Genomic DNA, 144,179 nt, shown 5'->3' with positions numbered 1-144,179 from the left:
CGTACCCCCCATGTACGCGCCGTACCCCCCCCTGTAGGCGCATCACCCCCGCATGTACGCGCCGTACCTCTGCATGTACGCGCCGTACCCCAGGGCCGCACGTGTACGCACCGTACCCCCACCGCATGTACGCGCCTTACCCCCCCATGTACGCGCTGTACCACCGCATGTACGCGCCGTACCCCAGGGCCGCACCTGTACGCACCGTACCCCCACCGCATATACGCGCCCTCCCCCCATGTACGCGCCGCCCATGTACGCGCCTCCCCCATGTACGCGCCGTACCTCCGCATGTACACGCGGTACCCCAGGGCCGCACGTGTACGCACCGAACCCCCACCGCATGTACGCGCCGCACTCCAACACCGTACCCCAGCACCCTCACCCAGCATCTCGTACGTATGGATCGTACCTACGCGAAAAAGACTCTTACAGAACCAGGACACTGTAAAACAGCACAAGGAGAGTCAATTCGACTCGCACAACACAACAAAACACGTCTACATGACAAAATACATCTCAATGACTGACCTGGCACATCCAAACAGGCAAACAGAGGCCCCAAATCACAACCACCTCTTATAACACACCCACCAAAATTCAAACACAGCCACACCCAAAAATGGACCAATAAAAAGGCCCCACACACATAACCCATGAGCCTTTGCAACAGACCCACTGCTGCCAGACCCCACTGACAAACAACTCCACTGACAAACAACTCCACATTACTCATACCTTCACTACACCTTCACTCACACACCTTCACACAACTTCCTCCACAAACATCCCCCTCTTCACATTCACACACACACCGTCACATTCACACCCACACACACACACAACCATCCATACCCACACCCACACCCCACACCATGCCCACAGACAAGAATCCAAAGTTCACAACGGCGGAGCTGGACCTCCTTGTCAACGAAGTCATCAGAGTCGAGCCACAGCTGTTTTGAACATTGGTCAGACAGACCAGCATAGCTGAAAAATCTGCCATGTGGCAGAGGATTGCCGATAAGGTGAATGCTGTTGCGCCCATCCGAAGGACCAGGCATGAATGCCAAGCCAGGTGGTACGATCTGCGCAGGGCGGTCAAGAGGAAAATGAATGAAGAATATGCCCAGACTAACATCACTGGTGGTGGGCCGCCCCGCAGACCCATACACTACCATCCCTGGGAGGAGAAGGTGATGGCCCTGCTACCGCCGGTGGGAGTACACAGAGTCGAAGGAGTCGCAGAGCCTGGTGAGTACACAAACAACTTACGTAACATGGGGGCAATGGGGTCCACACCACATATACACCAAGTGCATGCAACTTCCCCCAAGCACTCACCGCACACAACCACACTCAAAAACCACACTCATACCACTAACGTCTCCATGCACCCTTCACAAATCAAGGCAAGGCCGTGTCCAAGGCTACAACAACCACAAACACAAGACTGGATGGCTGGGAGGGTGGGCCCCACACAACACATTGTGAAAATGAGACGCAGACACCAATGCCCTCAGCCCATATGGCATAGGTACATACCCATGCACAATGCACAGGGACTGGCAATGTACTGACAAGGTAGCTGACACTTGGCCCTGCTGTATGCAGCACAAGGCCCTCCTGGGACCACTGTACACTCAAACACCAACTCCACAAGCACAGGTATCTAGCACAGGAACTCACACTCACTGTCATGCCAGCATGCACCATGAGGGGACAGACACATCACCTGGGAGACCCAATGACAACTCACACCACACACAACAGCACGCCCGGTCACAACCCCCCCCCCTAACACAAGCACACCCCCCCGGGGCAGGCAACGGATTTACACACTCCCACAATGGACATGTGACACAACAAGACCAATCCAGAGCCAAATAAGCATTAGAGCCAACAATCTACAGGTCAAACACTCAGGAGAACATCCCAATCTGTCCCCCTCAAGATACCCATCCCAAAGTGGACATTGAGAGGAATGCTAGGCACATCCAACTACCTGGAGGAACTGTGTCAACTTGAATATGTATGAAAAATAGATGTCGCATGAAACACCATTAACATTGTCTCTCTCTCTCACACACAGGGAAACGTCGTCGATCTCCCCCCAACACTGGGGGGGAAGAATCACAGTCCCAGGCTCCGCGTGAAGATGATCCCACCGGCAGCGACGACTCTCACCACTCCGTGGATGACCCCGACCAACCTGGACCCTCTGGTGCCCAAGCCCCTGCAGCACCTGCGTCAGGTACATCTGTGCCAACCACCACCCCCATTCCTGCCACATCCCAGGACACACCCAGGAGCCCTGCTCATACTGAACAACAGAGCCAGTCTGACCAGAAGGGACAAGGTTCTCCGGGCACCCAGGAGGAGGCAGGCAACCCTGCAAATGCCATCCCTCAGGGGTCCCGTAGACCCGATGTGCCCACAAGGGCAGGCCAGGCTCAAGTGGGCAGGGGTGGTGGGAGTGGAGGCAGGCGGAGGCGCGAACCTGACCCGCCAGCTCAGGACACCGGTATGTCACACATACGCAACATCCTGGACTCATACCGGCGTGACACCAGAGGCATCAACCAGGTCGTGTCAAGACTCTCCGAGATGCAGGGGACCCTCGATGAGATTAAGAACCTGCAGGTCGAGCATCATGCCAGTCATCAACAACACCAAGGACGGATGGAGGCAAGACTGGCTGAGCTCCTGGCGTGCACAGGGACGTGAGCCAATCACTCCATCAGATCGCCCAAAGCATCAGCAACCCTCCCTGTGCCACCAGGCGTAGACCAGCACCAGACACAGGGAGGGAGGAGGAGGAGGAGGATTCATCTGACGGAGTGTCCCCAGCATCGTCAAGGCCTGCATCTGAGGGTCCCCTGAGGAAGGTGGGTCGTCCACGGAAAAGACCGTGAGAGTCAGCGGACCATCCACATCTCCCAGGTCACCTGGCCTGGCACCTGGCCCTCTGGCGCAACAGCACCACCTCACCCAATGACATTCTCTGCCACATAGACTTGCTGGTCACAGTCTGACCAATGATGACCAACACTGTGGTCTGGACTCTGATGACTTCCAATGCCAAGGATACCATCTCCCCCTGTGAACTTTGGATTCTATTCCCCCGGTACAGCACCTAATTGCATCTACCAAGCCACTTACCCCACCGCAAATAAATATTTCACTTTGGACATGAGACGTTCCTGTCATTTTGCATTATTCTACGACATATGTGTGTGGAAATGTCTAACTATGCCTGAGTGTTGAACCAACTCCAGCCATCCATACCCTGGGATCAGAGTCTGGTACAGGACACACATGGGTCACAAGGTATCATTCCATGTAGGCATGGAGTACAACACTCAACTGTGATGGCCTCTGGCTGCTGAGGGGGTGCTTGCTAAACTGTGCGGGGAGACCTATTTGGGAGATCATCATCAAGGCGTAGAGGTCATGGCTCATGTGGAGGTTCCCGGGGAGGGAATCCCAGGTATGTGTGGCCAGGTGGGAGAACACAGTCCTGTATGCTGGAGTACGGTGGATGTGAAGAACGGTGGCCAGGGCAAGGCTGGATGCACGGAGATGGCCCAACGGGATCTAGGATGACAGACGTACAAGGTTGGTTGGGGTTGGGGTTGTGGACTGCCTCCTGAGTGTGGGTGGGGAGTGTGTAGGTCACCCTGCAGCAGACAGTGATCCATTGCAGCTATCCATGGTGGACGGTGAGGTGGCTGGGGCGCAGGGTGTTGAATCTGAGGTGTGCAGATGCCCCCTGGAAGTGAACCAGTTTCCTGGGAGTTTGGATGTACTTGCTCCGTAGAGGGCAGGGCAGTATTTGACACGGATGTTGTCATGGACCTGGGGGATGGTCTGTCTTTTCTTGGAGTGGATCTATGTGTGGATCATGTGCATAATGCAGAGGGCGTTGCAGCATGAGGTACAGATGCTGTGGACTAGCATGGCATATGTGAGCGAGCCAAACATAATGCACACCATCTTGTGTGTGTGGCCACTGGGTGCTTGTGCAAGGCTCTTGCGGGTGGGACACAGGCACTTGACCCAGCTGGAAGAGTACAATCCTCAGATGTTCACCTCAGTCCTGTACAAGTCCAGCCTCAGGTGGCTCGTGTGCAGCCATTCATCAATGGATCTCATGCATGCTTGAATGATGGAACTACCAATGTCTGTGTCTTTGTTGAGGGTGAGGAGCACCTGGCTGTCAATGGCATACGAGCTGATGATGAGCTGCTGTGCGCATGTGATGGTGGAGAGGGGGGTCCTGGATACTCTGTAGATTGACATGCTGAGAGATGATACCTGTGCCATGTCCCAGACGATGACACCATACTACATGCTGAAGCCTTGAGTCCCACTCCCATGACCTTGCTGGGCTACAGAGCCTGTGGGGAGTATTAGGGACGTGACCTGGTTGGTATGACAGGGCCTGGAAGGCAGGGCAGCACAGTGTAGGCAGTTGGAGTTGCACACTCAGCATGCAAAGGTGTGTGTGCCCAGGGTATGTCTGACAGCAGGCGTTAGATGTGCGGATGGACATAGCTCAGAGTGTGGCCGCTACATCAGACTGTAGTGTGATGTGGGTTATGCAAGGACAGGATGGTGGTGCAATGTGCAGATGGTCCAGCCTTTGGCACCGCGTGGCGGCAACAGTGGCATAGACAAGCTGAGGACAGCAAAATGAATGGGTGGAGGGAGGAAGTGAGGAGCATCCTGGAGGCGTATGTGTTGCCAAATCTGGATACTCCGTGGGCCCTTGCTGCAGGGGCCGCAGCAGCAGGCGGCATCTCCTTGCAAAATGAAAGAATTTGCACACATAGACTAGGATGTCAGAAGGACAACTGCAACAGGCACGTGTGTAAAGTAAGGAGTGTCTTGTGTCACATGGCACACCCAGAGACAATGCATGCACAATCACCAAAGAAGCATGACACCGGATCAGGAAACTGAAGTCCGACCTGCGCACAGGAGACACACCCTCAGCAGCTGTTGATGGCCCATTGTGTGGACCAACATGCCAAAAAACATACACGTTAACACAAAGGGGCACTGTTCCTATATGCAGGGTGCAAAAAGTCACCCACGCATGAGGGTGCAAATAGTCACCCGTGCAATGAAAAAAAGTGAAGAGATAGAAAGAAAGAGAGAAGATATCCTAGGTAAGGGGGCCCATAAGTGAAGTAGAACAACCATTTGTTGTCGTCTGTTGCCCTCACACACCCCAAGAGGTGTCATGCTTCATCATCGGGCTGTTGCTCCTCGTGGGGCCGGTGCTGCAATTCCCCACGGGTCCCCCGAAGGGTCTCTTTATCGGAGATCTTTTTTAGGTCTGCCGGATGGTGCATGTGGGTGTGTGGGGTATGGGTCCAAATGAGGGTGATAAAGGTGCGTGCAAGGTAGTGAAAAAGTTAATAAAGGGTAAACATGCAGCAATTGTATGGATTGCAAACCCTTGGCAGTTGAACTGCTAATTAAAAACTTGCCCCAGAGGCACTCTATGTCCGGGTGTCAAGAGGTCATAGGTCGACATATTTCGCGCCTTCGTCGCCTTAAGGGTCATTGGCGCTTCTTCAGGACCAGAGCAATGATATAAAAAGGTGCACGTGACAAAAATTATTACTAAACCCTCTAAATCAAAAAAGGGCGAGGCAGTAACCTGTATACCTATAGTATGGTAACAGCTGCATGATGAAAAGAGCGCTCCTGATGAAAACCTCGGAAAAAGGACAGATAAAAGCAAATAAGAGCATCAGTAACAACTTGATGCCTCATAATGTGCCACATCTGTATTCGCATCAATAATAAACGCAATAAACAAAGAACAGGCACAGGAGGCATATAAGTACATTCAATGGGGCAGTGGCCCAGTGCGGGATTGCTGATACACCATGCCATATGATCATATAGATATTGGTACCACTCGTAACCCTCCTAGATGGGAATCATGCCCAACAGTCCCAACAGCTGATAAAATGATACAAATGTTGCATCGCCTATTGACGGTACCGTCGGGTAATTAATTAAAAAGGTGCTTACCTCATAATGTTATGAGGGTACCTCCACCGGCGAGAGCAAGGAATGCCCGCATATTACTGGGCTGTAAAAACAATGGAAATAGACACAAGGATACAGGAGCACAAACAAGGCACAGGATGTGCTGAGCAATCGCTCACCATGTCCGACTCTCTGCCGCGGGAATCTACTTACTATTTCTCCGGGGTGCTGCCTCCTCTACACCTAACCCTTCCAAGTATCTGCCGGGAGTAAAAAAGTGGCAGCAAACCATGGTGTTAATAAGGTAATGAGGTCAGGTGTGGGCGTTTACAATTTCCGGGTTGTCCTCACAAATTAACATGGAGCGTGCATGCGCATAGGCAGGGGTAAGCGGCGCATGTGCGTAATGGAGAAGATCTCTCCAGAGCATGCGCAAAGGCTAAATGGCTAACCGCATACTAGAGTGGGTGGAATTTGATACTGCCATAGAGTTCACAGAAATGCCCACAAATCAAAGTGTCGGCAATCCATTGCCCTGCTAACTCGCGCTAAATATCCTGCCGCATGGACGCCGCTCCCACATTGTCGATACGGGACAACCCCGTACTAAACAGAGCAAGAAGAAGGGCTGTGTAGCTAGTGTCTATTCCTGGTTAATGAACCAACCAAGTCTTATAAGATTAAGACCGTAGGGGGGGTTTGAGAGGTGTCTGGGGGTAGTGACCCTTGCATACCCTCAAGACAACTATCTTCTCAATATCATATTCAAAAGAGGGGGGGGGGAGGGGTTATATAGGTTGAATCTACATTCTGAAAAATAAAAACAAAACCCCAAAATAGGGTAGCAATGCCTCGTGTGCCTGTGGAAAGGAAAAAAGAAAAGCAGTCTTAGTACTGGCCCTCGGCTGAACCGCCGTGCATAATTGAACATTACAAAAAAGAGGGGGGCCAAGGAGCTATTAAAGGTCCAGTGTCCATGCTCCAATTGACTATATTCGTTAACACAAAGGGGCACTGTTCCTATATGCAGGGTGCAAAAAGTCACCCACGCATGAGGGTGCAAATAGTCACCCGTGCAATGAAAAAAAGTGAAGAGATAGAAAGAAAGAGAGAAGATATCCTAGGTAAGGGGGCCCATAAGTGAAGTAGAACAACCATTTGTTGTCCTCTGTTGCCCTCACACACCCCAAGAGGTGTCATGCTTCATCATCGGGCTGTTGCTCCTCGTGGTGCCGGCGCTGCAATTCCCCAAGGGTCCCCCGAAGGGTCTCTTTATCGGAGATCTTTTTTAGGTCTGCCGGATGGTGCATGTGGGTGTGTGGGGTATGGGTCCAAATGAGGGTGATAAAGGTGCGTGCAAGGTAGTGAAAAAGTTAATAAAGGGTAAACATGCAGCAATTGTATGGATTGCAAACCCTTGGCAGTTGAACTGCTAATTAAACACTTGCCCCAGAGGCACACTATGTCCGGGTGTCAAGAGGTCATAGGTCGACATGTTTCGCTCCTTCGTCGCCTTAAGGGTCATTGGCGCTTCTTCAGGACCGGAGCAATGATATAAAAAGGTGCACGTGATAAAAATTATTACTAAACCCTCTACATCAAAAAAGGGCGAGGCAGTAACCTGTATACCTATAGTATGGTAACAGCTGCATGATGAAAAGAGCGCTCCTGATGAAAACCTAGGAAAAAGGACAGATAAAAGCAAATAAGAGCATCAGTAACAACTTGATGCCTCATAATGTGCCACATCTGTATTCGCATCAATAATAAACGCAATAAACAAAGAACAGGCACAGGAGGCATATAAGTACATTCAATGGGGCAGTGGCCCAGTGCGGGATTGCTGATACACCATGCCATATGATCATATAGATATTGGTACCACTCGTAACCCTCCTAGATGGGAATCATGCCCAACAGTGGCAACAGCTGATAAAATGATACAAATGTTGCATCGCCTATAGACGGTACCGTGGGGTAATTAATTAAAAAGGTGCTTACCTCATAATGTTATGAGGGTACCTCTACCGGCGAGAGCAAGGAATGCCCGCATATTACTGGGCTGTAAAAACAATGGAAATAGACACAAGGATGCAGGAGCAGAAACAAGGCGTACCCCTACATCACCACTACAATGGTGGTACGGGCCGTACCCATGCTCTGGGGGGCGTGGGTACGGTCCGTACCACCATTGTAGTGGTGGTGTAGGGGTACGCGTGTACGGACCGTACCCACGCTCTGGGGGCGTGGGTACGTTCCGTACCACCATTGTAGTGGTGATGTAGGGGTACGCGTGTACGGACCGTACCCACGCTCTGGGGGCATGGGTACGGTCCATACATGCGTACCCCTACATCACCACTACAATGGTGGTACGGGCCGTACCCACACTCTGGGGGGCGTGGGTACGGTCCGTACCACCATTGTAGTGGTGGTGTAGGGGTACGCGTGTACGGACCGTACCCACGCTCTGGGGGCGTGGGTACGGTCCGTACCACCATTGCAGTGGTGATGTAGGGGTACGCGTGTATGGACCGTACCCACGCTCTGGGGGCGTGGGTACGGTCCGTACACGCGTACCCCTACATCACCACTACAATGGTGGTACAGGCCATACCCACGCTCTGGGGGGCGTGGGTATGGTCCGTACCACCATGGTTGGGGTGACGTAGGGGTACGCGTGGTACGACCCGTACCCATGCCCTCAGAGCGTGGGTACGGTCCGTACCACCATCGTTGTGGTGATGTAGGGGTACGGACTGTACCCACGCTCTGGGGGCGTGGGTACGGTCCGTACCATCATTGTAGTGGTGATGTAGGGGTACGCGTGTACGGACTGTACCCACGCTCTGGGGGCGTGGGTACGGTCCGTACACGCGTACCCCTACATCACCACTACAATGGTGGTACGGGCCATACCCACGCTCTGGGGGGCGTGGGTATGGTCCGTACCCACGCTCTGAGGGGCGTGTGTACGTCCTGTACCACCGTTGTGGTGGTGACTGGTACGCGTCCACATCCACTTCCGTTGTGGCGGGACGTGGGATTGGTGGGCACGCCCCCCGAAGTGACCAGACCATGGAGGTAATTAATGTGCAGGTTGTATTAGTAGTTTGTGGGGTGTGGGGTGTGGGTTATGTTTCCTGCCCCTTGCCTCCCCCCCCTTAGCCCCTGGGGGTAGTTCTGATCTTCTGCGGCGTCTGCGTCGGTTTCTGAACACGAGGTCGTAGGCTATGAGGGCCGGGATGACACGTAGGTTGGGGTCCATCGCTGTCCGTCGCGTACCGGTGCTCCTTGTTCGCGTCGTCCTCAATTTCGCGGCAGTCTTTGGCTCCCGTAAAAAATGCTACGTGCGGAGTGACGTCGGCACAAATCGTACTTGCTGGTCCGTAAGACGCTGCCTGACTCCGTCCGGACGTCGCGTATGCGCCGTCCAGAATCATATTTGTATGTATTTTTTTGCCGGTCGGTGTTTTTTACGACTCGTACGGAAATGGTATTTCTGTGCGAATCGTACTTGCGATTTTGTAAGGTGTTTTTCCCGGGTACGAGTCGGACGGAGAAAACGCTCCGTACGACGGTTCGTACCGGGTCTTACAGGATCGGAATCGGCACCTAGATGTTATTAAAAGTATTTTGAAGTTGTGTTTATGTATGTTTGTGTGGGTGGGTATGTTTTTCTTTTGTTTTACAGGTTTTCCTTTGACGACGTCGCTTTTTGGAGAAAGTTGCAGTTTTTTTTTTAAGAGGTGTGTTTTATTTTAGTGAACTAATATTTATTTAACACACTCTTAATTTTTCACGTTTTCATGGAGCGTTTTTAACTTTTTCAGCTTTTTCGGGTTTTTGAAGGGTTTGCTAATTGGATTTATCGCAAGAGGAATTGTTTTTGGCCAAGTTGGTGTTTTTTTTTTTATATGAGGTGTGTATTAGTTTTGTAAGCTAATCTTTATTTAACACACTCTTCATTTTTGGCATTTTCCAGGAGCGCTTTTTACATTTTCTACATTTTTGGGTTTTTGACGGTATTTGACAATTGGATTTATCCATTAGAGGAATTGTTTTGGGACATGTTTGCATTTTTGCATTTTTTGGGGGGTTTATTTAACGTTCTTTGGGATATATCGACACCTGGATGGACTTGGAGGTTCTCCATTGGATTTGGTGCTATGACAACTGTAAGTAATTTTTTTAATGGTATGTGGGAGGGAAATGTTATTTATTTATGTTTTGATATGTGTTGTATTTTGTAAAATATTATTATTTTGTCAATATATTTGTAGTATTTTATCAATTGTATATATTTGACAAATTAATAATGTTTTAACAAAAATTTGAAGTATTTTATTTATGCATATGTTGTGTTTTATATGAGAATGTTTTAATTAATCTTTACATTGGAATTAAAGGATGGTTTTTGCAATTAGGGATAAGTATTCTAAGCCTCTAGTTGTAGGATAGAGTCTAACTTAGCTTTGTAAAAGTTCATACATTTTATTTGTTTGCTTAGTTAGTTTTGCTCTAATTAGTGTAATGGATTGTTGTATCCGTAGTTCTTGGTAGCTTTGCTCCTTTTGAATACTTTCTAGTAATTTTTGAAGTGTGGGTGTACCTCTCCCTGTTGTTGCCTGGAAGGCGTTATGCCATCCTTCGACGGCGTTGTTACTTTTGGCTTCCTTGTTTAGGGTACTAAGGTACACGTTCCACCATGGTATGTGTAACTTTGGTAATCTTCTGTGACCTGATCGGTGTAGTCTCCCTACCCATGTGTCCTCTAAATAATCAAGTAGTGGGCTTAACTTTTCTTCATTTCTCTTGTAGAATGGACTCTCTATTAGTAGGTTATAGTGTTCTGCTACGTCAGTCACAGGCACATAGGCTAGCGCTATATGTTTTTTTATATTGTATCCTAAGGTGCTATCTGTTACGTATTCTACACTCAGGTGCCGATTCCGATCCGTTAAAAAAAATTACCGTCCGACTCGCATCCGTATTTTTTTACGTATGAATCGTACAAATCCCGTACAAACGGCGAAGTACGATTCGTACGTGAAAAATCCATACGAATGACTTCGGGAAAAGTCTATGACACGTCCCCGGACATTTTTACATACAAATTGTAAAAGTGAAGTCCGAGCGCGCAAGTACTATCCGTACCGGCCGTCCGAAAACACACCGCATGGAAAAGGCAACGTACGGATCGAACGCCGTACCACTCGTATCCGGGTAAACTTGTGCCCGGGATATGAGTCGTACAGCCCCCCACTCCCCCCCACATGTCTGCCTCGTACCCCCCCATGTCCGCACTGTACCCCAGCCCTGTACGTGTACGCACCGTACCCCACCACCATACCCCAGCCCCGTACCCCAGCCCCGTTCATGTACGCACCGTACCCCACCACCCTACCCCAGCCCCTTACTTGTACACACCATACCCCAACACCGTCCCCCAGTCTCATACTTGTACGCACCGTACCCCGCCACCGTACCCCAGCCACGTACTTGGACGCACCGTACCCCACCACCGTACCCCACCACCGTACCCCAGCCCCGTACATGTACGCACCGTACCCCACCACCCTACCCAAGCCCCTTACTTGTACGCACCGTACCCCAACACCGTCCCAGCCCCATACTTGTACGCACCATACCCCACCACCGTACCCCAGCCCCGTACATGTATGCACCATACCCCACCACCCTACCCCAGCCCCTTACTTGTACGCACCATACCCCAACACCGTCCCCCAGCCCCATACTTGTACGCACCGTACCCCACCACCGTACCCCAGCCGCATACTTGGATGCACCGTACCCCACCACGTACCCCAGCACCGTACCCCAGCCACGTACTTGGATGCACCGTACCCCACCACCGTACCCCAGCATCCCGTATGTACGAACCGTACAACAACATTGCATATGTGAGCACTGTACAACAACATCGCGTATGTACGCATGTTACATACGCTAAAACGACTCGTACAGAACCAGGACACTGCAAAACAGCACAAGGAGGGTCAATTTGAATCGCACAACACCACAAAACACATCTACAGTACTAAAACATCTAAAAGACTGACCTGGCACATCCAAACAGGCAAACAGAGGCCCAAACTCACAACCACCTCTTATAACACACCCACCAAAATTTCAAACCCAGCCACACCCACAAATGGACCAATAAAAAGGGCCCACACTCACAAACCATGAGCCTTTGCAACAGACTCACTGCTGACAGACACCACACACAAACAACAGCACCCATACACCTAAACTTACACACCATCACACAACCTCCTTCACACATACCCCCTCTACACATTCACACACACACCTACATATTCACACCCACACACCCACAACCATCCACACCCCACACCATGCCCACAGACAAGAATCCAAAGTTAACAAGGGAGGATCTGGACATCCTTGTCAACGAAGTCCTCAGAGTCGAGCCACAGCTCTTTGGAACATTGGTCAGACAGACCAGCATAGCCGAAAAATCACACCTGTGGCAGAGGATCGTCGATCGGGTGAATGCTGTTGCGCCCATCAGAAGGACCAGGAATGAATGCCAAGCCAGGTGGTATGATCTGCGCAGGGCAGTCAAGCGCAAAATGAACGAGGACTACGCCCAGAGTAACATCACAGGAGGTGGGCTGCCCCGCAGACAGGTACATTACCATCCCTGGGAGGAGAAGGTGATGGCCCTGCTTCCGCCGGTGGGAGTACACGGAGTCGAAGGAGTTCCAGAGCCTGTTGAGTACACAAACAACTTACGTAACATGGGGGTAATGGCATCCACACCCCAACTACAACAAATGCACACACCTACCCCCAAACCCTCACCAGACACAACCACACTCAAAAACAACGCTCATGCCACTAACATGTGTATGCCCCATTCACAAAGCAAGGCCATGCCATGTCCCAGCCTACACAAACCACAAACCCAAGACTGGATGTCCGGGATGCTGGGAGGGTGGGGATCACTAAACATATTGTACAACTCAGAAACAGACACCATTGCCCTCAGCCCATATGGCCCAGGTACATACCCATGCACCATGCGCGATGCACAGGGCCTGGCAAAGTACTGACAAGGTAGCTGACACTTGGCCCTGCTGTAGACAGCAGAAGTCCCTCCTGTGACAACTGCAAAATCTAACACAAACACAACCAGCTCAGATATCTAGGACAGGAACTCACACTCACTGACATGGCAGCATGCTCCATGGGGGGACAGATACATCACCTGGGAGACCCACTGCCAAATCACACTACACCCACCAGCAGGCACCGTCAATCAATCAACAATCAATCAGGGTACTTGTAAGGCGCGCTACTTACCTGTGAGGGTCTCAAGGTGCTGAGGGGCGGGGGGGGGGTTCCACTACTGCTCGAAGAGCCAGGTCTTGAGGAGTCATCTGAAGGCAAGTAGGTCTTGGGTCAGTCGTAGATGGGTTGGGAGGGTGTTCCAGGTCTTGGCTGCGAGGTAGGAGAAGGATCTCCCGCAGGCGGTCGTACGTTGGATGCGGGGGAGAGCTGCGAGGGCGAGGCTGCCGGAGCGGAGCTGGCGGGTGGGGTTGTAGAAGCTGAGTCTGATGTTCAGGTAGGCTTGCCCAGCGTTTTGGAGTGCCTTGTGTTAGTGGGTGAGGAGCTTGAAGGTGATCCTCTTGTCGATGTGGAGCCAGTGCAGGTCACTCAGGAGGGGGGTGATGTGGCTGTGGCGGGGGGCGTTGTCGATCAGTCGTGCGGAGGCTTTTTGGAAGCGCTGTATTCGCCGTTGGTGTTTGGATGGGAGTCCTGCGTAGAGTGCATTGCCGTAGTCCAGTCAGCTGCTGACGAGGGCCTGTGTCACTGTTCTACTTGTTTCGGTCGGGATCCACCAGTAGATCCGGCGGAGCGTGCGTAGGGTGTCGTAGCAGGAGGAGGAGACGGCATTGACATGCTTGGACATGGAGAGGGAGGATGCGAGGATCAATCCTAGGTTGCGTGCGTGGTGGGTGGGTGTCGGTGCTGTCCCCAGAGCGATCGGCCACCAGGAGTCATCCAGGCTGAGGGTGTGTGTCCCAGGATGAGGACCTCCATCTTGTCCGAGTTCGGTTTCAGATGGCCTCTCCGCATCAAGTCGGCGATGGACCACAGCGCTTGTGGATGTTTTTTTTGGCGGTGTGAGGGTCCTTGCTGAGGGAGAGGATGAGCTGGGTGTCGTTGGCGTAGGAGATGGTTTTGAGGTGGTGGGGCGGGCCACTTGTGTGAGGGGGGCCATGTGGATGTTGAACAGCATCGGGCTGAGGGATGATCACTCACCCCTTACACAAGCACACACCCCCGGGGCTGCCAATGGAGTTACCCACTCTCACAATGGACATGTGACACAACAAGATCAAGCCACAGCCAAAGAAGCATCCAAGGCCAAATTCGACATGTCAAACACCGTGGAGAACATTTCAATCAGTCCCCTGCAACATTCCCATCCACAAGTGAACATTGATGTGAATGCTAGGCACATACAACTACCTTGAGGAACTGTGGTAAATAGAATATGTGTGAAACATGGATGTCGCATTAAACAGCATTAACATTGTCTCTCTCTCACACACAGGGCAACGTCATGGATCTCCCCCCAACAATGGGGGAGAAGAACCACAGTCCCAGGCTCGGGAGGAACCTGATCCCACCGGCAGCGACACCTCACAACACTCCGTGGATGACTCCAACCCACCTGGCCCCTCTGGTGTCCAAGCCCCTGCAGCACCTGCTTCAGGTACATCTGTGCCAACCACCACCACCATTCCTGCCACATCCCAGGAGACACCCAGGAGCCCTGCCCACACTGAACAACTGAGCCAGTCCGACCTGGAGGGACAAGGTTCGCCAGGCACCCAGGAGGAGGCAGACAACACCGTCACTGCCATCCCTCAAGGGTCCCGTAGACCCGATGTGCCCACAACAGCAGGCCAGGCCCGTGTGGGCTGGGGTGGTGGGAGTGGAGGCAGACGGAGGCGAGAACCTGACCAGCCAGCTGAAGGGACCAGTATGTCACACGTCCGCAACATCATGGAGGCATACCGGCGGGACACCAGGGCCATCAGTCAGGTAGTGGCGACCCTCACAGACATTAAGAATCAGCAGGCCGAGCAACATGCCAGTCAACAACAACACCAAGGACGGATGGAGGCAAGACTGGCTGAGCTCCTGGCGGTGCAAAGGGACATAAGCCATTCACTCCGTCGGTTCGCCGACAACATGGGCAACCCTCCCTGTGACACCAGGCGCAGACCAGCACCAGCCACAGGGAGGGAGGAGGAGGAGGAGGAGGATTCGTCCGACGGAGCCTCTCAAACATCGTCAAGGCCTGCATCTGAGGGTCCCCGGAGGAAGGTGGGTTGTCCACGGAAAAGACTGTGAGAGGCAGCGTACCATCCACATCTCCCAGGTCACCTGGCCTGGCACCTGGCCTTCATGCGCAACAGCAGCACATCATTCACTGACATTCTCTGCCACATGGACTTGCTGGTCACAGTCTGATCAATGATGACCAACACTGTGGTCTGGACTCTGATGCCTTCAAATGCCAAGGATAGCATCTCCCCCTGTGAACTTTGGATTCTATGCACCCGTTAGAGCACCTTATGTCATCTACCAAAACACGCACCCCACCGAGAATAAAACTATTTTTTTGTCATGAGATGTTGCCGTCATTTTGCATTAGTCCACAACATACGTGTGTGTTAATGTCAAACTATGCCTCAGTGTTGAACCAACTCCAGCCATCCATACCCTGGGATCGGAGTCCGGTACAGGACACACATGGGTCACAATGTATCATCCAATACAGCCTGGGAGCCCAATACTCACCCGTGATGGCCTCAAGCTGCTGAGGGGGGGCTTGAAGTATTGTGCGCACACACCAATCAGGAAGAGGATGATGAAGGCCTACAGGTCATGGCTCATGTGGAGGTTCCCGGGGAGTGAGTCCCAGGTATGTTTGGCCAGGTGGGAGAACCATCTCCTTCATGCTGGAGTGTTGTGGATGTGAAGAATGGTGGCCAGGCCAAGTTTGGATGCATTGAGTTGGGCCAACGGGGTCTTGGATGACAGACGTACAAGGTTGGTATTGGGCTCTGGGGTTGTTGACTGCCTCCTGAGTGTGTGTGAGGAGTGTGAAGGTCATCCTGCAGCACACAGTGATCCCTTGCAGCTATCTCAGGTGGACGGTGATGTTGATGGGGTGCGGGATGTTGAAGCTGAGTTGTGCAGATGCACCCTGGATGCGGACAATTTTCCCGTGAGTTAGGATGTACTTGCTCCGTAGAGGGCGGGGCAGTAGTTGACACGGCTGGTGTCGTGGACCTGGGGATGGTCTGTCTTTCCTTGGAGTGGCTCTATCAGAGGATCATGTGCATCATGCAGAGGGTGCTGCAGCATGAGGTACAGATGCTGGTGATTTGCATGGCAAATGTGAGTGACAAATCAATGATGCACAACATCTTGTGTGCGTGGCCACTGGGTGCTTGTGTAGGGCCCCTGCGGGTGGGACACAAGGAGTTGAGCCAGCTGTAAGGGGACAATCCGACGATGCTTACCTCAGTCCTGTACAAGTTCAGCCTCAGGTGGCTGATGTTCAGCCATTCATCCACGGACCTCATGCCTTCTTGAATGTTGGAACAGGCAATGGCTGGGTCTTTGGTGAGGGTGAGAAGCACCTGGGTGTCAATGGCACATGACATGATGATGAGGTTGTGTGCGCATGTGATGGTGGAGAGGTGGGTCCTGGACACATTGAAGATTGACACGCTGAGAGATGAGCCCTGGGCCATGTGCCAGATGACGCCACTATACCACATGCTGAAGGCCTGAGTCCCACTCACATGGCCTTGCTGGTGTACGGAGCCGGTGTGGAGCAGGAGGGACATGATCTGGTTGGTGTGACTGGGCCTGGAAGGAGAGGCAGTGCTGTGTAGGCAGTTGGAGTGGCACACTCAGCATGCAAAGGTGTCATGTGTGTGCTTAGGGTATGGCTGAGAGCAGGCGGGCCGTGCAATGTGCACGTTGCATGTGCTGACGGTCCTGCCTTTGGCACCGCGTGTACCCAACAGTGGCATGGACAAGGTGATGACAGCCAAATGAATGGCTGGAGGGAGGCAGGGAGGAGCATTTTTGAGGCATGTGTGTTGCCGAATCCCACCACTTTGTGGGCCCTTGCTGCAGGGGCCGCAGCAGCAGGTGGCATGTCCTTGAAACTATGCCAAAAGTAGCACACAAAGGCAAGGATGTCAGAAAGGACAAATGCAACAGGCGTAAGTAAAGGAAGGAGTGTCCGGTTACCCATGGAACACCCAGAGAAAATGGATGCACAATCACCAAAGATGACTGACACAGGATCAGGAAACAGAAGGCCGCGCCGCGCACAGGAGACACACCCTCAGCAGGCGTTGACGGCCCGTCGTGGGGACCAACATGCCCAAATACATACACAACCTTGGACTTCATGCACAATAGAGATTCTGACCCATGAAGACCTGCATGCATGTAGCCAAACTACACATAGACTCATATGCACAATCTTTGACAACTATGTCAGAGATGCCGCATGCAAAGGGACAAGAGACCTGCATTGACAGAGATGAGGCACCTTGGAGGGTGAGGAACCCCTTTATTACTCAGGCTCACACTAAGGGAAAAGCATCAATATGAACAGACACACAGGTCATTTGGCTGAACATGTGGGACCTACACTGGACACCCCCTTCACAACACAGATGTAGTAAATCCTAATGGCCTGGCACACAAGTTAAGGGGATGAGCCAAACACCCCCTTCTGCACACGGAGAGGCTGCAATTCCCCATTGAGCCTGTTATGGGGATGTCCCACACCAGGTCCACCCGTGGCATCCCGTATGTTTATGAGGGAAGTTATACACACATTGATGCCTTCATCAGAATCCACTAACCATTAGAGATGACTGTCACGAAGGTAGACTATCAATTCATGAGAGTCGTGCTACATGTCATGTGCCCCATGGTGAGTTGACATGTATGCATGGTAACTCAACATGCACAGGAGCAGTCCCCACACATTCCAAACACCTAACAACCCCACAATGCCTTGCTGCAATCCTCACCCAAAATGACTTTTCCACATGTCCATGCATGGAACGCTGATTCAGCACACGTTGCAATACTCATGAGGAATAGCAGGAGGCCAATGATGACACGACCAGACAACATGTGCAAGAACCTGTGGATGACAGACACACAAGCAGTCAGCTAAAAGATTGTTATCCGCATACATGGTCATTTACTCTACAGGAATAATGTTGTCACCATGCGATTATAAAAATTAGGGTCACAGCTAAAATGATTGGAATGACATTCTCACTCGAGTGACACATCAGAACACACATCTAAGTCACTTAGCATACAGTCAGCTGGACACACACATTGCAACACATTCCACACAAGGCTCCAAGCATGCACACTCAGACCCAGTGACTCACCATTATGAGAAGAAGTTGCGTATGAGCTGACTCCGGATATCCTCCTCCTCCTCACTTGCCTTGTGACCAAGACCTTCATCCTCCACGGGTGGATGTTCCTGCTCATGCTGCTCCAGGATGAGTGGCACTGCCTTCTCCACTGCCATGTTGTGCAGCATGCAGCACACGAGGAAGATTTTGCAGACCTTCACCGGTGCATATGGGAGGGACCCGCCTGTCTTGTGAAGGCACCGGAATCGGCTCTTCAGGAGGCCAAACGTCCTCTCAATCACTCGCCTGGTCTGCCCGTGTGCATCGTTGTAATGGTGATCTGCAGCTGATCTGGGGTTGCGGAGAGGCGTCATCAGCCATGGCATGTTGGGATAGCCAGAGTCACCTACATGGAAACATCATGTAAAAAAGTGGGTCAGGAGATGCCGTAAGATACAAAGATACCGCAAAACACAGGACAAACAGAGTATCCCCACCAACAAGACATGCTCGTTCGTTGTGCAGCCGCAGCATCATTTCTGGCACCCTGCTACGCCTCATGATGTAGGCATCGTGTGCTGACCCTGGAAAACGTGCACAGACATGGGAAATCAGCATGTTAGCAAGACACACCACAAGGGCATTTATAGAGTGGTAATGTTTACGGTTGCGATAGGCGACCTCCTGTGCCAGTGGTGGTACAAAAGCGACATGTGTCCCATCAATGACCCCAATGACATGGGGCATCCCTCCCAGGGCATAGAAATCACCCTTGACACCTGTTAACTCCTCAGGAGTCGGAAAATGGATGAATTCATCCAGGTGCTCCAACATGGCTGCCAAAACATCATGCAGGACACGGCTGAACATCGTCTGGGACATGTCACCAACATCATCTTTGGTGAATTGAAACGTACTTGTGGCAAAAAAATGTAGGGCTGCCATCACCTTCATCTTGGGGGTCAGTGCAGTAGGATAACTGTGTCGCGGTTGGAGGTGTGGTGCCAGCCTGTTTGTCAGGCCCTCAATCAACTGTTGGGTGAATCTGTAACGGCGTATGCAGTTACGTTCCCTCATGGCACCCAAGTCTGGCATTGGTCTGGGGACAGGCGGTGCCCTGCAGAAATTGGGAATAAATAACGAAGAGTGAGAACATAACAACATCAATGTCAATGAACTGAGCACATGCTCAACTGCTAATACACATCTGCTAAATACAGAGTCTGGTCTGTGCAATACATCCAGGACACGTATGCCAGCCAGGTGATACTCCTACGAAAAGCCAGCTACACCCGTTGATTGGCAAGTGTACATGACATGCCCTGAAACGAGCTGTGGGCCAGTGTCAGTGAATAGCCAGAGAAATCACAAGAGTGACATACATCCACATTTCTGTATTTTAAGGATGTCATCTCATACAGACAGCTGACGGCAAGCTAGACGCACAGATCACATGGAAGGTCAAATGTACAGATCACACACATTTCAATGAAGGGGTACACGTGAAAACAGAAAACACAGACATTGAGACGACGCAGATATGTCCTCATGTCAAAATATCAAGTTCAATGCATACAGACACACGTTATGTGGAAATCCACATGTGGCATGGTGTGCGTAGATGTGTGCCATGCCCATCTAGACACAGACACATGTTGGATGCAGGAACAGCAGATGCAGTGGAGGGGACACCAACAGCAAGCTCATGGGAACACATGACACACACATGACATAGTCACATCGGTGCACGCTGGTCGTTAAATGTAAGTTGTCAGTGTCCCTGTCCCTGGCATCAGGGGACAGTTGAGGGTGGTGGTGACTGTGCCATACCAGTGATGCTGTGCGTGACACGTTTGTACTACATGCACACATGTGCAAAGTGTGAAGGGGAAGTGTGCCACATAGAGTCCCATCACACATGACATGTGTACACAGGTCATCACACATCAATTGTGCAAATACATGAGGAGACATGTGCAATATCACTGCCTGACACACCTAGGCCCTGCACATGTAGGACAGCAATGACAATGACTTGATGTACATCCTTATGCGGGTCTGAGACCTCCATTCCTTTCGTGTGGGCATCCTATCAACAGTGTAAGCGTGTGAAACGCACCGTACACACGCTCTGAGTGCGTGTGTACAGTCCGTATCACTAGAGTTGTGTGTCCGTAGGAGCACTCGTGGTACGGACCGTACACACGTACATGTACTACCAGTGCCTACATGTACGTTTACTCCCAGTGCCTACACGTACGTGTCCGCAATGGTAGTACACGTACGGGTACGTGTACTCCCAGTGCCTACATGTACATGTAGGCACTGGGAGTACATGTACATGTAGGCACTGGTAGTACACGTACCTGTACGTGTACTACCAGTGCCTACACGTACGTGTACTACCAGTGCCTACACGTACGTGTAGGCACTGGGAGTACATGTATGTGTAGGCACTGGTAGTACCCGAACGTGTACTACCAGTGCCTATACGTACGTGTAGGCACTGTGAGTACACGTACGTGTAGGCACTGGTAGTACACGTACCCGTACGTGTACTACCATTGCGGACACATACGTGTAGGCACTGGGAGTACACGTACGGGTACGTGTACTACCATTGCGGACACGTACGTGTAGGCACTGGGAGTACACGTACGTGTAGGCACTGGTAGTACATGTACCCGTATGTGTACTACCATTGCGGACACGTACGTGTAGGCACTGGGAGTACATGTACGTGTAGGCACTGATAGTACACATACCCGTACGTGTACTACCATTGCGGACACGTACGTGTAGGCACTGGGAGTACACGTACACGTACGTGTACTATCATTGCGGACACGTACGTATAGGCACTGGGAGTACACGTACGCGTAGGCACTGGTAGTACACGTACCCGTATGTGTACTACCATTGCGGACACGTACGTGTAGGCACTGGGAGTACACGTACGGGATGGCACTGGTAGTACACGTACCCGTACGTGTACTACCATTGTGGACACGTACGTGTAGGCACTGGGAGCACACGTACGGGTACGTGTACTACCATTGCGGACACATACGTGTAGGCACTGAGAGTACACGTACGTGTAGGCACTGGTAGTACACGTACGGGTACGTGTACTCCCTGTACACATACGTGTAGGCACTGGTAGTACACGTACCGTACGTGTACTACCAGTGCGTACATGTACTTGTAGGCACTGGGAGTACACGTACATGTAGGCACTGGTAGTACACGTAACCGTACGTGTACTACCATTGCGGACGCGTACGTGTAGGCACTGGGAGTACACGTATGGGTACGTGTACTACCATTGCGGACACGGACATGTAGGCACTGTGAGTACACGTACGTGTAGGCACTGGTAGTACACGTACGGGTACGTGTACTACCAGTGCCTACACGTACGTGTCAAAGGCACTGTGCAACTGGTGCCATAGGGGTACTTGTGAAACGCACCGTACCTGTGTGTGGATTGGAAAATTACATAGGGGACACATAAGGGACAAGAATTAGGCACTAAATGCATGCTGGTTGTCATGGATACAGAGTTTTCTGTTCAAAATTTCCATCAGGTGGCCTGGAATAGTCAGTTGGCCACAAAATACATTGTTTCAAAGTGGTTGTTGACTTGACATGATTCTGAAATTTTGAACGATGCAAATGCTGTCACTGCTGTATGTGGAAAGGGATTGGAGTAAACGTAAGATGCGAATGAATCTGACCAATCACTATGTACTCCTCCAAATGAATGCCCCTCAGCAAGACACATATAAGTCAGCCAGAACCCATGAGAGGGCACTTGCCTGCACAAGTTTCCTGTCGACAACACTGCTGCTGTCTGTGCTTCCTCTGGCACCATGTCAAGGTCTGTGGAGAGGGCCGAGCCATTCACCCAGGAGGAGAATGAGGCATTGCTGGATGTCATCCTCCCACAGTACCCCAGCCTGTATGGGAGACCAGGGGAGCAGGTGAGTGCTGACTCCACTAGCTTTGACTGTGCACCTTTTTTGTGACTGTCACTTCTGGCATTGTGTCCAGGTGTGACAGACATGCAATGTTGTTTAGAGTGGGTCCCAGGGGGGGAATGGCTTATGTCTCCCATGCAGAGCATGTTGTACTTCATGTGTGCACTCCTCACTTGCATTGTGCTTACTGTGACATTCACTGCATAGTGCATGACACATTCAGCCTGGCGAATCCTTTGTGGCATTTTTTGTCTATAGTCCTGAGGTGATTCAGTGGTCCCCCCGGTGTGACAGTTGACTGTACCCACAGATGTGTGTGAGTTGAGTGGAGCTGTGGTGAGAGTGTCCAAGTGATGTGTACGCCCCCTGGACATTGATGTGTGTGAATGGTCCTTGTCATGTGGGTGAGTGTCTATGTGAAGTGTTGCACCACAGCTGCATGGAGGAGGCAACAGCTCTACCCATCTGATGTGAGAAGTAAGCCGTGCTGTGTGTCTGACTTGCTGAGCTAGCCCCACACCTGTGACACCCCACAGGCAAGTGGCACATATGCAGAGTGAGGTTTGTATCCACTGTTGCCAATGGCATGTGATTGATCTGTGCCTGTTGCAGGGATTCTGCTTATGCACAGACCTATGCACAGGAAACCAGGACCTCAGTGAATTGTGGTGTACCAAAAACTCACCTCAGAACCCAGAACCCCTTATCCGAACAGCGTCAGTGTCCCATTTGTTATCCGAGTTTTATCTCGGCGGTCCCAATGTATAGACAACCCAGAACAAGCGACTTAGTGTATTCTCAGGAATGGTGGGAATCAAAAATACCTGTTCGTAATTATTCTCATATCAGTCCACAACAGAATAAACAGAGACACGGTAAAGTTTAAAGAGTTTATTTTATAAACCTCGTGTCCGAAGATGCAGTACTTTGGCTATCATAAGAAGACAAATGATTACAATCAAAACCATCAGCATAGTTACAATAACATAGAAAATGAAAGGAGTAATCATAATAAAATGACAGTGGATGACAGCCACCTTCCTTTCGCTAGTAAACTAATATTATTATTATTACTAATAAAAGGTCTCTAGGCTTGAATGGGGAACCCCATACCGTAAAGATCAGCTTAGTGGAATCACATCACAGGATCAGCTAGACTCTGCTCCTGGGAAAGCTCTTCTTCCGAATGTGTCTAAAGCATGCAGCCTGCAATATTAAAAGCACTTGACTTTCAGGTATTTGCAGCTGCGTGCGTGTTATGGCTAAATAGTGGGCCGATCAACCTGAACCCAACAACATGCACCGTCTAGCGACCCAGACTGTTTCTTTACACAATGTTCAGACCAAGGTCGCTGCTCACTGTTAGGGATGTGAACAACAGACAGTTCTCATGTGAAGCAAAGGCGAGCAAGCATTTCTTAATTAATAACATGTAACTACAGTGTTGTGTGCAAAAGCAGCAAAAGTGGCAAGATGGCTTTCTAACATCTAACGCTGTTGTGCTAACTTAGCATTGTACGTATATAAATAGCAGTCTTCACTACACCCCCCCTTGATCAGACCACTAACCAGTAGGGGTGCAATTTCAAGAATGCAGAGTTCAAGTTCGATAGAACGGAACTAAGGGCATAGATTGTGAATCCATATAAGGTAAGTGAAAAGTTCGAAGGGAAAAAAAAGGAGAAAAAAAAACATTTAGGGGGAAAAAAATATCATCGATGGATGTTCAACGTGGGAGGAAAAAAAAAAAAGGCATTCCACAGAAATTTTGGATGACCTCCAAGTTAATCCATCAAGGTATAAGCACAATAAGTTGCAACAGCTTCCAAGAGGAAATCATTGGAACGTTATGTAAAATTATCTGCTATCCAATTCAGCAAGGGGAAGGAACACACATGTTCCTCGACAACCGGAGCCTCTAGCACCATCAGAGGGCAACTGGCGTGTTCTTCAAGATAACTTCTCGCCAAGAATTAAGCTGCAGCCGTTCCGATGTCCCAATTCCCTAGGACTCCATGTGCTGCTCCACTGGCCATAATCCTGACACCAGAACAGTCCAACTCATGAGCCACTAAGGGGCTCATTAGCCGATCATAATCCGGGACAGGAGACACCGAGTTCGACAAGCACAAATCCAGAGCCCATTAGAACGGACCCTCTAGGCAATGAAAGACAGGCTGTACGCAAGTAAAGTAAGGAAACCGGAAGGACAATCCATAGGCTATGCTTAACGTTGCCAGTGGTAATGTTCCATAATATTCAAGCATCCGGTTACGAAGATGGAGCAGCCGGGATATGCTGTCGTGTGACGCAAGTTGTGCATCCATAGCGTAGCACGCAGATCAACAAAAGTACCCCAGCTACGAGGGCGAGAATCAAAGGGAGACTTCCGAAGACGCTGGAAAAAATAGAATGAAAAAATGCCGGGATCACACCAAAAATAGTTCGAAAGGAGGTCACGAGGCCAGAGCCCACAATTTTGAAAAAATGTGCCAGGCCACTTGTTGACGAGGCATTAAAGATAGTCTGAATCAGGGCCCCAAAATGAAGTGGGAGATCAGTATTCAAAAGCGCTTGCACCTCTGTGCGCGTGTTTGCTACGTGAAGGACAAATGTTTCCCGGGATGAAGTCAACGCGACTTCTTTTTGAGACAATAGAGCCCTTATTCTGCACATCTTGTTGAACTCTGCTTTCAAGGTTGGAATGGAAGGCTACATCGAGCCGTCCATGCGTGGGTGGGAAAAGGACGTTATTACAGCAGACTACTCTCTGTGATACAGTCACTATGTAGGGAATTCCCACTAACATCCCACAGCAAGCTTCATTATTTAATAGCAAATAACTACCGTTAGCAAGCAGCGTAAAAGACGGTGTTATAACTGGCACTGGGATCCCTTTCAGGACGCAAGCTAAATTAGGAGTGTGCACATTACATGCACCATGCAATTGAATGTGCCTACACACCACAGAGTGATCTGGAGTGGAAGTGCACTCTTCACCTTTTAAGTAAACCTCTTTTCTGTCCCTCACGCATCTGTACGTGAATGGGAGTGACCAAACTTCATGCAGGAAGGCAGTACCCAGTATTTCATATCTGCCAAGGGCATAATGTTTCATGCACGAACTGAACTTAAACAGGGGGAATAGTATTGTGATCAACCCGTGAATAAGCCACACAGCGGAGTTTAATTCGGCAACAGAGAAAGGTAAAGGTTCTAACTTTTCAATGTGCAGCAATGAGTATGTTGCATCTTTCATGGACATGAACTGTTGTCTCGCCGTTAAATTAAAAGGAAGGAACAAAGATGAAGTATTCATGTTATCCCAAGGGACTTTCCCAGCCTTTAACGTTTGCAATGTCCTTGCAAACTGCATAATGGAATGCAATTGATTTTGACCATGATACAAAACAGACAAATCATCCTGCACAATGTCAACCACAGATGAAACTATATTATCTAAGGTATCAATTCTGGAAGACAGGGTGTTAATGCTATTATCTATTACAGCCAATACTTTCTCCATATTGGCTTGATCAATAGCTCGTAATCTGGATGCAGCTTCAATCTGTGATAGCTTCCAAATTTCGTTGTAAACAGCATATACCCATCTTTTGGACTTGCCAACCGAAGGACCCTTAACAAAATCATTCAAATCTATTTTGTCGTTCAATTGTGATAAATGAAGTTTAACAGATGCTAAGGTGGAATGTTGCAGCCAAGATTGGCATAACTTCCCTACTGAGTAGGTAGTTACAGTGTGAGAAGATTCAAAACGGGGGTCTACCCGAACTTGTGTATACCCCGGTGCCAAATCCAGAAACCGATGTTGACAGGAATCTGAGCTCATTTGCCATATTAACCACCCTTCCGTATTCAATTCGGAAATATTGAAGGATGTGTTGGAAATGTATGACTGCAACTTAGCAAGGGACAGATCCGTATGATTATCCCAATTAGGATAAGCACCCAGACTCGGAGTGGAGGGAGAATTTAATTTTTTAGAAGTAGCCAATCCAAAACAGGTGGTCTGAAAAATTGACGAATTCAAAAATAACATGTGGTTCGGGATGAGGCAGGCACGATGCAAAGCTTCAGTTCCCTGTGTCTGCCACGGTTTAGAACCCCAAACCGATTGAAGATCGATAGTAGCTTTTCACCGATCATAGCCTCTGATTGCCAATTCGTCCATAAAGGATTTGGAATACAACAATTTGGTGTGTGTCAGTCTAACTTTAGAAGCAGACTCAGCCGCAACCTTAAAATAAAAGGAGGCCGGATTCGACACACTAAAATCAGAAAAATATGTGAATTTGTCCACTAACGTGGTGGAGCTGCCCAGCCTAGGGGCTGGACAGTGTTCCCATTGCGTATAATTTACAAAATTTCTAAACGTATTTGCTTTGTGTAGGAAATGCGTGCCATAATGTTGATAGCAGAATTGCTCATCATAATTAGCAGTATCTAAATACTAATCCTCAGCATCAAATGCAGCATAATATTTCAAATCAGAAAACAGTGCTTCTATTGTTTGAACATCCCAATCATCCGAGTGGATGTTTTGCTTAACTACATCACCCATAGAAACACGAAATACATTTGGCACATTGATTACTTCAGTGGGACCATGAATTTGAAATTTAACAGCATCCCAAGCGATCCCATCTAGTACAGGCCAGGCAGTAATGTTCACAAAAGTCTGGTCCCTTTTCATAATATGTGATGAGGAGTGGGGGGCCAAAGTTCCATCAATTAGTATAATTGTAGATCTTTCTTTCAGGTAGTGTCCATTTATAAGTCTAAAAAACACTACCACAAAACCAATGGACATAAACAAAAAAATACATATGAGCACCAGCCAAATGTAAGTCCAAGGGGGAATTAAAAAATGTCTTTTGAACCAGGCAACAAAAATCGAAACTTTTGATGGGGCAATAGAAGTCATTGAATTAGTGTCAAAGGAGTAGCGCGACTGGATAACTGTGATGGATTGTAAAACAGGCAACGGGACATCCGTAGGATAAGCATACTCAATATCTTCAGGCAGACCACCAACTGTCGGTGGCAATAAAGGACCAGTAACTGTATGCATCTCGACAGCAACATCAGGCGAGGTGGTAGAAGCAGGGGCCACAACAGAATTTCTCAGCATCGCAGGGCAAGAAACCACTGGAGTCATACTAAGAAGAATCGGCCACTCGCTGTAGCTTGACATTTTCAATAGAGATGTACCTGTTATCCTTGCGACCAGGAAGTGGAGGTAAAATGACTGTAAATGTACCCTGTACTCCAAGCACCGGAACTGGTGCACGATAAAAGGGGCCGAACACCTTCTTGTTCTCCACCTTCTCACGGACCAGGTCACCAACTCGAGGTAGCCAGCCGACTACCGGAATCTGAAGCGCAGCATCAGATGTGGAGGGCACGTGTTCCTTCGCTAGACTGTCTCTGGCTTCTTGTAGATTCTGCAATACAGCACAGTGATCATCTACGTCAAAGGGTGCGGCCGACGCCGCCATGTCTAGTCCATCAAGGTCCGGGACAAACATTTGTATGCCACAGAGCATCATGTATGTGGTCCGCCCACCCAGGGACCTTCTAGGGAGAATATTAAGTGCACGTTGTATGTCATACAAGTGGGCTAGCCAGTTCCGGCCAGTACCTAAAACCCTAGCTGTCAAAGATTGCTTTAAGTCACGGTTCATTCGCTCCACCACACTATTACCCTCAGGTCGGTATGGAGACGAAAATTTGACTTGGACCCCCAAATTTCTCATGGCTTCTTTGTACGCCTTAGAGGCGAACGCAGGGCCCTGATCAGAATGAAAGGTACCACATGCAAAACTTCCAACAAAGAAACGTAAATCCTTGATGACAGTACGGGCATCAGCACTCCTTTGTGGCCATACCCACAGAAAACGTGTGCACGAATCCACTGCAACCAAGATGTATTTGTACGCAGTATCAGAGGTGAATGGACCGCAATGATCTAAATAAACGCACCCCAGTGGTTTATTAGATATGTACAATTGAGTCTGTGGTGGGCGTGCCGCAGTCGAAGGTTTTATCTGCTGGCAAATGTCACAATTAAGAACATAAGCGCGAGCTTGTTTATATAAACCGCACCACCAGTAATGTTGTTGTAACAGAGATACAGTAGCTGCAACGCCGGCATGAGCAGACGCCATGCCCTCGTGAGCCGCTAATATCAAAGATGGTCTGCAGTCCGCGTTGGGAATCAATCTGTCACCAACGTCGTTAATCCTTACTAACGGGACGTTATCAGGACTTAAGCGATAATGGTAACGAGAAGGGAAACCTCTTGGATATTTTGTTCCCTTCTCTGTAGCAGCAATAGCTGCCAAGATGTCATCATCGATCTTACTTTGTGATCTTGTAACTGCTGCTACTAAGTATGTCGCCACTGCTGTTTTTGCTGTCTCATCAGCTAAGCTGTTGCCGACAGCATGGACACCAACTCGTTGGTGACCAAGAGTGTGAATAACATTCACGAGAGGCAGATGTTCTTTAAGTTCTGCCACTCTAACCCAAAGCGTTTTATGCTTAATTGTGCTACCTTTGGAGTCACGGTAATCATTTTCAGACCAAAAATGTAGATTGTCGTTGTAAGATTGAACACAATTGAACGATTCACTCACTATAAGTGTAGTGACTCGAGGATCACCAAACTCCAGTGCAAGCACCAGAGCACGAAGCTCCGCCAACTGTGCGGTACAATCACCCAATGACTGCGTATGCACGACATCAGATTGGAATTCACCATTCACGAAAGTACCGACCAGAATTGCGCAGGCAGATGAATAGGTATGCTTCGACCCAGTAGCCGGTTCGCAGAACCGTCAGTGTAAATGACACAATGGTAATCCTCGAGCGGGCGCAAAGACAGAGGAGCTGGATGAACGAATTCATACTGTAAGAACTCCAGAGTCTGCAGAGCTGCGTCAAAGATATATGTAACATCGGGCGATGTCAAGGAAGTGGCCCATTGTATCCACCGTGGATGCAAAGCTTTAGAATTTGGTACACTTGCTTTCGTCACCGCCTCAAGGGCAGGATATGGTTTGACCACCAACATGCGTTTTCCTTGCAATAGCGCTCGTTCTTTCAGAATCGCCATCTGCACTGCCGTCAAAACTTTCTCGACAGCGGAAAATCGCAGTTCAGCCGAAGTGTACAGGTGTGATTTGTAGGCAATGGGAACGGTGTCGCCCTCATTGAACGTTAAGTACGTGAAACCCACTGCGCCTGGCACAATTCTTATGACCAGGTTAGTGTGGTTATCACGCGTCAGTAAGTATTTTGAAGCAAGAAGGTCAGCTTGCAAAGATTGCAATATAGCTGAATGCTCCGGCAGCCAGCACGATTTGGAAAAAGTAGGTTGTAACAAGGCATAAAGCGACTTGATACGCTGGGCATAATCAGGAATGTACGTTCGACCGAAATTCAGATAGCCCAGTAAAGATTGCAATTTCTTCAGTGTCGTAGGAGCACGTAGGCATGTGCATTTCTCTAGGAAGTGCGGAGCCAATCCTCGACCTTCATTGTTGAGTTCGTATCCCAAAACCAACACTGTATATTCCGCAATGTGAGACTTCGCAAAGTTGAATTTGTATCCGAAGTCCGCAAACAAAACAATAATGCGATCAACGCAACACAGATGCGGCCACAACTCGTCATCTGTGAGATAAATATCATCCACATACGAGTACGCATCAGGGTCTATGCTCTCCAACAGAGTGACTACACGAGCGGCAAAGACATCAGGGCTGTTCTTATAGCCCATCGGTAATCTTTTGACATTTTTTTGTTTTGCAGGTAAATGCTGTCCATTCACTACTAAGAGAGGACAGGTTATGGCTATAAAAGCCGTTGGAAATGTCCAGTGTGGTTTTAAACCGTATTCTCACAAGACTATCGAAGAGAGCCGAACTGTGGGTATTCTGTACTGCGCATGTCCGGCAATGAGAGTTTAAATGCCGGTAATCCAAAACCAGGCGGTACGACCCATCAGGCTTCGTCACAGTGAATAAACGATTATTCATTGGTGACACACATGTTTCAATTACACCTTGATATTCCAATTGTTCAAGGATAGCCACGATGTGAGGTCTTGCTTCGTGACGCTTGGGATATTGGGGTTGTGGCTGGGGCGTGGACCGCAACGGAATCTCATGGCTGGGGGACAATTTATCCCTGCCTACCTGATTACGATACAAAGCAAGTGCAAGCACCAGAGCCCACTCCTCGGCGAACTTCTTAGCTTGGTCCTTTGGCACTGTGTGCGCAAAGGACGGGAGGATCATCTCCTCCCCTCTAGGAGCATCTAAAATGAAAGCCGGGGGCCAATCTGCCTCTGCCAATAGAATATCATACGAAGAGGTCAGATTATCCCAAAAAATCCCTTGAATCATGCGTTGTATGTCACCTTCAATTAAGAGGACTATATTATACAGTCTGTCAGGGGGAGCCACTCTAGTGTCAGCAGTTTCTACAGTTATGAACGTATCAGTTGCTGTCGCCACCAGATATGGACGCAGTGCTTGTCGCACTACTGTAACTTCCGCCGCGCTGTCGAGCAGCGTTAGTGCCCATGTCAGGTTCTGAAGCTGCGTCCGCACTATCTGTGGCATACCTCGCTGTTAGCGCAGCAACTTTCTTCTTCTGAAACGGGGGTCGTAGACGTGCAGACTCGTCCTGCTTGCCTTTGCCGTCAGTCTGACGGGGTTGCTCACAACTTTGGGCACCCTGTCCTTTCCCACGGTCTCCGCCACCGGATTGTGAAGCCGATGTTTCCTGTGAAGAACGAGGAGAACGTTGTTCGGAAACCAGAAACCTATCAGGTGACTTAATACTAGATCGATCGCGCAGATCATATGTGCGTTCACTAGACGACTGTACGGGTGAGGCAGGACGAGACCCCTTGTTTCTGTTGCTGCTTACCCTGTTTCTTTGCTCGCCAATTTTGTTTAGGAAAATTAGGGCGTTCGTCTTTACTAGACGAGATCACCTTAGTTTGCTGTACTATATCAGCAATTATCACAGTTGGTTTAACACCTAAGGCACTGCGGCCTATGGTCCTATAGGCTTCCGCAATTATTTTAGCGAACTCCTTAGGCCTGTCGAGTTCGTCCACACGGTCCAGCTTATTAGCTACTTGGAACTGCATGGCATCGCCTTTGAGGTTGCCCATTACCATGGAAGCAACCACATCGAACACTCCGACAAGCCTCATTCCCAATTCAACAGCAGCCTCCGCCCCGTGATTCTCTTGAACACGTTTAATGACGGAGGGTAGTACAGACATAGACGGAGTGCCGAAGCACTTCGAGTAGGTCGCGGCAAAGACCTTGCCCCAGTTTGCGCAATCGGCCATATCTGGGACCAAGTCTTTCGGCAAACTAATGGTGAGAATCCTGTGTTTCTCCACAGGAGAGGTATGCGGAAAAACCGCCTCCAGTTGGTCAAATTTCTCAGCAAGCCAATAAGGCAAATCATCCTTATTTTGGGGGCGCTTGCCCATCACCAAATTAACCATAACAGGACTAATAACCACCGCGTGGTGGTCCGTTGGTTGTCCCGCAACAGCAGGTGCCCCCACCTGCACGTTGCGTGACACGTACTGCACTAAAGCCCTATGAACTGTAATCAGGGCTGTGTGTAGTACCGGCAACTCAGCCACCGCCACCGCGAGACAGAGGGGATAAGGTGTAAAGCCGGCCAGCACCGGCCATGTGGCCCCTGCAATAGCCAACGGGCCCATTCTAGCTGGTGCAACCGCATGGGGAAGGGCGCCATTAAACCAAATGGTATGCTGCCAGGCAGAAATAGGAATTTCTTGTGTCCTGTACGGCGTATAGACCGCAGGTAGCTGCGTGGGAGTAAAGGAATGAAACGTATCATCGTCTGCATCCACCGCCGGAAAAGTCACCCAAGAGTAAAACAACTCATACGGGTAGGACGCATCAGCGCTCACCACAAAAATAACAGCCATCCCATCATCCGGCACCCCATACATCGTCAAATGACGGCGCAGAGGTGCACGACTATGTGCGGCAATGTCAACCGCCATAAGGGCACACCAAAGAGTATCAACGATATCAACAGTAGCACTGGGGTTCAGAAAAAAAGCTTTTTAATGATCAAGCTTGAAAGAACCTATTAGTCGAGACACAGGTAGGTTAAACCCGTCACTCCTGTTAACCGGAAACAAGAGTGAGGGTGTTGTGGACTAATATAAGCACTACTAAGGCGTTTCAAATCAATCGACCAAACGTTAGGTGCGCCATGTTGCAGGGATTCTGCTTATGCACAGAACTATGCACAGGAAACCAGGACCTCAGTGAATTGTGGTGTACCAAAAACTCACCTCAGAACCCAGAACCCCTTATCCGACCAGCATCAGTGTCCCATTCGTTATCCGAATTTTATCTCGGCGGTCCCAATGTATAGACAACCCAGAACAAGCGATTTAGTGTATTCTCAGGAATGGTGGGAATCAGAAATACCTGTTCGTAATTATTCTCATATCAGTCCACAACAGAATAAACAGAGACACGGTAAAGTTTAAAGAGTTTATTTTATAAACCTCGTGTCCTAAGATGCAGTACTTTGGCTAACATAAGCAGACAAATGATTAAAATCAAAACCATCAGCATAGTTACAATACCATAGAAAATGAAAGGAGTAATCATAATAAAATGAGAGTGGATGACAGCCACCTTCCTTTCGCTAGTAAACTAATATTATTATTATTACTAATAAAAGGTCTCTAGGCTTGAATGGGGAACCCCATACCGTAAAGATCAGCTTAGTGGAATCACATCACAGGATCAGCTAGACTCTGCTCCTGGGAAAGCTCTTCTTCCGAATGTGTCTAAAGCATGCAGCCTGCAATATTAAAAGCACTTGACTTTCAGGTATTTGCAGCTGCGTGCGTGTTATGGCTAAATAGTGGGCCGATCAACCTGAACCCAACAACATGCACCGTCTAGCGACCCAGACTGTTTCTTTACACAATGTTCAGACCAAGGTCGCTGCTCACTGTTAGGGATGTGAACAACAGACAGTTTCCATGTGAAGCAAAGGCGAGCAAGTATTTCTTAATTAATAACATGTAACTACAGTGTCGTGTGCAAAAGCAGCAAAAGTGCAAGATGGCTTTCTAACATCTAACGTGGTTGTGCTAACTTAGCATTGTACGTATATAAATAGCAGTCTTCACTACATGCCTGTGTGTGTCTGTGTACTCTGCTGAGGTTGCGTCAGTGGCCTGGGGCATGTAACTGCTTGGAGGTGCTGTCCATCAGCCTGGTGTTGCTTGTGATGCACAGTGTGTGCCATGTTCATGGAGTGTGTCGCACCCCTCATGCCACCTGTGTACTTTATATGCCATGTAGTGCATTGGGGCTTCCACAGAGGCCAATGTCCATAGGACTAAGATGCTATTCCTTGGCAGCATCCTATGCCCTGTTCAACATATCAAAGATGTTCAAATGTGTGTCTCTCTGACATGGAGCTGGTGTAGTGATGTTGTCTCACTTTGTCATCCTCACAGGTAACTGCCTACGCCAAGGGGGAGATCTGGAAGCAGGCCGTCAGGGCCATGAGATCGGTGGAGGGTCATAGTCGACGCCTAGCCCAAGTAAGAAAACGGTGGCAGGACATCCGGTGCTGGACCCGGAGGATCGCCCGGGTCCTGCTGAAGGACTCACCTCCACGCCCCCACGGCGGGCGCCGACGCCTGACCCACCAGATGAAGCGTTTCCTGGCGGTGGTCTTCCCTGACATGGATAGGCGGTTACAGGAGATGCAGCAGCAGGAAGGGGGTAGGTACATGTGTGTTTGTTGTGTGTAACCAGCTTTTGGAAGTTCTCAGTCGCCTGGATACACTGCCAGGGTTAATATATGCAGTGCATATCCTTTTCCCCCAAGTCAACCAGTGCTGTTCTTCCTCTCTTCCCCTCCTTGACATGTGTTCCCTGGTCTGTGTGTAAACACTATTGCACATGGTCATCTAGGCTGCCAGTTAACCAAGTGCACATTTCTTTCTGCATCATGTGTGGGGGTGGTCTGTGACGTGTTGGTACCTTGCCTGTGCCCTGTCCTGTTCAGTCATTTGGGGGTCCATATTTGTTGGCACTGATGCTGAGTCTCAACATAGGAGTGTGAGGTTTTAAATGAACAGACTTGCAGCATGCATGACCGATGTTGTGGCCTCAGACATGATGTGCATGAGTGGGAGAGATGCATAGTGCTGGGACGGTTGCTCATGTTACATTCCATGGAGCAGTGTGCCCACTACAGTCCCCTGAGACACCCTTGCCTCGGAATCATATGTGTCATCCAACACTGTGCCCATTCTCTGTGTGTTCAGCATAGGTTGGCCTCTGTGGCATTGTTCCCTGGCCTCATTTGTATTTATGTAAAGTGTGCTACATGTGTCCACTGGACAGGGTGACCCCATTTGGCTTGTGCATCCTCACACTGGGCTGTGCCTGTGTGTCTATGTACAACTATCTGTTGATGGTTGTTTGTCAGAAATATGTGTTGGCAGCCTCACAAGGTGATGTGGAGTACATTTGGGATTTCTTGATGCACATTTTAGTAAACCCAGATTAAGAGGTGTAACTTCTTGATCTGTCTCAATCACATTGTGTCAGGTATGGGGGGTTTGTGCGGGCAAGGCCTACATGTCCAAACCTTATGGCTCCTTGCCAGGTCTGACCTGTGAGTGATAATTGTCTGGACAGACACTCAACATGCAGTGACCCAGTCATGTTGTGCAGGGTTTAATTTTAGTGCTTTGCTGCATGTGTCAAAAGTTTAAATACATGATTCCTGCTCATCCATTTTTGGCACCAGTGTGTGGTCCAGATGCTACGTAGTTTGTTCTTTGTGTGGTTACATCAGTGTGGACATTCTTGCTTGCCATGAGTGTGTCTCCTCAGTGCAGGTGCTCCTTATTCTGACACAATTGCAGGCCCATTATCTTATGCATTGTCCTGTGTTTGGACATGTGTGCCACTCCACATGACAGACAGTGGGTCAGATGTGTTGCCAACTGTGTCATCATGGTACAGATGGCCATGTGACAGGTGGCATGATAAGTTGTTAGTCAAGAAGTCTTGTACCCTGGCACTCACTACACTTGTCAACATGTCTTCATGTTTTCAATGCTTGACTTTGATGTTTTGTTGTGTAGGACAATAATGTGCCTGCATGACAGATGTCTCCCACGGAAGTGCACAAGAAACCACCTTTACACTTTCAGGGGACACGCTGGCACATATTAAAGAAAGGCACAGTTCGAATAACACGTTTTTTTAAGGTAATACATATCCATGTTCCCACAGTGTGGTGGCATTTGGGTAAGTCCTTGGTTGTTGGTGATACCAACTTACGAGTGTCAAGTCATCCAGACCGCCGTGGGGCCATGTATATGTACTTACTGAAACCCCATTTCTTTCTAACAGTGGCTTGTTTGAATAAGGCTGGCAGCTCATACTATCACTGTGTAAATGTAGTTTTGTGTGCACCTCCTTGTGTGACTTCTTTTATACAGGCACATGTGTGTTCTGTTCACAAAGTGGCACATTCACACATTCTAAACATGTAGATTGTGTAAAGCGTTGTGATACCCAAGGGATCACAATGTATTTCGTTTGGTTTTCCAAAGTACTCACAGGTCTCTGATTGTGGGGACACCTTCAGCATTGCGGTCTGTTATTTAGCCTTGGGTGCACCAATACTGTTTCGTTCACAGTAAACAAGAGGTGGCATGCCTTCATAGTATTGCTGTGCTCAACTGTTCCCAGACACTAGCTTCTCAGTATAATTCGATATCAAGTCATTTGCTGTTGTGTCCTAATTTTCCTTGTTTCCAAGTGGCATGGTGGGTCAACCAACTGGGGAGTGCAGGGCTTACATATGTGTGGAGTAATGTAGATGTTACTCAGATGTATACAGGTGACTGATTATTTTCTGTATCTTCACCTTGCCCACAGCATCATCGGAGGACACCGGGGGAGACACCTGCACGGACCTTGAGGGGGGATCCAGCACCGGTGCCACCACTGCTGGGGAGTCTGCGGGAGCAAGTGGCACGGAGGGCGAGGGGAGTCAGGCGGAGGACCTGTCTGGTGGCGACACCGACTACGACGCTGATGGGTCTGAGGCTGAACTCCTCGAGGGGGCGGATGCTGCTACAACACCTGGCAGCAGCACAACATCTGTCACCGCCTCCTCCATTCCCATCACCGCCCTCCCAGTTGCTCTGGTCCCTTCTCTCCATGCAGGGCACCACCGTGTCTCCTTTGTGCCAGGCACCACACCCTCTGCCCCCTGCTGCCCTCACTGCAGAGTCTGTGGACATTCAGCGGCAGTTGCAGGTTGGCCAGACATCGATGCTGAATGTCCTCCATGGCCACACCAGACTGCTGACACAGATGGTGTCGTTCATGGAGGGCATGTCAGCAGCGATGTCTGACCAACGGATGTTGCTGAGGTCCATGGGCTCTTCACTGATGGCAGCAGTGAGTCTCCTGCAGTGCTTCGTCCCCCCCTACCCCTGCACCATCCACACTTCCCACTCCCATGCCTGTCCCATGCACACCCAGACATTCCCAAGCGCGCACCCACCAGACACAGGCAGCACACAAACACGTAAGGGCAAGCACACACCTCCTGACACGCACACTCAGGGGGATAAAGGCACACCCACTGGGTCTGGGGCACACAGGCATACACGCAGCCACAGTCTGAGTCTGCATGCCTCACTACCCAGTCCCTCCAAAGACACTCCCCTTGGCTCCCCTGCCACACGGTCAGACAAGGAGAGCTACTTGGCTGTTCTGGGCCTCAGCCCCACTGGCTCACCAGCCCACAAACGGGCAAGGCGCTCCCCGGTTAGGGGAGTTGATCCCCCCTGTCCACACCCTCCCCCAGTAGCACTGCACCCCATCCCTCCGACCCCACCCCCTCCTTTGTGCCTGTGGTTTCTTCCGGTGCAGGGGATACTCTGGACACCCTGGCAGAAGTGTGCAGCGCCGAGCTCACCTCCACCTTTGGCGCTGCCCCACCCCCTGTGGTGGAGGCGTCCAGCCCTGCACCCACCACACCTACCCTTCCACCTCCTGTCCCTGCGGTACCTGGTCCGTCCCCACATGATGCCCCCCCCAGTCGACGAACCTGAGGGTTCTAATGTGCAGGCAAGCTAGGGGAGACACGTGCCCATGTGTCCCCCCAAGGACTTCTATTCTGGACTGGCCTTTGGCCTTTGTATATAGTGTTGTTGATAACAATTTTATCTTATGCTGATTAAAGCATTTTCTTTTGACTTTGCACACTATTACATTTCAGGTATTGATGTTGGTGCTGATGCTCCAGGAGTTGGGGTTGTGGTAATGTGTTATGTTTTGGGCAAAGGTTCGAGTCTGATGGTCAGGAGGTGGCCCATGGGATCTGCGTGCCATCACAAGGTCTCTGCAAAGGATCTTTGGTTGTGTGTGTTATTTGTTTTTGAGACATTGTACCAAGGTGTGTCCCTTCCTCCGTGGCACCTGACATCTTCCCTGCAGAGAGTTGCACAATTGTTGTGCTGACGTGTGTATACATTCCCTTTGTTGGTGACGGATCCCTTCAACTATGGCCATGCCTGCTCAGCAATGTCTCCGGCTGCATCGTCTGTGCCATCCTTGCTAGTCGCTGTACTTGTGTATTGAGTATGTTGCCATGCCTTCAGGGAGTAATTCTCTGTTTTCCGCACTATGCATGTGTGTAATCCCAGCCTAGCACACATATGGTACTTGTTCTGCAGGGTATTTGGGCACCTGACTGACAATTGTGGCCATTGTATCTGTGGGAACTCCACCCTATTTCTTCCATGAGAGACAACATCTTGGTGGCTGTGCCAGCACCTGTACATTCCTATCAGTCCTGGGATGTGCATGACAGTGTGTGTTCCCTTTGGCTCTCTTAGTTTAGTAGGCATTGACATGACTATACAGTCTTGTGGCATGTTCTCTGTGTGTGTATTGTGCTGCATCTGCCAGGGGTGGGTATGCATGTGTCATTTGTCCGCACACCCACATGTGGTGTGTCATGCAGTGGGGGAAAGACATCCATCCTCATGGGAGTGGGACACTGCTGTCAGTGATGTGTTGTTATGGCACTTTCGACATAGTCGAAAATTAGGGATGCGTACATTCACCCATGGAGTTGTGGTCATCTGATAATGAAGTACACACCCCATGTCTCTGTCCACTGCTGGTATTCCTCTGCACCCACCCCTCACATGTCTCTGTCCACTGCTGGTATTCCTTTGCATCCACCCCCATGTCCCTGTCCACTGCTGGGAGTGATAGGCACCCACCCCTCACATGTCTCTGTCCACTGCTGGGAGTCCTCTGCACCCACCCCTCACATGTCTCTGTCCACTGCTGGTATTCCTCTGCATCCACCCCCATGTCCCTGTCCACTGCTGGGAGTGATAGGCACCCACCCCTCACATGTCTCTGTCCACTGCTGGTATTCCTCTGCACCCACACCTCACATGTCTCTGTCCACTGCTGGGAGTCCTCTGCACCCACCCCCATGTCTCGGGCCACTGCTGGGAGTCCTCTGCACCCACCCCTCACATGTCTCTGTCCACTGATGGGAGTGATAGGCACCCACCACTCACATGTCTCTGTCCACTGCTGGTATTCCTCTGTACCCACACTTCACATGTCTCTGTCCACTGCTTGGAGTCCTCTGCATCCACCCCCATGTCTCTTTCCACTGCTGGGAGTACTCTGCACCCACACCTCACATGTCTTTGTCCACTGCTGGGAATCCTAGGCAGCCACCCACCCACCCACCCGCACCTTTGGGGCAGTACACTGCTGTCCTGGCCATACCCCCCCAATGTACTGGTTATATGCTGCACCAGGCCCTAAACCAACATTTGTGGCGTGTGTACGCTTTGTCTCACAAATGTACTGGTGCCCTAGGGGTACGGGTGATGCGGTCCGTACCCCCGCATTCATCGGTTGGGTACGGTCAGTACCACGCGTACCCCTACATCACCACTGCAATGGTGGTACGGACCGTACCCACGGCCTCATAGCGTGGGTACAGTCCGTACCACGCGTACCCCTACATCACCACTGCAATGGTGGTACGGACCGTACCCACGCTCTGAGGGCGTGGGTACGGTCCGTACCACGCGTACCCCTACATCACCACTACAATGGTGGTACAGACCGTACTCACGCCCTCAGAGCGTGGGTACGGTCCGTACCACCATTGTAGTGGTGATGTAGGGGTACGCGTGGTACGGACCGTACCCACGCTCTGAGTGCGTGAGTACGGTCCGTACCACCATTGTAGTGGTGATGTAGGGGTACACGTGGTATGGACTGTACCCACGCTATGAGAGCGTGGGTACGGTCCATACCACGTGTACCCCTACATCACCACTACAATGGTGGTACGGACTGTACCCACGCCCTCAGAGCGTGGGTATGGTTCGTACCACCATTGTAGTGGTGATGTAGGGGTATGTGTGGTACGGGCCGTACACACGCTCTGAGGGCGTGGGTACGGTCCGTACCACCATTGTAGTGGTGATGTAGGGGTACGCGTGGTACGGACCGTACCCATGCTATGAGGGCGTGGGTACGGTCCGTACCACGTGCACCCCTACATCACCACTGCAATGGTGGTACGAACCGTACCCACGCTCTGAGGACGTGGGTGCAGTCCGTACCACGTGTACCCCTACATCACCACTACAATGGTGGTACGGACCGTACCCACGCTCTGAGGGCGTGGGTACGGTCCGTACCACGCGTACCCCTACATCACCACTGCAATGGTGGTACGGACCGTACCCACGCTCTGAGGGCGTGGGTACGGTCCGTACCACGCGTGCCCTTACATCACCACTACAATGGTGGTACGGACCGTACCCACGCCCTCAGAGCGTGGGTACGGTCCGTCCCACCATTGTAGTGGTGACGGGTACGCGTAAATATCCACTTCCGTTGTGGCGGTACACAGGGATTGGTGGACACGCCCCCCGAAGTGACCAGAGCCTGGAGGTAATGTATGTACAGAATATAGTTTTTTTTAATTGGGTAGGGGTATGTTTCCTGCCCCTCGCCCCCCCCCTTTGCCCCTGGGTGTTGTCCTGACCTTCTGCGGTGTGCGCGGCGTTTTCGGTGCACCAGGTCGTAGGCTAGGAGGGCCGGGATGACATGTAGGATGGGGTCCATGGCTGTCCGTCGCGTACTGGTGCTCCTTCTTCGCGTCGTCCTCAATTTCCCGGGAGTTTTTGGCTGCCGTAAAATATTAGCCGTGTGGAGTGACGTAGGCACGAATCGTACTTGCTGGTCCGTGAAATGCTGCCTGACTCCGTCCGGACGTCACGTACGCGATGTCCCGGATCGTAATTGTGGGTATTTTTTCGCCACACGTAGTTTTTTACGATTTGTACGGAAATGGTATTTCTGTACGAATCGTACTTGCTGCTTTGTAAGGAGGATTTGCCGGGTATGAGTCGTATGGAGAATATGCTCCGTACGACCATTCGTACCCGGGTTTTACAGGATCGGAATCGGCACCTCAGAAATCTCCAGAGGCACTGATTAAAATGATAGTAGCATCCTTGTATAGCTGTATGGGGGAATGTTTTCAAAATAGCATGAATCATGGCTACTTCAAAATCCATTATTATTTTATGTGGGAAGTAGTTTGGATTTTCTGTTTTTATTTTGTTGAGAATTTCTAGTTTGAGTTTTATTTGGGAGTAAGCAGTAGATGAAGGGAATGTTAGTATTTTGGTATAAAGCATGTACTGTGTACAGTTGATAAAATGGCTTGGGACATATTTTAAATGTGCCATCTATCATCCAGGAGTTGCATTGTTGGAGTTTTGTTAAGTTATTTGCAGTGGCAAACATTATTATCCGTTTTTCATTGTTGTTATTGTCAAAGAAATAAATGGCTCTATATTATGGGTAATGTTTAGTTATTGTGGGATGTTTACTTCTTGGAAAGTTTTAGGGATAGGCATGGGAGTTGTTGTTTTCTTTTTTTGTCTAATTATAATTTTTTTTAATGCATCAATGGATGGTAATTGTCCAGATGCATGTTGGGGTATTTGTAGTAGTTGTTCTTTTAATATTTGACTAGTGGGTTTTTCTGTGCTAGTGCTTGCTTCTTTGATATTTTCTAAAGCTCCTCTAATTTCAATTGCAGTAATATTTGGGGGGTGGTTGTGCTCATTGACAGATAATACAGTCGTTTCTTGAGTTATGGCTCTTCCGTAGCACTTGTTAGCATAGTACTTGCTACATTTCCAGAAGACATTTAATTTTGTCTGTTTTTCCTGCGTATACACATAACCCATGTAACATAGGAGCATTTTTCCTTTTTGTGATAGGATGAATTCTGCGCCTTCAGTCATGGTGGTGTGTTTAGTTCTAAAGAAAAAGTAGATATCATTAAGTTAATATAAAGTGATGAAATATTTTGTTAGAAAAATATACATTTGTTTATATATACTTACAATGTTGATTTAGATGTTGAAAAGAATTTTCTATTGACGTTTGGTGGCTGTTATTTTTTTGTATGGAGTAGGTATATCTGTTGATATAATAAAAATAATGTTAATATATTTGCAAGTATTTGTTGTAGGTGATAGGGGAATTGGGAAAGGGTTTGTTTTAATTAGCTACATTATCTATTTTCTTTAAAGTACTTACTTGATATACTTACTTTTTGATTAGCTTTATTTTCTCAGTTGTTGTACATAATTATTGTTCTTGCTGGAAGAGTCTGTAGTGGAGATATAAATAAATGAAAGCATATTTTAGTTTATTTTAATTTAATTGTATTTCTTTGAACTTTTTAGCACTATTAATGTTTTAGAAAAGATTAATTACTTACTTTTTGATTAGCTGTCTTTTTTTACTTGTAGATTAATTTTCGTGTAGTTGCAAGTATCTGTAGTGGAGATATAAGTAAATGAAAGTGTATTTTAGTTTAATATAATTTAGAAGCATTTTTTACAACTTTTTAGCACTATTAAAGTTTTACAAAAGATTATTTACTTACTCGGTTCTGTTTGAGGTTTTCTTTCAAAAGTGTATCTTGTTATCAGGAAATAATCTGGTAGCTTTTTATCTTCTGTTTTCTTGTAGTGTTGAAGTGGAAAAGAGTCAAAATATTTTTCGGTTTTTATGCTGTTGAGTTAATTAGTTACTTTCTGTCATTGGTCGGTTTCGTTACTGCTAGATTTTTATTGGTTGTTGTGTTCAGTTTGAATTTTTTTTGTTGGTGTTTCCATATATGGAAGATGCTAATTAGTAGTAGTAATGTATTTTAAGTATATTTAATTGTTTAAATATTATTTATAAGGAATTTACGGTTATATATTTTGGTGTTTATTTTGTTTCGTATATATATATTTTATTTTATAAGTGGTTTTAGTAAATACTATCTATTTTGGTTTTAATGTGTTTATAACATGTCTATTTATATTAGTTAATTGTATAGTGTATGTTTATGTTGGTAAAAAGTCTGTTTTCTATGCATTTGTATGTTATGATGTGTTTTATAATTAATCAATATTATTATATTTTCGATATTGTTGGCTGTCTATATTTTGATTTTCGATATTATGGTTATTTCTTTGTTAATTGTATGAATTTCGATATTTGTCTATTCGATATTTTGTAATTCGATAATGTTAGAAACAATATTTTTTTTAGTCGATATAGTGGGTTCGATATTTTAGTACATTTGTAATTAAGTATTGATGGTCGATATTGTGGTTTACGATATTTTGGTGTCGATATTTTGTTTAGTCGATATTTTGTCTCTCGATATTAAGTCACTGAACCCCGTCCATCATCTCCTTGTGTTTGCTTTGTTCGTACCTAAGTTGGCAGGGTATGCCCAGACGTGGGTCCCTAACTCACTTTGCCACTGGATTCAAGCTAGCCTGGCTGATGAGGGCTGTAAGCCAGAAACCAGTCCCAGGATGCTTGTTTTCAGTCCAGGGAAGACATAGCTTAGCAGTTCGGGAAGGACTGTTCCCATGAGGCACAGGGTCAAGACTGATTTGCATATAGCTGTGTCTGAACTGGGGTGGCAAAGTGAGCTAAAGAATGATGATGGATTCAACCCAGATCTGTGACTTGGGGTGAGTGTTTGAAAACTTTCAGCACTCCATCCATCATCTTCTTGTGTTTGCTTTGTTCGCCCTAAGTTGGCAGGGTATGCCCAGACGTGGGTCCCTTGCTCACTTTGCCACTGGATTCAAGCTAGCCTGGCTGATGAAGGCTGTTAGCCCGAAACCTGTCCCGGGATGCTTGTTTCCAGTCCAGGGAAGACATAGCTGAGCAGTTCAGACTGGGCTGGTCCCATGAGGCACAGGCTCAAGACTGATTTGCACATAGCTGTGTCTGAACTGGGGTGGCAAAGTGAGCTAAAGAATGATGAAGGATTCAACCCAGATCTGTGACTGGGGGTGAATGTTTGAAAAGTTTCAGCACTCTGTCCATCATCTTCTTGTGTTTGCTTTCTTCGCCCTAAGTTGGCACGGTATGCCCAGACATGGGTCCCTTGCACACTTTGCCACTGGATTCAAGCTAGCCTGGCTGATGTGGGCTGTTAGCCCTAAACAGGTCCCAGGATGCTTGTTTGTGGTCTAGGGAAGACACAGCTTAGCAGTTCGGGCTGGACTGTTCCCATGAGGAACAGGGTGAAGACTGATTTGCATATAGCTGTGTCTGAACTGGGGTGGCAAAGTGAGGTAAAGAAAGATGATGGATTCAACCCAGATCTGTGACTGGGGGTGAGTGTTTGAAAAGTTTCAGCACTCTGTTCATAATCTCTTTGTATTTGCTTTGTTCACCCTAAGTTGGCAGGGTATACCCAGATGTGGGTCCCTTGCTCACTTTGCCACTGGATTCAAGCTAGCCTGGCTGATGAGGGCTGGTAGCCCGAAACCGGTCCCAGGATGATTGATTCCGGTCCAGGGAAGACATAGCTTAGCAGTTCAGGCTGGACTGTTCCCATGAGGCACAGGGTGAAGACTGATTTGCATATAGCTGTGTCTGAACTGGGGTGGCAAAGTGAGCTAAAGAATGACGAGGGATTCAACTCAGATCTGTGACTGGGGGTGAGTGTTTGAAAAGTTTTAGCACTCCGTCCATCATCTCCTTGTGTTTGCTTTGTTCGTCCTGAGTTGGCTGGGTATGCCCAGACGTGGGTCCCTTGCTCACCTTGCCACTGGATTCAAGATAGCCTGGCTGATGAGGGGTGTGAGCCCGAAACCGGTCCCAGGATGCTTGTTTCCGGTCCAGGGAACACATACCTTAGCAGTTCGGGCTGGACTGTTCCCATGAGGCACAGGGTCAAGACTGATTTGCATATAGCTGTGTCTGAACTGGGGTGGGAAAGTGAGGTGAAGAATGATGATGGATTCAACCGCGATCTGTGACTGGGGGTGAGTGATTGAAAAGTTTCAGCACTCCGTCCATCATCTCCTTGTGTTTGCTTTGTTCGCCCTAAGTTGGCAGGGTATGACCAGACGTGGGTCACTAACTCACTTTGCCATTGGATTCAAACTAGCCTGGCTGATGAGGGCTGTTAGCCAGAAACCTGTCCCAGGAAGCTTGTTTTCGGTCCAGGGAAGACATAGCTTAGCAGTTCGGGCTGGACTGTTCCCATGAGGAACAGGGTCAAGACTGATTTGCATATAGCTGTGTCTGAACTGGGGTGGCAAAGTGAGCTAAAGAATGACGAGGGATTCAACCCAGATCTGTGACTGGGGGTCAGTGTTTGAAAAGTTTCAGCACTCTGTCTGTCATCTCCTTGTGTTTGGTTTGTTCGCCCTAATTGGCAGGGTATCTCCAGATGTGGGTCCTTGCTCACTTTGCCACTGGATTCAAGCTAGCCTGGCGGATGAGGGCTGTTTGCCCTAAACTTGTCTCAGGATGATTGTTTCTGGTCCAGGGAAGATATAGCTTAGCAGTTCTGGCTGGACTGTTCCCATGAGGCACAGGGTGAAGACTGATTTGTATATAGCTGTGTCTGAATTGGGGTGGCAAAGTGAGTTAAAGAATGATGATGGATTCAACCCAGATCAGTGACGGGGGTGAGTGTTTGAAAAGTTTCAGCACTCCGTCGATCATCTCCTTGTGTTTGCTTCGTTTGCCCTAAGTTGGCAGGGTATGCGCAGACGTGGGTCCCTAACTCACTTTGCCACTGGATTCAAAGCTAGCCTGGCTGATGAGGGCTGTTAGCCAGAAACCAGTCCCAGGATGCTTGTTTTCGGTCCAGTGAAGACATAGCTTAGCAGTTCGGGCTGGACTGTTCCCATGAGGCACAGTGTGACGACTGATTTGTATTTAGCTGTGTCTGAACTGGGGTGGGAAAGTGAGGTAAAGAATGATGATGGATTCAACCCAGATCTGTGACTGGGGGTCAGTTTTTGAAAAGTTTCAGCACTCTGTCCATCATCTCCTTGTGTTTGGTTTGTTCGCCCTAATTGGCAGGGTATCCCCAGACGTGGGTCCTTGCTCACTTTGCCACAGGATTCAAGCTAGCCTGGCGGATGAGGTTTGTTAGCCCGAGACCGGTCCCAGGATGCTTGTTTCCGGTCCAGGGAAGACATAGCTTAGCAATTCGGGCTGGATTGTTCCCATGAGGCACAGGGTGAAGACTGATTTGCATATAGTTGTGTCTGAACTGGGATGGCAAGGTGAGCTAAAGAATGATGAGGGATTCAACCCAGATCTGTCACTGGGGTTGAGAGTTTGAAAAGTTTCAGCACTCCGTCCATCATCTCCTTGTGTTTGCTTTGTTCGCCCTAAGTTAGCAGGGTATGACCAGAAGTGGGTCCCTAGCTCACTTTGCCACTGGATTCAAGCTGACCTGGCTGATGAGGGCTGTTAGCCCGAAACCGGTCCCAGGTTGCTTGTTTCCGGTCCAGGTAAGACTAAGCTTAGCAGTTCGGGCTGGACTGTTCCCATGAGGCACAGGGTCAAGACTGATTTGCATATGGCTGTGTCTGAACTGGGGTGGCAAAGTGAGCTAAAGAAAGATGAGGGATTCAACCCAGATGACTGGGGTAGAGTGTTTGAAAAGTTTCAGCACTCCGTCCATCTTCCCCTTGTGTTTGCTTTGATCGCCCTAAGTTGGCAGGGTATGCCCAGACATTAGTCCCTTGCTCAGTTTTCCACTGGATTCAAGCTGGCCTGGCTAATGAGGGCTGTTAGCCCGAAACAGGTCCCAGGATTCTCGTTTCCGGTCCAGGGATGTTATGGCTTAGCAGTTTGGGCTGGACTGTTCCCATGAGGTACAGGGTGAAGACTGATTTGCATATAGTTGTGTCTGAACTGGGGTGGGAAAGTGAGCAAAAGAATGATGATGGATTCAACACAGATGTGTGACTTGGGGTGAGTGTTTGAAAAGTTTCAGCACTCCATCCATCATCTTCTTGTGTTTGCTTTGTTCGCCCTAAGTTGGCAGGGTATGCCCAGATGTGGGTCCCTTGCTCACTTTGCCACTGGATTCCAGCTAGCCTGGCTGATAAGGGCTGTTAGCCCGAAACCTGTCCCAGGATGCTTGTATCCAGTCCAGGGAAGACATAGCTTAGCAATTTGGGGTGGACTGTTCCCATGAGGCACAGGGTGAAGACTGATTTGTATATAGCTGTATCTGAACTGGGGTGGCAAAGTGAGCCAAAGAATGATGATTTATTCAACCCAGATGTGTGACTGGGGGTGAGTGCTTGAAAAGTTTCAGCTCTCCGTCCATTATCTCCTTATTTTTGCTATGTTCACCCTAAGTTGGCAGGGTATGCTCAGACGTGGATCCCTGGCTCACTTTGCCACTGGATTCAAGCTAGCCTGACTGATGAGGGCTGTTAGCCTGAAACCAATCCCAGGATGCTTGTTTCCGGTCCAGCGAAAACATAGCTTAGTGGTTCGGGCTGGACTGTTCCCATGAGGCACAGGATCAAGACTGATTTGCATATAGCTGTGTGTGATCTGGGGTGGCAAAGTGAGCTAAAGAATGATGAGGGATTCAACCCAGATCTGTGACGGGGGTTGAAAGTTTGAAAAGTTTCAGCACTCCGTCCATCATCTCCTTGTGTTTGCTTTGTTCACCCTAAGTTAGCAGGGTATGACCAGACGTGGGTCCCTAGCTCACTTTGCCACTGGATTCAAGCTAGCCTGGCTGATGAGGGCTGTTAGCCCGAAACCAGTCCCAGGATGCTTGTTTCCGGTCCAGGGAAGACATAGCTTAGCAGTTTGGGCTGGACTGTTCCCATTATTCACAGGGTGAAGACTGATTTGCACATAGCTTTGTCTGAACTGGGGTGGCAAAGTGAGCTAAAGAATGATGATGGATTCAAACCAGATCTGTGACTGGGGGTGAATGTTTGAAAAGTTTCAGCACTTCGTCCGTCATCTCCTTGTGCTTGCTTTGTTCACCCTAAGTTGGCAGGGTATGCCCAGACATGAGTCCCTTGCTCACTTTGCCACTGGATTCAAGCTAGCCTGGCTGATAAGGGCTGTAATCCCTAAACCAGTCCCAGTATCTTGTTTGTGGTCCAGGGAAGAAATAGCTTAGCATTTCGGGCTGGACTATTCCCATGAGGCACAGGGTGAAGACTGATTTGCATATAGCTGTGTCTGAGCTGGGGTGGGAAAGTGAGGTAAAGAATGATGATGTATTCAACCCAGATCTGTGATGGGGGTGAGTGTTTGAAAAGCTTCAGCACTCCGTCCATCATCTCCTTTCTTTGCTTTGTTCACCCTAAGTTGGCAGGGTATGCCCAGATATGGGTCCCTTGCTCACTTTGCCACTGGATTCAAGCTAACCTGGCTGATGAGGGGTGTTAGCCCAAAACCGGTACCAGGATGCTTGTTTCCCATCCAGGGAAGACATAGCTTAGCAGTTCTGGCTGGATTGTTCCCATGAGGCACAGGCTGAAGACTGATTTGCATATAGCTGTGTCTGAACTGGGGTGACAAGGTGAGCTAAAGAATGATGATGGATTCAACCCAGATCTGTGATGGGGGTGAGTGTTTGAAAAGTTTCAGCACTCCGTCCATCATCTCCTTGTGTTTGCTTTGTTCGCCATAAGTTGGCAGGGTATGCCCAGACGTGGGTCCCTTGCTCACTTTGCCACTGGATTCAAACTAGCCTGGCTGATGTGGGGTGTTAGCCCGAAACCGGTCCCAGGATGCTTGTTTCCGATCCAGGGAAGAAATAGCTTAGCAGTGCGGGCTGGACTGTTCCCATGGGGCACAGGTTGAAGACTGATTTCCATATAGCTGTGTCTGAACTGGGGTGGGAAAGTGAGGTTAAGAATGATGATGGATTCAACCCAGATCTGTGACGACTTGGGGTGAGAGTTTGAAAAGTTTCAGCACTCCGTCCATCATCTCCTTGTGTTTGCTTGGTTCGCCCTAAGTTAGCAGGGTATGACCAGAAGTGGGTCCCTAGCTCACTTTGCCACTGGATTCAAGCCGGCCTGGCTGATGAGGGCTGTTAGCCCGAAACCGGTCCCATTTTGCTTGTTTCCGGTCCAGGTAAGACTAAGCTTAGCAGTTTGGGCTGGACTGTTCCCATGAGGCACAGGGTCAAGACTGATTTGCAGATAGATGTGTCTGAACTGGGGTGGCAAAGTGAGCTAAAGAATGATGATTTATTCAACTCAGATCTGTGACTGGGGTTGAGTGCTTGAAAAGTTTCAGCCCTCCGTCCATCATCTCCTTGTTTTTGCTTTGTTCATCCTAAGTTTGTCAGGGAATGCTCAGACATGGATCCCTGGCTCACTTTGCCACTGGATTCAAGCTAGCCTGGCTGATAAGAGCTGTAAGCCCTAAACCAGTCCCAGGATACTTGTTTGCGGTCCAGGGAAGAAATAGCTTAGCATTTCGGGCTGGACTGTTCCCATGAGGAACAGGGTGAAGATTGATTTGCATATAGATGTGTCTGAATTGGGGTGGCAAAGTGAGCCAAAGAATGATGATGGATTCAACCCAGATCTGTGACTGGGGGTGAGTGTTTGAAAAGTTTCAGCACTCCGTCAATCATCTCCGTGTGTTTGCTTTTTTCACCCTAATTTGGCAGGGTATGCCCAGACGTTGGTCCCTAGCTCACTTTGCCACTGGATTCAAGCTAGCTTGGCTGATGAGGGCTGATAGCCCGAAACCGGTCCCAGGTTGCTTGTTTCCGGTCCAGGGAAGACATAGCTTAGCAGTTCGGGCTTGACTATTCCCATGAGGCACAAGGTCAAGACTGATTTGAATGTAGCTGTGTCTGATCTGGGGTGGCAAAGTGAGCTAAAGTATTATGAGGGATTCAACTCAGATGACTGGGGGTGACTGTTTGAAAAGTTTCAGCACTCCGTCCATCATGCCATTGTGTTTGCTTTGTTCACCCTAAGTTGGCAGGGTATGCCCAGGCGTGGGTCACTTGCTCACTTTGCCACTGGATTCAAGCTAACCTGGCTGATGAGGGCTATAAGCCCGAAACCGGTCCCAAGATGCTTGTTTCCGGTCATGGGAAGACATAGCTTAGCAGTTCGGACTGGACTGTTACCATGAGGCACAGGGTCAAGACTGATTTGCATGTAGTTGTGTCTGAAGTGGGGTGCAAAGTGAGCTAAAGAATGATGAGGGATTCAACCCAGATCTGTGACTGGGGTTGAGAGTTTAAAAAATGTAAGCACTCCGACCATAATCTCCTTGTGTTTGCTTTGTTCGGCCTAAGTTAGCAGGGTATGACCAGAAGTGGGTCCCTAGCTCACTTTGCCACTGGATTCAAGCTGGCCTGGCTGATGAGGGCTGTTAACCCAAAACCGGTCCCAGGTTGCTTGTTTTCGGTCCAGGGAAGACATAGCTTACCAGTTTGGGCTGGACTGTTCCCATGAGGCACAGAGTGAAGACTGATTTCCATATAGCTGTGTCTGAACTGGGGTGGGAAAGTGAGGTAAAGAATGGTGATGGATTCAACCCAGATCTGTGACTTGGGGTGAGTGTTTGAAAAGTTTCAGCACTCCGTTCATCATCTCCTTTTGTTTGCTTTGTTTGCCCTAAGGTGGCAGGCTATGCCCAGACGTGGGTCCCTTGCTCACTTTGCCACTGGATTCCAGCTAGCCTGGCTGATGAGGGCTGTTTGCCCAAAACCGGTCCCAGGATGCTTGTTTCCGGTCCAGGGAAGACATGGCTTAGCAATTCGGGCTGGACTGTTCCCATGAGGCACAGGGTGAATACTGATTTGCATATAGCTGTCTCTGAACTGAGGTGGAAACGTGAGCTAAAGAATGATGATGGATTCAACCCGGATCTGTGACTGGGGGTGAGTGCTTGAGAAGTTTCAGCCCTCCGTCCATCATCTCCTTGTTTTTGCTTTGTTCACCCTAAGTTGGCAGGGTATGCCCAGACGTGGGTCCCTTGCTCACTTTGCCACTGGATTCAAGCTAGCCTGGCTGATGAGGGCTGTTTGCCCAAAACCGGTCCCAGGATGTTTGTTTCCGGTCCAGGAAAGGCATAGCTCAGCAGTTTGGGCTGGACTGTTCCCATGAGGCACAGGGTCAAGACTGATTTGCATATAGCTGTGTCTGAACTGGGGTGGCAAAGTGAGCTACAGAATGATGAGGGATTCAACCCAGATGACTGGTGGTGAGTGTTTGAAAAGTTTCAGCACTCCGTCCATCATCCCCTTGTGTTTGCTTTGTTCGCCCTAAGTTGGCAGGGTATGCCCAGACGTAGGTCACTTGCTCACTTTGCCACTGGATTCAAGCTAACCTGGCTGATGTGGGCTATAAGCCCGAAACCGGTCCCAAGATGCTTGTTTCCGGTCATGGGAAGACATAGCTTAGCAGTTCGGACTGGACTGTTACCATGAGGCACAGGGTCAAGACTGATTTGCATGTAGTTGTGTCTGAAGTGGGGTGCAAAGTGAGCTAAAGAATGATGAGGGATTCAACCCAGATCTGTGACTGGGGTTGAGAGTTTAAAAAATGTAAGCACTCCGACCATAATCTCCTTGTGTTTGCTTTGTTCGGCCTAAGTTAGCAGGGTATGACCAGAAGTGGGTCCCTAGCTCACTTTGCCACTGGATTCAAGCTGGCCTGGCTGATGAGGGCTGTTAACCCAAAACCGGTCCCAGGTTGCTTGTTTTCGGTCCAGGGAAGACATAGCTTACCAGTTTGGGCTGGACTGTTCCCATGAGGCACAGAGTGAAGACTGATTTCCATATAGCTGTGTCTGAACTGGGGTGGGAAAGTGAGGTAAAGAATGGTGATGGATTCAACCCAGATCTGTGACTTGGGGTGAGTGTTTGAAAAGTTTCAGCACTCCGTTCATCATCTCCTTTTGTTTGCTTTGTTTGCCCTAAGGTGGCAGGCTATGCCCAGACGTGGGTCCCTTGCTCACTTTGCCACTGGATTCCAGCTAGCCTGGCTGATGAGGGCTGTTTGCCCAAAACCGGTCCCAGGATGCTTGTTTCCGGTCCAGGGAAGACATGGCTTAGCAATTCGGGCTGGACTGTTCCCATGAGGCACAGGGTGAATACTGATTTGCATATAGCTGTCTCTGAACTGAGGTGGAAACGTGAGCTAAAGAATGATGATGGATTCAACCCGGATCTGTGACTGGGGGTGAGTGCTTGAGAAGTTTCAGCCCTCCGTCCATCATCTCCTTGTTTTTGCTTTGTTCACCCTAAGTTGGCAGGGTATGCCCAGACGTGGGTCCCTAGCTCACTTTGCCACTGGATTCAAGCTAGCCTGGCTGATGAGGGCTGTTTGCCCGAAACCGGTCTGAGGTTGCTTGTTTCCGGTCCAGGGAAGACATAGCTTACCAGTTCGGGCTGGACTGTTCCCATGAGGTTCAGGGTCAAGACTGATTTGCATATAGCTGTGTCTGAACTGGGGTGGCAAAGTGAGCTAAAGAATGATGAGGAATTCAACCCAGATGACTGGGGGTGAGTGTTTGAAAAGTTTCAGCACTCCGTCCATCATCCCCTTGTGTTTGCTTTGTTCGCCCTAAGTTGGCAGGGTATGCCCAGACATGGGTCACTTGCTCACTTTGCCACTGGATTCAAGCTAACCTGGCTGACCTGGGCTGTTAGCCCGAAACCACAGTTCGGGCTGGACTGTTCCCATGAGGCATAGTGTGGAGACAGATTTGCATATAGCTGTGTCTGAACTGGGGTGGCAAAGTGAGCTAAAGAATGATGATGGATTCAACCCAGATCTGTGACTGGGGATGAGTGTTTGAAAAGTTTCAGACCTCCGTCAGTAGTCTCCTTGTGATTGCTTTGTTCGACCTAAGTGGGCAGGGAATGCCCAGAGATGGCTTCCCTTGCTCACATTGCCACTGGATTCAAGCTAACCTGACTGATGAGGGCTGTTAGCCCAAAACCGGTCCTAGGAGGCTTGTTCTCAGTCCAGGGAAGACATAGCCTAGCAGTTTGGCTGTACTGTTCCCATGAGGCACAGGGTCAAGACTTATTTGCATATAGCTGTGTCTGAACTGGGGTGGCAAAGTGAGCTAAAGAATGATGATGGATTCAACCCAGATCTATCACTGGAGGTGAATGTTTCAAAAGTTTCAGCTCTCCCTCCATCATCTACTTGTGTTTGCTTTGTTCGCCCTAAGTTGGCAGGGTATGCCCAGACGTGGGTCCTTGCTCACTTTGCCACTGGATTCAAGCTAGCCTGGCGGATGTGGGCTGTTTGCCCTAAACAGGTCTCAGGATGCTTGTTTCTGGTCCAGGGAAGAAATACCTTAGCAGTTCGGGTTGGACTGTTCCCATGAGGCACAGGGTGAAGACTGATTTGTATTTAGCTGTGTCTGAACTGGGGTGGGAAAGTGAGGTAAAGAATGATGATGGATTCAACCCAGATCTGTGACTGGGGGTCAGTGTTTGAAAAGTTTCAGCACTCTGTCCGTCATCTTGTGTTTGGTTTGTTCGCCCTAATTGGCAGGGTATCCCCAGACGCGGGTCCTTGCTCACTTTGCCACTGGATTCAAGCTAGCCTGACGGATGAGGGTTGTTAGCCCGAGACCGGTCCCAGGATGCTTGTTTCCGGTCCAGGGAAGACATAGCTTAGCAGTTCGGGCTGGACTGTTCCCATGAGGCACAGGGTGAAGACTGATTTGCATATAGTTGTGTCTGAACTGGGATGGCAAAGTGAGCTAAAGAATGATGAGGGATTCAACCCAGATCTGTCACTGGGGTTGAGAGTTTGAAAAGTTTCAGCACTCCGTCCATCATCTCCTTGTGTTTGCTTTGTTCGCCCTAAGTTAGCAGGGTATGACCAGAAGTGGGTCCGTAGCTCACTTTGCCACTGGATTCAAGCTGGCCTGGCTGATGAGGGCTGGCAGCCCGAAACCGGTCCCAGGTTGCTTGTTTCCGGTCCAGGTAAGACTAAGCTTAGCAGTTCGGGCTGGACTGTTCCCATGAGGCACAGGGTCAAAACTGATTTGCATATGGCTGTGTCTGAACTGGGGTGGTAAAGTGAGCTAAAGAAAGATGAGGGATTCAACCCAGAAGACTGGGGTAGAGTGTTTGAAAAGTTTCAGCACTCCGTCCATCTTCCCCTTGTGTTTGCTTTGATCACCCTAAGTTGGCAGGGTATGTCCAGACGTGGGTCACTTGCTCACTTTGCCACTGTATTCAAGCTAACCTGGCTGATGAGGGCTGTTAGCCCAAAACGAGTCCCAGGATGCTTGTTTCCGGTCATGGGAAGACATAGCTTTGCAGTTTGGGCTGGACTGTTCCCATGAGGCACAGTGTGAAGACTGATTTGCATATAGCTGTGTCTGAACTGGGGTGGCAAAGTGAGCTAAAGAATGATGAGGGATTCAACCCAGATGACTGGGGTTGAGTGTTTGAAAAGTTTTAGCACTCCGTCCATCTTCCCCTTGTGTTTGCTTTGTTCGCCCTAAGTTGGCAGGGTATGCCCAGACGTTAGTCCCTTGCTCAGTTTGCCACTGGATTCAAGCTGGCCTGGCTAATGAGGGCTGTTAGCCCGAAACAGGTCCTAGGATGTTTATTTCCGGTCCAGGTAAGACATAGCTTAGCAGTTCTGTCTGGACTGTTCCCATGAGGCACAGGGTGAAGACTGATTTGCATATAGCTGTGTCTGAACTGGGGTGGGAAAGTGAGGTAAAGAATGATGATGGATTCAACCCAGATCTGTGATGGGGGTGAGTGTTTGAAAAGTTTCAGCACTTTGTCCATCATCTCCTTTCTTTGCTTAGTTCACCCTAAGTTGGCAGGGTATGCCCAGACGTGGGTCCTTGCTCACTTTGCCACTGGATTCAAGCTAGCCTGGCGGATGAGGGCTGTTTGACCTAAACCGGTCTCGGGATGCTTGTTTCTGGTCCAGGGAAGATATAGCTTAGCAGTTCGGGTTGGACTGTTCCCATGAGGCACAGGGTGAAGACTGATTTGTATATAGCTGTGTCTGAACTGGGGTGGGAAACTGAGGTAAAGAATGATGATGGATTCAACCCAGATCTGTGACTGGGGGTCAGTTTTTGAAAAGTTTCAGCACTCTGTCCATCATCTCCTTGTGTTTGGTTTGTTCGCCCTAATTGGCAGGGTATCCCCAGACGCGGGTCCTTGCTCACTTTGCCACAGGATTCAAGCTAGCCTGGCGGATGAGGGTTGTTAGCCCGAGACCGGTCCCAGGATGCTTGTTTCCGGTCCAGGGAAGACATAGCTTAGCAATTCGGGCTGGATTGTTCCCATGAGGCACAGGGTGAAGACTGATTTGCATATAGTTGTGTCTGAACTGGGATGGCAAGGTGAGCTAAAGAATGATGAGGGATTCAACCCAGATCTGTCACTGGGGTTGAGAGTTTGAAAAGTTTCAGCACTCCGTCCATCATCTCCTTGTGTTTGCTTTGTTCGCCCTAAGTTAGCAGGGTATGACCAGAAGTGGGTCCCTAGCTCACTTTGCCACTGGATTCAAGCTGACCTGGCTGATGAGGGCTGTTAGCCCGAAACCGGTCCCAGGTTGCTTGTTTCCGGTCCAGGTAAGACTAAGCTTAGCAGTTCGGGCTGGACTGTTCCCATGAGGCACAGGGTCAAGACTGATTTGCATATGGCTGTGTCTGAACTTGGGTGGCAAAGTGAGCTAAAGAAAGATGAGGGATTCAACCCAGATGACTGGGGTAGAGTGTTTGAAAAGTTTCAGCACTCCGTCCATCTTCCCCTTGTGTTTGCTTTGATCGCCCTAAGTTGGCAGGGTATGCCCAGACGTGGGTCACTTGCTCACTTTGCCATTGCATTCAAGCTGGTCTGGCTAATGAGGGCTGTTACCCCGAAACAGGTCCTAGGATGTTTATTTCCGGTCCAGGTAAGACATAGCTTAGCAGTTCTGGCTGGACTGTTCCCATGGGGCACAGGTTGAAGACTGATTTCCATATAGCTGTGTCTGAACTGGGGTGGGAAAGTGAGGTTAAGAATGATGATGGATTCAACCCAGATCTGTGACGACTTGGGGTGAGAGTTTGAAAAGTTTCAGCACTCCGTCCATCATCTCCTTGTGTTTGCTTGGTTCGCCCTAAGTTAGCAGGGTATGACCAGAAGTGGGTCCCTAGCTCACTTTGCCACTGGATTCAAGCCGGCCTGGCTGATGAGGGCTGTTAGCCCGAAACCGGTCCCATTTTGCTTGTTTCCGGTCCAGGTAAGACTAAGCTTAGCAGTTTGGGCTGGACTGTTCCCATGAGGCACAGGGTCAAGACTGATTTGCAGATAGATGTGTCTGAACTGGGGTGGCAAAGTGAGCTAAAGAATGATGATTTATTCAACTCAGATCTGTGACTGGGGTTGAGTGCTTGAAAAGTTTCAGCCCTCCGTCCATCATCTCCTTGTTTTTGCTTTGTTCATCCTAAGTTTGTCAGGGAATGCTCAGACATGGATCCCTGGCTCACTTTGCCACTGGATTCAAGCTAGCCTGGCTGATAAGGGCTGTAAGCCCTAAACCAGTCCCAGGATACTTGTTTGCGGTCCAGGGAAGAAATAGCTTAGCATTTCGGGCTGGACTGTTCCCATGAGGAACAGGGTGAAGATTGATTTGCATATAGATGTGACTGAATTGGGGTGGCAAAGTGAGCCAAAGAATGATGATGGATTCAACCCAGATCTGTGACTGGGGGTGAGTGTTTGAAAAGTTTCAGCACTCCATCAATCATCTCCGTGTGTTTGCTTTTTTCGCCCTAATTTGGCAGGGTATGCCCAGACGTGGGTCCCTAGCTCACTTTGCCACTGGATTCAAGCTAGCTTGGCTGATGAGGGCTGATAGCCCGAAACCGGTCCCAGGTTGCTTGTTTCCGGTCCAGGGAAGACATAGCTTAGCAGTTCGGGCTTGACTATTCCCATGAGGCACAAGGTCAAGACTGATTTGAATGTAGCTGTGTCTGATCTGGGGTGGCAAAGTGAGCTAAAGTATTATGAGGGATTCAACTCAGATGACTGGGGGTGACTGTTTGAAAAGTTTCAGCACTCCGTCCATCATGCCATTGTGTTTGCTTTGTTCACCCTAAGTTGGCAGGGTATGCCCAGGCGTGGGTCACTTGCTCACTTTGCCACTGGATTCAAGCTAACCTGGCTGATGAGGGCTATTAGCCCGAAACCGGTCCCAAGATGCTTGTTTCCGGTCATGGGAAGACATAGCTTAGCAGTTCGGACTGGACTGTTACCATGAGGCACAGGGTCAAGACTGATTTGCATGTAGTTGTGTCTGAAGTGGGGTGCAAAGTGAGCTAAAGAATGATGAGGGATTCAACCCAGATCTGTGACTGGGGTTGAGAGTTTAAAAAATGTAAGCACTCCGACCATAATCTCCTTGTGTTTGCTTTGTTCGGCCTAAGTTAGCAGGGTATGACCAGAAGTGGGTCCCTAGCTCACTTTGCCACTGGATTCAAGCTGGCCTGGCTGATGAGGGCTGTTAACCCAAAACCGGTCCCAGGTTGCTTGTTTTCGATCCAGGGAAGACATAGCTTACCAGTTTGGGCTGGACTGTTCCCATGAGGCACAGGGTGAAGACTGATTTCCATATAGCTGTGTCTGAACTGGGGTGGGAAAGTGAGGTAAAGAATGGTGATGGATTCAACCCAGATCTGTTACTTGGGGTGAGTGTTTGAAAAGTTTCAGCACTCCGTTCATCATCTCCTTTTGTTTGCTTTGTTTGCCCTAAGGTGGCAGGCTATGCCCAGACGTGGGTCCCTTGCTCACTTTGCCACTGGATTCCAGCTAGCCTGGCTGATGAGGGCTGTTTGCCCAAAACCGGTCCCAGGATGCTTGTTTCCGGTCCAGGGAAGACATGGCTTAGCAATTCGGGCTGGACTGTTCCCATGAGGCACAGGGTGAATACTAATTTGCATATAGCTGTCTCTGAACTGAGGTGGAAACGTGAGCTAAAGAATGATGATGGATTCAACCCGGATCTGTGACTGGGGGTGAGTGCTTGAGAAGTTTCAGCCCTCCGTCCATCATCTCCTTGTTTTTGCTTTGTTCACCCTAAGTTGGCAGGGTATGCCCAGACGTGGGTCCCTTGCTCACTTTGCCACTGGATTCAAGCTAGCCTGGCTGATGAGGGCTGTTTGCCCAAAACCGGTCCCAGGATGTTTGTTTCCGGTCCAGGAAAAGCATAGCTTAGCAGTTTGGGCTGGACTGTTCCCATGAGGCACAGGGTCAAGACTGATTTGCATATAGCTGTGTCTGAACTGGGGTGGCAAAGTGAGCTACAGAATGATGAGGGATTCAACCCAGATGACTGGTGGTGAGTGTTTGAAAAGTTTCAGCACTCCGTCCATCATCCCCTTGTGTTTGATTTGTTCGCCCTAAGTTGGCAGGGTATGCCCAGACGTAGGTCACTTGCTCACTTTGCCACTGGATTCAAGCTAACCTGGCTGATGTGGGCTGTTAGCCCGAAACCGGTCCCAGGATTCTTGTTTCCGGTCATGGGAAGATACAGCTTTGCAGTTCGGGCTGGACTGTTCCCATGAGGCACAGTGTGAAGACAGATTTGCATATAGCTGTGTCTGAACTGGGGTGGCAAAGTGAGCTAAAGAATGATGATGGGTTCAACCCGGATCTGTCACAGGGGGTGAATGTTTCAAAAGTTTCAGCTTTCCGCCCATCATCTACTTGTGTTTGCTTTGTTTGCCCTAAGTTGGCAGGGTATGCCAAGAAGTGGGTCCTTGCTCACTTTGCCACTGGATTCAAGCTGGCCTGGCGGATGAGGGCTGTTTGCCCGAAAACGGTCCCAGGATGCTTGTTTCTGGTCCAGGGAAAACATAGCTTAGCAGTTCGGGCTGGACTGTTCCCATGAGGCACAGGGTGAAGACTGATTCGCAAATAGCTGTGTCTGAACTTGGGTGGCAAGGTGAGCTAAAGAATGATGATGGATTCAACCCAGATCTGTGATGGGGGATGTGTGTTTGAAAACTTTCAGTACTCCGTCCATTATCTCCTTGTGTTTGCTTTGATCGCCATAAGTTGGCAGGGTATGCCCAGACGTGGGTCCCTTGATCAGTTTGCCACTGGATTCAAGCTAGCCTGGCTGATGAGGGGTGTTAGCCCAAAACCGGTCCCAGGAAGCTTGTTTCCGATCCAGGGAAGAAATAGCTTAGCAGTTCGGGCTCGACTGTTCCCATGAGGCACAGGGTGAAGACTGATTTCCATATAGCTGTGTCTGAACTGGGGTGGGAAAGTGAGGTAAAGAATGATGAGGGATTCAACCCAGATGACTGGTGGTGAGTGTTTGAAAAGTTTCAGCACTCCGTCCATCATCCCCTTGTGTTTGCTTTGTTCGCCCTAAGTTGGCAGGGTATGCCCAGACGTAGGTCACTTGCTCACTTTGCCACTGGATTCAAGCTAACCTGGCTGATGTGGGCTGTTAGCCCGAAACCGGTCCCAGGATTCTTGTTTCCGGTCATGGGAAGATACAGCTTTGCAGTTCGGGCTGGACTGTTCCCATGAGGCACAAGGTGAAGACTGATTTGCGTATAGCTGTGTCTGAACTGGGGTGGCAACGGGAGCCAAAGAATGATGATGGATTCAACCCAGATCTGTGATTGGGGGTGAGTGTTTGAAAAGTTTGGGCACTCCATCCATCATCTGCTTGTGTTTGCTTTGCTTGCCCTAAATTGGCAGGGTATGCCCAGAGGTGGGTCCCTTGCTCACTTTGCCACTGGATTCAAGCTAGCCTGGCTGATGAGGACTGTTAGCCCGAAACCAGTCCCAGGATGTTTGTTTCCGGTCCAGGGAAGACATAGCTTAGCAGTTTGGGCTGGACTATTCCTATGAGGTACAGGGTGAAGACTGATTTCCATATAGCTGTGTCTGAACTGGGGTGGGAAAGTGAGACAAAGAATGATGATGGATTCAACCTGGATCTGTGACTAGGGGTGAGTGTTTGAAAATTTTCAGCACTCCGTCCATCATCTCCTTGTGTTTGCTTTGTTCACCCTAAGGTGGCACGGTATGCTCACATGTGGATCCCTGGCTCACTTTGCCACTGGATTCAAGCTAGCCTGGCTGATGAGGGCTGTTTGCCCAAAACCGGTCCCAGGATGCTTGTTTCCGGTCCAGGGAAGACATAGCTTAGCAATTCGGGCTGGACTGTTCCCATGAGGCACAGGGTGAAGACTGATTTGCATACAGCTGTATCTGAACTGGGGTGGCAACGTGATCTAAAGAATGATGATGGATTCAACCCAGATCTGTGAGTGGGGGTGAGTGTTTGAAAAGTTTCAGCCCTCCGTCCATCATCTCCTTGTTTTTGCTTTGTTCACACTAAGTTGGCAGGCTATGCTCAGACATGGACCCCTGGCTCACTTTGCCACTGGATTCAAGCTAGCCTGGCTGATGAGTGCTGATAGCCCGAAACCGGTCCCAGGATGCTTGTTTCCGGTCCAGGGAACACATAGCTCAGCAGTTCGGGCTGGACTGTTCCCATGAGGCACAGGGTCAAGACTGATTTGCATATAGTTGTTTCTGAACTGGGGTGGCAAAGTGAGCTAAAGAATGATGATGGATTCAACCCAGATCTGTGACTTGGGGTGAGTGGTTGAAAAGTTTCAGCACTCCACCCATCATCTCCTTGTGTTTGCTTTGTTCGCGCCAACTCGCCAGGGTATGCCCAGATGTGGGTCCCTTGCTTACTTTGCCACTGGATTCAAGCTAGCCTAGAGGATGAGGGCTGTTTGCCCGAAACCGGTCCCAGGAAGCTTGTTTCCGATCCAGGGAAGAAATAGCTTAGCAGTTCGGGCTCGACTGTTCCCATGAGGCACAGGGTGAAGACTGATTTCCATATAGCTGTATCTGAACTGGAGTGGGAAAGTGAGGTAAAGAATGGTGATGGATTCAACCCAGATCTGTGACTTGGGGTGAGTGTTTGAAAAGTTCCAGCACTCCGTCCAGGTCCTGGTTTTCAGTCCAGGGAAGACATAGCTTAGCAGTTCGGGCTGGACTGTTCCCATGAGGCACAGGGTGAAGACTGATTTGCATATAGCTGTGTCTGAACTGGGGTTGCAAAGTGAGCTAAAGAATGACGAGGGATTCAACCTAGACCTGTGACTGGGGGTCAGTGTTTGAAAAGTTTCAGCACTCCATCCATCATCTCCTTGTGTTTGGTTTGTTCACCCTAAGTTGGCAGGGTATGCCCAGACGTGGGTCCCTTGGTCACTTTGCTACTGGATTCAAGCTAGCCTGGCTGATGTGGGCTGTTAGCCCGAAACCGGTCCCAGGTTGCTTGTTTCCGGTCCAGGGAAGACTTAGCTTAGCAGTTCGGGCTGGACTGTTCCCATGAGGCACAGGTTCAAGACTGATTTGCGCATATCTGTGTCTGAACTGGGGTGGCAAAGTGAGCTAAAGAATGATGAGGGATTCAAACCAGATCTGTGACTGGGGGTGAGTGTTTGAAAAGTTTCAGCACTCCGTCCATCATCTCCTTGTTTTTGCCTTGTTCACCCTAAGTTGGCAGGGCATGGCCGGACGTGGAACCCTTGCTCACTTTGCCACTGGATTCAAGCTAGTCTGGCTGATGAGGTCTGTTAGCCCGAAATCGGTCCCAGGATGCTTGTGTCCGGTCCAGGGAAGACATAGCTTAGCAGTTCGGGCTGGACTGTTCCCATGAGGCATAGGTTGAAGACTGATTTGCATATAGCTGTCTCTGAACTGGGGTGGAAAAGTAAGCTAAAAAATGAAGATGGATTCAACTCAGATATGTGACTGGGGGTGAGTTTTTGAAAAGTTTCAGCACTCCGTCCATCATCTACTTGTGTTTGCTTTGTTCGCCCTAAGTTGACAGGGTATGCCCAGACGTGGGTCCCTTGCTCACTTTGCCACTGGATTTAAGCTAGCCTGCCTGATGAGGACTGTTAGCCCGAAACCGGTCCCAGGATGTTTGTTCCCGGTCCTGGGAAGATATAGCTTAGCAGTTCGGGCTGGACTGTTCCCATGAGGCACAGGGTCAAGACTGGTTTGCAGATAGTAGTGTCTGAACTGGGGTGGCAAAGTGAGCTAAAGAATGATGATGGATTCAACCCAGGTCTGTGATGGGGGTGAGTGTTTGAAAAGTTTCAGCACTCCATCCATCATCTCCTTGTGTTTGCTTTGTTCGCCCTAAGTTGGCAGGGTATGACCAGACTTGGGTCCCTAACTCACTTTGCCACTGGATTCACACTAGCCTGGCTGATGAGGGCTGTTAGCCAGAAACCGGTCCCAGGATGCTTGTTTTCGGTCCAGGGAAGACATAGCTTAGCAGTTCGGGCTGGACTGTTCCCATGAGGCACAGGGTGAAGACTGATTTGCATATAGCTGTGTCTGAACTGGGGTTGCAAAGTGAGCTAAAGAATGACGAGGGATTCAACCTAGACCTGTGACTGGGGGTCAGTGTTTGAAAAGTTTCAGCACTCCATCCATCATCTCCTTGTGTTTAGTTTGTTCACCCTAAGTTGGCAGGGTATGCCCAGACGTGGGTCCCTTGGTCACTTTGCCACTGGATTCAAGCTAGCCTGGCTGATGTGGGTTGTTAGCCCGAAACCGGTGCCAGGTTGCTTGTTTCCGGTCCAGGGAAGACTTAGCTTAGCAGTTCGGGCTGGACTGTTCCCATGAGGAGATAATTGAATATCAAAATAGAACGAAGGCGCTGGTCTTATGTTATTACCATTGTCTTATTGTTATGTATATTGTGTTTTTTTCATTTTTTTGTTTATTGTGAATGTACAGTCAAATGTGCCATATTGGCAGTGTATTCAACATCAATATGGTGTGGTTTTTTTTAGATAGGTTGTAATTGTTTTATATATATAAACATATTTGTATAGGTTTTCTATATGTAAAAAAAGAGGAAAAAAAAAAAAAAAAAGAATCAACTGAATGAACTGACATGCTCTAAATAAATGAAATGACATGTTCTTAATACACTGTTGTCTGTGGGGTCTATATTATTACATGGACATATTGCCTAATTCTTAAATAAATAGGTGTAGGAAGTTTTGGTTGTAATTTATAGCTGTTCCCATGAGGCACAGGTTCAAGACTGATTTGCGCATAGCTGTGTCTGAACTGGGGTGGCAAAGTGAGCTAAAGAATGATGGGGGATTCAACCCAGATCTGTGACGGGGGTGAGTGTTTGAAAAGTTTCAGCACTCCGTCCATCATTCCCTTATGTTTGCTTTGTTCGCCCTAAGTTGGCAGGGTATGCCCAGACATGGGTCACTTGCTCACTTTGCCACTGGATTCAAGCTAACCTGGCTGATGAGGGCTGTTAGCCCGAAATAAGTCCCAGGATGCTTGTTTCCGGTCCAGGGAAGACATAGCTTTGCAGTTCGGGCTGGACAGTTCCCATGAGGCACAGGGTGAAGACTGATTTCCATATAGCTGTGTCTGAACTGGGGTGGGAAAGTGAGGTAAAGAATGATGAGGGATTCAACCCAGATGACTGGTGGTGAGTGTTTGAAAAGTTTCAGCACTCCGTCCATCATCCCCTTGTGTTTGCTTTGTTCGCCCTAAGTTGGCAGGGTATGCCCAGACGTAGGTCACTTGCTCACTTTGCCACTGGATTCAAGCTAACCTGGCTGATGTGGGCTGTTAGCCCGAAACCGGTCCCAGGATTCTTGTTTCCGGTCATGGGAAGATACAGCTTTGCAGTTCGGGCTGGACTGTTCCCATGAGGCACAAGGTGAAGACTGATTTGCGTATAGCTGTGTCTGAACTGGGGTGGCAACGGGAGCCAAAGAATGATGATGGATTCAACCCAGATCTGTGATTGGGGGTGAGTGTTTGAAAAGTTTGGGCACTCCATCCATCATCTGCTTGTGTTTGCTTTGCTTGCCCTAAATTGGCAGGGTATGCCCAGAGGTGGGTCCCTTGCTCACTTTGCCACTGGATTCAAGCTAGCCTGGCTGATGAGGACTGTTAGCCCGAAACCAGTCCCAGGATGTTTGTTTCCGGTCCAGGGAAGACATAGCTTAGCAGTTTGGGCTGGACTATTCCTATGAGGTACAGGGTGAAGACTGATTTCCATATAGCTGTGTCTGAACTGGGGTGGGAAAGTGAGACAAAGAATGATGATGGATTCAACCTGGATCTGTGACTAGGGGTGAGTGTTTGAAAATTTTCAGCACTCCGTCCATCATCTCCTTGTGTTTGCTTTGTTCACCCTAAGGTGGCACGGTATGCTCACATGTGGATCCCTGGCTCACTTTGCCACTGGATTCAAGCTAGCCTGGCTGATGAGGGCTGTTTGCCCAAAACCGGTCCCAGGATGCTTGTTTCCGGTCCAGGGAAGACATAGCTTAGCAATTCGGGCTGGACTGTTCCCATGAGGCACAGGGTGAAGACTGATTTGCATACAGCTGTATCTGAACTGGGGTGGCAACGTGATCTAAAGAATGATGATGGATTCAACCCAGATCTGTGAGTGGGGGTGAGTGTTTGAAAAGTTTCAGCCCTCCGTCCATCATCTCCTTGTTTTTGCTTTGTTCACACTAAGTTGGCAGGCTATGCTCAGACATGGACCCCTGGCTCACTTTGCCACTGGATTCAAGCTAGCCTGGCTGATGAGTGCTGATAGCCCGAAACCGGTCCCAGGATGCTTGTTTCCGGTCCAGGGAACACATAGCTCAGCAGTTCGGGCTGGACTGTTCCCATGAGGCACAGGGTCAAGACTGATTTGCATATAGTTGTTTCTGAACTGGGGTGGCAAAGTGAGCTAAAGAATGATGATGGATTCAACCCAGATCTGTGACTTGGGGTGAGTGGTTGAAAAGTTTCAGCACTCCACCCATCATCTCCTTGTGTTTGCTTTGTTCGCGCCAACTCGGCAGGGTATGCCCAGATGTGGGTCCCTTGCTTACTTTGCCACTGGATTCAAGCTAGCCTAGAGGATGAGGGCTGTTTGCCCGAAACCGGTCCCAATAAGCTTGTTTCCGATCCAGGGAAGAAATAGCTTAGCAGTTTGGGCTCGACTGTTCCCATGAGGCACAGGGTGAAGACTGATTTCCATATAGCTGTATCTGAACTGGAGTGGGAAAGTGAGGTAAAGAATGGTGATGGATTCAACCCAGATCTGTGACTTGGGGTGAGTGTTTGAAAAGTTCCAGCACTCCGTCCAGGTCCTGGTTTTCAGTCCAGGGAAGACATAGCTTAGCAGTTCGGGCTGGACTGTTCCCATGAGGCACAGGGTGAAGACTGATTTGCATATAGCTGTGTCTGAACTGGGGTTGCAAAGTGAGCTAAAGAATGACGAGGGATTCAACCTAGACCTGTGACTGGGGGTCAGTGTTTGAAAAGTTTCAGCACTCCATCCATCATCTCCTTGTGTTTGGTTTGTTCACCCTAAGTTGGCAGGGTATGCCCAGACGTGGGTCCCTTGGTCACTTTGCTACTGGATTCAAGCTAGCCTGGCTGATGTGGGCTGTTAGCCCGAAACCGGTCCCAGGTTGCTTGTTTCCGGTCCAGGGAAGACTTAGCTTAGCAGTTCGGGCTGGACTGTTCCCATGAGGCACAGGTTCAAGACTGATTTGCGCATATCTGTGTCTGAACTGGGGTGGCAAAGTGAGCTAAAGAATGATGAGGGATTCAAACCAGATCTGTGACTGGGGGTGAGTGTTTGAAAAGTTTCAGCACTCCGTCCATCATCTCCTTGTTTTTGCCTTGTTCACCCTAAGTTGGCAGGGCATGGCCGGACGTGGAACCCTTGCTCACTTTGCCACTGGATTCAAGCTAGTCTGGCTGATGAGGTCTGTTAGCCCGAAATCGGTCCCAGGATGCTTGTGTCCGGTCCAGGGAAGACATAGCTTAGCAGTTCGGGCTGGACTGTTCCCATGAGGCATAGGTTGAAGACTGATTTGCATATAGCTGTCTCTGAACTGGGGTGGAAAAGTAAGCTAAAAAATGAAGATGGATTCAACTCAGATATGTGACTGGGGGTGAGTTTTTGAAAAGTTTCAGCACTCCGTCCATCATCTACTTGTGTTTGCTTTGTTCGCCCTAAGTTGACAGGGTATGCCCAGACGTGGGTCCCTTGCTCACTTTGCCACTGGATTTAAGCTAGCCTGCCTGATGAGGACTGTTAGCCCGAAACCGGTCCCAGGATGTTTGTTCCCGGTCCTGGGAAGATATAGCTTAGCAGTTCGGGCTGGACTGTTCCCATGAGGCACAGGGTCAAGACTGGTTTGCAGATAGTAGTGTCTGAACTGGGGTGGCAAAGTGAGCTAAAGAATGATGATGGATTCAACCCAGGTCTGTGATGGGGGTGAGTGTTTGAAAAGTTTCAGCACTCCATCCATCATCTCCTTGTGTTTGCTTTGTTCGCCCTAAGTTGGCAGGGTATGACCAGACTTGGGTCCCTAACTCACTTTGCCACTGGATTCACACTAGCCTGGCTGATGAGGGCTGTTAGCCAGAAACCGGTCCCAGGATGCTTGTTTTCGGTCCAGGGAAGACATAGCTTAGCAGTTCGGGCTGGACTGTTCCCATGAGGCACAGGGTGAAGACTGATTTGCATATAGCTGTGTCTGAACTGGGGTTGCAAAGTGAGCTAAAGAATGACGAGGGATTCAACCTAGACCTGTGACTGGGGGTCAGTGTTTGAAAAGTTTCAGCACTCCATCCATCATCTCCTTGTGTTTAGTTTGTTCACCCTAAGTTGGCAGGGTATGCCCAGACGTGGGTCCCTTGGTCACTTTGCCACTGGATTCAAGCTAGCCTGGCTGATGTGGGTTGTTAGCCCGAAACCGGTGCCAGGTTGCTTGTTTCCGGTCCAGGGAAGACTTAGCTTAGCAGTTCGGGCTGGACTGTTCCCATGAGGAGATAATTGAATATCAAAATAGAACGAAGGCGCTGGTCTTATGTTATTACCATTGTCTTATTGTTATGTATATTGTGTTTTTTTCATTTTTTTGTTTATTGTGAATGTACAGTCAAATGTGCCATATTGGCAGTGTATTCAACATCAATATGGTGTGGGTTTTTTTAGATAGGTTGTAATTGTTTTATATATATAAACATATTTGTATAGGTTTTCTATATGTAAAAAAAGAGGAAAAAAAAAAAAAAAAAAAGAATCAACTGAATGAACTGACATGCTCTAAATAAATGAAATGACATGTTCTTAATACACTGTTGTCTGTGGGGTCTATATTATTACATGGACATATTGCCTAATTCTTAAATAAATAGGTGTAGGAAGTTTTGGTTGTAATTTATAGCTGTTCCCATGAGGCACAGGTTCAAGACTGATTTGCGCATAGCTGTGTCTGAACTGGGGTGGCAAAGTGAGCTAAAGAATGATGGGGGATTCAACCCAGATCTGTGACGGGGGTGAGTGTTTGAAAAGTTTCAGCACTCCGTCCATCATTCCCTTATGTTTGCTTTGTTCGCCCTAAGTTGGCAGGGTATGCCCAGACATGGGTCACTTGCTCACTTTGCCACTGGATTCAAGCTAACCTGGCTGATGAGGGCTGTTAGCCCGAAATAAGTCCCAGGATGCTTGTTTCCGGTCCAGGGAAGACATAGCTTTGCAGTTCGGGCTGGACAGTTCCCATGAGGCACAGTGTGAAGACTGATTTGCATATAGCTGTGTCTGAACTGGGGTGGCAAAGTGAGCTAAAGAATGATGATGGATTCAACCCAGATCTGTGATGGGGGGTGAGTGTTTGAAAAGTTTCAGCCCTCCGTCAATCATCTCCTTGTGATTGCTTTGTTCGCCCTAAGGTGGCAGGGTATGCCCAGACGTGGGTCCGTTGCTTACTTTGCCACTGGATTCAAGCTAGTCTGACTGATGAGGGCTGCTAGCCCGAAACCGGTCCCAGGATGCTTGTTTTCAGTCCAGGGAAGAGATAGCCTAGCAATTCGGGCTGGGCTGGTCCCATGAGGCACAGGGTCAAGACTGATTTGCATATAGCTGTGTCTGAACCGGGGTGTCAAAGTGAGCCAAAGAATGGTGATGGATTCAACCCAGATCTGTGACGGGGGTGAGTGTTTGAAAAGTTTCAGCACTCCATCCATGATCTCCTTGTGTTTGCTTTGTTCGCCCTAAGTTGGCAGGGTGTGACCAGACGTGGGTCCCTAACTCACTTTGCCACTGGATTCACACTAGCCTGGCTGATGAGGGCTGTTAGCCAGAAACCGGTCCCAGGATGCTTGTTTTCGGTCCAGGGAAGACATAGCTTAGCAGTTCGGGCAGGACTGTTCCCTTGAGGCACAGGGTGAAGACTGATTTGCATATAGCTGTGTCTGAACTGGGGTTGCAAAGTGAGCTAAAGAATGACGAGGGATTCAACCTAGACCTGTGACTGGGGGTCAGTGTTTGAAAAGTTTCAGCACTCCATCCATCATCTCCTTGTGTTTGGTTTGTTCACCCTAAGTTGGCAGGGTATGCCCAGATGTGGGTCCCTTGGTCACTTTGCTACTGGATTCAAGCTAGCCTGGCTGATGTGGGCTGTTAGCCCGAAACCGGTGCCAGGTTGCTTGTTTCTGGTCCAGGGAAGACTTAGCTTAGCAGTTCGGGCTGGACTGTTCCCATGAGGCACAGGTTCAAGACTGATTTGCGCATATCTGTGCAGAACTGGGGTGGCAAAGTGAGCTAAAGAATGATGAGGGATTCAACCCAGATCTGTGACGGGGGGTGAGTGTTTGAAAAGTTTCAGCACTCCGTCCATCATTCCCTTATGTTTGCTTTGTTCGCCCTAAGTTGGCAGGGTATGCCCAGACATGGGTCACTTGCTCACTTTGCCACTGGATTCAAGCTAACCTGGCTGATGAGGGCTGTTAGCCCGAAACAAGTCCCAGGATGCTTGTTTCCGGTCCAGGGAAGACATAGCTTTGCAGTTCGGGCTGGACAGTTCCCATGAGGCACAGTGTGAAGACTGATTTGCATATAGCTGTGTCTGAACTGGGGTGGCAAAGTGAGCTAAAGAATGATGATGGATTCAACCCAGATCTGTGACGGGGGGTGAGTGTTTGAAAAGTTTCAGCCCTCCGTCAATCATCTCCTTGTGATTGCTTTGTTCGCCCTAAGGTGGCAGGGTATGCCCAGACGTGGGTCCGTTGCTTACTTTGCCACTGGATTCAAGCTAGTCTGACTGATGAGGGCTGCTAGCCCGAAACCGGTCCCAGGATGCTTGTTTTCAGTCCAGGGAAGACATAGCCTAGCAATTTGGGCTGGGCTGGTCCCATGAGGCACAGGGTGAAGACTGATTTCCATATAGCTGTATCTGAACTGTGGTGGGAAAGTGAGGTAAAGAATGGTGATGGATTCAACCCAGATCTGTGACTTGGGGTGAGTGTTTGAAAAGGTCCAGCACTCCGTCCATCATCTCCTTGTGTTTGCTTTGTTCGCCCTAAGTCGGCAGGGTATGCTCAGACGTGGATCCCTGGCTCACTTTGCCACTGGATTCAAGCTAGCCTGTCTGATGAGGGATGTTAGCCCGAAATCGGTCCCAGGATGTTTGTTTCCGGTCCAGGGAAGACATAGCTTAGCAGTTCGGGCTGGAATGTTCCCATGAGGCACAGGTTGAAGACTGATTTCCATATATCTGTGTCTGAACTGGGGTGGGAAAGTGAGGTAAAGAATGGTGATGGATTCAACCCAGATCTGTGACTTGGGGTGAGTGGTTAAAAAGTTTCAGCACTCCGCCCATCATCTCCTTGTGTATGCTTTGTTTGCCCTAAGTTGGCAGGGTATGCCCAGACGTGGGTCCGTTGCTCACTTTGCCACTGGATTCAAGCTAGTCTGACTGACGAGGGCTGCTAGCCTGAAACTGTTCCCAGGATACCCGTTTTCAGTCCAGGGAAGACATAGCCTAGCGGTTCAGGCTGGGCTGGTCCCATGAGGCACAGGGTCAAGCCTGATTTGCATATAGCTGTGTCTGAACCGGGGTGGCAAAGTGAGCTAAAGAATGATGATGGATTCAACTCAGATCTGTGACTTGGGGTTAGTGGTTGAAAAGTTTTAGCACTCCACCCATCATCTCCTTGTGTTTGCTTTGTTCGCGCCAACTCGGCAGGGTATGCCCAGATGTGGGTCCCTTGCTTACTTTGCCACTGGATTCAAGCTAGCCTGGCTGATGAGGGCTGTTTGCCCAAAACCGGTCCCAGGATGCTTGTTTCCGGTCCAGGGAAGACATAGCTTAGCAGTTCGGGCTCGACTGTTCCCATGAGGCATAGGGTGAAGGCTGATTTCCATATAGCTGTATCTGAACTGGAGTGGGAAAGTGAGGTAAAGAATGGTGATGGATTCAACCCAGATCTGTGACTTGGGGTGAGTGTTTGAAAAGTTCCAGCACTCCGTCCATCATCTCCTTGTGTTTGCTTTGTTCGCCCTAAGTCGGCAGGGTATGCTCAGACGTGGATCCCTGGCTCACTTTGCCACTGGATTCAAGCTAGCCTGTCTGATGTGGGATGTTAGCCCGAAATCGGTCCCAGGATGTTTGTTTCCGGTCCAGGGAAGACATAGCTTAGCAGTTCGGGCTGGAATGTTCCCATGAGGCACAGGTTGAAGACTGATTTCCATATATCTGTGTCTGAACTGGGGTGGGAAAGTGAGGTAAAGAATGGTGATGGATTCAACCCAGATCTGTGACTTGGGGTGAGTGTTTGAAAAGTTTCAGCACTCTGTCCATCATCTCCTTGTGTTTGCTTTGTTTGCCCTAAGTTGGCATGGTATGCCCAGATGTGGGTCCCTTGCTCACTTTGCCACTGGATTCCAGCTAGCCTGGCTGATGAGGGCTGTTTGCCAAAAACCGGTCCCAGGATGCTTGTTTCCGGTCCAGGGAAGACATAGCTTAGCAATTCGGGCTGGACTGTTCCCATGAGGCACAGGGTGAAGACTGATTTGTATATAGCTGTCTCTGAACTGAGGTGGCAACGTGAGCTAAAGAATGATGATGGATTCAACCTGGATCTGTGACTGGGGGTGAGTGCTTGAAAAGTTTCAGCCCTCCGTCCATCATCTCCTTGTTTTTGCTTTGTTCACCCTAAGTTGGCAGGGTATGCTCAGACGTGGATCCCTGGCTCACTTTGCCACTGGATTCAAGCTAGCCTGGCTGATGAGGGCAATTAGCCCAAAACCGGTCCCAGGATGCTTGTTTTCGGTCCAGAGAAGACATAGCTTTGCAGTTCGGGCTGGACTGTTCCCATGAGGCACAGGGCCACAACTGATTTGCATATTGCTGTGTCTAAACTGGGGTGGCAAAGTGAGGTACAGAATGATGATGGATTCAAACCAGATCTGTGACTGGGGGTGAGTGTTTGAAAAGTTTTAGCACTCCGTCCATCATCTCCTTGTTTTTGCCTTGTTCACCCTAAGTTGGCAGGGCATGGCCGGACGTGGAACCCTTGCTCACTTTGCCACTGGATTCAAGCTAGTCTGGCTGATGAGGTCTGTTAGCCCGAAATCAGTCCCAGGATGCTTGTGTCCGGTCCAGGGAAGACATAGCTTAGCAGTTCGGGCTGGACTGTTCCCATGAGGCATAGGGTGAAGACTGATTTGCATATAGCTGTCTCTGAACTGGGGTGGAAAAGTAAGCTAAAAAATGAAGATGGATTCAACTCAGATCTGTGACTGGGGGTGAGTTTTTGAAAAGTTTCAGCACTCCGTCCATCATCTACTTGTGTTTGCTTTGTTCGCCCTAAGTTGACAGGGTATGCCCAGACGTGGGTCCCTTGCTCACTTTGCCACTGGATTTAAGCTAGCCTGCCTGATGAGGACTGTTAGCCTGAAACCGGTCCCAGGATGTTTGTTCCCGGTCCTGGGAAGATATAGCTTAGCAGTTCGGGCTGGACTGTTCCCATTAGGCACAGGGTCAAGACTGGTTTGCAGATAGTAGTGTCTGAACTGGGGTGGCAAAGTGAGCTAAAGAATGATGATGGATTCAACCCAGGTCTGTGATGGGGGTGAGTGTTTGAAAAGTTTCAGCACTCCATCCATCATCTCCTTGTGTTTGCTTTGTTCGCCCTAAGTTGGCAGGGTATGACCAGACGTGGGTCCCTAACTCACTTTGCCACTGGATTCACACTAGCCTAGCTGATGAGGGCTGTTAGCCAGAAACCGGTCCCAGGATGCTTGTTTCGGTCCAGGGAAGACATAGCTTAGCAGTTCGGGCTGGACTGTTCCCATGAGGCACAGGGTGAAGACTGATTTGCATATAGCTGTGTCTGAACTGGGGTTGCAAAGTGAGCTAAAGAATGACGAGGGATTCAACCTAGACCTGTGACTGGGGGTCAGTGTTTGAAAAGTTTCAGCACTCCATCCATCATCTCCTTGTGTTTGGTTTGTTCACCCTAAGTTGGCAGGGTATGCCCAGACGTGGGTCCCTTGGTCACTTTGCTAATGGATTCAAGCTAGCCTGGCTGATGTGGGCTGTTAGCCCGAAACCGGTCCCAGGTTGCTTGTTTCCAGTCCAGGGAAGACTTAGCTTAGCAGTTCGGGCTGGACTGTTCCCATGAGGCACAGGTTCAAGACTGATTTGCGCATATCTGTGTCTGAACTGGGGTGGCAAAGTGAGCTAAAGAATGATGAGGGATTCAAACCAGATCTGTGACTGGGGGTGAGTGTTTGAAAAGTTTCAGCACTCCGTCCATCATCTCCTTGTTTTTGCCTTGTTCACCCTAAGTTGGCAGGGCATGGCCGGACGTGGAACCCTTGCTCACTTTGCCACTGGATTCAAGCTAGTCTGGCTGATGAGGTCTGTTAGCCCGAAATCGGTCCCAGGATGCTTGTGTCCGGTCCAGGGAAGACATAGCTTAGCAGTTCGGGCTGGACTGTTCCCATGAGGCATAGGTTGAAGACTGATTTGCATATAGCTGTCTCTGAACTGGGGTGGAAAAGTAAGCTAAAAAATGAAGATGGATTCAACTCAGATCTGTGACTGGGGGTGAGTTTTTGAAAAGTTTCAGCACTCCGTCCATCATCTACTTGTGTTTGCTTTGTTCGCCCTAAGTTGACAGGGTATGCCCAGACGTGGGTCCCTTGCTCACTTTGCCACTGGATTTAAGCTAGCCTGCCTGATGAGGACTGTTAGCCCGAAACCGGTCCCAGGATGTTTGTTCCCGGTCCTGGGAAGATATAGCTTAGCAGTTCGGGCTGGACTGTTCCCATGAGGCACAGGGTCAAGACTGGTTTGCAGATAGTAGTGTCTGAACTGGGGTGGCAAAGTGAGTTAAAGAATGATGATGGATTCAACCCAGGTCTGTGATGGGGGTGAGTGTTTGAAAAGTTTCAGCACTCCATCCATCATCTCCTTGTGTTTGCTTTGTTCGCCCTAAGTTGGCAGGGTATGACCAGACGTGGGTCCCTAACTCACTTTGCCACTGGATTCACACTAGCCTGGCTGATGAGGGCTGTTAGCCAGAAACCGGTCCCAGGATGCTTGTTTTCGGTCCAGGGAAGACATAGCTTAGCAGTTCGGGCTGGACTGTTCCCATGAGGCACAGGGTGAAGACTGATTTGCATATAGCTGTGTCTGAACTGGGGTTGCAAAGTGAGATAAAGAATGACGAGGGATTCAACCTAGACCTGTGACTGGGGGTCAGTGTTTGAAAAGTTTCAGCACTCCATCCATCATCTCCTTGTGTTTAGTTTGTTCGCCCTAAGTTGGCAGGGTATGCCCAGACATGGGTCACTTGCTCACTTTGCCACTGGATTCAAGCTAACCTGGCTGATGAGGGCTGTTAGCCCGAAACAAGTCCCAGGATGCTTGTTTCCGGTCCAGGGAAGACATAGCTTTGCAGTTCGGGCTGGACAGTTCCCATGAGGCACAGGGTGAAGACTGATTTGCATATAGCTGTGTCTGAACTGGGGTTGCAAAGTGAGATAAAGAATGACGAGGGATTCAACCTAGACCTGTGACTGGGGGTCAGTGTTTGAAAAGTTTCAGCACTCCATCCATCATCTCCTTGTGTTTAGTTTGTTCGCCCTAAGTTGGCAGGGTATGCCCAGACATGGGTCACTTGCTCACTTTGCCACTGGATTCAAGCTAACCTGGCTGATGAGGGCTGTTAGCCCGAAACAAGTCCCAGGATGCTTGTTTCCGGTCCAGGGAAGACATAGCTTTGCAGTTCGGGCTGGACAGTTCCCATGAGGCACAGTGTGAAGACTGATTTGCATATAGCTGTGTCTGAACTGGGGTGGCAAAGTGAGCTAAAGAATGATGATGGATTCAACCCAGATCTGTGACGGGGGGTGAGTGTTTGAAAAGTTTCAGCCCTCCGTCAATCATCTCCTTGTGATTGCTTTGTTCGCCCTAAGATGGCAGGGTATGCCCAGACGTGGGTCCGTTGCTTACTTTGCCACTGGATTCAAGCTAGTCTGACTGATGAGGGCTGCTAGCCCGAAACCGGTCCCAGGATGCTTGTTTTCAGTCCAGGGAAGAGATAGCCTAGCAATTCGGGCTGGGCTGGTCCCATGAGGCACAGGGTCAAGACTGATTTGCATATAGCTGTGTCTGAACCGGGGTGTCAAAGTGAGCCAAAGAATGGTGATGGATTCAACCCAGATCTGTGACGGGGGTGAGTGTTTGAAAAGTTTCAGCACTCCATCCATGATCTCCTTGTGTTTGCTTTGTTCGCCCTAAGTTGGCAGGGTATGACCAGACGTGGGTCCCTAACTCACTTTGCCACTGGATTCACACTAGCCTGGCTGATGAGGGCTGTTAGCCAGAAACCGGTCCCAGGATGCTTGTTTTCGGTCCAGGGAAGACATAGCTTAGCAGTTCGGGCAGGACTGTTCCCTTGAGGCACAGGGTGAAGACTGATTTGCATATAGCTGTGTCTGAACTGGGGTTGCAAAGTGAGCTAAAGAATGACGAGGGATTCAACCTAGACCTGTGACTGGGGGTCAGTGTTTGAAAAGTTTCAGCACTCCATCCATCATCTCCTTGTGTTTGGTTTGTTCACCCTAAGTTGGCAGGGTATGCCCAGACGTGGGTCCCTTGGTCACTTTGCCACTGGATTCAAGCTAACCTGGCTGATGAGGGTTGTTAGCCCGAAACAAGTCCCAGGATGCTTGTTTCCGGTCCAGGGAAGACATAGCTTTGCAGTTCGGGCTGGACAGTTCCCATGAGGCACAGTGTGAAGACTGATTTGCATATAGCTGTGTCTGAACTGGGGTGGCAAAGTGAGCTAAAGAATGATGATGGATTCAACCCAGATCTGTGACGGGGGGTGAGTGTTTGAAAAGTTTCAGCCCTCCGTCAATCATCTCCTTGTGATTGCTTTGTTCGCCCTAAGATGGCAGGGTATGCCCAGACGTGGGTCCGTTGCTTACTTTGCCACTGGATTCAAGCTAGTCTGACTGATGAGGGCTGCTAGCCCGAAACCGGTCCCAGGATGCTTGTTTTCAGTCCAGGGAAGAGATAGCCTAGCAATTCGGGCTGGGCTGGTCCCATGAGGCACAGGGTCAAGACTGATTTGCATATAGCTGTGTCTGAACCGGGGTGTCAAAGTGAGCCAAAGAATGGTGATGGATTCAACCCAGATCTGTGACGGGGGTGAGTGTTTGAAAAGTTTCAGCACTCCATCCATGATCTCCTTGTGTTTGCTTTGTTCGCCCTAAGTTGGCAGGGTATGACCAGACGTGGGTCCCTAACTCACTTTGCCACTGGATTCACACTAGCCTGGCTGATGAGGGCTGTTAGCCAGAAACCGGTCCCAGGATGCTTGTTTTCGGTCCAGGGAAGACATAGCTTAGCAGTTCGGGCAGGACTGTTCCCTTGAGGCACAGGGTGAAGACTGATTTGCATATAGCTGTGTCTGAACTGGGGTTGCAAAGTGAGCTAAAGAATGACGAGGGATTCAACCTAGACCTGTGACTGGGGGTCAGTGTTTGAAAAGTTTCAGCACTCCATCCATCATCTCCTTGTGTTTGGTTTGTTCACCCTAAGTTGGCAGGGTATGCCCAGACGTGGGTCCCTTGGTCACTTTGCTACTGGATTCAAGCTAGCCTGGCTGATGTGGGCTGTTAGCCCGAAACCGGTGCCAGGTTGCTTGTTTCTGGTCCAGGGAAGACTTAGCTTAGCAGTTCGGGCTGGACTGTTCCCATGAGGCACAGGTTCAAGACTGATTTGCGCATATCTGTGTCTGAACTGGGGTGGCAAAGTGAGCTAAAGAATGATGAGGGATTCAACCCAGATCTGTGACGGGGGGTGAGTGTTTGAAAAGTTTCAGCACTCCGTCCATCATTCCCTTATGTTTGCTTTGTTCGCCCTAAGTTGGCAGGGTATGCCCAGACATGGGTCACTTGCTCACTTTGCCACTGGATTCAAGCTAACCTAGCTGATGAGGGCTGTTAGCCCGAAACAAGTCCCAGGATGCTTGTTTCCGGTCCAGGGAAGACATAGCTTTGCAGTTCGGGCTGGACAGTTCCCATGAGGCACAGTGTGAAGACTGATGTGCATATAGCTGTGTCTGAACTGGGGTGGCAAAGTGAGCTAAAGAATGATGATGGATTCAACCCAGATCTGTGACGGGGGGTGAGTGTTTGAAAAGTTTCAGCCCTCCGTCAATCATCTCCTTGTGATTGCTTTGTTCGCCCTAAGGTGGCAGGGTATGCCCAGACGTGGGTCCGTTGCTTACTTTGCCACTGGATTCAAGCTAGTCTGACTGATGAGGGCTGCTAGCCCGAAACCGGTCCCAGGATGCTTGTTTTCAGTCCAGGGAAGACATAGCCTAGCAATTTGGGCTGGGCTGGTCCCATGAGGCACAGGGTGAAGACTGATTTCCATATAGCTGTATCTGAACTGTGGTGGGAAAGTGAGGTAAAGAATGGTGATGGATTCAACCCAGATCTGTGACTTGGGGTGAGTGTTTGAAAAGTTCCAGCACTCCGTCCATCATCTGCTTGTGTTTGCTTTGTTCGCCCTAAGTCGGCAGGGTATGCTCAGACGTGGATCCCTGGCTCACTTTGCCACTGGATTCAAGCTAGCCTGTCTGATGAGGGATGTTAGCCCGAAATCGGTCCCAGGATGTTTGTTTCCGGTCCAGGGAAGACATAGCTTAGCAGTTCGGGCTGGAATGTTCCCATGAGGCACAGGTTGAAGACTGATTTCCATATATCTGTGTCTGAACTGGGGTGGGAAAGTGAGGTAAAGAATGGTGATGGATTCAACCCAGATCTGTGACTTGGGGTGAGTGGTTAAAAAGTTTCAGCACTCCGCCCATCATCTCCTTGTGTATGCTTTGTTCGCCCTAAGTTGGCAGGGTATGCCCAGACGTGGGTCCGTTGCTCACTTTGCCACTGGATTCAAGCTAGTCTGACTGACGAGGGCTGCTAGCCTGAAACTGGTCCCAGGATACCCGTTTTCAGTCCAGGGAAGACATAGCCTAGCGGTTCAGGCTGGGCTGGTCCCATGAGGCACAGGGTCAAGCCTGATTTGCATATAGCTGTGTCTGAACCGGGGTGGCAAAGTGAGCTAAAGAATGATGATGGATTCAACCCAGATCTGTGACTTGGGGTGAGTGGTTGAAAAGTTTCAGCACTCCACCCATCATCTCCTTGTGTTTGCTTTGTTCGCACCAACTCGGCAGGGTATGCCCAGATGTGGGTCCCTTGCTTACTTTGCCACTGGATTCAAGCTAGCCTGGCTGATGAGGGCTGTTTGCCCAAAACCGGTCCCAGGATGCTTGTTTCCGGTCCAGGGAAGACATAGCTTAGCAGTTCGGGCTCGACTGTTCCCATGAGGCATAGGGTGAAGGCTGATTTCCATATAGCTGTATCTGAACTGGAGTGGGAAAGTGAGGTAAAGAATGGTGATGGATTCAACCCAGATCTGTGACTTGGGGTGAGTGTTTGAAAAGTTCCAGCACTCCGTCCATCATCTCCTTGTGTTTGCTTTGTTCGCCCTAAGTCGGCAGGGTATGCTCAGACGTGGATCCCTGGCTCACTTTGCCACTGGATTCAAGCTAGCCTGTCTGATGAGGGATGTTAGCCCGAAATCGGTCCCAGGATGTTTGTTTCCGGTCCAGGGAAGACATAGCTTAGCAGTTCGGGCTGGAATGTTCCCATGAGGCACAGGTTGAAGACTGATTTCCATATATCTGTGTCTGAACTGGGGTGGGAAAGTGAGGTAAAGAATGGTGATGGATTCAACCCAGATCTGTGACGGGGGTGAGTGTTTGAAAAGTTTCAGCCCTCCGTCAATCATCTCCTTGTGATTGCTTTGTTCGCCCTAAGGTGGCAGGGTATGCCCAGACGTGGGTCCGTTGCTTACTTTGCCACTGGATTCAAGCTAGTCTGACTGATGAGGGCTGCTAGCCCGAAACCGGTCCCAGGATGCTTGTTTTCAGTCCAGGGAAGACATAGCCTAGCAATTTGGGCTGGGCTGGTCCCATGAGGCACAGGGTGAAGACTGATTTCCATATAGCTGTATCTGAACTGTGGTGGGAAAGTGAGGTAAAGAATGGTGATGGATTCAACCCAGATCTGTGACTTGGGGTGAGTGTTTGAAAAGTTCCAGCACTCCGTCCATCATCTCCTTGTGTTTGCTTTGTTCGCCCTAAGTCGGCAGGGTATGCTCAGACGTGGATCCCTGGCTCACTTTGCCACTGGATTCAAGCTAGCCTGTCTGATGAGGGATGTTAGCCCGAAATCGGTCCCAGGATGTTTGTTTCCGGTCCAGGGAAGACATAGCTTAGCAGTTCGGGCTGGAATGTTCCCATGAGGCACAGGTTGAAGACTGATTTCCATATATCTGTGTCTGAACTGGGGTGGGAAAGTGAGGTAAAGAATGGTGATGGATTCAACCCAGATCTGTGACTTGGGGTGAGTGGTTAAAAAGTTTCAGCACTCCGCCCATCATCTCCTTGTGTATGCTTTGTTTGCCCTAAGTTGGCAGGGTGTGCCCAGACGTGGGTCCGTTGCTCACTTTGCCACTGGATTCAAGCTAGTCTGACTGACGAGGGCTGCTAGCCTGAAACTGGTCCCAGGATACCCGTTTTCAGTCCAGGGAAGACATAGCCTAGCGGTTCAGGCTGGGCTGGTCCCATGAGGCACAGGGTCAAGCCTGATTTGCATATAGCTGTGTCTGAACCGGGGTGGCAAAGTGAGCTAAAGAATGATGATGGATTCAACCCAGATCTGTGACTTGGGGTGAGTGGTTGAAAAGTTTCAGCACTCCACCCATCATCTCCTTGTGTTTGCTTTGTTCGCGCCAACTCGGCAGGGTATGCCCAGATGTGGGTCCCTTGCTTACTTTGCCACTGGATTCAAGCTAGCCTGGCTGATGAGGGCTGTTTGCCCAAAACCGGTCCCAGGATGCTTGTTTCCGGTCCAGGGAAGACATAGCTTAGCAGTTCGGGCTCGACTGTTCCCATGAGGCATAGGGTGAAGGCTGATTTCCATATAGCTGTATCTGAACTGGAGTGGGAAAGTGAGGTAAAGAATGGTGATGGATTCAACCCAGATCTGTGACTTGGGGTGAGTGTTTGAAAAGTTCCAGCACTCCGTCCATCATCTCCTTGTGTTTGCTTTGTTCGCCCTAAGTCGGCAGGGTATGCTCAGACGTGGATCCCTGGCTCACTTTGCCACTGGATTCAAGCTAGCCTGTCTGATGAGGGATGTTAGCCCGAAATCGGTCCCAGGATGTTTGTTTCCGGTCCAGGGAAGACATAGCTTAGCAGTTTGGGCTGGAATGTTCCCATGAGGCACAGGTTGAAGACTGATTTCCATATATCTGTGTCTGAACTGGGGTGGGAAAGTGAGGTAAAGAATGGTGATGGATTCAACCCAGATCTGTGACTTGGGGTGAGTGTTTGAAAAGTTTCAGCACTCTGTCCATCATCTCCTTGTGTTTGCTTTGTTTGCCCTAAGTTGGCATGGTATGCCCAGATGTGGGTCCCTTGCTCACTTTGCCACTGGATTCCAGCTAGCCTGGCTGATGAGGGCTGTTTGCCAAAAACCGGTCCCAGGATGCTTGTTTCCGGTCCAGGGAAGACATAGCTTAGCAATTCGGGCTGGACTGTTCCCATGAGGCACAGGGTGAAGACTGATTTGTATATAGCTGTCTCTGAACTGAGGTGGCAACGTGAGCTAAAGAATGATGATGGATTCAACCTGGATCTGTGACTGGGGGTGAGTGCTTGAAAAGTTTCAGCCCTCCGTCCATCATCTCCTTGTTTTTGCTTTGTTCACCCTAAGTTGGCAGGGTATGCTCAGACGTGGATCCCTGGCTCACTTTGCCACTGGATTCAAGCTAGCCTGGCTGATGAGGGCAATTAGCCCAAAACCGGTCCCAGGATGCTTGTTTTCGGTCCAGAGAAGACATAGCTTTGCAGTTCGGGCTGGACTGTTCCCATGAGGCACAGGGCCACAACTGATTTGCATATTGCTGTGTCTAAACTGGGGTGGCAAAGTGAGGTACAGAATGATGATGGATTCAAACCAGATCTGTGACTGGGGGTGAGTGTTTGAAAAGTTTTAGCACTCCATCCATCATCTCCTTGTTTTTGCCTTGTTCACCCTAAGTTGGCAGGGCATGGCCGGACGTGGAACCCTTGCTCACTTTGCCACTGGATTCAAGCTAGTCTGCCTGATGAGGTCTGTTAGCCCGAAATCGGTCCCAGGATGCTTGTGTCCGGTCCAGGGAAGACATAGCTTAGCAGTTCGGGCTGGACTGTTCCCATGAGGCATAGGGTGAAGACTGATTTGCATATAGCTGTCTCTGAACTGGGGTGGAAAAGTAAGCTAAAAAATGAAGATGGATTCAACTCAGATCTGTGACTGGGGGTGAGTTTTTGAAAAGTTTCAGCACTCCGTCCATCATCTACTTGTGTTTGCTTTGTTCGCCCTAAGTTGACAGGGTATGCCCAGACGTGGGTCCCTTGCTCACTTTGCCACTGGATTTAAGCTAGCCTGCCTGATGAGGACTGTTAGCCTGAAACCGGTCCCAGGATGTTTGTTCCCGGTCCTGGGAAGATATAGCTTAGCAGTTCGGGCTGGACTGTTCCCATGAGGCACAGGGTCAAGACTGGTTTGCAGATAGTAGTGTCTGAACTGGGGTGGCAAAGTGAGCTAAAGAATGATGATGGATTCAACCCAGGTCTGTGATGGGGGTGAGTGTTTGAAAAGTTTCAGCACTCCATCCATCATCTCCTTGTGTTTGCTTTGTTCGCCCTAAGTTGGCAGGGTATGACCAGACGTGGGTCCCTAACTCACTTTGCCACTGGATTCACACTAGCCTAGCTGATGAGGGCTGTTAGCCAGAAACCGGTCCCAGGATGCTTGTTTTCGGTCCAGGGAAGACATAGCTTAGCAGTTCGGGCTGGACTGTTCCCATGAGGCACAGGGTGAAGACTGATTTGCATATAGCTGTGTCTGAACTGGGGTTGCAAAGTGAGCTAAAGAATGACGAGGGATTCAACCTAGACCTGTGACTGGGGGTCAGTGTTTGAAAAGTTTCAGCACTCCATCCATCATCTCCTTGTGTTTGGTTTGTTCACCCTAAGTTGGCAGGGTATGCCCAGACGTGGGTCCCTTGGTCACTTTGCTACTGGATTCAAGCTAGCCTGGCTGATGTGGGCTGTTAGCCCGAAACCGGTCCCAGGTTGCTTGTTTCCAGTCCAGGGAAGACTTAGCTTAGCAGTTCGGGCTGGACTGCTCCCATGAGGCACAGGTTCAAGACTGATTTGCGCATATCTGTGTCTGAACTGGGGTGGCAAAGTGAGCTAAAGAATGATGAGGGATTCAAACCAGATCTGTGACTGGGGGTGAGTGTTTGAAAAGTTTCAGCACTCCGTCCATCATCTCCTTGTTTTTGCCTTGTTCACCCTAAGTTGGCAGGGCATGGCCGGACGTGGAACCCTTGCTCACTTTGCCACTGGATTCAAGCTAGTCTGGCTGATGAGGTCTGTTAGCCCGAAATCGGTCCCAGGATGCTTGTGTCCGGTCCAGGGAAGACATAGCTTAGCAGTTCGGGCTGGACTGTTCCCATGAGGCATAGGTTGAAGACTGATTTGCATATAGCTGTCTCTGAACTGGGGTGGAAAAGTAAGCTAAAAAATGAAGATGGATTCAACTCAGATCTGTGACTGGGGGTGAGTTTTTGAAAAGTTTCAGCACTCCGTCCATCATCTACTTGTGTTTGCTTTGTTCGCCCTAAGTTGACAGGGTATGCCCAGACGTGGGTCCCTTGCTCACTTTGCCACTGGATTTAAGCTAGCCTGCCTGATGAGGACTGTTAGCCCGAAACCGGTCCCAGGATGTTTGTACCCGGTCCTGGGAAGATATAGCTTAGCAGTTCGGGCTGGACTGTTCCCATGAGGCACAGGGTCAAGACTGGTTTGCAGATAGTAGTGTCTGAACTGGGGTGGCAAAGTGAGTTAAAGAATGATGATGGATTCAACCCAGGTCTGTGATGGGGGTGAGTGTTTGAAAAGTTTCAGCACTCCATCCATCATCTCCTTGTGTTTGCTTTGTTCGCCCTAAGTTGGCAGGGTATGACCAGACGTGGGTCCCTAACTCACTTTGCCACTGGATTCACACTAGCCTGGCTGATGAGGGCTGTTAGCCAGAAACCGGTCCCAGGATGCTTGTTTTCGGTCCAGGGAAGACATAGCTTAGCAGTTCGGGCTGGACTGTTCCCATGAGGCACAGGGTGAAGACTGATTTGCATATAGCTGTGTCTGAACTGGGGTTGCAAAGTGAGCTAAAGAATGACGAGGGATTCAACCTAGACCTGTGACTGGGGGTCAGTGTTTGAAAAGTTTCAGCACTCCATCCATCATCTCCTTGTGTTTAGTTTGTTCGCCCTAAGTTGGCAGGGTATGCCCAGACATGGGTCACTTGCTCACTTTGCCACTGGATTCAAGCTAACCTGGCTGATGAGGGCTGTTAGCCCGAAACAAGTCCCAGGATGCTTGTTTCCGGTCCAGGGAAGACATAGCTTTGCAGTTCGGGCTGGACAGTTCCCATGAGGCACAGTGTGAAGACTGATTTGCATATAGCTGTGTCTGAACTGGGGTGGCAAAGTGAGCTAAAGAATGATGATGGATTCAACCCAGATCTGTGACGGGGGGTGAGTGTTTGAAAAGTTTCAGCCCTCCGTCAATCATCTCCTTGTGATTGCTTTGTTCGCCCTAAGGTGGCAGGGTATGCCCAGACGTGGGTCCGTTGCTTACTTTGCCACTGGATTCAAGCTAGTCTGACTGATGAGGGCTGCGAGCCCGAAACCGGTCCCAGGATGCTTGTTTTCAGTCCAGGGAAGAGATAGCCTAGCAATTCGGGCTGGGCTGGTCCCATGAGGCACAGGGTCAAGACTGATTTGCATATAGCTGTGTCTGAACCGGGGTGTCAAAGTGAGCCAAAGAATGGTGATGGATTCAACCCAGATCTGTGACGGGGGTGAGTGTTTGAAAAGTTTCAGCACTCCATCCATGATCTCCTTGTGTTTGCTTTGTTCGCCCTAAGTTGGCAGGGTATGACCAGACGTGGGTCCCTAACTCACTTTGCCACTGGATTCACACTAGCCTGGCTGATGAGGGCTGTTAGCCAGAAACCGGTCCCAGGATGCTTGTTTTCGGTCCAGGGAAGACATAGCTTAGCAGTTCGGGCAGGACTGTTCCCTTGAGGCACAGGGTGAAGACTGATTTGCATATAGCTGTGTCTGAACTGGGGTTGCAAAGTGAGCTCAAGAATGACGAGGGATTCAACCTAGACCTGTGACTGGGGGTCAGTGTTTGAAAAGTTTCAGCACTCCATCCATCATCTCCTTGTGTTTGGTTTGTTCACCCTAAGTTGGCAGGGTATGCCCAGACGTGGGTCCCTTGGTCACTTTGCTACTGGATTCAAGCTAGCCTGGCTGATGTGGGCTGTTAGCCCGAAACCGGTGCCAGGTTGCTTGTTTCTGGTCCAGGGAAGACTTAGCTTAGCAGTTCGGGCTGGACTGTTCCCATGAGGCACAGGTTCAAGACTGATTTGCGCATATCTGTGTCTGAACTGGGGTGGCAAAGTGAGCTAAAGAATGATGAGGGATTCAACCCAGATCTGTGACGGGGGGTGAGTGTTTGAAAAGTTTCAGCACTCCGTCCATCATTCCCTTATGTTTGCTTTGTTCGCCCTAAGTTGGCAGGGTATGCCCAGACATGGGTCACTTGCTCACTTTGCCACTGGATTCAAGCTAACCTGGCTGATGAGGGCTGTTAGCCCGAAACAAGTCCCAGGATGCTTGTTTCCGGTCCAGGGAAGACATAGCTTTGCAGTTCGGGCTGGACAGTTCCCATGAGGCACAGTGTGAAGACTGATGTGCATATAGCTGTGTCTGAACTGGGGTGGCAAAGTGAGCTAAAGAATGATGATGGATTCAACCCAGATCTGTGACGGGGGGTGAGTGTTTGAAAAGTTTCAGCCCTCCGTCAATCATCTCCTTGTGATTGCTTTGTTCGCCCTAAGGTGGCAGGGTATGCCCAGACGTGGGTCCGTTGCTTACTTTGCCACTGGATTCAAGCTAGTCTGACTGATGAGGGCTGCTAGCCCGAAACCGGTCCCAGGATGCTTGTTTTCAGTCCAGGGAAGACATAGCCTAGCAATTTGGGCTGGGCTGGTCCCATGAGGCACAGGGTGAAGACTGATTTCCATATAGCTGTATCTGAACTGTGGTGGGAAAGTGAGGTAAAGAATGGTGATGGATTCAACCCAGATCTGTGACTTGGGGTGAGTGTTTGAAAAGTTCCAGCACTCCGTCCATCATCTCCTTGTGTTTGCTTTGTTCGCCCTAAGTCGGCAGGGTATGCTCAGACGTGGATCCCTGGCTCACTTTGCCACTGGATTCAAGCTAGCCTGTCTGATGAGGGATGTTAGCCCGAAATCGGTCCCAGGATGTTTGTTTCCGGTCCAGGGAAGACATAGCTTAGCAGTTCGGGCTGGAATGTTCCCATGAGGCACAGGTTGAAGACTGATTTCCATATATCTGTGTCTGAACTGGGGTGGGAAAGTGAGGTAAAGAATGGTGATGGATTCAACCCAGATCTGTGACTTGGGGTGAGTGGTTAAAAAGTTTCAGCACTCCGCCCATCATCTCCTTGTGTATGCTTTGTTCGCCCTAAGTTGGCAGGGTATGCCCAGACGTGGGTCCGTTGCTCACTTTGCCACTGGATTCAAGCTAGTCTGACTGACGAGGGCTGCTAGCCTGAAACTGGTCCCAGGATACCCGTTTTCAGTCCAGGGAAGACATAGCCTAGCGGTTCAGGCTGGGCTGGTCCCATGAGGCACAGGGTCAAGCCTGATTTGCATATAGCTGTGTCTGAACCGGGGTGGCAAAGTGAGCTAAAGAATGATGATGGATTCAACCCAGATCTGTGACTTGGGGTGAGTGGTTGAAAAGTTCCAGCACTCCACCCATCATCTCCTTGTGTTTGCTTTGTTCGCGCCAACTCGGCAGGGTATGCCCAGATGTGGGTCCCTTGCTTACTTTGCCACTGGATTCAAGCTAGCCTGGCTGATGAGGGCTGTTTGCCCAAAACCGGTCCCAGGATGCTTGTTTCCGGTCCAGGGAAGACATAGCTTAGCAGTTCGGGCTCGACTGTTCCCATGAGGCATAGGGTGAAGGCTGATTTCCATATAGCTGTATCTGAACTGGAGTGGGAAAGTGAGGTAAAGAATGGTGATGGATTCAACCCAGATCTGTGACTTGGGGTGAGTGTTTGAAAAGTTGCAGCACTCCGTCCATCATCTCCTTGTGTTTGCTTTGTTCGCCCTAAGTCGGCAGGGTATGCTCAGACGTGGATCCCTGGCTCACTTTGCCACTGGATTCAAGCTAGCCTGTCTGATGAGGGATGTTAGCCCGAAATCGGTCCCAGGATGTTTGTTTCCGGTCCAGGGAAGACATAGCTTAGCAGTTCGGGCTGGAATGTTCCCATGAGGCACAGGTTGAAGACTGATTTCCATATATCTGTGTCTGATCTGGGGTGGGAAAGTGAGGTAAAGAATGGTGATGGATTCAACCCAGATCTGTGACTTGGGGTGAGTGTTTGAAAAGTTTCAGCACTCTGTCCATCATCTCCTTGTATTTGCTTTGTTTGCCCTAAGTTGGCATGATATGCCCAGATGTGGGTCCCTTGCTCACTTTGCCACTGGATTCCAGCTAGCCTGGCTGATGAGGGCTGTTTGCCAAAAACCGGTCCCAGGATGCTTGTTTCCGGTCCAGGGAAGACATAGCTTAGCAATTCGGGCTGGACTGTTCCCATGAGGCACAGGGTGAAGACTGATTTGTATATAGCTGTCTCTGAACTGAGGTGGCAACGTGAGCTAAAGAATGATGATGGATTCAACCTGGATCTGTGACGGGGGTGAGTGTTTGAAAAGTTTCAGCCCTCCGTCCATCATCTCCTTGTTTTTGCTTTGTTCACCCTAAGTTGGCAGGGTATGCTCAGACGTGGATCCCTGGCTCACTTTGCCACTGGATTCAAGCTAGCCTGGCTGATGAGGGCAATTAGCCCAAAACCGATCCCAGGATGCTTGTTTTCGGTTCAGAGAAGACATAGCTTTGCAGTTCGGGCTGGACTGTTCCCATGAGGCACAGGGCCACAACTGATTTGCATATTGCTGTGTCTAAACTGGGGTGGCAAAGTGAGGTAAAGAATGATGATGGATTCAAACTAGATCTGTGACTGGGGGTGAGTGTTTGAAAAGTTTCAGCACTCCGTCCATCATCTCCTTGTTTTTGCCTTGTTCACCCTAAGTTGGCAGGGCATGGCCGGACGTGGAACCCTTGCTCACTTTGCCACTGGATTCAAGCTAGTCTGGCTGATGAGGTCTGTTAGCCCGAAATCGGTCCCAGGATGCTTGTGTCCGGTCCAGGGAAGACATAGCTTAGCAGTTCGGGCTGGACTGTTCCCATGAGGCATAGGGTAAAGACTGATTTGCATATAGCTGTCTCTGAACTGGGGTGGAAAAGTAAGCTAAAAAATGAAGATGGATTCAACTCAGATCTGTGACTGGGGGTGAGTTTTTGAAAAGTTTCAGCACTCCGTCCATCATCTACTTGTGTTTGCTTTGTTCGCCCTAAGTTGACAAGGTATGCCCAGACGTGGGTCCCTTGCTCACTTTGCCACTGGATTTAAGCTAGCCTGCCTGATGAGGACTGTTAGCCTGAAACCGGTCCCAGGATGTTTGTTCCCGGTCCTGGGAAGATATAGCTTAGCAGTTCGGGCTGGACTGTTCCCATGAGGCACAGGGTCAAGACTGGTTTGTAGATAGTAGTGTCTGAACTGGGGTGGCAACGTGAGCTAAAGAATGATGATGGATTCAACCCAGGTCTGTGATGGGGGTGAGTGTTTGAAAAGTTTCAGCACTCCATCCATCATCTCCTTGTGTTTGCTTTGTTCGCCCTAAGTTGGCAGGGTATGACCAGACGTGGGTCCCTAACTCACTTTGCCACTGGATTCACACTAGCCTAGCTGATGAGGGCTGTTAGCCAGAAACCGGTCCCAGGATGCTTGTTTTCGGTCCAGGGAAGACATAGCTTAGCAGTTCGGGCTGGACTGTTCCCATGAGGCACAGGGTGAAGACTGATTTGCATATAGCTGTGTCTGAACTGGGGTTGCAAAGTGAGCTAAAGAATGCCGAGGGATTCAACCTAGACCTGTGACTGGGGGTCAGTGTTTGAAAAGTTTCAGCACTCCATCCATCATCTCCTTGTGTTTAGTTTGTTCACCCTAAGTTGGCAGGGTATGCCCAGACGTGGGTCCCTTGGTCACTTTGCCACTGGATTCAAGCTAGCCTGGCTGATGTGGGCTGTTAGCCCGAAACCGGTCCCAGGTTGCTTGTTTCCGGTCCAGGGAAGACTTAGCTTAGCAGTTCGGGCTGGACTGTTCCCATGAGGCACAGGTTCAAGACTGATTTGGGCATAGCTGTGTCTGAACTGGGGAAGCAAAGTGAGCTAAAGAATGATGAGGGATTCAGCCCAGATCTGTGAGGGGGGTGAGTGTTTGAAAAGTTTCAGCACTCCGTCCATCATTCCCTTATGTTTGCTTTGTTCGCCCTAAGTTGGCAGGGTATGCCCAGACATGGGTCACTTGCTCACTTTGCCACTGGATTCAAGCTAACCTGGCTGATGAGGGCTGTCAGCCCGAAACAAGTCCCAGGATGCTTGTTTCCGGTCCAGGGAAGACATAGCTTTGCAGTTCGGGCTGGACAGTTCCCATGAGGCACAATGTGAAGACTGATTTGCATATAGCTGTGTCTGAACTGGGGTGGCAAAGTGAGCTAAAGAATGATGATGGATTCAACCCAGATCTGTGACGGGGGGTGAGTGTTTGAAAAGTTTCAGCCCTCCGTCAATCATCTCCTTGTGATTGCTTTGTTCGCCCTAAGGTGGCAGGGTATGCCCAGACGTGGGTCCGTTGCTTACTTTGCCACTGGATTCAAGCTAGTCTGACTGATGAGGGCTGCTAGCCCGAAACCGGTCCCAGGATGCTTGTTTTCAGTCCAGGGAAGAGATAGCCTAGCAATTCGGGCTGGTCCCATGAGGCACAGGGTCAAGACTGATTTGCATATAGCTGTGTCTGAACCGGGGTGTCAAAGTGAGCCAAAGAATGGTGATGGATTCAACCCAGATCTGTGACGGGGGTGAGTGTTTGAAAAGTTTCAGCACTCCATCCATCATCTCCTTGTGTTTGCTTTGTTCGCCCTAAGTTGGCAGGGTATGACCAGACGTGGGTCCCTAACTCACTTTGCCACTGGATTCACACTAGCCTGGCTGATGAGGGCTGTTAGCCAGAAACCGGTCCCAGGATGCTTGTTTTCGGTCCAGGGAAGACATAGCTTAGCAGTTCGGGCTGGACTGTTCCCATGAGGCACAGGGTGAAGACTGATTTGCATATAGCTGTGTCTGAACTGGGGTTGCAAAGTGAGCTAAAGAATGACGAGGGATTCAACCTAGACCTGTGACTGGGGGTCAGTGTTTGAAAAGTTTCAGCACTCCATCCATCATCTCCTTGTGTTTAGTTTGTTCACCCTAAGTTGGCAGGGTATGCCCAGACGTGGGTCCCTTGGTCACTTTGCCACTGGATTCAAGCTAGCCTGGCTGATGTGGGCTGTTAGCCTGAAACCGGTCCCAGGTTGCTTGTTTCCGGTCCAGGGAAGACTTAGCTTAGCAGTTCGGGCTGGACTGTTCCCATGAGGCACAGGTTCAAGACTGATTTGCGCATATCTGTGTCTGAACTGGGGTGGCAAAGTGAGCTAAAGAATGATGAGGGATTCAACCCAGATCTGTGACGGGGGGTGAGTGTTTGAAAAGTTTCAGCACTCCGTCCATCATTCCCTTATGTTTGCTTTGTTCGCCCTAAGTTGGCAGGGTATGCCCAGACATGGGTCACTTGCTCACTTTGCCACTGGATTCAAGCTAACCTGGCTGATGAGGGCTGTTAGCCCGAAACAAGTCCCAGGATGCTTGTTTCCGGTCCAGGGAAGACATAGCTTTGCAGTTCGGGCTGGACAGTTCCCATGAGGCACAGTGTGAAGACTGATTTGCATATAGCTGTGTCTGAACTGGGGTGGCAAAGTGAGCTAAAGAATGATGATGGATTCAACCCAGATCTGTGACGGGGGGTGAGTGTTTGAAAAGTTTCAGCCCTCCGCCAATCATCTCCTTGTGATTGCTTTGTTCGCCCTAAGGTGGCAGGGTATGCCCAGACGTGGGTCCGTTGCTTACTTTGCCACTGGATTCAAGCTAGTCTGACTGATGAGGGCTGCTAGCCCGAAACCGGTCCCAGGATGCTTGTTTTCAGTCCAGGGAAGACATAGCCTAGCAATTTGGGCTGGGCTGGTCCCATGAGGCACAGGGTGAAGACTGATTTCCATATAGCTGTATCTGAACTGTGGTGGGAAAGTGAGGTAAAGAATGGTGATGGATTCAACCCAGATCTGTGACTTGGGGTGAGTGTTTGAAAAGTTCCAGCACTCCGTCCATCATCTCCTTGGGTTTGCTTTGTTCGCCCTAAGTTGGCAGGGTATGCCCAGACGTGGGTACCTTGCTCACTTTGCCACTGGATTCCAGCTAGCCTGGCTGATGAGGGCTGTTAGCCCAAAACCGGTCCCAGGATGCTTGTTTCTGTTCCAGGGAAGACATAGCTTAGCAGTTCGGGCTGGACTGTTCCCATGAGGCACAGGGTCAAGACTGATTTGCATATATCTGTGTCTGAACTGGGGTGGCAAAGTGAGCTAAAGAATGATGAGGGATTCAACCCTGATCTGTGACTGGGGTTGAGAGTTAAAAAAGTTTCAGAACTCCGTCCATCATCTCCTTGTGTTTGCTTTGTTCGCCCTAAGTTGGCAGGGTATGACCAGACGTGGGTCCCTTTTTCACTTTGCCACTGGATTCAAGCTAGCCTGGCTGATGAGGGCTGTTAGCCCGAAACCGGTCCGAGGTTGCTTGTTTCTGGTCCAGAGAAGACATAGCTTACCAGTTCGGGCTGGACTGTTCCCATGAGGCACAGGGTCAAGACTGATTTGCATATAGCTGTGTCTGAACTGGGATGGCAAAGTGAGCTAAAGAATGATGAGGAATTCAATCCAGATGACTGGGGGTGAGTGTTTGAAAAGTGTCAGCACTCCGTCCATCATCCCCTTGTGTTTGCTTTGTTCGCCCTAAGTTGGCAGGGTATGCGCAAACGTGGGTCACTTGCTCACTTTGCCACTGGATTCAAGCTAACCTGGCTGACGTGGGCTGTTAGCCCGAAACCGGTCCCAGGATGCTTGTTTCCGGTCATGGGAAGACATAGCTTTACAGTTCGGGCTGGACTGTTCCCATGAGGCGTAGTGTGAAGACCGATTTGCATATAGCTGTGTCTGAACTGGGGTGGCAAAGTGAGCTAAAGAATGATGATGGATTCAACCCAGATCTGTGACTGGGGATGAGTGTTTGAAAAGTTTCAGACCTCCGTCAATCATCTCCTTGTGATTGCTTTGTTTGCCCTAAGTTGGCAGGGAATGCCCAGACTTGGGTTCCATTGCTCACTTTGCCACTGGATTCAAGCTAGCCTGACTGATGAGGGCTGTTAGCCCGAAACCGGTCCCAGGAGGCTTGTTTTCAGTCCAGGGAAGACATAGCTTAGCAGTTCGGCTGTACTGTTCCCATGAGGCACAGGGTCAAGACTTATTTGCATATAGCTGTGTCTGAACTGGGGTGGCAAAGTGAGCTAAAGAATGATGATGGATTCAACCCAGATCTGTCACTGGGGGTGAATGTTTCAAAAGTTTCAGCTCTCCTTCCATCATCTACTTGTGTTGGCTTTGTTCGCCCTAAGTTGGCAGGGAATGCCCAGACGTGGGTCCCTAACTCACTTTGCCACTGGATTCAAGCTAGCCTGGCTGATGAGGACTGTTAGCCAGAAACCAGTCCCAGGATGCTTGTTTTCGGTCCTGGGAAGACATAGCTTAGCAGTTCGGGCTGGACTGTTCCCATGAGGCACAGGTTGAAGACTGATTTCCATATATCTGTGTCTGAACTGGGGTGGGAAAGTGAGGTAAAGAATGGTGATGGATTCAACCTAGATCTGTGACTTGGGGTGAGTGCTTGAAAAGTTTCAGCCCTCCGTCCATCATCTTCTTGTTTTTGCTTTGTTCACCCTAAGGTGGCACGGTATGCTCAGACGTGGATCCCTGGCTCACTTTGCCACTGGATTCAAGCTAGCCTGGCTGATGAGGGCTGTTTGCCCAAAACCGGTCCCAGGATGCTTGTTTCCGGTCCAGGGAAGACATAGCTTAGCAATTCGGGCTGGACTGTTCCCATGAGGCACAGGGTGAAGACTGATTTGCACATAGCTGTCTCTGAACTGAGGTGGCAACGTGAGCTAAAGAATGATGATGGATTCAACCTGGATCTGTGACTGGGGGTGAGTGCTTGAAAAGTTTCAGCCCTCCGTCCATCATCTCCTTGTTTTTGCTTTGTTCACCCTAAGTTGGCAGGGTATGCTCAGACGTGGATCCCTGGCTCACTTTGCCACTGGATTCAAGCTAGCCTGGCTGATGAGGGCAATTAGCCCAAAACCGGTCCCAGGATGCTTGTTTTCGGTCCATAGAAGACATAGCTTTGCAGTTCGGGCTGGACTGTTCCCATGAGGCACAGGGCCACAACTGATTTGCATATTGCTGTGTCTAAACTGGGGTGGCAAAGTGAGGTAAAGAATGATGATGGATTCAACCTGGATCTGTGACTGGGGGTGAGTGCTTGAAAAGTTTCAGCCCTCCGTCCATCATCTTCTTGTTGTTCACCCTAAGGTGGCACGGTATGCTCAGACGTGGATCCCTGGCTCACTTTGCCACTGGATTCAAGCTAGCCTGGCTGATGAGGGATTTTAGCCCGAAATCGGTCCCAGGATGTTTGTTTCCGGTCCAGGGAAGACATAGCTTAGCAATTCGGGCTGGACTGTTCCCATGAGGCACAGGGTGAAGACTGATTTGCATACAGCTGTATCTGAACTGGGGTGGCAATGTGAGCTAAAGAATGACGAGGGATTCAACTCAGATCTGTGACTGGGGTGAGTGTTTGAAAAGTTTCAGTACTCCGTCCATCATCTACTTGTGTTTGCTTTGTTCGCCCTAAATTGGCAGGGTATGCCCAGACGTGGGTCCCTTGCTCACTTTGCCACTGGATTCAAGCTAGCCTGGCTGATGAGGGCAGTTACCCCGAAACCGGTCCCAGGATGTTTGTTTCCGGTCCTGGGAAGACATAGCTTAGCGGTTCAGGCTGGACTGTTCCCACGAGGCACAGGGTCAAGACTGATTTGCATATAGTCTTGTCTGAACTGGGGTGGCAAAGTGAGCTGAAGAATGATGATGGATTCAACCCAGATCTGTGACTAAGGTTGAGTGATTGAAAAGTTTCAGCACTCCATCGATCATCTCCTTGTGTTTGCTTTGTTCGCCCTAAGTTGGCAGGGTATGACCAGACGTGGGTCCCTAACTCACTTTGCCACTGGATTAAAACTAGCCTGGCTGATTAGGGCTGCTAGCCAGAAACTGGTTCAAGGATGGTCATTTTTGGTCCAGGGAAGACATAGCTTAGCAGTTCAGACTGGACTGTTCCCATGAGGCACAGGGTGAAGACTGATGTGTATATAGCTGTGTCTGAATTGAGGTGGCAAAGTGAGCTAAAGAGTGATGATGGATTCAATCCAGATCTGTGACTGGGGTGAGTGTTTGAAAAGTTCCAGCACTCCGTCCATCATCTCCTTGTGTTTGCTTTGTTCGCCCTAAGTTGGCAGGGTATGCCCAGACGTGGGTCCCTTGCTCACTTTGCCATTGGATTCAAGCTAGCCTGGTTGATGAGGGCTGTTAGCCCGAAGCCGGTCCCAGGATGCTTGTTTCCGGTCCAGGGAAGACATAGCTTAGCTGTTCGGGCTGGACTGTTCCCATGAGGCACAGGGTGAAGACGGATTTGCATATAGCTGTGTCTGAACTGGGGTGGCAACGGGAGCCAAAGAATGATGATGGATTCAACCCAGATCTGTGATTGGGGGTGAGTGTTTGAAAAGTTTGGGCACTCCATCCATCATCTGCTTGTGTTTTCTTTGCTCGCCCTAAATTGGCAGGGTATGCCCAGAGGTGGGTCCCTTGCTCACTTTGCCACTGGATTCAAGCTAGCCTGGCTGATGAGGACTGTTAGCCCGAAACCAGTCCCAGGATGTTTGTTTCCGGTCCAGGGAAGACATAGCTTAGCAGTTTGGGCTGGACTATTCCTATGAGGTACAGGGCGAAGACTGATTTCCATATAGCTGTGTCTGAACTGGGGTTGTAAAGTGATATAAAGAATGATGATGGATTCAACCCAGATCTGTGACTAGGGGTGAGTGTTTGAAAATTTTCAGCACTCCGTCCATCATCTCCTTGTGTTTGGTTTGTTCGCCCTAAGTTGGCAGGGTATGCCCAGACGTGGGTCCCTTGCTCACTTTGCCACTGGATTCCAGCTAGCCTGTCTGAAGAGGGCTGTTAGCCCAAAACCGGTCGGAGGATGCTTGTGTCCGGTCCAGGGAAGACATAACTTAGCAATTCGGGCTGGACTATTCCCATGAGGCACAGGGTGAAGACTGATTTGCATACAGCTGTCTCTGAACTGGGGTGGCAACGTGATCTAAAGAATGATGATGAATTCAACCCAGATCTGTGAGTGGGGGTGAGTGTTTGAAAAGTTTCAGCCCTCCGTCCATCATCTCCTTGTTTTTGCTTTGTTCACACTAAGTTGGCAGGGTATGCTCAGACATGGACCCCTGGCTCACTTTGCCACTGGATTCAAGCTAGCCTGGCTGATGAGTGCTGATAGCCCGAAACCGGTCCCGGGATGCTTGTTTCCGGTCCAGGGAACACATAGCTCAGCAGTTCGGGCTGGACTGTTCCCATGAGGCACAGGGTCAAGACTGATTTGCATATAGTTGTTTCTGAACTGGGGTGGCAAAGTGAGCTAAAGAATGATGAGGGATTCAACCCAGATCTGTGACGGGGGGTGAGTGTTTGAAAAGTTTCAGCACTCCGTCCATCATTCCCTTATGTTTGCTTTGTTCGCCCTAAGTTGGCAGGGTATGCCCAGACATGGGTCACTTGCTCACTTTGCCACTGGATTCAAGCTAACCTGGCTGATGAGGGCTGTTAGCCCGAAACAAGTCCCAGGATGCTTGTTTCCGGTCCAGGGAAGACATAGCTTTGCAGTTCGGGCTGAACAGTTCCCATGAGGCACAGTGTGAAGACTGATTTGCATATAGCTGTGTCTGAACTGGGGTGGCAAAGTGAGCTAAAGAATGATGATGGATTCAACCCAGATCTGTGACGAGGGGTGAGTGTTTGAAAAGTTTCAGCCCTCCGGCAATCATCTCCTTGTGATTGCTTTGTTCGCCCTAAGGTGGCAGGGTATGCCCAGACGTGGGTCCGTTGCTTACTTTGCCACTGGATTCAAGCTAGTCTGACTGATGAGGGCTGCTAGCCCGAAACCGGTCCCAGGATGCTTGTTTCCAGTCCAGGGAAGACATAGCCTAGCAATTTGGGCTGGGCTGGTCCCATGAGGCACAGGGTGAAGACTGATTTCCATATAGCTGTATCTGAACTGTGGTGGGAAAGTGAGGTAAAGAATGGTGATGGATTCAACCCAGATCTGTGACTTGGGGTGAGTGTTTGAAAAGTTCCAGCACTCCGTCCATCATCTCCTTGGGTTTGCTTTGTTCGCCCTAAGTTGGCAGGGTATGCCCAGACGTGGGTACCTTGCTCACTTTGCCACTGGATTCCAGCTAGCCTGGCTGATGAGGGCTGTTAGCCCAAAACCGGTCCCAGGATGCTTGTTTCCGGTCCAGGGAAGACATAGCTTAGCAATTCGGGCTGGACTGTTCTCATGAGGCACACGGTGAAGACTGATTTGTATATAGCTGTTTCTGAAATGGGGTGGCAACGTAAGCTAAAGAATGATGATGGATTCAACCCGGATCTGTGACTGGGGGTGAGTGCTTGAAAAGTTTCAGCCCTCCGTCCATCATCTCCATGTTTTTGCTTTGTTCACCCTAAGTTGGCAGGGTATGCTCAGGCGTGGATCCCTGGCTCACTTTGCCACTGGATTCAAGCTAGCCTGGCTGATGAGGGATGTTAGCCCAAAATCGGTCCCAGGATGTTTGTTTCTGTTCCAGGGAAGACATAGCTTAGCAGTTCGGGCTGGACTGTTCCCAAGAGGCACAGGGTCAAGACTGATTTGCATATATCTGTGTCTGAACTGGGGTGGCAAAGTGAGCTAAAGAATGATGAGGGATTCAACCCTGATCTGTGACTGGGGTTGAGAGTTTGAAAAGTTTCAGAACTCCGTCCATCATCTCCTTGTGTTTGCTTTGTTCGCCCTAAGTTGGCAGGGTATGACCAGACGTGGGTCCCTAGCTCACTTTGCCACTGGATTCAAGCTAGCCTGGCTGATGAGGGCTGTTAGCCCGAAACCGGTCCGAGGTTGCTTGTTTCTGGTCCAGAGAAGACATAGCTTACCAGTTCGGGCTGGACTGTTCCCATGAGGCACAGGGTCAAGACTGATTTGCATATAGCTGTGTCTGAACTGGGATGGCAAAGTGAGCTAAAGAATGATGAGGAATTCAACCCAGATGACTGGGGGTGAGTGTTTGAAAAGCGTCAGCACTCCATCCATCATCCCCTTGTGTTTGCTTTGTTCGCCCTAAGTTGGCAGGGTATGCCCAAACGTGGGTCACTTGCTCACTTTGCCACTGGATTCAAGCTAACCTGGCTGACGTGGGCTGTTAGCCCGAAACCGGTCCCAGGATGCTTGTTTCCGGTCATGGGAAGACATAGCCTTACAGTTCGGGCTGGACTGTTCCCATGAGGCGTAGTGTGAAGACCGATTTGCATATAGCTGTGTCTGAACTGGGGTGGCAAAGTGAGCTAAAGAATGATGATGGATTCAACCCAGATCTGTGACTGGGGATGAGTGTTTGAAAAGTTTCAGACCTCCGTCAATCATCTCCTTGTGATTGCTTTGTTCGCCCTAAGTTGGCAGGGAATGCCCAGACTTGGGTTCCGTTGCTGACTTTGCCACTGGATTCAAGCTAGCCTGACTGATGAGGGCTGTTAGCCCGAAACCGGTCCCAGGAGGCTTGTTTTCAGTCCAGGGAAGACATAGCTTAGCAGTTCGGCTGTACTGTTCCCATGAGGCACAGGGTCAAGACTTATTTGCATATAGCTGTGTCTGAACTGGGGTGGCAAAGTGAGCTAAAGAATGATGATGGATTCAACCCAGATCTGTCACTGGGGGTGAATGTTTCAAAAGTTTCAGCTCTCCTTCCATCATCTACTTGTGTTGGCTTTGTTCACCCTAAGTTGGCAGGGAATGCCCAGACGTGGGTCCCTAACTCACTTTGCCAATGGATTCAAGCTAGCCTGGCTGATGAGGACTGTTAGCCAGAAACCAGTCCCAGGATGCTTGTTTTCGGTCCAGGGAAGACATAGCTTAGCAGTTCGGGCTGGACTGTTCCCATGAGGCACAGGTTGAAGACTGATTTCCATATATCTGTGTCTGAACTGGTGTGGGAAAGTGAGGTAAAGAATGGTGATGGATTCAACCTAGATCTGTGACTTGGGGTGAGTGTTTGAAAAGTTTCAGCACTCTGTCCATCATCTCCTTGTGTTTGCTTTGTTCGCCCTAAGGTGGCATGGTATGCCCAGACGTGGGTCCTTTGCTCACTTTGCCACTGGATTCCAGCTAGCCTGGCTGATGAGGGCTGTTTGCCCAAAACCGGTCCTAGGATGCTTGTTTCCGGTCCAGGGAAGACATAGCTTAGCAATTCGGGCTGGACTGTTCCCATGAGGCACAGGGTGAAGACTGATTTGCACATAGCTGTCTCTGAACTGAGGTGGCAACGTGAGCTAAAGAATGATGATGGATTCAACCTGGATCTGTGACTGGGGGTGAGTGCTTGAATAGTTTCAGCCCTCCGTCCATCATCTTCTTGTTTTTGCTTTGTTCACCCTAAGGTGGCACGGTATGCTCAGACGTGGATCCCTGGCTCACTTTGCCACTGGATTCAAGCTAGCCTGGCTGATGAGGGATTTTAGCCCGAAATCGGTCCCAGGATGTTTGTTTCCGGTCCAGGGAAGACATAGCTTAGCAATTCGGGCTGGACTGTTCCCATGAGGCACAGGGTGAAGACTGATTTGCATACAGCTGTATCTGAACTGGGGTGGCAATGTGAGCTAAAGAATGACGAGGGATTCAACTCAGATCTGTGACTGGGGTGAGTGTTTGAAAAGTTTCAGTACTCCGTCCATCATCTACTTGTGTTTGCTTTGTTCGCCCTAAATTGGCAGGGTATGCCCAGACGTGGGTCCCTTGCTCACTTTGCCACTGGATTCAAGCTAGCCTGGCTGATGAGGGCAGTTACCCCGAAACCGGTCCCAGGATGTTTGTTTCCGGTCCTGGGAAGACATAGCTTAGCAGTTCAGGCTGGACTGTTCCCACGAGGCACAGGGTCAAGACTGATTTGCATTTAGTTGTGTCTGAACTGGGGTGGCAAAGTGAGCTGAAGAATGATGATGGATTCAACCCAGATCTGTGACTAAGGTTGAGTGATTGAAAAGTTTCAGCACTCCATCGATCATCTCCTTGTGTTTGCTTTGTTCGCCCTAAGTTGGCAGGGTATGACCAGACGTGGGTCCCTAACTCACTTTGCCACTGGATTAAAACTAGACCGGCTGATTAGGGCTGCTAGCCAGAAACTGGTTCAAGGATGGTCATTTTTGGTCCAGGGAAGACATAGCTTAGCAGTTCAGACTGGACTGTTCCCATGAGGCACAGGGTGAAGACTGATTTGTATATAGCTGTGTCTGAATTGAGGTGGCAAAGTGAGCTAAAGAGTGATGATGGATTCAATCCAGATCTGTGACTGGGGTGAGTGTTTGAAAAGTTCCAGCACTCCGTCCATCATCTCCTTGTGTTTGCTTTGTTCGCCCTAAGTTGGCAGGGTATGCCCAGACGTGGGTCCCTTGCTCACTTTGCCATTGGATTCAAGCTAGCCTGGTTGATGAGGGCTGTTAGCCCGAAGCCGGTCCCAGGATGCTTGTTTCCGGTCCAGGGAAGACATAGCTTAGCTGTTCGGGCTGGACTGTTCCCATGAGGCACAGGGTGAAGACTGATTTGCATATAGCTGTGTCTGAACTGGGGTGGCAACGGGAGCCAAAGAATGATGATGGATTCAACCCAGATCTGTGATTGGGGGTGAGTGTTTGAAAAGTTTGGGCACTCCATCCATCATCTGCTTGTGTTTGCTTTGCTCGCCCTAAATTGGCAGGGTATGCCCAGAGGTGGGTCCCTTGCTCACTTTGCCACTGGATTCAAGCTAGCCTGGCTGATGAGGACTGTTAGCCCGAAACCAGTCCCAGGATGTTTGTTTCCGGTCCAGGGAAGACATAGCTTAGCAGTTTGGGCTGGACTATTCCTATGAGGTACAGGGTGAAGACTGATTTCCATATAGCTGTGTCTGAACTGGGGTGGGAAAGTGAGATAAAGAATGATGATGGATTCAACCCAGATCTGTGACTAGGGTTGAGTGTTTGAAAATTTTCAGCACTCCGTCCATCATCTCCTTGTGTTTGGTTTGTTCGCCCTAAGTTGGCAGGGTATGCCCAGACGTGGGTCCCTTGCTCACTTTGCCACTGGATTCCAGCTAGCCTGTCTGAAGAGGGCTGTTAGCCCAAAACCGGTCGGAGGATGCTTGTTTCCGGTCCAGGGAAGACATAACTTAGCAATTCGGGCTGGACTATTCCCATGAGGCACAGGGTGAAGACTGATTTGCATACAGCTGTCTCTGAACTGGGGTGGCAATGTGATCTAAAGAATGATGATGGATTCAACCCAGATCTGTGAGTGGGGGTGAGTGTTTGAAAAGTTTCAGCCCTCCGTCCATCATCTCCTTGTTTTTGCTTTGTTCACACTAAGTTGGCAAGGTATGCTCAGACATGGACCCCTGGCTCACTTTGCCACTGGATTCAAGCTAGCCTGGCTGATGAGTGCTGATAGCCCGAAACCGGTCCCAGGATGCTTGTTTCCGGTCCAGGGAACACATAGCTCAGCAGTTCGGGCTGGACTGTTCCCATGAGGCACAGGGTCAAGACTGATTTGCATATAGTTGTTTCTGAACTGGGGTGGCAAAGTGAGCTAAAGAATGATGATGGATTCAACCCAGATCTGTGACTTGGGGTGAGTGGTTTAAAAGTTTCAGCACTCCGCCCATCATCTCCTTGTGTATGCTTTGTTCGCCCTAAGTTGGCAGGGTATGCCCAGACGTGGGTCCGTTGCTCACTTTGCCACTGGATTCAAGCTAGTCTGACTGACGAGGGCTGCTAGCCTGAAACTGGTCCCAGGATACTCGTTTTCAGTCCAGGGAAGACATAGCCTAGCGGTTCAGGCTGGGCTGGTCCCATGAGGCACAGGGTCAAGCCTAATTTGCATATAGCTGTGTCTGAACCGGGGTGGAAAAGTGAACTAAAGAATGATGATGGATTCAACCCAGATCTGTGACTTGGGGTGAGTGGTTGAAAAGATTCAGCACTTCACCCATCATCTCCTTGTGTTTGCTTTGTTCGCGTCAACTCGGCAGGGTATGCCCAGATGTGGGTCCCTTGCTTACTTTGCCACTGGATTCAAGCTAGCCTAGAGGATGAGGGCTGTTTGCCCGAAACCGGTCCCAGGAAGCTTGTTTCTGATCCAGGGAAGAAATAGCTTAGCAGTTCGGGCTCGACTGTTCCCATGAGGCACAGGGTGAAGACTGATTTCCATATAGCTGTATCTGAACTGGAGTGGGAAAGTGAGGTAAAGAATGGTGATGGATTTAACCCAGATCTGTGACTTGGGGTGAGTGTTTGAAAAGTTCCAGCACTCCGTCCATCATCTCCTTGTGTTTGCTTTGTTCGCCCTAAGTCGGCAGGGTATGCTCAGACGTGGATCCCTGGCTCACTTTGCCACTGGATTCAAGCTAGCCTGTCTGATGAGGGATGTTAGCCCGAAATCGGTCCCAGGATGTTTGTTTCCGGTCCAGGGAAGAAATAGCTTAGCAGTTCGGGCTGGAATGTTCCCATGAGGCACAGGTTGAAGACTGATTCCCATATATCTGTGTCTGAACTGGGGTGGGAAAGTGAGGTAAAGAATGGTGATGGATTCAACCCAGATCTGTGACTTGGGGTGAGTGTTTGAAAAGTTTCAGCACTCTGTCCATCATCTCCTTGTGTTTGCTTTGTTTGCCCTAAGGTGGCATGGTATGCCCAGATGTGGGTCCCTTGCTCACTTTGCCACTGGATTCCAGCTAGCCTGGCTGATGAGGGCTGTTTGCCCAAAACCGGTCCTAGGATGCTTGTTTCCGGTCCAGGGAAGACATAGCTTAGCAATTCGGGCTGGACTGTTCCCATGAGGCACAGGGTGAAGACTGATTTGCATATAGCTGTCTCTGAACTGAGGTGGCAACGTGAGCTAAAGAATGATGATGGATTCAACCTGGATCTGTGACTGGGGGTGAGTGCTTGAAAAGTTTCAGCCCTCCGTCCATCATCTCCTTGTTTTTGCTTTGTTCACCCTAAGTTGGCAGGGTATGCTCAGACGTGGATCCCTGGCTCACTTTGCCACTGGATTCAAGCTAGCCTGGCTGATGAGGGCAATTAGCCCAAAACCGGTCCCAGGATGCTTGTTTTCGGTCCAGAGAAGACATAGCTTTGCAGTTCGGGCTGGACTGTTCCCATGAGGCACAGGGCCACAACTGATTTGCATATTGCTGTGTCTAAACTGGGGTGGCAAAGTGAGGTAAAGAATGATGATGGATTCAACCTGGATCTGTGACTGGGGGTGAGTGCTTGAAAAGTTTCAGCCCTCCGTCCATCATCTTCTTGTTTTTGCTTTGTTCACCCTAAGGTGGCACGGTATGCTCAGACGTGGATCCCTGGCTCACTTTGCCACTGGATTCAAGCTAGCCTGGCTGATGAGGGATTTTAGCCCAAAATCGGTCCCAGGATGTTTGTTTCCGGTCCAGGGAAGACATAGCTTAGCAATTCGGGCTGGACTGTTCCCATGAGGCACAGGGTGAAGACTGATTTGCATACAGCTGTATCTGAACTGGGGTGGCAACGGGATCTAAAGAATGATGATGGATTCAACCCAGATCTGTGAGTGGGGGTGAGTGTTTGAAAAGTTTCAGCCCTCCGTCCATCATCTCCTTGTTTTTGCTTTGTTCACACTAAGTTGGCAGGGTATGCTCAGACATGGACCCCTGGCTCACTTTGCCACTGGATTCAAGCTAGCCTGGCTGATGAGTGCTGATAGCCCGAAACCGGTCCCAGGATGCTTGTTTCCGGTCCAGGGAACACATAGCTCAGCAGTTCGGGCTGGACTGTTCCCATGAGGCACAGGGTCAAGACTGATTTGCATATAGTTGTTTCTGAACTGGGGTGGCAAAGTGAGCTAAAGAATGATGATGGATTCAACCCAGATCTGTGACTTGGGGTGAGTGGTTAAAAAGTTTCAGCACTCCGCCCATCATCTTCTTGTGTATGCTTTGTGCGCCCTAAGTTGGCAGGGTATGCCCAGACGTGGGTCCGTTGCTCACTTTGCCACTGGATTCAAGCTAGCCTGGCTGATGAGGGCTGTTAGCCCGAAACCGGTCCGAGGTTGCTTGTTTCTGGTCCAGAGAAGACATAGCTTACCAGTTCGGGCTGGACTGTTCCCATGAGGCACAGGGTCAAGACTGAGTTGCATATAGCTGTGTCTGAACTGGGATGGCAAAGTGAGCTAAAGAATGATGAGGAATTCAACCCAGATGACTGGGGGTGAGTGTTTGAAAAGCGTCAGCACTCCATCCATCATCCCCTTGTGTTTGCTTTGTTCGCCCTAAGTTGGCAGGGTATGCCCAAACGTGGGTCACTTGCTCACTTTGCCACTGGATTCAAGCTAACCTGGCTGACGTGGGCTGTTAGCCCGAAACCGGTCCCAGGATGCTTGTTTCCGGTCATGGGAAGACATAGCTTTACAGTTCGGGCTGGACTGTTCCCATGAGGCGTAGTGTGAAGACCGATTTGCATATAGCTGTGTCTGAACTGGGGTGGCAAAGTGAGCTAAAGAATGATGATGGATTCAACCCAGATCTGTGACTGGGGATGAGTGTTTGAAAAGTTTCAGACCTCCGTCAATCATCTCCTTGTGATTGCTTTGTTCGCCCTAAGTTGGCAGGGAATGCCCAGACTTGGGTTCCGTTGCTCACTTTGCCACTGGATTCAAGCTAGCCTGACTGATGAGGGCCGTTAGCCCGAAACCGGTCCCAGGAGGCTTGTTTTCAGTCCAGGGAAGACATAGCTTAGCAGTTTGGCTGTACTGTTCCCATGAGGCACAGGGTCAAGACTTATTTGCATATAGCTGTGTCTGAACTGGGGTGGCAAAGTGAGCTAAAGAATGATGATGGATTCAACCCAGATCTGTCACTGGGGGTGAATGTTTCAAAAGTTTCAGCTCTCCTTCCATCATCTACTTGTGTTGGCTTTGTTCGCCCTAAGTTGGCAGGGAATGCCCAGACGTGGGTCCCTAACTCACTTTGCCACTGGATTCAAGCTAGCCTGGCTGATGAGGACTGTTAGCCAGAAACCAGTCCCAGGATGCTTGTTTTCGGTCCAGGGAAGACATAGCTTAGCAGTTCGGGCTGGACTGTTCCCATGAGGCACAGGTTGAAGACTGATTTCCATATATCTGTGTCTGAACTGGTGTGGGAAAGTGAGGTAAAGAATGGTGATGGATTCAACCTAGATCTGTGACTTGGGGTGAGTGTTTGAAAAGTTTCAGCACTCTGTCCATCATCTCCTTGTGTCTGCTTTGTTCGCCCTAAGGTGGCATGGTATGCCCAGACGTGGGTCCCTTGCTCACTTTGCCACTGGATTCCAGCTAGCCTGGCTGATGAGGGCTGTTTGCCCAAAACCAGTCCCAGGATGCTTGTTTCCGGTCCAGGGAAGACATAGCTTAGCAATTCGGGCTGGACTGTTCCCATGAGGCACAGGGTGAAGACTGATTTGCACATAGCTGTCTCTGAACTGAGGTGGCAACGTGAGCTAAAGAATGATGATGGATTCAACCTGGATCTGTGACTGGGGGTGAGTGCTTGAATAGTTTCAGCCCTCCGTCCATCATCTTCTTGTTTTTGCTTTGTTCACCCTAAGGTGGCACGGTATGCTCAGACGTGGATCCCTGGCTCACTTTGCCACTGGATTCAAGCTAGCCTGGCTGATGAGGGATTTTAGCCCGAAATCGGTCCCAGGATGTTTGTTTCCGGTCCAGGGAAGACATAGCTTAGCAATTCGGGCTGGACTGTTCCCATGAGGCACAGGGTGAAGACTGATTTGCATACAGCTGTATCTGAACTGGGGTGGCAATGTGAGCTAAAGAATGACGAGGGATTCAACTCAGATCTGTGACTGGGGTGAGTGTTTGAAAAGTTTCAGTACTCCGTCCATCATCTACTTGTGTTTGCTTTGTTCGCCCTAAATTGGCAGGGTATGCCCAGACGTGGGTCCCTTGCTCACTTTGCCACTGGATTCAAGCTAGCCTGGCTGATGAGGGCAGTTACCCCGAAACCGGTCCCAGGATGTTTGTTTCCGGTCCTGGGAAGACATAGCTTAGCAGTTCAGGCTGGACTGTTCCCACGAGGCACAGGATCAAGACTGATTTGCATATAGTCGTGTCTGAACTGGGGTGGCAAAGTGAGCTGAAGAATGATGATGGATTCAACCCAGATCTGTGACTAAGGTTGAGTGATTGAAAAGTTTCAGCACTCCATCGATCATCTCCTTGTGTTTGCTTTGTTCGCCCTAAGTTGGCAGGGTATGACCAGACGTGGCTCCCTAACTCACTTTGCCACTGGATTAAAACTAGCCTGGCTGATTAGGGCTGCTAGCCAGAAACTGGTTCAAGGATGGTCATTTTTGGTCCAGGGAAGACATAGCTTAGCAGTTCAGACTGGACTGTTCCCATGAGGCACAGGGTGAAGACTGATTTGTATATAGCTGTGTCTGAATTGAGGTGGCAAAGTGAGCTAAAGAGTGATGATGGATTCAATCCAGATCTGTGACTGGGGTGAGTGTTTGAAAAGTTCCAGCACTCCGTCCATCATCTCCTTGTGTTTGCTTTGTTCGCCCTAAGTTAGCAGGGTATGCCCAGACGTGGGTCCCTTGCTCACTTTGCCATTGGATTCAAGCTAGCCTGGTTGATGAGGGCTGTTAGCCCGAAGCCGGTCCCAGGATGCTTGTTTCCGGTCCAGGGAAGACATAGCTTAGCTGTTCGGGCTGGACTGTTCCCATGAGGCACAGGGTGAAGACTGATTTGCATATAGCTGTGTCTGAACTGGGGTGGCAACGGGAGCCAAAGAATGATGATGGATTCAACCCAGATCTGTGATTGGGGGTGAGTGTTTGAAAAGTTTGGGCACTCCATCCATCATCTGCTTGTGTTTGCTTTGCTCGCCCTAAATTGGCAGGGTATGCCCAGAGGTGGGTCCCTTGCTCACTTTGCCACTGGATTCAAGCTAGCCTGGCTGATGAGGACTGTTAGCCCGAAACCAGTCCCAGGATGTTTGTTTCCGGTCCAGGGAAGACATAGCTTAGCAGTTTGGGCTGGACTATTCCTATGAGGTACAGGGTGAAGACTGATTTCCATATAGCTGTGTCTGAACTGGGGTGGGAAAGTGAGATAAAGAATGATGATGGATTCAACCCAGATCTGTGACTAGGGGTGAGTGTTTGAAAATTTTCAGCACTCTGTCCATCATCTCCTTGTGTTTGGTTTGTTCACCCTAAGTTGGCAGGGTATGCCCAGACGTGGGTCCCTTGCTCACTTTGCCACTGGATTCCAGCTAGCCTGTCTGAAGAGGGCTGTTAGCCCAAAACCGGTCGGAGGATGCTTGTTTCCGGTCCAGGGAAGACATAACTTAGCAATTCGGGCTGGACTATTCCCATGAGGCACAGGGTGAAGACTGATTTGCATACAGCTGTCTCTGAACTGGGGTGGCAACGTGATCTAAAGAATGATGATGGATTCAACCCAGATCTGTGAGTGGGGGTGAGTGTTTGAAAAGTTTCAGCCCTCCGTCCATCATCTCCTTGTTTTTGCTTTGTTCACACTAAGTTGGCAAGGTATGCTCAGACATGGACCCCTGGCTCACTTTGCCACTGGATTCAAGCTAGCCTGGCTGATGAGTGCTGATAGCCCGAAACCGGTCCCAGGATGCTTGTTTCCGGTCCAGGTAACACATAGCTCAGCAGTTCGGGCTGGACTGTTCCCATGAGGCACAGGGTCAAGACTGATTTGCATATAGTTGTTTCTGAACTGGGGTGGCAAAGTGAGCTAAAGAATGATGATGGATTCAACCCAGATCTGTGACTTGGGGTGAGTAGTTAAAAAGTTTCAGCACTCCGCCCATCATCTCCTTGTGTATGCTTTGTTCGCCCTAAGTTGGCAGGGTATGCCCAGACGTGGGTCCGTTGCTCACTTTGCCACTGGATTCAAGCTCGTCTGACTGACGAGGGCTGCTAGCCTGAAACTGGTCCCAGGATACTCGTTTTCAGTCCAGGGAAGACATAGCCTAGCGGTTCAGGCTGGGCTGGTCCCATGAGGCACAGGGTCAAGCCTAATTTGCATATAGCTGTGTCTGAACCGGGGTGGCAAAGTGAGCTAAAGAATGACGAGGGATTCAACCTAGACCTGTGACTGGGGGTCAGTGTTTGAAAAGTTTCAGCACTCCATCCACCATCTCCTTGTGTTTGCTTTGTTCGCGCCAACTCGGCAGGGTATGCCCAGACGTGGGTCCCTTGGTCACTTTGCTACTGGATTCAAGCTAGCCTGCCTGATGAGGGCTGTTAGCCCGAAACCGGTCCCAGGATGCTTGTTTCCGGTCCAGGGAACACATAGCTCAGCAGTTCGGGCTGGACTGTTCCCATGAGGCACAGGGTCAAGACTGATTTGCATATAGTTGTTTCTGAACTGGGGTGGCAAAGTGAGCTAAAGAATGATGATGGATTCAACCCAGATCTGTGACTTGGGGTGAGTAGTTAAAAAGTTTCAGCACTCCACCCATCATCTCCTTGTGTTTGCTTTGTTCGCGCCAACTCGGCAGGGTATGCCCAGACGTGGGTCCCTTGGTCACTTTGCTACTGGATTCAAGCTAGCCTGGCTGATGTGGGCTGTTAGCCCGAAACCGGTCCCAGGTTGCTTGTTTCCGGTCCAGGGAAGACTTAGCTTAGCAGTTCGGGCTGGACTGTTCCCATGAGGCACAGGTTCAAGACTGATTTGCGCATATCTGTGTCTGAACTGGGGTGGCAAAGTGAGCTAAAGAATGATGAGGGATTCAAACCAGATCTGTGACTGGGGGTGAGTGTTTGAAAAGTTTCAGCACTCCGTCCATCATCTCCTTGTTTTTGCCTTGTTCACCCTAAGTTGGCAGGGCATGGCCGGACGTGGAACCCTTGCTCACTTTGCCACTGGATTCAAGCTAGTCTGGCTGATGAGGTCTGTTCGCCCGAAATCGGTCCCAGGATGCTTGTGTCCGGTCCAGGGAAGACATAGCTTAGCAGTTCGGGCTGGACTGTTCCCATGAGGCATAGGTTGAAGACTGATTTGCATATAGCTGTCTCTGAACTGGGGTGGAAAAGTAAGCTAAAAAATGAAGATGGATTCAACTCAGATCTGTGACTGGGGGTGAGTTTTTGAAAAGTTTCAGCACTCCGTCCATCATCTACTTGTGTTTGCTTTGTTCGCCCTAAGTTGAGAGGGTATGCTCAGACGTGGGTCCCTTGCTCACTTTGCCACTGGATTTAAGTTTAAGCTAGCCTGCCTGATGAGGACTGTTAGCCCGAAACCGGTCCCAGGATGTTTGTTCCCGGTCCTGGGAAGATATAGCTTAGCAGTTCGGGCTGGACTGTTCCCATGAGGCACAGGGTCAAGACTGGTTTGCAGATAGTAGTGTCTGAACTGGGGTGGCAAAGTGAGCTAAAGAATGATGATGGATTCAACCCAGATCTGTGACTGGGGTGAGTGTTTGAAAAGTTTCAGCACTCCGTCCATCATCTCCTTGTGTTTGCTTTGTTCGCCCTAAGTTGGCAGGGTATGACCAGACGTGGGTCCCTAACTCACTTTGCCACTGGATTCACACTAGCCTGGCTGATGAGGGCTGTTAGCCAGAAACCGGTCCCAGGATGCTTGTTTTCGGTCCAGGGAAGACATAGCTTAGCAGTTCGGGCTGGACTGTTCCCATGAGGCACAGGGTGAAGACTGATTTGCATATAACTGTGTCTGAACTGGGGTTGCAAAGTGAGCTAAAGAATGACGAGGGATTCAACCTAGACCTGTGACTGGGGGTCAGTGTTTGAAAAGTTTCAGCACTCCATCCATCATCTCCTTGTGTTTAGTTTGTTCACCCTAAGTTGGGAGGGTATGCCCAGACGTGGGTCCCTTGGTCACTTTGCCACTGGATTCAAGCTAGCCTGGCTGATGTGGGCTGTTAGCCCGAAACCGGTGCCAGGTTGCTTGTTTCCGGTCCAGGGAAGACTTAGCTTAGCAGTTCGGGCTGGACTGTTCCCATGAGGCACAGGTTCAAGACTGATTTGCGCATAGCTGTGTCTGAACTGGGGTGGCAAAGTGAGCTAAAGAATGATGAGGGATTCAACCCAGATCTGTGACGGGGGTGAGTGTTTGAAAAGTTTCAGCACTCCGTCCATCATTCCCTTATGTTTGCTTTGTTCGCCCTAAGTTGGCAGGGTATGCCCAGACATGGGTCACTTGCTCACTTTGCCACTGGATTCAAGCTAACCTGGCTGATGAGGGCTGTTAGCCCGAAACAAGTCCCAGGATGCTTGTTTCCGGTCCAGGGAAGACATAGCTTTGCAGTTCGGGCTGGACAGTTCCCATGAGGCACAGTGTGACGACTGATTTGCATATAGCTGTGTCTGAACTGGGGTGGCAAAGTGAGCTAAAGAATGATGATGGATTCAACCCAGATCTGTGACGAAGGGTGAGTGTTTGAAAAGTTTCAGCCCTCCGTCAATCATCTCCTTGTGATTGCTTTGTTCGCCCTAAGGTGGCAGGGTATGCCCAGACGTGGGTCCGTTGCTTACTTTGCCACTGGATTCAAGCTAGTCTGACTGATGAGGGCTGCTAGCCCGAAACCGGTCCCAGGATGCTTGTTTTCAGTCCAGGGAAGAGATAGCCTAGCAATTCGGGCTGGGCTGGTCCCATGAGGCACAGGGTCAAGACTGATTTGCATATAGCTGTGTCTGAACCGGGGTGTCAAAGTGAGCCAAAGAATGGTGATGGATTCAACCCAGATCTGTGACGGGGGTGAGTGTTTGAAAAGTTTCAGCACTCCATCCATCATCTCCTTGTGTTTGCTTTGTTCGCCCTAAGTTGGCAGGGTATGACCAGACGTGGGTCCCTAACTCACTTTGCCACTGGATTCACACTAGCCTGGCGGATGAGGGCTGTTTGCCCGAAAACGGTCCCAGGATGCTTGTTTCTGGTCCAGGGAAGACATAGCTTAGCAGTTCGGGCTGGACTGTTCCCATGATGCACAGGGTGAAGACTGATTCGCAAATAGCTGTGTCTGAACTTGGGTGGCAAGGTGAGCTAAAGAATGATGATGGATTCAACCCAGATCTGTGATGGGGATGTGTGTTTGAAAACTTTCAGCACTCCGTCCATTATCTCCATGTTTTTGCTTTGTTCACCCTAAGTTGGCAGGGTATGCTCAGGCGTGGATCCCTGGCTCACTTTGCCACTGGATTCAAGCTAGCCTGGCTGATGAGGGATGTTAGCCCAAAATCGGTCCCAGGATGTTTGTTTCTGTTACAGGGAAGACATAGCTTAGCAGTTCGGGCTGGACTGTTCCCATGAGGCACAGGGTCAAGACTGATTTGCATATATCTGTGTCTGAACTGGGGTGGCCAAGTGAGCTAAAGAATGATGAGGGATTCAACCCTGATCTGTGACTGGGGTTGAGAGTTTGAAAAGTTTCAGAACTCCGTCCATCATCTCCTTGTGTTTGCTTTGTTCGCCCTAAGTTGGCAGGGTATGACCAGACGTGGGTCCCTAGCTCACTTTGCCACTGGATTCAAGCTAGCCTGGCTGATGAGGGCTGTTAGCCCGAAACCGGTCCGAGGTTGCTTGTTTCTGGTCCAGAGAAGACATAGCTTACCAGTTCGGGCTGGACTGTTCCCATGAGGCACAGGGTCAAGACTGATTTGCATATAGCTGTGTCTGAACTGGGATGGCAAAGTGAGCTAAAGAATGATGAGGAATTCAACCCAGATGACTGGGGGTGAGTGTTTGAAAAGTGTCAGCACTCCGTCCATCATCCCCTTGTGTTTGCTTTGTTCACCCTAAGTTGGCAGGGTATGCCCAAACGTGGGTCACTTGCTCACTTTGCCACTGGATTCAAGCTAACCTGGCTGACGTGGGCTGTTAGCCCGAAACCGGTCCCAGGATGCTTGTTTCCGGTCATGGGAAGACATAGCTTTAGAGTTCGGGCTGGACTGTTCCCATGAGGCGTAGTGTGAAGACCGATTTGCATATAGCTGTGTCTGAACTGGGGTGGCAAAGTGAGCTAAAGAATGATGATGGATTCAACCCAGATCTGTGACTGGGGATGAGTGTTTGAAAAGTTTCAGACCTCCGTCAATCATCTCCTTGTGATTGCTTTGTTCGCCCTAAGTTGGCAGGGAATGCCCAGACCTGGGTTCCGTTGCTCACTTTGCCACTGGATTCAAGCTAGCCTGACTGATGAGGGCTGTTAGCCCGAAACCGGTCCCAGGAGGCTTGTTTTCAGTCCAGGGAAGACATAGCTTAGCAGTTCGGCTGTACTGTTCCCATGAGGCACAGGGTCAAGACTTATTTGCATATAGCTGTGTCTGAACTGGGGTGGCAAAGTGAGCTAAAGAATGATGATGGATTCAACCCAGATCTGTCACTGGGGGTGAATGTTTCAAAAGTTTCAGCTCTCCTTCCATCATCTACTTGTGTTGGCTTTGTTCGCCCTAAGTTGGCAGGGAATGCCCAGACGTGGGTCCCTAACTCACTTTGCCACTGGATTCAAGCTAGCCTGGCTGATGAGGACTGTTAGCCAGAAACCAGTCCCAGGATGCTTGTTTTCGGTCCAGGGAAGACATAGCTTAGCAGTTCGGGCTGGACTGCTCCCATGAGGCACAGGTTGAAGACTGATTTCCATATATCTGTGTCTGAACTGGGGTGGGAAAGTGAGGTAAAGAATGGTGATGGATTCAACCTAGATCTGTGACTTGGGGTGAGTGTTTGAAAAGTTTCAGCACTCTGTCCATCATCTCCTTGTGTTTGCTTTGTTCGCCCTAAGGTGGCATGGTATGCCCAGACGTGGGTCCCTTGCTCACTTTGCCACTGGATTCCAGCTAGCCTGGCTGATGAGGGCTGTTTGCCCAAAACCGGTCCCAGGATGCTTGTTTCCGGTCCAGGGAAGACATAGCTTAGCAATTCGGGCTGGACTGTTCCCATGAGGCACAGGGTGAAGACTGATTTGCACATAGCTGTCTCTGAACTGAGGTGGCAACGTGAGCTAAAGAATGATGATGGATTCAACCTGGATCTGTGACTGGGGGTGAGTGCTTGAAAAGTTTCAGCCCTCCGTCCATCATCTTCTTGTTTTTGCTTTGTTCACCCTAAGGTGGCACGGTATGCTCAGACGTGGATCCCTGGCTCACTTTGCCACTGGATTCAAGCTAGCCTGGCTGATGAGGGATTTTAGCCCGAAATCGGTCCCAGGATGTTTGTTTCCGGTCCAGGGAAGACATAGCTTAGCAATTCGGGCTGGACTGTTCCCATGAGGCACAGGGTGAAGACTGATTTGCATACAGCTGTATCTGAACTGGGGTGGCAATATGAGCTAAAGAATGACGAGGGATTCAACTCAGATCTGTGACTGGGGTGAGTGTTTGAAAAGTTTCAGTACTCCGTCCATCATCTACTTGTGTTTGCTTTGTTCGCCCTAAATTGGCAGGGTATGCCCAGACGTGGGTCCCTTGCTCACTTTGCCACTGGATTCAAGCTAGCCTGGCTGATGAGGGCAGTTACCCCGAAACCGGTCCCAGGATGTTTGTTTCCGGTCCTGGGAAGATATAGCTTAGCGGTTCAGGCTGGACTGTTCCCACGAGGCACAGGGTCAAGACTGATTTGCATATAGTCGTGTCTGAACTGGGGTGGCAAAGTGAGCTGAAGAATGATGATGGATTCAACCCAGATCTGTGACTAAGGTTGAGTGATTGAAAAGTTTCAGCACTCCATCGATCATCTCCTTGTGTTTGCTTTGTTCGCCCTAAGTTGGCAGGGTATGACCAGACGTGGGTCCCTAACTCACTTTGCCACTGGATTAAAACTAGCCTGGCTGATTAGGGCTGCTAGCCAGAAACTGGTTCAAGGATGGTCATTTTTGGTCCAGGGAAGACATAGCTTAGCAGTTCAGACTGGACTGTTCCCATGAGGCACAGGGTGAAGACTGATTTGTATATAGCTGTGTCTGAATTGAGGTGGCAAAGTGAGCTAAAGAGTGATGATGGATTCAATCCAGATCTGTGACTGGAGTGAGTGTTTGAAAAGTTCCAGCTCTCCGTCCATCATCTCCTTTTGTTTGCTTTGTTCGCCCTAAGTTGGCAGGGTATGCCCAGACGTGGGTCCCTTGCTCACTTTGCCATTGGATTCAAGCTAGCCTGGTTGATGAGGGCTGTTAGCCCGAAGCCGGTCCCAGGATGCTTGTTTCCGGTCCAGGGAAGACATAGCTTAGCTGTTCGGGCTGGACTGTTCCCATGAGGCACAGGGTGAAGACTGATTTGCATATAGCTGTGTCTGAACTGGGGTGGCAACGGGAGCCAAAGAATGATGATGGATTCAACCCAGATCTGTGATTGGGGGTGAGTGTTTGAAAAGTTTGGGCACTCCATCCATCATCTGCTTGTGTTTGCTTTGCTCGCCCTAAATTGGCAGGGTATGCCCAGAGGTGGGTCCCTTGCTCACTTTGCCACTGGATTCAATCTAGCCTGGCTGATGAGGACTGTTAGCCCGAAACCAGTCCCAGGATGTTTGTTTCCGGTCCAGGGAAGACATAGCTTAGCAGTTTGGGCTGGACTATTCCTATGAGGTACAGGGTGAAGACTGATTTCCATATAGCTGTGTCTGAACTGGGGTGGGAAAGTGAGATAAAGAATGATGATGGATTCAACCCAGATCTGTGACTAGGGGTGAGTGTTTGAAAATTTTCAGCACTCCGTCCATCATCTCCTTGTGTTTGGTTTGTTCGCCCTAAGTTGGCAGGGTATGCCCAGACGTGGGTCCCTTGCTCACTTTGCCACTGGATTCCAGCTAGCCTGTCTGAAGAGGGCTGTTAGCCCAAAACCGGTCGGAGGATGCTTGTTTCCGGTCCAGGGAAGACATAACTTAGCAATTCAGGCTGGACTATTCCCATGAGGCACAGGGTGAAGACTGATTTGCATACAGCTGTCTCTGAACTGGGGTGGCAACGTGATCTAAAGAATGATGATGGATTCAACCCAGATCTGTGAGTGGGGGTGAGTGTTTGAAAAGTTTCAGCCCTCCGTCCATCATCTCCTTGTTTTTGCTTTGTTCACACTAAGTTGGCAGGGTATGCTCAGACATGGACCCCTGGCTCACTTTGCCACTGGATTCAAGCTAGCCTGGCTGATGAGTGCTGATAGCCCGAAACCGGTCCCAGGATGCTTGTTTCCGGTCCAGGGAACACATAGCTCAGCAGTTCGGGCTGGACTGTTCCCATGAGGCACAGGGTCAAGACTGATTTGCATATAGTTGTTTCTGAACTGGGGTGGCAAAGTGAGCTAAAGAATGATGATGGATTCAACCCAGATCTGTGACTTGGGGTGAGTGGTTAAAGAGTTTCAGCACTCCGCTCATCATCTCCTTGTGTATGCTTTGTTCGCCCTAAGTTGGCAGGGTATGCCCAGACGTGGGTCCGTTGCTCACTTTGCCACTGGATTCAAGCTAGTCTGACTGACGAGGGCTGCTAGCCTGAAACTGGTCCCAGGATACTCGTTTTCAGTCCAGGGAAGACATAGCCTAGCGGTTCAGGCTGGGCTGGTCCCATGAGGCACAGGGTCAAGCCTGATTTGCATATAGCTGTGTCTGAACCGGGGTGGCAAAGTGAGCTAACGAATGATGATGGATTCAACCCAGATCTGTGACTTGGGGTGAGTGGTTGAAAAGTTTCAGCACTCCACCCATCATCTCCTTGTGTTTGCTTTGTTCGCGCCAACTCGGCAGGGTATGCCCAGATGTGGGTCCCTTGCTTACTTTGCCACTGGATTCAAGCTAGCCTAGAGGATGAGGGCTGTTTGCCCGAAACCGGTCCCAGGAAGCTTGTTTCCGATCCAGGGAAGAAATAGCTTAGCAGTTCGGGCTCGACTGTTCCCATGAGGCACAGGGTGAAGACTGATTTCCATATAGCTGTATCTGAACTGGAGTGGGAAAGTGAGGTAAAGAATGGTGATGGATTCAACCCAGATCTGTGACTTGGGGTGAGTGTTTGAAAAGTTCCAGCACTCCGTCCATCATCTCCTTGTGTTTGCTTTGTTCGCCCTAAGTCGGCAGGGTATGCTCAGACGTGGATCCCTGGCTCACTTTGCCACTGGATTCAAGCTAGCCTGTCTGATGAGGGATGTTAGCCCGAAATCGGTCCCAGGATGTTTGTTTCCGGTCCAGGGAAGAAATAGCTTAGCAGTTCGGGCTGGAATGTTCCCATGAGGCACAGGTTGAAGACTGATTTCCATATATCTGTGTCTGAACTGGGGTGGGAAAGTGAGGTAAAGAATGGTGATGGATTCAACCCAGATCTGTGACTTGGGGTGAATGTTTGAAAAGTTTCAGCACTCTGTCCATCATCTCCTTGTGTTTGCTTTGTTTGCCCTAAGGTGGCATGGTATGCCCAGATGTGGGTCCCTTGCTCACTTTGCCACTGGATTCCAGCTAGCCTGGCTGATGAGGGCTGTTTGCCCAAAACCGGTCCCAGGATGCTTGTTTCCGGTCCAGGGAAGACATAGCTTAGCAATTCGGGCTGGACTGTTCCCATGAGGCACAGTGTGAAGACTGATTTGCATATAGCTGTCTCTGAACTGAGGTGGCAACGTGAGCTAAAGAATGATGATGGATTCAACCTGGATCTGTGACTGGGGGTGAGTGCTTGAAAAGTTTCAGCCCTCCGTCCATCATCTCCTTGTTTTTGCTTTGTTCACCCTAAGTTGGCAGGGTATGCTCAGACGTGGATCCCTGGCTCACTTTGCCACTGGATTCAAGCTAGCCTGGCTGATGAGGGATTTTAGCCCGAAATCGGTCCCAGGATGTTTGTTTCCGGTCCAGGGAAGACATAGCTTAGCAATTCGGGCTGGACTGTTCCCATGAGGCACAGGGTGAAGACTGATTTGCATACAGCTGTATCTGAACTGGGGTGGCAATGTGAGCTAAAGAATGACGAGGGATTCAACTCAGATCTGTGACGGGGGGTGAGTGTTTGAAAAGTTTCAGCCCTCCGTCAATCATCTCCTTGTGATTGCTTTGTTCGCCCTAAGGTGGCAGGGTATGCCCAGACGTGGGTCCGTTGCTTACTTTGCCACTGGATTCAAGCTAGTCTGACTGATGAGGGCTGCTAGCCCGAAACCGGTCCCAGGATGCTTGTTTTCAGTCCAGGGAAGACATAGCCTAGCAATTTGGGCTGGGCTGGTCCCATGAGGCACAGGGTGAAGACTGATTTCCATATAGCTGTATCTGAACTGTGGTGGGAAAGTGAGGTAAAGAATGGTGATGGATTCAACCCAGATCTGTGACTTGGGGTGAGTGTTTGAAAAGTTCCAGCACTCCGTCCATCATCTGCTTGTGTTTGCTTTGTTCGCCCTAAGTCGGCAGGGTATGCTCAGACGTGGATCCCTGGCTCACTTTGCCACTGGATTCAAGCTAGCCTGTCTGATGAGGGATGTTAGCCCGAAATCGGTCCCAGGATGTTTGTTTCCGGTCCAGGGAAGACATAGCTTAGCAGTTCGGGCTGGAATGTTCCCATGAGGCACAGGTTGAAGACTGATTTCCATATATCTGTGTCTGAACTGGGGTGGGAAAGTGAGGTAAAGAATGGTGATGGATTCAACCCAGATCTGTGACTTGGGGTGAGTGGTTAAAAAGTTTCAGCACTCCGCCCATCATCTCCTTGTGTATGCTTTGTTCGCCCTAAGTTGGCAGGGTATGCCCAGACGTGGGTCCGTTGCTCACTTTGCCACTGGATTCAAGCTAGTCTGACTGACGAGGGCTGCTAGCCTGAAACTGGTCCCAGGATACCCGTTTTCAGTCCAGGGAAGACATAGCCTAGCGGTTCAGGCTGGGCTGGTCCCATGAGGCACAGGGTCAAGCCTGATTTGCATATAGCTGTGTCTGAACCGGGGTGGCAAAGTGAGCTAAAGAATGATGATGGATTCAACCCAGATCTGTGACTTGGGGTGAGTGGTTGAAAAGTTTCAGCACTCCACCCATCATCTCCTTGTGTTTGCTTTGTTCGCACCAACTCGGCAGGGTATGCCCAGATGTGGGTCCCTTGCTTACTTTGCCACTGGATTCAAGCTAGCCTGGCTGATGAGGGCTGTTTGCCCAAAACCGGTCCCAGGATGCTTGTTTCCGGTCCAGGGAAGACATAGCTTAGCAGTTCGGGCTCGACTGTTCCCATGAGGCATAGGGTGAAGGCTGATTTCCATATAGCTGTATCTGAACTGGAGTGGGAAAGTGAGGTAAAGAATGGTGATGGATTCAACCCAGATCTGTGACTTGGGGTGAGTGTTTGAAAAGTTCCAGCACTCCGTCCATCATCTCCTTGTGTTTGCTTTGTTCGCCCTAAGTCGGCAGGGTATGCTCAGACGTGGATCCCTGGCTCACTTTGCCACTGGATTCAAGCTAGCCTGTCTGATGAGGGATGTTAGCCCGAAATCGGTCCCAGGATGTTTGTTTCCGGTCCAGGGAAGACATAGCTTAGCAGTTCGGGCTGGAATGTTCCCATGAGGCACAGGTTGAAGACTGATTTCCATATATCTGTGTCTGAACTGGGGTGGGAAAGTGAGGTAAAGAATGGTGATGGATTCAACCCAGATCTGTGACGGGGGTGAGTGTTTGAAAAGTTTCAGCCCTCCGTCAATCATCTCCTTGTGATTGCTTTGTTCGCCCTAAGGTGGCAGGGTATGCCCAGACGTGGGTCCGTTGCTTACTTTGCCACTGGATTCAAGCTAGTCTGACTGATGAGGGCTGCTAGCCCGAAACCGGTCCCAGGATGCTTGTTTTCAGTCCAGGGAAGACATAGCCTAGCAATTTGGGCTGGGCTGGTCCCATGAGGCACAGGGTGAAGACTGATTTCCATATAGCTGTATCTGAACTGTGGTGGGAAAGTGAGGTAAAGAATGGTGATGGATTCAACCCAGATCTGTGACTTGGGGTGAGTGTTTGAAAAGTTCCAGCACTCCGTCCATCATCTCCTTGTGTTTGCTTTGTTCGCCCTAAGTCGGCAGGGTATGCTCAGACGTGGATCCCTGGCTCACTTTGCCACTGGATTCAAGCTAGCCTGTCTGATGAGGGATGTTAGCCCGAAATCGGTCCCAGGATGTTTGTTTCCGGTCCAGGGAAGACATAGCTTAGCAGTTCGGGCTGGAATGTTCCCATGAGGCACAGGTTGAAGACTGATTTCCATATATCTGTGTCTGAACTGGGGTGGGAAAGTGAGGTAAAGAATGGTGATGGATTCAACCCAGATCTGTGACTTGGGGTGAGTGGTTAAAAAGTTTCAGCACTCCGCCCATCATCTCCTTGTGTATGCTTTGTTTGCCCTAAGTTGGCAGGGTGTGCCCAGACGTGGGTCCGTTGCTCACTTTGCCACTGGATTCAAGCTAGTCTGACTGACGAGGGCTGCTAGCCTGAAACTGGTCCCAGGATACCCGTTTTCAGTCCAGGGAAGACATAGCCTAGCGGTTCAGGCTGGGCTGGTCCCATGAGGCACAGGGTCAAGCCTGATTTGCATATAGCTGTGTCTGAACCGGGGTGGCAAAGTGAGCTAAAGAATGATGATGGATTCAACCCAGATCTGTGACTTGGGGTGAGTGGTTGAAAAGTTTCAGCACTCCACCCATCATCTCCTTGTGTTTGCTTTGTTCGCGCCAACTCGGCAGGGTATGCCCAGATGTGGGTCCCTTGCTTACTTTGCCACTGGATTCAAGCTAGCCTGGCTGATGAGGGCTGTTTGCCCAAAACCGGTCCCAGGATGCTTGTTTCCGGTCCAGGGAAGACATAGCTTAGCAGTTCGGGCTCGACTGTTCCCATGAGGCATAGGGTGAAGGCTGATTTCCATATAGCTGTATCTGAACTGGAGTGGGAAAGTGAGGTAAAGAATGGTGATGGATTCAACCCAGATCTGTGACTTGGGGTGAGTGTTTGAAAAGTTCCAGCACTCCGTCCATCATCTCCTTGTGTTTGCTTTGTTCGCCCTAAGTCGGCAGGGTATGCTCAGACGTGGATCCCTGGCTCACTTTGCCACTGGATTCAAGCTAGCCTGTCTGATGAGGGATGTTAGCCCGAAATCGGTCCCAGGATGTTTGTTTCCGGTCCAGGGAAGACATAGCTTAGCAGTTCGGGCTGGAATGTTCCCATGAGGCACAGGTTGAAGACTGATTTCCATATATCTGTGTCTGAACTGGGGTGGGAAAGTGAGGTAAAGAATGGTGATGGATTCAACCCAGATCTGTGACTTGGGGTGAGTGTTTGAAAAGTTTCAGCACTCTGTCCATCATCTCCTTGTGTTTGCTTTGTTTGCCCTAAGTTGGCATGGTATGCCCAGATGTGGGTCCCTTGCTCACTTTGCCACTGGATTCCAGCTAGCCTGGCTGATGAGGGCTGTTTGCCAAAAACCGGTCCCAGGATGCTTGTTTCCGGTCCAGGGAAGACATAGCTTAGCAATTCGGGCTGGACTGTTCCCATGAGGCACAGGGTGAAGACTGATTTGTATATAGCTGTCTCTGAACTGAGGTGGCAACGTGAGCTAAAGAATGATGATGGATTCAACCTGGATCTGTGACTGGGGGTGAGTGCTTGAAAAGTTTCAGCCCTCCGTCCATCATCTCCTTGTTTTTGCTTTGTTCACCCTAAGTTGGCAGGGTATGCTCAGACGTGGATCCCTGGCTCACTTTGCCACTGGATTCAAGCTAGCCTGGCTGATGAGGGCAATTAGCCCAAAACCGGTCCCAGGATGCTTGTTTTCGGTCCAGAGAAGACATAGCTTTGCAGTTCGGGCTGGACTGTTCCCATGAGGCACAGGGCCACAACTGATTTGCATATTGCTGTGTCTAAACTGGGGTGGCAAAGTGAGGTACAGAATGATGATGGATTCAAACCAGATCTGTGACTGGGGGTGAGTGTTTGAAAAGTTTTAGCACTCCATCCATCATCTCCTTGTTTTTGCCTTGTTCACCCTAAGTTGGCAGGGCATGGCCGGACGTGGAACCCTTGCTCACTTTGCCACTGGATTCAAGCTAGTCTGCCTGATGAGGTCTGTTAGCCCGAAATCGGTCCCAGGATGCTTGTGTCCGGTCCAGGGAAGACATAGCTTAGCAGTTCGGGCTGGACTGTTCCCATGAGGCATAGGGTGAAGACTGATTTGCATATAGCTGTCTCTGAACTGGGGTGGAAAAGTAAGCTAAAAAATGAAGATGGATTCAACTCAGATCTGTGACTGGGGGTGAGTTTTTGAAAAGTTTCAGCACTCCGTCCATCATCTACTTGTGTTTGCTTTGTTCGCCCTAAGTTGACAGGGTATGCCCAGACGTGGGTCCCTTGCTCACTTTGCCACTGGATTTAAGCTAGCCTGCCTGATGAGGACTGTTAGCCTGAAACCGGTCCCAGGATGTTTGTTCCCGGTCCTGGGAAGATATAGCTTAGCAGTTCGGGCTGGACTGTTCCCATGAGGCACAGGGTCAAGACTGGTTTGCAGATAGTAGTGTCTGAACTGGGGTGGCAAAGTGAGCTAAAGAATGATGATGGATTCAACCCAGGTCTGTGATGGGGGTGAGTGTTTGAAAAGTTTCAGCACTCCATCCATCATCTCCTTGTGTTTGCTTTGTTCGCCCTAAGTTGGCAGGGTATGACCAGACGTGGGTCCCTAACTCACTTTGCCACTGGATTCACACTAGCCTAGCTGATGAGGGCTGTTAGCCAGAAACCGGTCCCAGGATGCTTGTTTTCGGTCCAGGGAAGACATAGCTTAGCAGTTCGGGCTGGACTGTTCCCATGAGGCACAGGGTGAAGACTGATTTGCATATAGCTGTGTCTGAACTGGGGTTGCAAAGTGAGCTAAAGAATGACGAGGGATTCAACCTAGACCTGTGACTGGGGGTCAGTGTTTGAAAAGTTTCAGCACTCCATCCATCATCTCCTTGTGTTTGGTTTGTTCACCCTAAGTTGGCAGGGTATGCCCAGACGTGGGTCCCTTGGTCACTTTGCTACTGGATTCAAGCTAGCCTGGCTGATGTGGGCTGTTAGCCCGAAACCGGTCCCAGGTTGCTTGTTTCCAGTCCAGGGAAGACTTAGCTTAGCAGTTCGGGCTGGACTGCTCCCATGAGGCACAGGTTCAAGACTGATTTGCGCATATCTGTGTCTGAACTGGGGTGGCAAAGTGAGCTAAAGAATGATGAGGGATTCAAACCAGATCTGTGACTGGGGGTGAGTGTTTGAAAAGTTTCAGCACTCCGTCCATCATCTCCTTGTTTTTGCCTTGTTCACCCTAAGTTGGCAGGGCATGGCCGGACGTGGAACCCTTGCTCACTTTGCCACTGGATTCAAGCTAGTCTGGCTGATGAGGTCTGTTAGCCCGAAATCGGTCCCAGGATGCTTGTGTCCGGTCCAGGGAAGACATAGCTTAGCAGTTCGGGCTGGACTGTTCCCATGAGGCATAGGTTGAAGACTGATTTGCATATAGCTGTCTCTGAACTGGGGTGGAAAAGTAAGCTAAAAAATGAAGATGGATTCAACTCAGATCTGTGACTGGGGGTGAGTTTTTGAAAAGTTTCAGCACTCCGTCCATCATCTACTTGTGTTTGCTTTGTTCGCCCTAAGTTGACAGGGTATGCCCAGACGTGGGTCCCTTGCTCACTTTGCCACTGGATTTAAGCTAGCCTGCCTGATGAGGACTGTTAGCCCGAAACCGGTCCCAGGATGTTTGTACCCGGTCCTGGGAAGATATAGCTTAGCAGTTCGGGCTGGACTGTTCCCATGAGGCACAGGGTCAAGACTGGTTTGCAGATAGTAGTGTCTGAACTGGGGTGGCAAAGTGAGTTAAAGAATGATGATGGATTCAACCCAGGTCTGTGATGGGGGTGAGTGTTTGAAAAGTTTCAGCACTCCATCCATCATCTCCTTGTGTTTGCTTTGTTCGCCCTAAGTTGGCAGGGTATGACCAGACGTGGGTCCCTAACTCACTTTGCCACTGGATTCACACTAGCCTGGCTGATGAGGGCTGTTAGCCAGAAACCGGTCCCAGGATGCTTGTTTTCGGTCCAGGGAAGACATAGCTTAGCAGTTCGGGCTGGACTGTTCCCATGAGGCACAGGGTGAAGACTGATTTGCATATAGCTGTGTCTGAACTGGGGTTGCAAAGTGAGCTAAAGAATGACGAGGGATTCAACCTAGACCTGTGACTGGGGGTCAGTGTTTGAAAAGTTTCAGCACTCCATCCATCATCTCCTTGTGTTTAGTTTGTTCGCCCTAAGTTGGCAGGGTATGCCCAGACATGGGTCACTTGCTCACTTTGCCACTGGATTCAAGCTAACCTGGCTGATGAGGGCTGTTAGCCCGAAACAAGTCCCAGGATGCTTGTTTCCGGTCCAGGGAAGACATAGCTTTGCAGTTCGGGCTGGACAGTTCCCATGAGGCACAGTGTGAAGACTGATTTGCATATAGCTGTGTCTGAACTGGGGTGGCAAAGTGAGCTAAAGAATGATGATGGATTCAACCCAGATCTGTGACGGGGGGTGAGTGTTTGAAAAGTTTCAGCCCTCCGTCAATCATCTCCTTGTGATTGCTTTGTTCGCCCTAAGGTGGCAGGGTATGCCCAGACGTGGGTCCGTTGCTTACTTTGCCACTGGATTCAAGCTAGTCTGACTGATGAGGGCTGCGAGCCCGAAACCGGTCCCAGGATGCTTGTTTTCAGTCCAGGGAAGAGATAGCCTAGCAATTCGGGCTGGGCTGGTCCCATGAGGCACAGGGTCAAGACTGATTTGCATATAGCTGTGTCTGAACCGGGGTGTCAAAGTGAGCCAAAGAATGGTGATGGATTCAACCCAGATCTGTGACGGGGGTGAGTGTTTGAAAAGTTTCAGCACTCCATCCATGATCTCCTTGTGTTTGCTTTGTTCGCCCTAAGTTGGCAGGGTATGACCAGACGTGGGTCCCTAACTCACTTTGCCACTGGATTCACACTAGCCTGGCTGATGAGGGCTGTTAGCCAGAAACCGGTCCCAGGATGCTTGTTTTCGGTCCAGGGAAGACATAGCTTAGCAGTTCGGGCAGGACTGTTCCCTTGAGGCACAGGGTGAAGACTGATTTGCATATAGCTGTGTCTGAACTGGGGTTGCAAAGTGAGCTCAAGAATGACGAGGGATTCAACCTAGACCTGTGACTGGGGGTCAGTGTTTGAAAAGTTTCAGCACTCCATCCATCATCTCCTTGTGTTTGGTTTGTTCACCCTAAGTTGGCAGGGTATGCCCAGACGTGGGTCCCTTGGTCACTTTGCTACTGGATTCAAGCTAGCCTGGCTGATGTGGGCTGTTAGCCCGAAACCGGTGCCAGGTTGCTTGTTTCTGGTCCAGGGAAGACTTAGCTTAGCAGTTCGGGCTGGACTGTTCCCATGAGGCACAGGTTCAAGACTGATTTGCGCATATCTGTGTCTGAACTGGGGTGGCAAAGTGAGCTAAAGAATGATGAGGGATTCAACCCAGATCTGTGACGGGGGGTGAGTGTTTGAAAAGTTTCAGCACTCCGTCCATCATTCCCTTATGTTTGCTTTGTTCGCCCTAAGTTGGCAGGGTATGCCCAGACATGGGTCACTTGCTCACTTTGCCACTGGATTCAAGCTAACCTGGCTGATGAGGGCTGTTAGCCCGAAACAAGTCCCAGGATGCTTGTTTCCGGTCCAGGGAAGACATAGCTTTGCAGTTCGGGCTGGACAGTTCCCATGAGGCACAGTGTGAAGACTGATGTGCATATAGCTGTGTCTGAACTGGGGTGGCAAAGTGAGCTAAAGAATGATGATGGATTCAACCCAGATCTGTGACGGGGGGTGAGTGTTTGAAAAGTTTCAGCCCTCCGTCAATCATCTCCTTGTGATTGCTTTGTTCGCCCTAAGGTGGCAGGGTATGCCCAGACGTGGGTCCGTTGCTTACTTTGCCACTGGATTCAAGCTAGTCTGACTGATGAGGGCTGCTAGCCCGAAACCGGTCCCAGGATGCTTGTTTTCAGTCCAGGGAAGACATAGCCTAGCAATTTGGGCTGGGCTGGTCCCATGAGGCACAGGGTGAAGACTGATTTCCATATAGCTGTATCTGAACTGTGGTGGGAAAGTGAGGTAAAGAATGGTGATGGATTCAACCCAGATCTGTGACTTGGGGTGAGTGTTTGAAAAGTTCCAGCACTCCGTCCATCATCTCCTTGTGTTTGCTTTGTTCGCCCTAAGTCGGCAGGGTATGCTCAGACGTGGATCCCTGGCTCACTTTGCCACTGGATTCAAGCTAGCCTGTCTGATGAGGGATGTTAGCCCGAAATCGGTCCCAGGATGTTTGTTTCCGGTCCAGGGAAGACATAGCTTAGCAGTTCGGGCTGGAATGTTCCCATGAGGCACAGGTTGAAGACTGATTTCCATATATCTGTGTCTGAACTGGGGTGGGAAAGTGAGGTAAAGAATGGTGATGGATTCAACCCAGATCTGTGACTTGGGGTGAGTGGTTAAAAAGTTTCAGCACTCCGCCCATCATCTCCTTGTGTATGCTTTGTTCGCCCTAAGTTGGCAGGGTATGCCCAGACGTGGGTCCGTTGCTCACTTTGCCACTGGATTCAAGCTAGTCTGACTGACGAGGGCTGCTAGCCTGAAACTGGTCCCAGGATACCCGTTTTCAGTCCAGGGAAGACATAGCCTAGCGGTTCAGGCTGGGCTGGTCCCATGAGGCACAGGGTCAAGCCTGATTTGCATATAGCTGTGTCTGAACCGGGGTGGCAAAGTGAGCTAAAGAATGATGATGGATTCAACCCAGATCTGTGACTTGGGGTGAGTGGTTGAAAAGTTCCAGCACTCCACCCATCATCTCCTTGTGTTTGCTTTGTTCGCGCCAACTCGGCAGGGTATGCCCAGATGTGGGTCCCTTGCTTACTTTGCCACTGGATTCAAGCTAGCCTGGCTGATGAGGGCTGTTTGCCCAAAACCGGTCCCAGGATGCTTGTTTCCGGTCCAGGGAAGACATAGCTTAGCAGTTCGGGCTCGACTGTTCCCATGAGGCATAGGGTGAAGGCTGATTTCCATATAGCTGTATCTGAACTGGAGTGGGAAAGTGAGGTAAAGAATGGTGATGGATTCAACCCAGATCTGTGACTTGGGGTGAGTGTTTGAAAAGTTGCAGCACTCCGTCCATCATCTCCTTGTGTTTGCTTTGTTCGCCCTAAGTCGGCAGGGTATGCTCAGACGTGGATCCCTGGCTCACTTTGCCACTGGATTCAAGCTAGCCTGTCTGATGAGGGATGTTAGCCCGAAATCGGTCCCAGGATGTTTGTTTCCGGTCCAGGGAAGACATAGCTTAGCAGTTCGGGCTGGAATGTTCCCATGAGGCACAGGTTGAAGACTGATTTCCATATATCTGTGTCTGATCTGGGGTGGGAAAGTGAGGTAAAGAATGGTGATGGATTCAACCCAGATCTGTGACTTGGGGTGAGTGTTTGAAAAGTTTCAGCACTCTGTCCATCATCTCCTTGTATTTGCTTTGTTTGCCCTAAGTTGGCATGATATGCCCAGATGTGGGTCCCTTGCTCACTTTGCCACTGGATTCCAGCTAGCCTGGCTGATGAGGGCTGTTTGCCAAAAACCGGTCCCAGGATGCTTGTTTCCGGTCCAGGGAAGACATAGCTTAGCAATTCGGGCTGGACTGTTCCCATGAGGCACAGGGTGAAGACTGATTTGTATATAGCTGTCTCTGAACTGAGGTGGCAACGTGAGCTAAAGAATGATGATGGATTCAACCTGGATCTGTGACTGGGGGTGAGTGCTTGAAAAGTTTCAGCCCTCCGTCCATCATCTCCTTGTTTTTGCTTTGTTCACCCTAAGTTGGCAGGGTATGCTCAGACGTGGATCCCTGGCTCACTTTGCCACTGGATTCAAGCTAGCCTGGCTGATGAGGGCAATTAGCCCAAAACCGATCCCAGGATGCTTGTTTTCGGTTCAGAGAAGACATAGCTTTGCAGTTCGGGCTGGACTGTTCCCATGAGGCACAGGGCCACAACTGATTTGCATATTGCTGTGTCTAAACTGGGGTGGCAAAGTGAGGTAAAGAATGATGATGGATTCAAACTAGATCTGTGACTGGGGGTGAGTGTTTGAAAAGTTTCAGCACTCCGTCCATCATCTCCTTGTGTTTAGTTTGTTCACCCTAAGTTGGCAGGGTATGCCCAGACGTGGGTCCCTTGGTCACTTTGCCACTGGATTCAAGCTAGCCTGGCTGATGTGGGCTGTTAGCCCGAAATCGGTCCCAGGATGCTTGTGTCCGGTCCAGGGAAGACATAGCTTAGCAGTTCGGGCTGGACTGTTCCCATGAGGCATAGGGTAAAGACTGATTTGCATATAGCTGTCTCTGAACTGGGGTGGAAAAGTAAGCTAAAAAATGAAGATGGATTCAACTCAGATCTGTGACTGGGGGTGAGTTTTTGAAAAGTTTCAGCACTCCGTCCATCATCTACTTGTGTTTGCTTTGTTCGCCCTAAGTTGACAAGGTATGCCCAGACGTGGGTCCCTTGCTCACTTTGCCACTGGATTTAAGCTAGCCTGCCTGATGAGGACTGTTAGCCTGAAACCGGTCCCAGGATGTTTGTTCCCGGTCCTGGGAAGATATAGCTTAGCAGTTCGGGCTGGACTGTTCCCATGAGGCACAGGGTCAAGACTGGTTTGTAGATAGTAGTGTCTGAACTGGGGTGGCAACGTGAGCTAAAGAATGATGATGGATTCAACCCAGGTCTGTGATGGGGGTGAGTGTTTGAAAAGTTTCAGCACTCCATCCATCATCTCCTTGTGTTTGCTTTGTTCGCCCTAAGTTGGCAGGGTATGACCAGACGTGGGTCCCTAACTCACTTTGCCACTGGATTCACACTAGCCTAGCTGATGAGGGCTGTTAGCCAGAAACCGGTCCCAGGATGCTTGTTTTCGGTCCAGGGAAGACATAGCTTAGCAGTTCGGGCTGGACTGTTCCCATGAGGCACAGGGTGAAGACTGATTTGCATATAGCTGTGTCTGAACTGGGGTTGCAAAGTGAGCTAAAGAATGCCGAGGGATTCAACCTAGACCTGTGACTGGGGGTCAGTGTTTGAAAAGTTTCAGCACTCCATCCATCATCTCCTTGTGTTTAGTTTGTTCACCCTAAGTTGGCAGGGTATGCCCAGACGTGGGTCCCTTGGTCACTTTGCCACTGGATTCAAGCTAGCCTGGCTGATGTGGGCTGTTAGCCCGAAACCGGTCCCAGGTTGCTTGTTTCCGGTCCAGGGAAGACTTAGCTTAGCAGTTCGGGCTGGACTGTTCCCATGAGGCACAGGTTCAAGACTGATTTGGGCATAGCTGTGTCTGAACTGGGGAAGCAAAGTGAGCTAAAGAATGATGAGGGATTCAGCCCAGATCTGTGAGGGGGGTGAGTGTTTGAAAAGTTTCAGCACTCCGTCCATCATTCCCTTATGTTTGCTTTGTTCGCCCTAAGTTGGCAGGGTATGCCCAGACATGGGTCACTTGCTCACTTTGCCACTGGATTCAAGCTAACCTGGCTGATGAGGGCTGTCAGCCCGAAACAAGTCCCAGGATGCTTGTTTCCGGTCCAGGGAAGACATAGCTTTGCAGTTCGGGCTGGACAGTTCCCATGAGGCACAATGTGAAGACTGATTTGCATATAGCTGTGTCTGAACTGGGGTGGCAAAGTGAGCTAAAGAATGATGATGGATTCAACCCAGATCTGTGACGGGGGGTGAGTGTTTGAAAAGTTTCAGCCCTCCGTCAATCATCTCCTTGTGATTGCTTTGTTCGCCCTAAGGTGGCAGGGTATGCCCAGACGTGGGTCCGTTGCTTACTTTGCCACTGGATTCAAGCTAGTCTGACTGATGAGGGCTGCTAGCCCGAAACCGGTCCCAGGATGCTTGTTTTCAGTCCAGGGAAGAGATAGCCTAGCAATTCGGGCTGGTCCCATGAGGCACAGGGTCAAGACTGATTTGCATATAGCTGTGTCTGAACCGGGGTGTCAAAGTGAGCCAAAGAATGGTGATGGATTCAACCCAGATCTGTGACGGGGGTGAGTGTTTGAAAAGTTTCAGCACTCCATCCATCATCTCCTTGTGTTTGCTTTGTTCGCCCTAAGTTGGCAGGGTATGACCAGACGTGGGTCCCTAACTCACTTTGCCACTGGATTCACACTAGCCTGGCTGATGAGGGCTGTTAGCCAGAAACCGGTCCCAGGATGCTTGTTTTCGGTCCAGGGAAGACATAGCTTAGCAGTTCGGGCTGGACTGTTCCCATGAGGCACAGGGTGAAGACTGATTTGCATATAGCTGTGTCTGAACTGGGGTTGCAAAGTGAGCTAAAGAATGACGAGGGATTCAACCTAGACCTGTGACTGGGGGTCAGTGTTTGAAAAGTTTCAGCACTCCATCCATCATCTCCTTGTGTTTAGTTTGTTCACCCTAAGTTGGCAGGGTATGCCCAGACGTGGGTCCCTTGGTCACTTTGCCACTGGATTCAAGCTAGCCTGGCTGATGTGGGCTGTTAGCCTGAAACCGGTCCCAGGTTGCTTGTTTCCGGTCCAGGGAAGACTTAGCTTAGCAGTTCGGGCTGGACTGTTCCCATGAGGCACAGGTTCAAGACTGATTTGCGCATATCTGTGTCTGAACTGGGGTGGCAAAGTGAGCTAAAGAATGATGAGGGATTCAACCCAGATCTGTGACGGGGGGTGAGTGTTTGAAAAGTTTCAGCACTCCGTCCATCATTCCCTTATGTTTGCTTTGTTCGCCCTAAGTTGGCAGGGTATGCCCAGACATGGGTCACTTGCTCACTTTGCCACTGGATTCAAGCTAACCTGGCTGATGAGGGCTGTTAGCCCGAAACAAGTCCCAGGATGCTTGTTTCCGGTCCAGGGAAGACATAGCTTTGCAGTTCGGGCTGGACAGTTCCCATGAGGCACAGTGTGAAGACTGATTTGCATATAGCTGTGTCTGAACTGGGGTGGCAAAGTGAGCTAAAGAATGATGATGGATTCAACCCAGATCTGTGACGGGGGGTGAGTGTTTGAAAAGTTTCAGCCCTCCGCCAATCATCTCCTTGTGATTGCTTTGTTCGCCCTAAGGTGGCAGGGTATGCCCAGACGTGGGTCCGTTGCTTACTTTGCCACTGGATTCAAGCTAGTCTGACTGATGAGGGCTGCTAGCCCGAAACCGGTCCCAGGATGCTTGTTTTCAGTCCAGGGAAGACATAGCCTAGCAATTTGGGCTGGGCTGGTCCCATGAGGCACAGGGTGAAGACTGATTTCCATATAGCTGTATCTGAACTGTGGTGGGAAAGTGAGGTAAAGAATGGTGATGGATTCAACCCAGATCTGTGACTTGGGGTGAGTGTTTGAAAAGTTCCAGCACTCCGTCCATCATCTCCTTGGGTTTGCTTTGTTCGCCCTAAGTTGGCAGGGTATGCCCAGACGTGGGTACCTTGCTCACTTTGCCACTGGATTCCAGCTAGCCTGGCTGATGAGGGCTGTTAGCCCAAAACCGGTCCCAGGATGCTTGTTTCTGTTCCAGGGAAGACATAGCTTAGCAGTTCGGGCTGGACTGTTCCCATGAGGCACAGGGTCAAGACTGATTTGCATATATCTGTGTCTGAACTGGGGTGGCAAAGTGAGCTAAAGAATGATGAGGGATTCAACCCTGATCTGTGACTGGGGTTGAGAGTTAAAAAAGTTTCAGAACTCCGTCCATCATCTCCTTGTGTTTGCTTTGTTCGCCCTAAGTTGGCAGGGTATGACCAGACGTGGGTCCCTTTTTCACTTTGCCACTGGATTCAAGCTAGCCTGGCTGATGAGGGCTGTTAGCCCGAAACCGGTCCGAGGTTGCTTGTTTCTGGTCCAGAGAAGACATAGCTTACCAGTTCGGGCTGGACTGTTCCCATGAGGCACAGGGTCAAGACTGATTTGCATATAGCTGTGTCTGAACTGGGATGGCAAAGTGAGCTAAAGAATGATGAGGAATTCAATCCAGATGACTGGGGGTGAGTGTTTGAAAAGTGTCAGCACTCCGTCCATCATCCCCTTGTGTTTGCTTTGTTCGCCCTAAGTTGGCAGGGTATGCGCAAACGTGGGTCACTTGCTCACTTTGCCACTGGATTCAAGCTAACCTGGCTGACGTGGGCTGTTAGCCCGAAACCGGTCCCAGGATGCTTGTTTCCGGTCATGGGAAGACATAGCTTTACAGTTCGGGCTGGACTGTTCCCATGAGGCGTAGTGTGAAGACCGATTTGCATATAGCTGTGTCTGAACTGGGGTGGCAAAGTGAGCTAAAGAATGATGATGGATTCAACCCAGATCTGTGACTGGGGATGAGTGTTTGAAAAGTTTCAGACCTCCGTCAATCATCTCCTTGTGATTGCTTTGTTTGCCCTAAGTTGGCAGGGAATGCCCAGACTTGGGTTCCATTGCTCACTTTGCCACTGGATTCAAGCTAGCCTGACTGATGAGGGCTGTTAGCCCGAAACCGGTCCCAGGAGGCTTGTTTTCAGTCCAGGGAAGACATAGCTTAGCAGTTCGGCTGTACTGTTCCCATGAGGCACAGGGTCAAGACTTATTTGCATATAGCTGTGTCTGAACTGGGGTGGCAAAGTGAGCTAAAGAATGATGATGGATTCAACCCAGATCTGTCACTGGGGGTGAATGTTTCAAAAGTTTCAGCTCTCCTTCCATCATCTACTTGTGTTGGCTTTGTTCGCCCTAAGTTGGCAGGGAATGCCCAGACGTGGGTCCCTAACTCACTTTGCCACTGGATTCAAGCTAGCCTGGCTGATGAGGACTGTTAGCCAGAAACCAGTCCCAGGATGCTTGTTTTCGGTCCTGGGAAGACATAGCTTAGCAGTTCGGGCTGGACTGTTCCCATGAGGCACAGGTTGAAGACTGATTTCCATATATCTGTGTCTGAACTGGGGTGGGAAAGTGAGGTAAAGAATGGTGATGGATTCAACCTAGATCTGTGACTTGGGGTGAGTGCTTGAAAAGTTTCAGCCCTCCGTCCATCATCTTCTTGTTTTTGCTTTGTTCACCCTAAGGTGGCACGGTATGCTCAGACGTGGATCCCTGGCTCACTTTGCCACTGGATTCAAGCTAGCCTGGCTGATGAGGGCTGTTTGCCCAAAACCGGTCCCAGGATGCTTGTTTCCGGTCCAGGGAAGACATAGCTTAGCAATTCGGGCTGGACTGTTCCCATGAGGCACAGGGTGAAGACTGATTTGCACATAGCTGTCTCTGAACTGAGGTGGCAACGTGAGCTAAAGAATGATGATGGATTCAACCTGGATCTGTGACTGGGGGTGAGTGCTTGAAAAGTTTCAGCCCTCCGTCCATCATCTCCTTGTTTTTGCTTTGTTCACCCTAAGTTGGCAGGGTATGCTCAGACGTGGATCCCTGGCTCACTTTGCCACTGGATTCAAGCTAGCCTGGCTGATGAGGGCAATTAGCCCAAAACCGGTCCCAGGATGCTTGTTTTCGGTCCATAGAAGACATAGCTTTGCAGTTCGGGCTGGACTGTTCCCATGAGGCACAGGGCCACAACTGATTTGCATATTGCTGTGTCTAAACTGGGGTGGCAAAGTGAGGTAAAGAATGATGATGGATTCAACCTGGATCTGTGACTGGGGGTGAGTGCTTGAAAAGTTTCAGCCCTCCGTCCATCATCTTCTTGTTGTTCACCCTAAGGTGGCACGGTATGCTCAGACGTGGATCCCTGGCTCACTTTGCCACTGGATTCAAGCTAGCCTGGCTGATGAGGGATTTTAGCCCGAAATCGGTCCCAGGATGTTTGTTTCCGGTCCAGGGAAGACATAGCTTAGCAATTCGGGCTGGACTGTTCCCATGAGGCACAGGGTGAAGACTGATTTGCATACAGCTGTATCTGAACTGGGGTGGCAATGTGAGCTAAAGAATGACGAGGGATTCAACTCAGATCTGTGACTGGGGTGAGTGTTTGAAAAGTTTCAGTACTCCGTCCATCATCTACTTGTGTTTGCTTTGTTCGCCCTAAATTGGCAGGGTATGCCCAGACGTGGGTCCCTTGCTCACTTTGCCACTGGATTCAAGCTAGCCTGGCTGATGAGGGCAGTTACCCCGAAACCGGTCCCAGGATGTTTGTTTCCGGTCCTGGGAAGACATAGCTTAGCGGTTCAGGCTGGACTGTTCCCACGAGGCACAGGGTCAAGACTGATTTGCATATAGTCTTGTCTGAACTGGGGTGGCAAAGTGAGCTGAAGAATGATGATGGATTCAACCCAGATCTGTGACTAAGGTTGAGTGATTGAAAAGTTTCAGCACTCCATCGATCATCTCCTTGTGTTTGCTTTGTTCGCCCTAAGTTGGCAGGGTATGACCAGACGTGGGTCCCTAACTCACTTTGCCACTGGATTAAAACTAGCCTGGCTGATTAGGGCTGCTAGCCAGAAACTGGTTCAAGGATGGTCATTTTTGGTCCAGGGAAGACATAGCTTAGCAGTTCAGACTGGACTGTTCCCATGAGGCACAGGGTGAAGACTGATGTGTATATAGCTGTGTCTGAATTGAGGTGGCAAAGTGAGCTAAAGAGTGATGATGGATTCAATCCAGATCTGTGACTGGGGTGAGTGTTTGAAAAGTTCCAGCACTCCGTCCATCATCTCCTTGTGTTTGCTTTGTTCGCCCTAAGTTGGCAGGGTATGCCCAGACGTGGGTCCCTTGCTCACTTTGCCATTGGATTCAAGCTAGCCTGGTTGATGAGGGCTGTTAGCCCGAAGCCGGTCCCAGGATGCTTGTTTCCGGTCCAGGGAAGACATAGCTTAGCTGTTCGGGCTGGACTGTTCCCATGAGGCACAGGGTGAAGACGGATTTGCATATAGCTGTGTCTGAACTGGGGTGGCAACGGGAGCCAAAGAATGATGATGGATTCAACCCAGATCTGTGATTGGGGGTGAGTGTTTGAAAAGTTTGGGCACTCCATCCATCATCTGCTTGTGTTTTCTTTGCTCGCCCTAAATTGGCAGGGTATGCCCAGAGGTGGGTCCCTTGCTCACTTTGCCACTGGATTCAAGCTAGCCTGGCTGATGAGGACTGTTAGCCCGAAACCAGTCCCAGGATGTTTGTTTCCGGTCCAGGGAAGACATAGCTTAGCAGTTTGGGCTGGACTATTCCTATGAGGTACAGGGCGAAGACTGATTTCCATATAGCTGTGTCTGAACTGGGGTTGTAAAGTGATATAAAGAATGATGATGGATTCAACCCAGATCTGTGACTAGGGGTGAGTGTTTGAAAATTTTCAGCACTCCGTCCATCATCTCCTTGTGTTTGGTTTGTTCGCCCTAAGTTGGCAGGGTATGCCCAGACGTGGGTCCCTTGCTCACTTTGCCACTGGATTCCAGCTAGCCTGTCTGAAGAGGGCTGTTAGCCCAAAACCGGTCGGAGGATGCTTGTGTCCGGTCCAGGGAAGACATAACTTAGCAATTCGGGCTGGACTATTCCCATGAGGCACAGGGTGAAGACTGATTTGCATACAGCTGTCTCTGAACTGGGGTGGCAACGTGATCTAAAGAATGATGATGAATTCAACCCAGATCTGTGAGTGGGGGTGAGTGTTTGAAAAGTTTCAGCCCTCCGTCCATCATCTCCTTGTTTTTGCTTTGTTCACACTAAGTTGGCAGGGTATGCTCAGACATGGACCCCTGGCTCACTTTGCCACTGGATTCAAGCTAGCCTGGCTGATGAGTGCTGATAGCCCGAAACCGGTCCCGGGATGCTTGTTTCCGGTCCAGGGAACACATAGCTCAGCAGTTCGGGCTGGACTGTTCCCATGAGGCACAGGGTCAAGACTGATTTGCATATAGTTGTTTCTGAACTGGGGTGGCAAAGTGAGCTAAAGAATGATGAGGGATTCAACCCAGATCTGTGACGGGGGGTGAGTGTTTGAAAAGTTTCAGCACTCCGTCCATCATTCCCTTATGTTTGCTTTGTTCGCCCTAAGTTGGCAGGGTATGCCCAGACATGGGTCACTTGCTCACTTTGCCACTGGATTCAAGCTAACCTGGCTGATGAGGGCTGTTAGCCCGAAACAAGTCCCAGGATGCTTGTTTCCGGTCCAGGGAAGACATAGCTTTGCAGTTCGGGCTGAACAGTTCCCATGAGGCACAGTGTGAAGACTGATTTGCATATAGCTGTGTCTGAACTGGGGTGGCAAAGTGAGCTAAAGAATGATGATGGATTCAACCCAGATCTGTGACGAGGGGTGAGTGTTTGAAAAGTTTCAGCCCTCCGGCAATCATCTCCTTGTGATTGCTTTGTTCGCCCTAAGGTGGCAGGGTATGCCCAGACGTGGGTCCGTTGCTTACTTTGCCACTGGATTCAAGCTAGTCTGACTGATGAGGGCTGCTAGCCCGAAACCGGTCCCAGGATGCTTGTTTCCAGTCCAGGGAAGACATAGCCTAGCAATTTGGGCTGGGCTGGTCCCATGAGGCACAGGGTGAAGACTGATTTCCATATAGCTGTATCTGAACTGTGGTGGGAAAGTGAGGTAAAGAATGGTGATGGATTCAACCCAGATCTGTGACTTGGGGTGAGTGTTTGAAAAGTTCCAGCACTCCGTCCATCATCTCCTTGGGTTTGCTTTGTTCGCCCTAAGTTGGCAGGGTATGCCCAGACGTGGGTACCTTGCTCACTTTGCCACTGGATTCCAGCTAGCCTGGCTGATGAGGGCTGTTAGCCCAAAACCGGTCCCAGGATGCTTGTTTCCGGTCCAGGGAAGACATAGCTTAGCAATTCGGGCTGGACTGTTCTCATGAGGCACACGGTGAAGACTGATTTGTATATAGCTGTTTCTGAAATGGGGTGGCAACGTAAGCTAAAGAATGATGATGGATTCAACCCGGATCTGTGACTGGGGGTGAGTGCTTGAAAAGTTTCAGCCCTCCGTCCATCATCTCCATGTTTTTGCTTTGTTCACCCTAAGTTGGCAGGGTATGCTCAGGCGTGGATCCCTGGCTCACTTTGCCACTGGATTCAAGCTAGCCTGGCTGATGAGGGATGTTAGCCCAAAATCGGTCCCAGGATGTTTGTTTCTGTTCCAGGGAAGACATAGCTTAGCAGTTCGGGCTGGACTGTTCCCAAGAGGCACAGGGTCAAGACTGATTTGCATATATCTGTGTCTGAACTGGGGTGGCAAAGTGAGCTAAAGAATGATGAGGGATTCAACCCTGATCTGTGACTGGGGTTGAGAGTTTGAAAAGTTTCAGAACTCCGTCCATCATCTCCTTGTGTTTGCTTTGTTCGCCCTAAGTTGGCAGGGTATGACCAGACGTGGGTCCCTAGCTCACTTTGCCACTGGATTCAAGCTAGCCTGGCTGATGAGGGCTGTTAGCCCGAAACCGGTCCGAGGTTGCTTGTTTCTGGTCCAGAGAAGACATAGCTTACCAGTTCGGGCTGGACTGTTCCCATGAGGCACAGGGTCAAGACTGATTTGCATATAGCTGTGTCTGAACTGGGATGGCAAAGTGAGCTAAAGAATGATGAGGAATTCAACCCAGATGACTGGGGGTGAGTGTTTGAAAAGCGTCAGCACTCCATCCATCATCCCCTTGTGTTTGCTTTGTTCGCCCTAAGTTGGCAGGGTATGCCCAAACGTGGGTCACTTGCTCACTTTGCCACTGGATTCAAGCTAACCTGGCTGACGTGGGCTGTTAGCCCGAAACCGGTCCCAGGATGCTTGTTTCCGGTCATGGGAAGACATAGCCTTACAGTTCGGGCTGGACTGTTCCCATGAGGCGTAGTGTGAAGACCGATTTGCATATAGCTGTGTCTGAACTGGGGTGGCAAAGTGAGCTAAAGAATGATGATGGATTCAACCCAGATCTGTGACTGGGGATGAGTGTTTGAAAAGTTTCAGACCTCCGTCAATCATCTCCTTGTGATTGCTTTGTTCGCCCTAAGTTGGCAGGGAATGCCCAGACTTGGGTTCCGTTGCTGACTTTGCCACTGGATTCAAGCTAGCCTGACTGATGAGGGCTGTTAGCCCGAAACCGGTCCCAGGAGGCTTGTTTTCAGTCCAGGGAAGACATAGCTTAGCAGTTCGGCTGTACTGTTCCCATGAGGCACAGGGTCAAGACTTATTTGCATATAGCTGTGTCTGAACTGGGGTGGCAAAGTGAGCTAAAGAATGATGATGGATTCAACCCAGATCTGTCACTGGGGGTGAATGTTTCAAAAGTTTCAGCTCTCCTTCCATCATCTACTTGTGTTGGCTTTGTTCACCCTAAGTTGGCAGGGAATGCCCAGACGTGGGTCCCTAACTCACTTTGCCAATGGATTCAAGCTAGCCTGGCTGATGAGGACTGTTAGCCAGAAACCAGTCCCAGGATGCTTGTTTTCGGTCCAGGGAAGACATAGCTTAGCAGTTCGGGCTGGACTGTTCCCATGAGGCACAGGTTGAAGACTGATTTCCATATATCTGTGTCTGAACTGGTGTGGGAAAGTGAGGTAAAGAATGGTGATGGATTCAACCTAGATCTGTGACTTGGGGTGAGTGTTTGAAAAGTTTCAGCACTCTGTCCATCATCTCCTTGTGTTTGCTTTGTTCGCCCTAAGGTGGCATGGTATGCCCAGACGTGGGTCCTTTGCTCACTTTGCCACTGGATTCCAGCTAGCCTGGCTGATGAGGGCTGTTTGCCCAAAACCGGTCCTAGGATGCTTGTTTCCGGTCCAGGGAAGACATAGCTTAGCAATTCGGGCTGGACTGTTCCCATGAGGCACAGGGTGAAGACTGATTTGCACATAGCTGTCTCTGAACTGAGGTGGCAACGTGAGCTAAAGAATGATGATGGATTCAACCTGGATCTGTGACTGGGGGTGAGTGCTTGAATAGTTTCAGCCCTCCGTCCATCATCTTCTTGTTTTTGCTTTGTTCACCCTAAGGTGGCACGGTATGCTCAGACGTGGATCCCTGGCTCACTTTGCCACTGGATTCAAGCTAGCCTGGCTGATGAGGGATTTTAGCCCGAAATCGGTCCCAGGATGTTTGTTTCCGGTCCAGGGAAGACATAGCTTAGCAATTCGGGCTGGACTGTTCCCATGAGGCACAGGGTGAAGACTGATTTGCATACAGCTGTATCTGAACTGGGGTGGCAATGTGAGCTAAAGAATGACGAGGGATTCAACTCAGATCTGTGACTGGGGTGAGTGTTTGAAAAGTTTCAGTACTCCGTCCATCATCTACTTGTGTTTGCTTTGTTCGCCCTAAATTGGCAGGGTATGCCCAGACGTGGGTCCCTTGCTCACTTTGCCACTGGATTCAAGCTAGCCTGGCTGATGAGGGCAGTTACCCCGAAACCGGTCCCAGGATGTTTGTTTCCGGTCCTGGGAAGACATAGCTTAGCAGTTCAGGCTGGACTGTTCCCACGAGGCACAGGGTCAAGACTGATTTGCATTTAGTTGTGTCTGAACTGGGGTGGCAAAGTGAGCTGAAGAATGATGATGGATTCAACCCAGATCTGTGACTAAGGTTGAGTGATTGAAAAGTTTCAGCACTCCATCGATCATCTCCTTGTGTTTGCTTTGTTCGCCCTAAGTTGGCAGGGTATGACCAGACGTGGGTCCCTAACTCACTTTGCCACTGGATTAAAACTAGACCGGCTGATTAGGGCTGCTAGCCAGAAACTGGTTCAAGGATGGTCATTTTTGGTCCAGGGAAGACATAGCTTAGCAGTTCAGACTGGACTGTTCCCATGAGGCACAGGGTGAAGACTGATTTGTATATAGCTGTGTCTGAATTGAGGTGGCAAAGTGAGCTAAAGAGTGATGATGGATTCAATCCAGATCTGTGACTGGGGTGAGTGTTTGAAAAGTTCCAGCACTCCGTCCATCATCTCCTTGTGTTTGCTTTGTTCGCCCTAAGTTGGCAGGGTATGCCCAGACGTGGGTCCCTTGCTCACTTTGCCATTGGATTCAAGCTAGCCTGGTTGATGAGGGCTGTTAGCCCGAAGCCGGTCCCAGGATGCTTGTTTCCGGTCCAGGGAAGACATAGCTTAGCTGTTCGGGCTGGACTGTTCCCATGAGGCACAGGGTGAAGACTGATTTGCATATAGCTGTGTCTGAACTGGGGTGGCAACGGGAGCCAAAGAATGATGATGGATTCAACCCAGATCTGTGATTGGGGGTGAGTGTTTGAAAAGTTTGGGCACTCCATCCATCATCTGCTTGTGTTTGCTTTGCTCGCCCTAAATTGGCAGGGTATGCCCAGAGGTGGGTCCCTTGCTCACTTTGCCACTGGATTCAAGCTAGCCTGGCTGATGAGGACTGTTAGCCCGAAACCAGTCCCAGGATGTTTGTTTCCGGTCCAGGGAAGACATAGCTTAGCAGTTTGGGCTGGACTATTCCTATGAGGTACAGGGTGAAGACTGATTTCCATATAGCTGTGTCTGAACTGGGGTGGGAAAGTGAGATAAAGAATGATGATGGATTCAACCCAGATCTGTGACTAGGGGTGAGTGTTTGAAAATTTTCAGCACTCCGTCCATCATCTCCTTGTGTTTGGTTTGTTCGCCCTAAGTTGGCAGGGTATGCCCAGACGTGGGTCCCTTGCTCACTTTGCCACTGGATTCCAGCTAGCCTGTCTGAAGAGGGCTGTTAGCCCAAAACCGGTCGGAGGATGCTTGTTTCCGGTCCAGGGAAGACATAACTTAGCAATTCGGGCTGGACTATTCCCATGAGGCACAGGGTGAAGACTGATTTGCATACAGCTGTCTCTGAACTGGGGTGGCAATGTGATCTAAAGAATGATGATGGATTCAACCCAGATCTGTGAGTGGGGGTGAGTGTTTGAAAAGTTTCAGCCCTCCGTCCATCATCTCCTTGTTTTTGCTTTGTTCACACTAAGTTGGCAAGGTATGCTCAGACATGGACCCCTGGCTCACTTTGCCACTGGATTCAAGCTAGCCTGGCTGATGAGTGCTGATAGCCCGAAACCGGTCCCAGGATGCTTGTTTCCGGTCCAGGGAACACATAGCTCAGCAGTTCGGGCTGGACTGTTCCCATGAGGCACAGGGTCAAGACTGATTTGCATATAGTTGTTTCTGAACTGGGGTGGCAAAGTGAGCTAAAGAATGATGATGGATTCAACCCAGATCTGTGACTTGGGGTGAGTGGTTTAAAAGTTTCAGCACTCCGCCCATCATCTCCTTGTGTATGCTTTGTTCGCCCTAAGTTGGCAGGGTATGCCCAGACGTGGGTCCGTTGCTCACTTTGCCACTGGATTCAAGCTAGTCTGACTGACGAGGGCTGCTAGCCTGAAACTGGTCCCAGGATACTCGTTTTCAGTCCAGGGAAGACATAGCCTAGCGGTTCAGGCTGGGCTGGTCCCATGAGGCACAGGGTCAAGCCTAATTTGCATATAGCTGTGTCTGAACCGGGGTGGAAAAGTGAACTAAAGAATGATGATGGATTCAACCCAGATCTGTGACTTGGGGTGAGTGGTTGAAAAGATTCAGCACTTCACCCATCATCTCCTTGTGTTTGCTTTGTTCGCGTCAACTCGGCAGGGTATGCCCAGATGTGGGTCCCTTGCTTACTTTGCCACTGGATTCAAGCTAGCCTAGAGGATGAGGGCTGTTTGCCCGAAACCGGTCCCAGGAAGCTTGTTTCTGATCCAGGGAAGAAATAGCTTAGCAGTTCGGGCTCGACTGTTCCCATGAGGCACAGGGTGAAGACTGATTTCCATATAGCTGTATCTGAACTGGAGTGGGAAAGTGAGGTAAAGAATGGTGATGGATTCAACCCAGATCTGTGACTTGGGGTGAGTGTTTGAAAAGTTCCAGCACTCCGTCCATCATCTCCTTGTGTTTGCTTTGTTCGCCCTAAGTCGGCAGGGTATGCTCAGACGTGGATCCCTGGCTCACTTTGCCACTGGATTCAAGCTAGCCTGTCTGATGAGGGATGTTAGCCCGAAATCGGTCCCAGGATGTTTGTTTCCGGTCCAGGGAAGAAATAGCTTAGCAGTTCGGGCTGGAATGTTCCCATGAGGCACAGGTTGAAGACTGATTCCCATATATCTGTGTCTGAACTGGGGTGGGAAAGTGAGGTAAAGAATGGTGATGGATTCAACCCAGATCTGTGACTTGGGGTGAGTGTTTGAAAAGTTTCAGCACTCTGTCCATCATCTCCTTGTGTTTGCTTTGTTTGCCCTAAGGTGGCATGGTATGCCCAGATGTGGGTCCCTTGCTCACTTTGCCACTGGATTCCAGCTAGCCTGGCTGATGAGGGCTGTTTGCCCAAAACCGGTCCTAGGATGCTTGTTTCCGGTCCAGGGAAGACATAGCTTAGCAATTCGGGCTGGACTGTTCCCATGAGGCACAGGGTGAAGACTGATTTGCATATAGCTGTCTCTGAACTGAGGTGGCAACGTGAGCTAAAGAATGATGATGGATTCAACCTGGATCTGTGACTGGGGGTGAGTGCTTGAAAAGTTTCAGCCCTCCGTCCATCATCTCCTTGTTTTTGCTTTGTTCACCCTAAGTTGGCAGGGTATGCTCAGACGTGGATCCCTGGCTCACTTTGCCACTGGATTCAAGCTAGCCTGGCTGATGAGGGCAATTAGCCCAAAACCGGTCCCAGGATGCTTGTTTTCGGTCCAGAGAAGACATAGCTTTGCAGTTCGGGCTGGACTGTTCCCATGAGGCACAGGGCCACAACTGATTTGCATATTGCTGTGTCTAAACTGGGGTGGCAAAGTGAGGTAAAGAATGATGATGGATTCAACCTGGATCTGTGACTGGGGGTGAGTGCTTGAAAAGTTTCAGCCCTCCGTCCATCATCTTCTTGTTTTTGCTTTGTTCACCCTAAGGTGGCACGGTATGCTCAGACGTGGATCCCTGGCTCACTTTGCCACTGGATTCAAGCTAGCCTGGCTGATGAGGGATTTTAGCCCAAAATCGGTCCCAGGATGTTTGTTTCCGGTCCAGGGAAGACATAGCTTAGCAATTCGGGCTGGACTGTTCCCATGAGGCACAGGGTGAAGACTGATTTGCATACAGCTGTATCTGAACTGGGGTGGCAACGGGATCTAAAGAATGATGATGGATTCAACCCAGATCTGTGAGTGGGGGTGAGTGTTTGAAAAGTTTCAGCCCTCCGTCCATCATCTCCTTGTTTTTGCTTTGTTCACACTAAGTTGGCAGGGTATGCTCAGACATGGACCCCTGGCTCACTTTGCCACTGGATTCAAGCTAGCCTGGCTGATGAGTGCTGATAGCCCGAAACCGGTCCCAGGATGCTTGTTTCCGGTCCAGGGAACACATAGCTCAGCAGTTCGGGCTGGACTGTTCCCATGAGGCACAGGGTCAAGACTGATTTGCATATAGTTGTTTCTGAACTGGGGTGGCAAAGTGAGCTAAAGAATGATGATGGATTCAACCCAGATCTGTGACTTGGGGTGAGTGGTTAAAAAGTTTCAGCACTCCGCCCATCATCTTCTTGTGTATGCTTTGTGCGCCCTAAGTTGGCAGGGTATGCCCAGACGTGGGTCCGTTGCTCACTTTGCCACTGGATTCAAGCTAGCCTGGCTGATGAGGGCTGTTAGCCCGAAACCGGTCCGAGGTTGCTTGTTTCTGGTCCAGAGAAGACATAGCTTACCAGTTCGGGCTGGACTGTTCCCATGAGGCACAGGGTCAAGACTGAGTTGCATATAGCTGTGTCTGAACTGGGATGGCAAAGTGAGCTAAAGAATGATGAGGAATTCAACCCAGATGACTGGGGGTGAGTGTTTGAAAAGCGTCAGCACTCCATCCATCATCCCCTTGTGTTTGCTTTGTTCGCCCTAAGTTGGCAGGGTATGCCCAAACGTGGGTCACTTGCTCACTTTGCCACTGGATTCAAGCTAACCTGGCTGACGTGGGCTGTTAGCCCGAAACCGGTCCCAGGATGCTTGTTTCCGGTCATGGGAAGACATAGCTTTACAGTTCGGGCTGGACTGTTCCCATGAGGCGTAGTGTGAAGACCGATTTGCATATAGCTGTGTCTGAACTGGGGTGGCAAAGTGAGCTAAAGAATGATGATGGATTCAACCCAGATCTGTGACTGGGGATGAGTGTTTGAAAAGTTTCAGACCTCCGTCAATCATCTCCTTGTGATTGCTTTGTTCGCCCTAAGTTGGCAGGGAATGCCCAGACTTGGGTTCCGTTGCTCACTTTGCCACTGGATTCAAGCTAGCCTGACTGATGAGGGCCGTTAGCCCGAAACCGGTCCCAGGAGGCTTGTTTTCAGTCCAGGGAAGACATAGCTTAGCAGTTTGGCTGTACTGTTCCCATGAGGCACAGGGTCAAGACTTATTTGCATATAGCTGTGTCTGAACTGGGGTGGCAAAGTGAGCTAAAGAATGATGATGGATTCAACCCAGATCTGTCACTGGGGGTGAATGTTTCAAAAGTTTCAGCTCTCCTTCCATCATCTACTTGTGTTGGCTTTGTTCGCCCTAAGTTGGCAGGGAATGCCCAGACGTGGGTCCCTAACTCACTTTGCCACTGGATTCAAGCTAGCCTGGCTGATGAGGACTGTTAGCCAGAAACCAGTCCCAGGATGCTTGTTTTCGGTCCAGGGAAGACATAGCTTAGCAGTTCGGGCTGGACTGTTCCCATGAGGCACAGGTTGAAGACTGATTTCCATATATCTGTGTCTGAACTGGTGTGGGAAAGTGAGGTAAAGAATGGTGATGGATTCAACCTAGATCTGTGACTTGGGGTGAGTGTTTGAAAAGTTTCAGCACTCTGTCCATCATCTCCTTGTGTCTGCTTTGTTCGCCCTAAGGTGGCATGGTATGCCCAGACGTGGGTCCCTTGCTCACTTTGCCACTGGATTCCAGCTAGCCTGGCTGATGAGGGCTGTTTGCCCAAAACCAGTCCCAGGATGCTTGTTTCCGGTCCAGGGAAGACATAGCTTAGCAATTCGGGCTGGACTGTTCCCATGAGGCACAGGGTGAAGACTGATTTGCACATAGCTGTCTCTGAACTGAGGTGGCAACGTGAGCTAAAGAATGATGATGGATTCAACCTGGATCTGTGACTGGGGGTGAGTGCTTGAATAGTTTCAGCCCTCCGTCCATCATCTTCTTGTTTTTGCTTTGTTCACCCTAAGGTGGCACGGTATGCTCAGACGTGGATCCCTGGCTCACTTTGCCACTGGATTCAAGCTAGCCTGGCTGATGAGGGATTTTAGCCCGAAATCGGTCCCAGGATGTTTGTTTCCGGTCCAGGGAAGACATAGCTTAGCAATTCGGGCTGGACTGTTCCCATGAGGCACAGGGTGAAGACTGATTTGCATACAGCTGTATCTGAACTGGGGTGGCAATGTGAGCTAAAGAATGACGAGGGATTCAACTCAGATCTGTGACTGGGGTGAGTGTTTGAAAAGTTTCAGTACTCCGTCCATCATCTACTTGTGTTTGCTTTGTTCGCCCTAAATTGGCAGGGTATGCCCAGACGTGGGTCCCTTGCTCACTTTGCCACTGGATTCAAGCTAGCCTGGCTGATGAGGGCAGTTACCCCGAAACCGGTCCCAGGATGTTTGTTTCCGGTCCTGGGAAGACATAGCTTAGCAGTTCAGGCTGGACTGTTCCCACGAGGCACAGGATCAAGACTGATTTGCATATAGTCGTGTCTGAACTGGGGTGGCAAAGTGAGCTGAAGAATGATGATGGATTCAACCCAGATCTGTGACTAAGGTTGAGTGATTGAAAAGTTTCAGCACTCCATCGATCATCTCCTTGTGTTTGCTTTGTTCGCCCTAAGTTGGCAGGGTATGACCAGACGTGGCTCCCTAACTCACTTTGCCACTGGATTAAAACTAGCCTGGCTGATTAGGGCTGCTAGCCAGAAACTGGTTCAAGGATGGTCATTTTTGGTCCAGGGAAGACATAGCTTAGCAGTTCAGACTGGACTGTTCCCATGAGGCACAGGGTGAAGACTGATTTGTATATAGCTGTGTCTGAATTGAGGTGGCAAAGTGAGCTAAAGAGTGATGATGGATTCAATCCAGATCTGTGACTGGGGTGAGTGTTTGAAAAGTTCCAGCACTCCGTCCATCATCTCCTTGTGTTTGCTTTGTTCGCCCTAAGTTAGCAGGGTATGCCCAGACGTGGGTCCCTTGCTCACTTTGCCATTGGATTCAAGCTAGCCTGGTTGATGAGGGCTGTTAGCCCGAAGCCGGTCCCAGGATGCTTGTTTCCGGTCCAGGGAAGACATAGCTTAGCTGTTCGGGCTGGACTGTTCCCATGAGGCACAGGGTGAAGACTGATTTGCATATAGCTGTGTCTGAACTGGGGTGGCAACGGGAGCCAAAGAATGATGATGGATTCAACCCAGATCTGTGATTGGGGGTGAGTGTTTGAAAAGTTTGGGCACTCCATCCATCATCTGCTTGTGTTTGCTTTGCTCGCCCTAAATTGGCAGGGTATGCCCAGAGGTGGGTCCCTTGCTCACTTTGCCACTGGATTCAAGCTAGCCTGGCTGATGAGGACTGTTAGCCCGAAACCAGTCCCAGGATGTTTGTTTCCGGTCCAGGGAAGACATAGCTTAGCAGTTTGGGCTGGACTATTCCTATGAGGTACAGGGTGAAGACTGATTTCCATATAGCTGTGTCTGAACTGGGGTGGGAAAGTGAGATAAAGAATGATGATGGATTCAACCCAGATCTGTGACTAGGGGTGAGTGTTTGAAAATTTTCAGCACTCTGTCCATCATCTCCTTGTGTTTGGTTTGTTCACCCTAAGTTGGCAGGGTATGCCCAGACGTGGGTCCCTTGCTCACTTTGCCACTGGATTCCAGCTAGCCTGTCTGAAGAGGGCTGTTAGCCCAAAACCGGTCGGAGGATGCTTGTTTCCGGTCCAGGGAAGACATAACTTAGCAATTCGGGCTGGACTATTCCCATGAGGCACAGGGTGAAGACTGATTTGCATACAGCTGTCTCTGAACTGGGGTGGCAACGTGATCTAAAGAATGATGATGGATTCAACCCAGATCTGTGAGTGGGGGTGAGTGTTTGAAAAGTTTCAGCCCTCCGTCCATCATCTCCTTGTTTTTGCTTTGTTCACACTAAGTTGGC

This window comes from Triturus cristatus, chromosome 1_1 (assembly GCF_964204655.1).
Source record: "Triturus cristatus chromosome 1_1, aTriCri1.1, whole genome shotgun sequence".
In the NCBI taxonomy this organism is placed as follows: Eukaryota; Metazoa; Chordata; class Amphibia; order Caudata; family Salamandridae; genus Triturus; species Triturus cristatus.
Note: the sequence above shows the minus strand (reverse complement) of the source record.